The sequence below is a fragment of the Amblyraja radiata genome, chromosome 1 (assembly GCF_010909765.2).
Source record: "Amblyraja radiata isolate CabotCenter1 chromosome 1, sAmbRad1.1.pri, whole genome shotgun sequence".
Lineage (NCBI taxonomy): Eukaryota > Metazoa > Chordata > Chondrichthyes > Rajiformes > Rajidae > Amblyraja > Amblyraja radiata.
Window position 1 is genome coordinate 54,675,596 of NC_045956.1, and position 131,901 is coordinate 54,807,496.

Genomic DNA, 131,901 nt, shown 5'->3' on the forward strand with positions numbered 1-131,901 from the left:
ATTCAGTTCAACAACTGTTATCTGTTATTTCACACCGCTGCTTTGAAGGTTGACGCGCATGTGGGCTGGCGGGTTTCTTCACGTAATCCCTCATTGTAATTCCTCATAAAATAAAGATCAAACTTCAAACTGGTAAGTTCTCGTTTAATCTTACTATTAACATTCAGAGAGACCTGGGTGCCTTTTTTATGAATCATTGAAAGTTAATTATTGTTACGTGTACCGAGGTACAGTAAAAAATATGTTGTTGCGTGCTATCCAGTCAGCGAATAGACTATACATGATTACAATCAAGTCATCCACAGTGTACGGATATAGGATAAAGGGTATAATGTTTAGTGCAAGATAAAGTCCAATAAAATCCGATTAAATATAGTTTGAAGATCTCTAATGAGTTAGATGGGAAGTCAGGATTGGATTGCCCTCTAACTGGTGAAAGGACCGTTCAGTTGCCTGATAACAGTTGGATGAAACTGTCTCTGAAACCAGATGTGTGCATTTTCAAACTTCTGTACCTCTTGCCTGATGGGAGGAGAGGGGGGGGGGGAGAGGGAGTGACTGTGGGTGAGACTGGTCCTTGATTATGCCGGTGGCCTTGCCGAGACAGCATGAAGTGTAGGTGGAGTCAATGGAAGGGAGGTTGTTTTGCTTGATGGTCTGGGCTACGTCCACAACTCTCCGCAATTTCTTGCAGACATGAGCTGGGGAATGCATTGCTCAGATGGGTGGTCCAAGCCATTGGATGTGATGTGGCTTGAAGACTGAGATGAAACCCAGATATGGCAGAAGGAACCCATGGTTAGTGAGTTAACAAAAGGCTGCACCGGAGAGAATGCTGCAGTTCCTCGCTGCAGCGTCAGCGTCAGCAGCTGACTGTAAATACTCATGATTTTCTGAAGCAGAGACAAGAAAACCTAGCAGTGAAACCTCAGCTTAGAGAAGGGACTGCCCATTAAAATAATCCCTTCCAGACACAAAGTAATCGTGCACATTAAGCATTTAATATTGAGGTCATTACACTGAACTCTTTGAACTCAAAAATGCAAAGTCATCGTATTCGTACATCCAAAGAAGATTGAAATGGGATTACTCAACATGCTTAGGCCCATTATTAACATATGGTTGCTGCTTGTAAATAGCTTTCAGTTCAGATGAAAAGCAATGATTTGATTTTATTATCTTTCCTACTTTACACAAAATAGATCAGTTCAAAGGGACAAAATGGGAATGTTCTGTTGGTTCCAGCCTCTGTGGCTGAATAAATGCTCATTCACATTTGACACCACATGTTAAATGCATCAAAGAGCAGGTGCTTCGCCTCAGCTCTCCGTTAAAAAACATTCCGTGCCTGAATCTTGAGCGCAAGTCCTTAGCCGACCCTCCAGTGCAGTTCCCAGTTCCCAGTTCCCAATGGTGCACTGCACTGTAGTAGATGATATCATTTAGAAGTAACATTATACAGCGTTCCCAAGGGAGGGACACTCAAGATTAAATGGTGCAAGGCTGAAGAGCAACATAGAAACATAAAAACATAGACAATAGGTGCAGGAGTAGGCCATTCAGCCCTTCGAGCCAGCACCGACAGTCAATATGATCATGGCTGATCATCCTAAATCAGTACCCCGTTCCTGCTTTGTCCCCATATCCCTTGAATCCGTTAGCCCTAAATCAAGAGCTAAATCTAACTCCCTCTTGAAAATATTCAGTGAATTGGCCTCCACTGCCTTCTGTGACAGAGAATTCCGCAGATTCACAACACTCTGGGTGAAAAGGTTTTTCCTCATCTCAGTCCCAAATGGCCAGAGATCTGAGCAGTGGAGATCTCGCTGGAAAGACACAAACTGCTGGAGTAACCAAACGGGTCAGGCAACATCCTTGGGGAATATGAATGGGTGACTTTTAGCGTCGGGACCCTTCTTCATGCTGATTGGTCCACCAAGGCCCTCAGGATCTCAACCCAACAGTATGAACATTGAATTCCCCAGTTTTAAGGAACTACATAACCCTCCCACTATCATTTCATGCCCCATCCAACCACTGCCCCTCCACTGCATCCCACCTGGAAGCACCTATTTCTCTCCTCCTATTCCCCTTCCACCTACATTCCTTCCTCTAGCTTAACAATTCTCAAATCTTCAATCCTTTTGTCCCACACCTTCTGTCATTTTCATCTCTAGCCTTTGCCCAACCATCTGCCTATCAAACAACCCTCCTCACCTGAGGCGACCTATTATCTGCCAGTCTTTATCCTGCCCCTCCACTTTTCCAGCTTTCTAACCCCCACCCCACAATCAGTCAGTAGAACTGTCCCAACTCAAATCGTCGCCTATCCATGTTGTCCTGAGATTCTGCCTGAACTGTTGAGCTACTCCAGCACTCTATGTCTTCTCTTGAGGTCACAGATGTAGGATATGTACATCATTCTTTCATCATTGGGAATTTTCTCCATTGCATTTAAAACAGGTTGAATAGCTTTGTAGGAGGCAAGAGAAGAGGAAGTAGTAGTTATTGAACTACTCACAGAGTCAATGTAGAAACAGGTATTTGGCCCAACTTGCCCACGCCGACCAGCATGCCCCATCTCTACATCAGTCCCACCTGTTTGCATTTGGCGCATATCCCTCTAAACCTGTTCTATCCAGGCATCTGTCCAAATGTTTTTTAAACATTGTGATTGTACCTGCCTCAACTACCTCCTACACAGTTCGTCCCATATACGTACCTTCTGTGTAAAAAGGTTGCCCTTCAGATTTTTCCCAACAAAATCTTTCCCCCCTCACCTTAAACCTGTATCCTCTGATTCAGTTTTATTTCAAAGCTGTTAAACCCCAATTCATAAAGAGCAGAAACCTGTCCAATCAGTTTTTCAGCTACTTTGTTTTCCATATGAGCAAGGAAAAATGATGGAGAAACACTAGGGTCAGGTACAAAAAGAAACAATTAAACTGGATGCTCACAGAAGTAAGAGAGTGTATCTATCTGTATAGAATATGTGATGCCACATTTTCCGGGAATAGAAAGCTGAACTGTGACCTAAGAGAAGTCTTCAAACTTAACGTAGGATTTGATAGGCTAGATAGGAGGGAATCTTACTGTTGGAATGTTTCATTTTAACTTTCGAGATACAGCATAGAAACAGGACCTTCAGCCCACCGAGTCCACACCGACTGGTGATCACCTATATACTAGTTCAAACCTACACTCTATGGACAATTTCCAGTAGGCAGTACAAACCTTCATGTCTTTTGAGTGTGGGAGGAAACAGGAGCACCCGGAGAATACCCACGCGGTCACAGGGAGAATGTGCATACTTTGTACAGATAACACCCTTAATCAGGATCGAACCTGGGTCTCTGGCGCTGTAAGGCAGCAACTTTACTGCTGCGCCACTGTCCTGCCCAAATGGGTGGGCTATTTCTTAGACCTTTGTCCTGTCTTCAGCTGAATCTTAGAAGAATGAGGAATGAGATGCTAGAGGAATTAGTTGAGGCAGGTACAATAATCTATATAATTAAAAGTCTCATCTTGACCATTTCCTGTCTGCGCTGTATATTGATTTTACAAAAAATGCTACCCTGTATCGCTGTGATTTTGGCCATCTTAATCACAGTCCTCCTCCGCTGAGCCAACCCTGAGGATTTTTCCCATCGATGAAAAATAAAAAAGTTATGAGTGTTTAGAAAACCTTGAGATCAGCTGATTGGTCCTCTCGCCTGTCAATCACCGCGATGAAGGTAACGGCCCTTCGGGGGGGGGGGGGGGGGGGCAGGACTATAAAACCCCAGATGCCTGGATGTGAGTCAGTCACTCTGCAAGATTGCGAGGGAGAGGCCACGACTGTCATTCTAAGCTGTGAATCAACTGAACTGTGAGTCTGCAATGTACTTGAAATAAATGATTTGTTAGCCCTTAATGAGAATGCCATGAGTTGTTTAGCCTGCTGCCCTGCCTGTGCTTGAAAGTCCAATGCTTAATTGGAAATGAAATGAAATGACAATGTCATGAGTTGTTTGGCCTGCTGCCCTGCCTGTGCTTGAAAGTGCAATGCTTAATTGGAAATGAAATGAAATGAAATGACAATGCCATGAGTTGTTTGGCCTGCTGCCCTGCCTGTGCTTGAAAGTGCAATGCTTAATTGGAAATGAAATGAAATGACAATGCCATGAGTTGTTTGGCCTGCTGCCCTGCTGTCCTGCCTGTGCTTGAAAGTGCAATGGTTAATTGGAAATGAAATGAATTGAAATGACAATGCCATGAGTTGTTTGGCCTGCTGCCCTGCCTGTGCTTGAAACTGCAATGCTTTATTAGGTCTGACTGTGTTTGGAAGGAATAAATGCTTTATTAGGTCTGACTGTGTTTGGAAGGAATAAATGCTTTATTAGGTCCAACTGTGTTTGAAAGGAATAAATGCTTTATTTGGTCCGACTGTGTTTAGTCCAAAGTTCTCGCTCATATCGTGACTTCCGCTTAGTGGACAGGTCGCGCTGTTTGCGTAATTTCAAGTGCGTGCAGAGGTCGCACTAATTGTGTACTTTCCGGTAAGTGCAGAGGTCACGCTGATTGCGGAAGTTCCGCTGACTGCGGAAGCCCCACATTGGAAAGGCCGCGCTCAGCTGTGTGAGTAGATTCAAGAAAGTTTATTGTCATATATATGGTGTGTGTCAGAGTGGGTGAGTGTGAGTGTATGTGTGTGTGAGTGTGTCTGAGTGTATGTATGTGTGTGTGTGAGTGTGTGTGCGTGTGTGTGTTTATGTGTGTGTGTGTGTGTGATTGTGTGTGTATGTGTGAGCATGTGTGTGTCTGTGTGAGTCTGTGTGAGTCTGTGTGTGTGAGTGTGAGTGTATGTGTGTGTGAGTGTATGTGTGTGTGTGTGTGTGTGTGTATGTGTGAGTGTGTGTGTGTGTGAGTGTATGTGTGAGTGTATGTATGTGTGAGTGTGTGTGTATGTGTGTAGGTGAGTGAATATTTGTGTGTGAGTGAATGTGTGTGTGAATGTGTGTGTGTGAGTGAATGTGTGTGAGTGAGTGTGAGTGAGTGTGTGAGTGAGTGAGTGTGTGTGTGAGTGAGTATGTGTGTGTGAGTGAGTGGATGTGTGTGAGTGTATGTGTGTGTGAGGTGGAGGGTGTGTGTATGTGTGTGCGTGTGTGAGAGTGTATGTGAGACTGTGAGTATGTGTGTGTGTGTGTGTGTGTGTGTGTGTGTGTGTGTGCGTGCGTGTGTGTGTGTGAGTGTGTGTGTGTGTGTGTGTGTGTGTGTGTGTGTGTGTGTGTGTGTGTGTGTGTGTGTGTGTGTGTGTGTGTGTGTGTGTGTGTGTGTGTGTGTGTGTGTGTATTGGAATTGGTGGAATATTGCATTGGGGGACCAGTCCTCCCATGTGAAGCTGGAACCCAACGTGTCACACTTAGTCTAGTAACATTTTAAAAACATTTTGACATGTATATAGATAGGAAAGGTTTATAGCAGGGTATAGGCCAAATGGGAGCAAATGGGATTAGCTTAGATGGGACATTTTGGTTGGCATGGACATGATGGATCGAAAGGCCTTTTTCCGGGGTCTATGACGCCACAACACTATAAACATGGTTTTCTCACTTATTGGGTCGATTCATGGGCACCACGTGTAAGGAAAGATGTAGACACAAAGTGCTGGAGTAACTCAGCGGGTCAGGCAGCATCTCTGGACAGTAGGAAGAGGGACGTTATGGGTCAGAACCCTTATTCAGACTGAAAACCCTCCTTCGTCTGAAGAAGGGTTACAACCCAAAATGCCACATATTCATTTTCTCTTGAGATGCTACCTGACCCGCAGAGATACTCCAGCATTTTGTGCCTATCTTCTGTATAAACCAGCAGCTGCAATTCACATAAGGAAAGATGTGCTGGACTGCGAGGGAATGTAGGAGAAATTTAGTGGAATAAATCAAGAATCAACTATAATTGGAGAAGTCAAAGTTATGCTCCAGGGAACAGAAGGGGATGAAAGGGATTAGATAGAAGTAGTTAAATCATGAAGGCACTAGGAAGACCATAAATGAAGAAATTGCTTCCTCTGGCACAGTGTCAAGAACCAACTGATGTAGAAGGAAGTTTACTAGTAAAGGAACCAAAATGACAGCAGGAATGTTTAGACAGGATGTTTGATCCTGTTGGATTGGGAATGCACTGCCAAGGCTAAGAGTTGGAGTAGTGAGGAGCTGTGACAGAGAAGACAGTTTCAGTCATGATGTTAAAAACGTGATAACTAGAGCGGTGCTTGATAGGACACTTCCTTAGGAGGCTTAGGAAGTTTGGCATGCCCCCAATAACTCTCACCAACTTCAACTTCTACAGATATATCGTGGAAAGCATATTATCATAGAAACATAGAAACATAGAAAATAGGTGCAGGAGTAGGCCATTCGGCCCTTCGAGCCTGCACCGCCATTCAATATGATCATGGCTGATCATCCAACTCAGTATCCTGTACCTGCCTTCTCTCCATACCCCCTGATCCCTTTAGCCACAAGGGCCACATCTAACTCCCTCTTAAATATAGCCAATGAACTGGCCTCAACTACCTTCTGCGGGAGAGAATTCCAGAGATTCACCACTCTCTGTGTGAAAAAAGTTTTCCTCATCTCGGTCCAAAAAGATTTCCCCTTTATCCTTAAACTGTGACCCCTTATCGGGATGCATCACAGGATGGTTTGGGAACAGTTCCATCTAAGACCGGTAGAAATTGTGGACGCAGCCCAGCCCATCACACAAGCCAACCTCCCTCCATTTGACTCCATCTACACCTCACGTGGCCTCGGCAAGGCCACCAGCATAATTAAGGACGGGTCTCACCCGGGTCACTCCCTCTTCTCCCCGATCCCATCGGACAAGAAGTACAGTAGTGTGAAAATGCACACCTCCAGATTCAGGGACAGTTTCTTCCCAGATGTCATTAACCATCCCATCACCAAATAAAGAGCGGTCCCAAGCTACAATCTACCTCACTAGTGCCGCTTGAACCTTCTTTAATCGGACTTTACTGGACTTTATCCTGCACTAAACGTTATTCCCTTTATCATGTATCTGTACACTGCGGACGGCTCGATTGTAATCATGTATTGACCTTTCGCCAACTAGATAGCACACAACAAAAGCTGTTTACTGGGCCGGTACATGTTGCAATAAACTAAACTAGACTAAACTAAACTAAACTAAACTATCATCATCATCATCATCATCGTTGAAACATTAGCGACGCAGTGGTGCTGGTTTCTAACGGGAACGGTGACGGACGCACCACACCTTTCTGTCCTCCAGTTCCTGCGGACTTCTGCCGCTGGAAGTATAGGATTTTTTGTGTGTGTGCTTTATCATCATTCCTTACAATGCTATGTATGACAGTGATCGCAACTTCTACTGAAGTGTGGATCACTAGAAGCTCATCTGCCCTTTGACAGGTCTTGTTTTTGGTCCTGCTGGGGGTCCACAGCCCCCTCTTCACCTGGCAAACCAGGTGGGGGAGACGGTTTAGTCGCCGACTATCTAACCATGGAGCAGGTAGCACGGGATTACATGGTACCCGTGGCGGGGGGATCTCCCCCCGACCTGAACTGACAACTAAACTAGCCTAACCAAAACCAAACAAAACAAAACAAAACAAAACAAAACAAAACAAAGCTAAATTAATCTAAACTAAACTAAACTAAACTAAACTAAACTAAACTAAACTAAACTAAACTAAACTAAACTAAACTAAACTAAACTAAACTAAACTAAACTAAACAAAACAATAAATTACAGGGCTATGGGTTGGGTTGAGGAGCAGGACCACTGAGCTGGTAGAGACAGGATGGGCTAAGCAAATGTCTACAATCCTGTAATTCCATGATTAAGGCTTTAACTGTGAAGGCAGATGTATAAATTGTTCCTTGCTTTCTCTTGCCTTGAGGCGTTTAATGAGTGAACCAATTGATAGGGATTCTACCAGTTTTGACTCAAATGCATTAGACTCAAAATGTGCCCTCACAATGAGTTGATTATATTTTCTTTCATCTTGAAAGATCTGAAAGATTTTACATTTCCTGCCTTTGATTCTGAAATTGGCCTTGGTATACTTTCCTGATTGAAATCTCAATCTAAGAGGGGTGATCTGATTGAGGTGCTCTCAATATCAAAAGGATTCTATAGGTTGATACAGAGAACCCATTTCCTTGGAGACCAGAAACTAGGGGCAACATTATTAGAAAAGCCTGCTAGTGTCACAGAGTCATACAGCACAGAAACAGGTCCTTTGGCCCAACTCGTCCACGCCGACTAAAATGCTACATATATGCTAATCGCTTCTGCCCCCATTTGGCCCATATCATTCTTACCTTTCCTATCCATGTACCTGTCCAAATGTCTCTCAAATTATGCTATAGTACCTGCCTCAACTACCTCCTCTGACTGCTCGTTCCATGTATCCAACATTCTGTGTGTGATAAAGCTATCCCTCAGATTCCTAGTTAAACTTTTATCTCTCTCCTCGAACCTATGCCCTCTGGTTCTGCCCTGGATAAAAGTGAATTCATCCCATCTATTCTCCCCATGCACCTCTGTAAGATTACTTTCAGCCTCTTACGCTTCAAGGAATAAAATCCTAGCCTACCCAACCTATAGCTCGGGCCTTCAAGTCCTGGCAAGATCTTATCTGCATTCTTTCCAGCATAATAGCATCCTCCCCTTAGCAAGGTACCCAAAAATGAACACGAAATGCTAAATATGACTGGTGGCGCAGCAATAGAGTTGCTGCTTTACAGCGAATGCAGCGCCGGAGACACAGGTTCGATCCTGACTATGGGTGCTGTATGTACGGAGTTTTACGTTCTCCCCGTGACCTGCGTGGTTTCCTTCCACACTCCAAAGACGTACAGGTATGTAGGTAAATTGGCTTGGTAAATGTAAAAATTGTCCCTGGTGGGTGTAGGTTAGTGTTAATATGCGGAGATCGTTGGTCAGCACGGACCCGGTGGGAGGAAAGGGCCTGTTTCTGCGCTGTATCTTTAAACTAAACTGAACTAAACTAAACTGTAACATAGCATCCCAACTTCTGTACTCAGATCCCTGACTGATGAAGGCCATCATACCAAAAGCCTTCTTCACCACCTTGTGATGCAACTTTCATGGAAGTTTGGTTTTCATTTTTAGATTTTAGACTTTAGAGACACAGTGGCTCAACAGGCCCTTCAGGCCCTTCAGCCCACTAAATCTGCACTGACCAGCAATCACCCCGTGCATAGCACAACCCACACACCAGGAACAATTCACTATTTTTATTGAAGGCAATTAACCTACAAACCTGTATATCTTTGGAGTGTGGGTGGAAACCGGAGCAACCGGAGAAAACCCATGCAGTCACAGGGTGAACGTATAAACTCCATAGAGACAAATCCTGTAGTCAGAATCAGACCCAGGTCTCTGGTGCTGTAAGGCAGCAACTCTACCACTACACCACTGTTCCACCCTTTCCTTTTTATTTTTCTCTTTTTTTCCCTCTGGATTCTTCTTTCTGTTTTCTTTTTCTTGAAATCAAAGGTGACTACCTTCCACACCGACCTTCCAATATTATAAGTTCTGAGGTGAATAAGGCTACCACTGTAGGACCTCCCGATTCTGTCATTGGTGAGCAAGAGGTGCTTGCTGGTGTGGCTAGATTTGGAGATGGTGTACTCCTCCCACCTCAAAGCTCATAGTCCCATGCACAATTGTTTTGTATTGGGGGCGGCACAGTGGCACAGCAGTGACCATGTGGGTTTTCCCCAGGTGCTCCGACCATTGGTCATAGCGGACTCGGTGAACCAAAGGGCCTGGCTCCAAGGTGTATCGCAAAACTATACTGAACTAAATTACAGACAAATAAAATGTTTAAAACCGATGCAAACTTTCTCACTTATTCCCGAAGTACAATTCGATCCCAGGTCTCTGGCGCTGTAAGGCAGCAACTCTACTGAGGCGACACTGTGCCGCCCTATCTGTTTGCACTACTTCTTGTACTGATGTAATGGCTTGATTGTACTAATATGTAATATGAATTGACTGGAGAGCACACAAACTAAACCTTTTCACTGTAGCTCAATGCATCAACCAACCAACTAATCGACCAACCTCAACCCATGCCCCAGTCACTGAGAAACACAGTAAATGGCCTCCTTCTTTGATCCCATCATTCCATGAAATTCCTTAAGAGCAGCACAGTGGCACAGTGCTAGAGTCGCTGCCTTACAGTGCCTGAGACCCGGGTTCAATACAGACTATGGGTGTTGTATGTACGGAGTTTGTACTTTCTCCCTGTGACCACGTGGGCTTTCTCCGGGTTTCCTTCCACCTCACAAAGATGTACAGGTTTGTGGGTTAACTGGCTTCTATAAAATTGTAAATTGCCCTTTGTGTATAGGATAGTGCTAGTGTACAGGGTGATCACTGGTTGGCATGGACTTGGTGGGACGAAGGGCCTGTTTCCACGCTGTATCTCTAAAGTAAAAGATCGGAGCCTGAAAGCTGAGTGAAAAAGCTTCAAATAAAACCTTGAAATTGAATGCAAAGGAGAAACTTGCAGGGATACGAGGAAAGAGAAGGGGTTGGTGGTGTGGAAGGGCTGCGAACATCATGTATCTGTGAATGGCTCGATTGTAATCAGGTATTGTCCTTCTGCCGACTGGTTAGCATGCAACAAAGGTTTTTCACTGTACCTCGGTAGACGTGACAATAAACTGAACTGAACTGAACTGAATAGGAGACTTCCAGAAGTTTGGCAATAAGCAAAATGGGCAAAAGCTCCTTTCTGTGAACCAGACAATTCTGGGAAACAACACACTCACAAGCCAGGCATTTGGCACTCAATTTTAAACTGGAAAAACCCACCACAATGAGTCTAAACTTCACATCAATATTCTGTTTGCCCTGTAGACATATATAATCCATCTTCCAGTTCCAATTGTCAGGTTATTGTGGTCGTGTTCTTTGTCTGCCCTGATATCCTATGCATGCTCATCTGGAGAAAATATCAAAATATAATGCTGATAATTTTTAATGGAAATAAAATAAGCTCCAGATGATCCCAGTTTTGCATAATTGGTGTGAGCTTAGTTGAACTGCCTTGCATAATCAGTGCAAAGACCCGTGAATTAAAATGGGGTATACTAACATTCCAAGCCTATCTCTTCCTGGAGGCATTATGGCCTCCATGTAGTTCTCTCATCAATGCTGAGCAAGTTTAAGCTTGACAATGCCAAACAATCCTGCAGTCAACCACAGACTAAATGATCCAGAACTCATTACAACATTTGTTGAGGAGAGTGCATTGTTTAAACTGCTATTAAAATGTTGTATTGCCAATCGCGTTGTAATTTGAAACAATTCCTATGCCTACATACACACACACACACACACACACACACTCACTCATTGCCCCAAACAGTCGGGAGATACAATTACTGAAAAGGACCACAAATTTGCAATATCCATACATCTCTTGATCAAGTATAAGTATTGACTCCTTGAGTCAAGACATGGGGACTTTGGCAGTATACCTACGACAGTGGCGTCTAAAGCTGAGGGAAGGCAAAACAGTGTCAACAGTATTCCATCTAAGCAACAAGGAACCTAGCGAGAGCTAGCTGTTTTTGTTAACAACAGGCGCTTGGACTTCCAACAAACACCCACTTACCTCGGCGTAAAGCTGGACAGGTCGCTTACATTTCGTCAACACCTGGCTGGTCTCCGCGACAAGGTCATGGCACATAGCGGCCTCATCTGACGCCTGGCAGGAACAAGTTGGGGAGCCAGCCCAGCAACTCTTTGCACTTCTGCCTTAGCTCTTGTGCATGCTCCGGCTGAGTACTGCGCACCCGTATGGAGTAGAAGTAGACATACTAGCCTGGTAGACACGAGCCTGAACAGCACCTTGCGAACTATCACTGGGTGCCTTCAACCTACTCCAGTCGAGCAGCTCCCTATACTTGCAGGCATTCCGCCTGCAGGGATCTGAAGGCAAGCAACACATCTGGCACTATCTCGTCGTGCCATGGACCCAGATCACCTCCTCCATCAGGCTATCAGCAGAGAGCAGAGGCCACCCCGACTGAAGTCACATGGAAAACAACTCCTAGCCTCCATCCAGCCAACTGAGCCAAAAGCACACTGGATAGCCACCACGTAGTCACAGAAGTGGAAGGCAACTTCATCTCCATTACACAGCTACATCTCTTCACCAGATAAGAGCTGTCCAGGGTCTGACCTCCCCAGAGGAGCATGAGTGAAGCTCAACAGACTTGGTACTGGAGTTGGGCGTTTCAATGCCAGCATGTTGAGATGAGGACTCCGCCAGAGCCCAGCCTGTGGATGCGGAGCAGAACAACAGACATCCAACCATGTCATCTCTGGGTGCCGGCTCTACCACCCACCAAATGGAGCTCAGGGCCTGGCAGACATTGACGCAGAGACAACAACCTGGCTGCTCAACACCCAGCTTGAGATCTAACTATTCCTTTGGTTTATGTTTCATTCGCAAGAAGAAGAAGAAGACCAACAGCTGTTTGCATTTATAAAGCTCTTTCATGATAGTTTAGGCATATTAGTTTAGTTCAGTTCAGTTTAGAGATACAGCTTTGCCAATAGACCCATCGGCCCACTGAATCCACGCCAACTATCGATCGCCTGTTCAATAGTTCTATGTCATACACACAAGAGGTAATTTATAGAGGCCAATTATCCTACAACCCCACCAGTCTTTGGGATGTGGGAGGAATCTGGAACTCCCAACAAAAACCCACATGGTCACAAGAAGAACATACGAACTCCACACAGACAGTATCCGAGTTCAGGACTGAACCTGGGCCTCTGACACTGTGAGGCAGCAGCTCTGCCACTGTGCTGCCTTGAATCTGTGCGTGGGGATTGCTGGTCGGCATGGACTCGGTGTGCTGAAGGGCCTGCTTCAGCTCTGTATCACTCAACTAAACTAAATTAAACATCTACCGGATAAAAAATATTTTTCCTTATGTAACGCTTGGTTGTTTTGCCAATCACCTTTGCATCTTTAGAGTAGAAACAAGGAACTGGTTTACAAAAAGAGACACAAAGTGCTGAGGTAACTCAGCGGGTCAGGCAGCATGCCTGGAGAACATGGATAGGTCAAGCCCCTTTTTCAGACTGATTGTGGAGTGGGGGTGTTGGGGGATGAATGTTGGGTAGCAGGTCAACGCTTCACATCTATGTTGAGCCTTTGGAATTTCTTGTCGCAAAAATTCAGAATCCTTGAATATTTAGGTTATTAATTACTAAGGTTATCAAGTATAGACAATAGACAATAGGTGCAGGAGTAGGCCATTCGGCCCTTCAAGCCAGCACTGCCATTCACTGTGATCATGGCTGATCATCCCCAATCAGTACCCCGTTCCTGCCTTCTCCCCATATCCCTTCACTACTCTATCTTTAAGAGATCTATCTAACTCTCTCTTGAAAACCTCCAGAGAATTAGCCTCCACTGCCTTCTGAGGCAGAGAATTCCACAGATTCGCAACTCTCTGTGTGAAAATTCTTTCCTCATCTCCATTCTAAATGGCTTACCCCTTATTCTTAAACTGTGGCCCCTGGCTCTGGACTTCTCCCAACATCGGGAACATGATTCCTGCCTCTAGCGTGTCCAAACCCTTTATAATCTTATATGTTTCAATAAGATAGCCTCTCATCCTAAATTCCAGAGTATACAAGCCCAATCACTCCATTCTATCAACATATGACAGTGCCGCCATCCCGGGAATTAACCTCGTGAACCTACGCTGCATTCCCTCAATACAATAGGGAGAAAGTGGAAAAGTGAACTTGAGGAAAGTTAGATCAGGCATGATCTTATGAAACGGAAAAGCTCTCAGGAGGCGAAAGGGTCTACACTTGTTCCCATTTCAAATTGTTCATGTGGTCTTACATCCTTGGCTTTGGCCCTCCTGTCAATGGGAACAATTTGTCTCCATCTATGTTGTCAGTAGATTTCATAATGTTTAATCAATAACACATAGCCTCCCATCCTCCCTTATGACAAAGATAACAAGTTCTGATTCTCTACTGTATCTACACAACTAAGGTCTCTTGTGTCTAGAACGTTCCCTGCCACTGAGGTGAGATCACCCCTCTATCTTAAAATTTAAGGTGAGTTCAAGTAATCTGTCAGCTGCTGAATCTTGGTATCATTTTGATGAATCATTGCTGAATTCCCTTCATGACTAATATATCATTCAAGATTTGAAGTGTTTAGAACCCGATGCAATACATCAGGTGGGGTCTGTACAAAAATGTCTTCAAATGAAGGATATCAGCATCCTTTCTGTAATCCATCCCTGGATCCACAACCCAGTTCTAAATCATAACTGTAAACATACAATGTACTTGTGCTATAACACCAGGATAAGCTCCCAACCAAGGAAATCAAGCCCAATGCCAAAGTAGTATCCAAACTACCTATACATATACATATACCCACCTATACATACTTATGCTACAGGACAATAACTAACTTCATATTCATCTGAAGAAGGGTTTCGGCCCGAAACGTTGCCTATTTCCTTCGCACCATAGATGCTGCCTCACCCCGCTGAGTTTCTCCAGCACTTTTGCCTACCTTCATATTCGTTAATAAGTTATCTACATGTTAACTAACACACAAGCTAAATGTTTTGGCATGTTTGTGATGCTCCACTCAGAAATCGGGATATTTATCCTGCTCAGTAACTTCTTTGTCTGTCAGCTGTTAAACATAAATCAAAGCCATTTTTTTCTTCCCTTTGTTAAAATCTCCAGTGAACTAGGTCTTTGAGAGATTTTTCCTGTCTCCATTTTAATATCTGAGGAATGAAAAGATCAGTCGGTGCCCTGCGGGGAGGTGAAACGATGTTGCATTTACCCTGCAGGAGGGAACCATGGAATGTGCAGGTCTTTGCATATTGTAGGCCCAGAAGAGGTGCAAATGTGAATTCCTGAGATTAGCAACATTGTTCACAGCTCTTAATTCTTTCTTCGAATATTCCCTTATTCTCAGCACCACAGTGTTCAATTTTAGCATGAGCATTTGCATAACAATTCCAATTTATGCATTTTTCATTTTCATTTGGTTCCTTCCGGTGATTTCCAATTTTATTCAAATTTTCCCAAGTACGCTTCATCCAGTGCTACCCATGCCATGTAAAGTTTTGAAATTCTGAAGAAGGGTCCCAACCCCAAACATCACCTATCCAGGATCTTCAGAGATGCTGCCTGACCTGCTGACTCATTCCAACACTTGTGTTTAGTTTAGTTTAGAGATAGAACATGGAAACAGGCCCTCAGCCCACCGAGTCCATGCCAACCATTGCTCATCCACTTACACAAGTTTGATGTTATCCCACATTCTCATCCACTCACTTCACACTAAGAACAATTTACAGAGGACAATTAACCAACAAATCCACACGTCTTTAGGATGTGGGTGGAAACTGGAGCACCTGGAGGAAACCCACGTGGTCACGGGGAGAACATGTAAACTCGGCACCGACAGCAGCCGAGGTCAGGATTGAACTCGGGTTCCTGGCACTGTGAGGCATCAGCTCTAAGCATCTTTCCATTTCTTTGCTGAAGGCCCTTCGTTTTCTTTTCTGGGGACAGATCTAAGTAAAGTATGAATGGTTAAACTCTTAAACTGGAGTTACTCAGCGGGTCAGGCAGCATCTCTGGAGAACATGGAGAGGTCACTTTTTAGGTTGAGACCAATCGTCAGATTGATTGTGGGAGGTGGGGGGGTAAGAATATAGTTGGAAGAGGGGAGAGGCTGGACAAGGTGTGTCAAGGTAATAGGTGGATATTGGGGACATTTTTGATAGGCGGATGGTTGGAACAAAGGCCAGAGATAAAAGCAGAAGGTGTGAGAAAGGGTTGAAGAGTTGTGAATTGTGAAGCCCGAGAGGGGAAGGAAATTAGCATGGTGAGGGAGAGGAGAGATAGGTGGGAATCCCGGTGGGGCACAGGGGTGGGGAGGGGGTGGGGGGGGGGGGGAGGAGAGGGGAGGAAGTGGAGATGTGGGGGAGAAAGAGGAGGAGGGGCATACCTTTTAAGATTACACACTTGTTACCCCCTCCCACAATGCACCCCTCTCTCCACCATCCCGCACAGCCTTACTGCTGCCCTTCTGCCGCTTTGTATTTGGCTGCCTGACCTCTACATGTGTTGTACATTCTGAAGCAGTTTGGGTGTATCTGGAATCTGTTCACATCTTGGTTGGAGCTTCATTTAACGTTCTGCTATTTCCTGAGATTCTCCGCGGCATTTCAATTCAGGTTATCCTGAAGAAGATTTTTAGTACACAGCAAACACCCAGCTCGGCTAAAAAAAAAATCCTCGCTCCCTAATGTATTATACCTCTTGGTATAAATTGTAGTACTGTTGTATCTCCAATATATGGATATCTCTTGTAACTAGGAGAGATAAGTAGCGGGAAGTCGTATCCTTGAGACAGTTCAAAGGGGTTTGAAAAGGTGACCAACAATTATATAAGGGAATTACAAGATGTTGGCATGCTGTTTGGGATGCAGAAAACTTGTTTGAGGATGTCGCTAGGACTCGAGGGCCTGAGCTGTAGGGAGAGGTTGAACATGCTGGGATTCTATTCCATGGAGTGCATGTGAATGAGGGGTGATCTAATAGAGGTGTATAAAATCATGATGGGAATAGATCGGGTAGACGCACAGAGTCTCTTGCCCAGAGTAAGGGATTTGAGAACCAGAGGACATAGGGTTAAGGAGAGGGAGTAAAGATTTAATAGGAAACTGAGGGGTAACTTTTTCACACAGTGGGTGGTGGGTGTATGGAACGAGCTGCCGGAGGAGTTAGTTGAGAGGCAGGTAGTATTACAACATTTAAGAAACATTTGGACAAGTACATGGATAGGACAGGTTTAGAGGGATATGAGCCAAACACATGCAGGTGAGACAAGTGTAAATGGGACACATTGGTCGGTGTGGGCAAGTTGGGCCGTAGGGCCTGTCTCCGTTGTCACTTTCAAGAGGGAACTGAATAGGCATGATGTAAAACAATGAGGTAGGATTAAATGGGACAAGCAGGGAATAAATTATTTGATTGCTCTGCCTGGAGCTAGCAGAAACATAATGGTCTGAATGGCCTCCTGTGACATTAAAATTGTGAGTCTACTCAGAATCTACTTATGGGGTTGAATTTTTCCTATTGACCACTCGCACTGCATTTTGAAAAAAAACATGCTCCCCGCACATCTCCTTTAAACCTTGCATCTATAGCAAGGAATGGCATCCTTGAAGCCTAAAGGGCCTGTCCTACTTAGGTGTCATTTGCGCATCATTTACGCGACATCATTTACGCGATATCATTTACGCACGCATGGTGCGTGGTGACGTAGACAGTGACGCGCGGTCGCGCGCGGCGCCCCAGGATTTTGGGATGTACAAAATCTTTGCGCGCCATCTGCGTGATGCGCGAATGACACCCAAGTGGGACAGGCCCTTAAGGCTTCAAGGATACCATTCCTTGATAAAGGTGCAAGGTTTAAAGGAGATGTGTGGGGAGCATGTTTTTTTTTACACAGAGAGTGGCAAGTGCCTTGAATGCTCTGCCAAGGGCGATGGTGGCGACAGACATGATAATGGTGTTTAAGAAACTTTTAGATAGGGACATGGATATGCAGGGAATGGAGGATAAAAATGATGTGCAGGCAGATAAGAATTGGTCATGGCATCAGGTTGGGCACAGACATTGTGGATCGATGGGCCTGTTGCTGTGCTGTACTGTTCTATGTGTAGGAAGCAACTGCAGATGACGGTTTACACTGAAGATAGACACAAAATGCTGGAGTAACTCAACGGGTCAGGCAGCAACTCTGGAGAAAAGGAATAGGTGACATTTTGGGTAGAAACCTTTCTCCTACTTTGATCCAGATATGCTGCCTAAACCTCTGAGTTACTCCAGCATATTGTGTCTGTACTGTTCTATGTTCTATATTCTGTGTTCATTTTCTTCCTTTGTTATTTAGATTAAAGATCAAGATTAAAAAGAACATTTCCTTCAGTTCATACAGTCTGCTATATTTCCTCAGGAGAATCCATATCTCAGCTTGTTTTCCTTCTATCATTCCACTTGCCTAAGCATTCGGGCAGCACAGTGGCACATAGTTGAGCTGCTGACACATCATTGGAGACCAGGGTTCCATCCTGACCTCAGACGCTGTCCATTTGCACAATCTCCCTGTGGCTGCATGGGTTTTCTTCTGGTGTTCCAGTTTCCTCCCATATCCCAAGGATATGCATATTTGTTGGTTAATTCGCCTCTGTAAATTACACCTCGTTTTTCGGGAGTGGATGAGAAAGTGGGTTACCGCAGAACAATGTGAACAGGTGAACCATGGTCAGCATGGAGTCGCTGGGCTGAAGGACCTGTTTCCGTGCTGTATCTTTCTATCAATCAATTAATGGTTGGCTTCCTTAGATTCTGCAGTGGGAGCAAGAGAATCACAGCAAGTAGAGTCACATGAGGTCAAAGGATTCTGGGGGTCAACATCTCCGATGACCTCTCTTGGACCCACAGTACCTCAACACTGGTCAAGAAGGCTCACCAGCGTCTCTTCTTCCTGAGGAGACTAAAGAAGGTCCATCTGTCTCCTCAATTCTGGTGAACTTCTACTGCTGCACCATCGAGAGCATCCTTACCAACTGTATCACAGTATGGTATGGCAACTGCTCTGTCTCCGACCGGAAAGCACTGCAGAGGGTGGTGGAAACTGCCGAACGCATCACCGGTTCCTCACTCCCCTCCATTGAGTCCGTCCAAAGCAAGCGATGTCTGCGAAGGGCGCGCAGCATCGTCAAGGACTGCTCTCACCCCAACCACAGTCTGTTTACCCTCCTACCATCCGGGAGACGCTACAGGTCTCTCCGTTGCCGGACCAGCAGGTCCAGGAACAGCTTCTTCCCTGCGGCTGTTACATTACTTAACTCTGCACCTCATTGATTGCCAGTCACCCTCCCACCCCCCCGGACACTCCTTCCCCCAGAAAAATTGCACTACTACGACTGTATGTACGTATATATATTTATTGCTCATTATTCTATGTTCGCTCTTCTGGGGAGATGCTAACTGCATTTCGTTGTCTATGTACTGTACACTGCATAATGACAATAAAATTTGAATCTGAATCTGAATCTGATATCGCAGTATGCCTCATGTCATAATTGTACCTCGTGTGCGGAGTGGATGAGAAAATGGAATAACATAGAACAATGCGAAGGGGCGATCGATGGCCGGTGTGGACTTGATGGGCCGAGGGGCCTGTTTCATTCTGTATCACTAAACTAAACTAAACTAAACTAAATTAGTTTGGAAATACAGGGTGGAAACACCCACCGAGTCTGTGCCGACCGATGATCACGAGTACACTAGTTCTATGTTATCCCACTTTTGCATCATACGCATTAGGGGGCAATTTACAGAAGAGAGTTATCCTACAAGCCTGTGCATCTTTGGAATGTGGTAGGAAACCGCAGATCCTTGAGAAAACCAACAGAGAACGTATAAACTCTGTACAGACGGCACCTGTAGTCAGGATCAAACCCAGGTCTCTGGAGTCTTCTGTGCCATCCTAACCATCTAGTAAACTAAACTAAGCTAAGCTAATCTAAGCTAAACTAAACTAAACTAAACTAAACCATTAAAACGGATAGCATTCTTGGAAGCTACAGCAGGTGGTTTAGGATGAAATAACAGAGAGGATGGTTCAAGGGATGATAAACAGTGCAGCAGACCAAATGGTGTAAATTCTTCTCTTTAGCTGCCCCAAGCAAGAGCTTCTTTCCCCTCAAACAAAGCTCCTCTTGTGAGCCTCAAACTTCCAATTCTCCTCTTCATCGCAAATTTAAGCCTCACTTCAAAGACTGAGTTATAAATTGACACAGAATGGAATGTGTATGGTATCCTCCTCACCATCAGGTATGTTGGTGCCTCTTTTGTAGACAATAAAGTTGTCAGGATGCATATCAATTAAACATTAAGCAACATTTCTCAATATTTTTTCCATCAATGTGCCCAATGTTGGGGACACTTTAACGTGTAATTAAATAACTAAACTGTGAGTCTAAAAAAATAAATGTTCTAAGTGTAAGAAAGAACTGCAGATGCTGGTTTAAACCGAAGTAAGACACAAAAAGCTGGAGTAACTCAGCCGGATGGGCAGTATCTCTGGAAAGAAGGAATGGATGACGTTTCGAGTCAAGACCCTTCGTCAGGGTCGATCCGATTCGACCCGAAACGTCACCCATTCCTTCTCTCCAGAAATGCTGCCTGTCCCGCTGAGTTACTCCAACATTTTGTGTCTATCTTCGGTGCAAACCAGAATCTGTAGTTCCCTCCTACAAATAAATGTTCTATGTGTGGAAAGGAACCTCAGATAGGCACAAAATGCTGGAGAGAAGGAATGGATGAAGTTTCGGGTCGAGACTCTTCTTCAGACTTGCAGATGCTGGTTTATATCGAACCGTCACATAAAATGCATTAGTGCTGACAAAGTTTACCAACCTCATTAGCTGTGCAGTATATGCTAAATACTGTAAATTGCTGTATTCTGCACCAGCTTGATTCATGGGGGCCGATTAATAGACATAAACAAGAATACAAATTCAGCCTGAAGAAGGGTCCTGATCCAAAACATCACCTATCCAATTTCTCAAGAGATGCTGCCTGACCACTCCGTTACTCCAGAATTTTGTGTCTATCTTTGATATAAACTAGCATTTCCAGTTTATTTTCATTTCATTTTAATACAAATGAGTGAGTTGTGATGTTTCTACTAGGAGCATGCGGCATAGTCTGTTTGCAAAAAATGGCTATTAATTGATTAATTGAAAGATACTGCATGGAAACATGGACACAGGCTTTCAGCCCATTGATTCCATGCTGACCCATCGATCACCCGCTGACACTAGTTCTATGTTATGCCACTTTCGCAGCCAGTCCTTACACACGAGGGGCAATTTGCTAAATTTACAAACCCGCAGAACTTTGGGATGTGGGAGGAAACCGGAGCGCGTGGGGGAAACCTTCGCAGTCATGGGGAAGACGTGCAAACTCCTCACAGACAGCACCCAAGGTCAAGATCGAACCAGGGTCCCTGATGCTGTGAGGCAGCAGCGTAACCAGCTGTGCCAATGCGCCGGCCACACGCAGACATGCAACATCCTGACTGGCTCTTGCAAATCGCTGATCCACGGTCACTGTAGCAGGAGCATTTGTCATGGTATTGGGAACCTCATTGGGCACACGGAGATCCTGAGTAAGCAGTGGAAGAGATGAGACACTTCACAACGACCACCCTCCTGCTCTATTGACCACTGTCTGCTCTTCTCTGGAAGACTCTGTGGTTCCCACATTAGACTTATTCACCTCTTCAGTACTCACAAGATTGGATGGAAGTCAGTCATCCTCAATCCTGAGGGACCACCCAAGGAGAGAAGATGGTTCCAATATTTTGTGCGCCTTCAAATTCTGCGTTATCTAATAGGATACAGATGTCCTACTTTTGGTTCAGTTCCATTAGTTCTTTCACTCTTCCTTGAGTATCTCCTCTATGTTTTCTGATTATGCTTTGAGACTCAGTCTATTATGTGGAATGTATATAACATGGGCATATGCTGCTGAGAGATAGAACATGTCTATGTAGATAGAGTGGATGCAGAGAGGATGTTTCCACTAGGACCAGAGGGTATAGTCTCAGAAAATGAGATGAGGTGCCAGATGCCAGAGGGTGATGAATCTGTGGAATTCAATGCCACAGAAGGCCGTGGAGTCCAAGTCCATGGGTATTTTTAAGTCAGAGATTAATAGATTCTTGATTAGTGGGTTATGGGGAGAAGGCATGAGAATGGGGTTCAGAGAGAAAGATAGATCAACGATGATTGAATGGTGGAGTAGACTCAATAGGCTAAATGGCCAACTTCTGCTCCTATGACTTATGAACTCAAGAACTATGGGATTTCTACATGTAACTATAGTTCTCCAGTGAGTGGTGTGCTACACTAATTGCACACAGTATACTTGTGCCCATAAAAATAGAGGCCGCTATTCACCACTCTCTCTCAAACATTCCAAGGTGCTTCCTCGAAATATTACCAAAACTTGTTGCAAAGCCACACAAAGAGATGTGGACACAATGAACTGCAGAAGCTGGTTTACAAAAAATGACTCAAAGTACTGGAGTAACTCAGCTGGTCAGGCAGTAGGTCTGGAGAACGTGGATAGGTTGTTTTGGGTCGAGACCTTTCCTCAGACTGGGGAAGAATCCCAATCTAAAATGTCCCCTGTCCATGTTCTCCAGAGATCCTTCCTGATCCGCTGAGTTATTCCAGCACGTTGTGTCTTTTTTTGCATAAAGAGAAACTCCGTCAGATGACCAAGAGGTGGCTCAGAAATATAGGTTTTAGGGAATATTTTAAGGATTTGGAAATCAGCATGAGAATTTAAAATTCAACGCAGAGTGTAATTGGGAGCTAGTGCCTCGATCAAGTGTTAACAACTTTAAATATAAAGCAGCTTCTATTTTGGTTATGGTCGATTTGAGTTCGAGTTCCATTCACTTGTGCCAATGCCTATTAGAGGACTGATATAATTAATGTGGTCCGGAAAGTAAAGAGAGGGAAGTGAATCACATGCTAAGGTAACTGGGTCACACATGATCTGAGTGATTTGTTTTGCAGAGAGAACAATAGGCATAGATAACATGAACAGTGAGAGGAATACACAGGGCGACACTGTGGCGCAGCGGTAGAGTTGCTGCTTTACAGCTCCTGAGATCCGGGTTCGATCCTGACTACGGGTGCAGTTTTTACGGATTTTGTACTTTCTCCCTGTGACTGTGTGGGATTTCTCCGGGTGCTCCGGTTTCCTCTTACATTCCAAAGATGTTCAGGTTTGTAGGTTAATTGGCTTCTGTACAAAATTCTAAATTGGCCCAAGTGTGTAGGATATACTAGTGTATGGATTGAACACTAGTTGGCGTGGACCAGGTGGGCCGAAGGTCCTGTTTTGTGCTGTATAAATAGCTAACATAAATCTCTCCAACACTCTGAACACCTGCGGCCTAATTCCCAGTGTGGGAGCTAACTAATTTCCCACGCTCGTGAAATTAGGCCACAATTGTTTTCAATTAGCCAGGAATGAGAACAGTCATGCTATCAGTCTGTGTTGTGGGTTATGCTTTCACAGTGAGGGGTTTGTCAGATGAAGCTTCTAATTCTCACATCCATCACGGGCACCCACCCTCAACATCCCCCCCCCCCCCCCCCCCCCCCCCCCCCCCCCCTACGAATGCTACCACATGAGCTCTCGGGAACAGTCTGTTCTTCCTTTGGCCTCCATTCTACTTCCATGGAATGTGGTTTCTACAGTCAAATTCACAAATGAACCAACTTCCACCGTGAAATTAAAAGAAGATTCTCGGGAATTGAATACAATGGCCCCAAAGACCATAAGACATAGGAGCAGAATTAGGCCATTCGGCCCAAGTGTGCTCCACCATTCGATCAAGGCTAATGCAAAAAAACACTCTTCCAAAAGAGGATCTATTATTCCTTCTCAGCCCCATTCTCCTGCCATCTTCTCATCAGCTTTGACGTCCTTATTAATCAAGTATCTGTCAATTTCCACTTTAAAAAATACGCAATGACTTGGCCTCCACAGCCCTGTGGCAATGAAATCCGCAGATTCACCATGTTTTGGTTAAAAAAATTCCTCCTCATCTCCTTTCTAAAGATATGTCCTTTCATTCCGAGGCTGTGCCCTCAGGTCCTAGGCGCTCCCATTACTGGAAACATCCTCTCCACATTCACTCCATCCAGCCTTATATTATTCATTAATGAAGAGGACGTAAAACAAAATGCAGGAAAAGTGAAGCATAATAGTGGACATTTTGCTGTACAGTGCTCGTAACGTCTACAAGAATCGATTTTCTGTGCATCTCGTAAAATAGAATGAGAGGAATGTTTTGCATTGCCAAACCTGTTGCAGCTAGCAGCATTGCCAGGCACTTTTAAACAATGTGATATTTTTACTGAAAATTACATGGCTCCCTAGACAGCAAGAAAATAGTTAAAAGGAACTTACATTTTTTCAGAATTGAAAGAGGTCTCCAACTGCAACATACGATTGAAGGGCAGGACCTGAAACATTTAAAAAATGTCGAAACAATTGTGCCCACCAAGATTCCACAAGTACTTCCACCCATCACTGTCATCCACCGTCAGTATCCCACAGATAGACACAAGAAGTCGGAGTAACTCAGCGGGTCAGACAGCATCTCTGAAGAAAAGGAATAGGTGACGTTTTGGGTCGAGACCCTTCTTCGGATTGATAGTCAGTGAAAAGTGAAGTGAGAGATATAGACGATGATGTAGAGAGATATGGAACAAATGAGTGAAAGATATGCAAAAAAGTAACGATGATAGAGGAAACAGTCCACTGTTAGCTGTGTGTTAGGTGAAAACGATGAGGCTCAACAAGATGACTTTGAAGCTAGTACGACTTGGGTGGGGGAGGAATAGATAGAGAGAGAGTATGCAAGGGTTACTTGAAGTTAGAGAAATCAATATCATGCTACTGGGTTGTAAGCTGCCCAAGCGAAATATTAGATGCTGTTCCTCCAATTTGCTTTTGTCCTCACTCTCACAATAGTGGAGACCTAGGGCAGAAAGGTCAATGTTGGAATGGGAAGGGGAATTAAAGTGTTTAGCAACTGGGAGATTGGTGAACCTGAGTGAATGTGTGCAGCGAAACGATCGCCCAGTCTACGTTTGATCAAGCCAATGTATAAGAGACCACACCTTGACAAAGGACACAGTAGATGATGTCACCTCCCTTCCCTCTGGAAGACGACTCCGGACTGTCAAAGCTGCCACAGCCAGACATAAAAATAGCTTTTTTTCCACAAGTATTAGCTCTACTCAATCAAGCTCTACTCTACTCAAAAATCTGTAGCCTCCTTTTGCTCTGGTATTTTATTTAATTCACATGTTTAATCAATAATGTTTTATTATTAATGTTTAATGTTTTATGTATCATTCCTAACTGTCACTGTATGTCATGTTGTCACTTGCGGGTGGAGCACCAAGGCAAATTCCTTGTATGTGAATACTTGGTCAATAAACTTATTCATTCATTCATTCCTGCCAATGCTACCATACTCGTTCCCTGGAAGAGTCATAGAGTCATACAGCGTGGAAACAGGCCCTACGACCCAACTAGCCTACACCGACCAACATGACTCATTACACTAGTCTACCTGCCTGGGTTTAGCCCATCTATACTATTATTAAAAATCTCATCTTGACCACTTCCTGTCTACATTGTAAATACATTTTAGACAAAACGCTACCCTATATCGCTATGATTTTTTTGCCAAATTACTCACCGTCCTCCTCTCCTCCAACCCCCCCAACATTTTTTCCGATTGGTGAAATAATAAAAAAGTTGTGAATGTTTAAAAAATCGTGAATCAGCAGATTGGTCTTCTTGCCTGTCAGTCACCATGAAGGTAACACCCCTTCCGGCACCCGCTCCGGAGGCGGGCTGAAAGCAGGTTGAACCGGAAGCCTCTGAGTGAAGTTGGAGTGGGACCGGGAGCCGTGCGTGAGGCCGAAAGCTGAAGGTGCGGGGTGAGCTGCGTCTGCTGCAACCACCACCCCCCCCCCCCCCCCCTGTGTTCGCGGGCTGCTGTTTTCCCCAGACGGGGCTGATATGTTCGCTGGCGGGGGCTGCTGTGTTCGCTGGCGGCAGCTGCTGTGTTCGCGGGCGGGGGGAGGCAACCACCACGAGGAGCTAGGTGCCGATGAGTGCAGCTGGGGCTGGGAGCCACTGAGTGTGACAGGTGCCGGGTCTTGGAGCCAATGAGTGAATCCAGAGCCGGCATCTGCAGCCGGTGACTGCGGTCGGAGCCGGAGCTACTGAGCCCACACACCACTCTCCCACATACCCCCCTCTCCTACCCCCACAACCCCCCTTCTCCACACCCCCCTCCCCCACACACCCCCCTTCTCCACACCCCCCCCTCCCCCACACACCCCCCTCCCCCACACATCTCTCCTTCCCCACACACCCCCTTCCCCACACACCCTCCTTCCCCACACCCCCCCTTCATAGATCAGCCATGATTGAATGGCGGAGTAGATTTGATGGGTTGAATGGCTTAATACTACTCCTATCACTTATGATCTTATGAAGTAGGTATATCCTCCCCTATCCGTCTCCACCGATATTCCTTCCTCTAACTTCACATTTCGTACCTCTTCTTATTTGATTACACAGTGAATGGAGGGGTATGGATGACATGCAGGCAAAGGGCATTTATTTAACGGCATCATGTTCAGCGCAGACATCTTGGGCTAAAGATGGTCTAAACAATTTGCAAACTGTTCAAATTACAAATAGTTCATTGGAACAGAACTCTGCCATAACCTGGGCATGATGTGTGGATATTAATTCCTCGTAAAAATGTGGACAGAATGACTAGAACGATGATTAAATCACACATTCGTCCCCAGTCCAGTTATCTCCCATATCTATGCCCATTTCAATTGAAGATCTTTATTTATTTTGCAAAGTGTTAGGAGATCAGCTCATTCATTCCAAAATAATTTGTCTTGCACACTCCATCTTGACTTTCCAATGATGCGCAGAAGAATAAAAAAATATTAGGGCTTACAGAACTTGTCCATTTTTATTTTGTCACTGGAGCATACTTTTTGTTATTTTTTCTGAAAACATCCTGGTACTGTTAATTATGACATGGAATGGCAATCAAAGATGTATCAATAAGATGGCTTGAGCACAATAGAAGTGAGACTAATTTCATTACACATAGGTCAATCTCCAAATGGCTTTGCAAAATGAATAACGGTCTTCAATTAAAATGTGTTTGGATATGCGACTGGTGCAAATTTATATATCAATAAATACATTCAAATCTATTAGTAAATGAGTTCTGCCAAAATATATCAAAATGAGTTGAAACACAAAGTGCTTGAGGAACTCAGCAGGTCAGGCTGCATCTGTGGAGGGAATGGACAGATGACATTTCCGGTTGATCCTATTTCACATCCGATACGTCATCTATCCATGTCCTCCAGAGATGCTACCTGAGTACTCCAGCATGTTGTGTCTTTTCGTGTAAACCAGCAGTTCCTTGTTTCTATAGGAAGACTCCAAATTATGTTAGCACTCCACCTTCATTCAGACATTAAGTGCAATCTTCTGCAGAAATTTTTAATCTTCTCTCATATGCTCAGTATTAAATTTGCAAATCATTCTTTTATGAAATCAAGTATTTTATTCCTCTAAATCTGCTTCTTTCTCCACAGATGCCGCCTAGCCATAACAGTTTAAATTAGTTTAGAGATACAGTGTGGAAACAGGCCCTTCAGCCCCATCGAGTCCTTGCCGATCAATGATCACCCGTACACTAGCGATCATTCAATACACCAGGGACAATTTGCAAAACCAATTAACCTGCATGCCTTTGAGGAAAAAGATGTGGGAGGAAACAGGAGCACCTGGAGAAAACCCACATGGTCACAAGGAGAACGTGCAAACTCTGTAAAGACAGCACCTTCAGTCAGGATCTAACCAGGTTCTCCAGCGCTGTAATGCAGCAAAACTATTGCTGTGCCACTGTGCCGACCTTTTACTTCCAGCTTTTCCTGCTTTTTAATTCAGATATCCAGTATCTGCAATTTCACAGTTTGTATGGTTTGCCTCAGGGTTTTAACCAGCCTTCCCTCACATGCTGAAGAAAATGGTGGAAACTGTAGTTTAGACAATAGACAATAGACAATAGGTGCAGGAATAGGCCATTCGGCCCTTTGAACCAACACCGCCATTCAATGTGATTATGGCTGATCATCCACAATCAGTACCCCGTTCCTATCTTCTCCCCATATCCCTTGGCTCTTTAAGAGCTCTATCTAACTCTCTCTTGAAAGCATCCAGAGAACTGGCCAGACTGAGGCAGACTCACAATTCTATGTGTGAAAAAGTATTTCCTCATCTCCGTTCTAAATGGCTTACCCCTTATTCTTAAACTGTGGCCCCTGGTTCAGGACTCCGCCAACATTGGGAACATGTTTCCTGCCTCTAGCGTGTCCAAACCATTAATAATCTTAAATGTTTCAATGATCCCCTCTCATTCTTCTAAAATCTAGAGTATACAAGCCCAGCCGATCCATTCTATCAACATAGGACAGTCCCACCATCCAAGGAATTAACCTTATGAACCTACGCTGGAATAGCAAGAATGTCCTTCCTCAAATTTGGAGACCAAAAATGCAGGTGTGCAAATTTGGAGACACACAATACTCCAGGTGTGGTCTCGCAGGACCCTGTACAACTGCAGAATAATAATAATAATAATAATAATATATCTTTTATTGTCATTGCACATCAGTGCAACGAGATTTAGTGTGCAGCTCCACTGATGTACAAGAAAGGTAAATAAATACAATACATAAATAAACAAGCTGAATTGATTGACGTGACCATCTGAGGGAGACTGTCCAAAGGGGATGGGTGGGGGGGCACTCATTAGAGCCGGTTCAGAGCCGCTATAGCTCTTGGGATAAAACTGTTCCTGAGTCTGGAGGTTCGGGCGTAGAAGGCCTTGTAACGTCTGCCGGAGGGAAGTAGTTGAAACAGACCGTGGCAGGGGTGTGATGAGTCCTTATGGATGCTGAGGGCCTTCCTGAGGCACGGCGTGTGGTAGATGCCCTCCAAGGCTGGTAGCTCTGTCCCGAAGGACCTTTTTGCTCCTATACTCGGCTCCTCTTGTTATGAAGGCCAACATGTCATCTGCTTTCTTCACTGCCTGCTGTACCTGCATGCTTACTTTCAGTGACTGATGAACAAGGACCCCCCAGATCCCGTTGTACTTCCCCTTTTCCCAACTTGACACTATTTAGATAATAATCTGCCTTCCTGTTTTATATACAACAAGTTTTATAATTCAGATAAATAGTCCCGTTGACCTGTTATGTAGTAATGCATGGGCTGGCTTTTTAAATACACATGGAGAGGACGCCACTGAAAATACTTTTATTCACCTAAACCTGTTTCTCCACTGCTACCGTCTGGCCCTAAAATTACTCCAGTTTCTCTGGAATGTCAGAGGTTGAGGGGAGACGATAGAAGTATGTAAAATTATGAGAGGCATAGATAGGGTAGACAGTCAGAACCTTCTTTCCCAGAATAGAAATGTCCAACACTAGAGGGCATAGCTATAAGGTGAGAGGGGGAAAGTTTAATGGAGATGTGCGGGGCAAATGTTTAACACAGAGTGGTGGGAGCATAGAATGCATTGCTAGGGGTGCTGGTGTAGGCAGATATGACAGTGACATTTAAAAGGCTTTTAGATAGGCACATGGATATACAGGGAATGGAGGGATGTGGATCATGGAGAGGCAGAGGAGATCAATTTAACTAGGCATCATGTTTGGCACAAACATTGTGAGCCGAGGGACCCTTCCTTGTGCTGTACTGTACTTTGTTCTATATGGTTCTGATGTAGGAGACCTGGTCAGGATCTGCATAATAACAAACCTATGAAAAGTGGCCATCAACTTAAACCAAGCAATAACTTTCCAGTTGACATACTGTACACCACCTACTGTACGACTTGATTCATTACTTCACTGCTTGTTTTCTTTACCCAGCCCAACATAATAGATTGGGGGGAGGGGGAAGAATGCATTAAACTTTTGAATGTGAAAAGGGACACAACATATCACATTGGCCAAATCTTGCTGTCTGGAGATGGTGGTTCTTATATCCACTATTTGCTAGCCATCTGGATTTCTTTAATTCCTCATTTCTACATATGTGCCAATGAGATTTACTGAGTGACAGATACTGCATATGCTGTTACCAATCTCCTTCTCATTTCTCCATGTGGAATCCAACAACAGTCCAGAGACACGAGGAACTGTAGATGCGTGGATCATGAGAAAAACACATAGAGATGGTTGATAGCTTCATAAGGTCAGAAGTGATAGAAGCAGGATTAGGACATTCGGCCCATCAAGTCTACTCCGTCATTCAATCATGCCTGATCTATCTTTCCCTCCTAAACCCATTCTCCTAATGCTTCCCATAACCCTTGACAGTCGTATTCATCAAGAATCTATCTATCTCTGCCTTAAAAATATCCATTGAGTTGGCCTCCACAGGCATCTGTGGCAAAGAATTCCACAATTCATGTTCTTAGGAATAATCAAGGACCAGCTCTTAGGAATAATCAAGGATCAGTCTCACCCTGGTCACTCCCTCTGCTCCTCTCTCCCACCAAGCAAGAGGTACAGGAATTTGAAAATGCATATCTTCAGATTCAGGGGCAGTTTCATCCCAGCTAGTATCAGGCAACTGAAGCCTCCTCCAACTACTAGCGAGCAATCCTGATCTCTCATCTTCTCCATTGGAGATCTTCAAACTAGTTTTAATTTTATTGGACTTTATCTTGCACTAAACATTATACCCTTTATTCTGTTAATGTATACCGTGGACGGCTTGATTCTAAGCATGTATAGTATTTTCACGGACTGACAGCACGCAACATAAAGCTTTTCACTGTACCTCGATGCATGTGACAATAATAAACTAAACTAAACTAAAGACAAAGTGCTTGAGGAACACAATGGGTCAGGCAGCATCTCTGGAGAACTTGGAGAGGCGACAATTCAGGTTGGGACCCTTCATCAGACTGATGATGGTGTGGGAATGTGGGGAAAGGTGGAAAAAAGAGGTGGGGTCAGGGCAAAGCCTGGGAAATGATAAGTAGATACAAGTAAGGAGGAGGAGGTGCTTGGCAGGTGAGCAGACAAAAGCTAGAGATGAAAATGAGGCAAACAGTGTCAAATAAGAAGAGAAGAGGAGTGACTGTGTTTTTGATTTTCTGTTTTTGTTTTTGGATTGAATTCTGTTTTTAATTTGTGTCTCTGTGATGTCTTTTTTACCTGTTCTATTCCGATTATATGTTTTTATTCCGATTACTATGTAAGGTGTCCTTGAGATGTCTGAAAGGCGCCCATTAAATAAAATTTATTATTATTATTAAAGGTAAACCCAGAGTCCAGGTCTATGGTATTACAATGGATTCTCTTCTCCAGCCATTACCAGCTTTTTGTAGGGCTTGAGCTCCCATTTGAATGAATGAAGTAATTAATTAATTAATCTTCATTATCACATGTGAAATTCTTTGTTTTGCATACCATGCAAAAAAGTATGCAAAGATTTGTCACGTATAGGATATCGACAAAGATAAGGGCCTGTCCCACTAATTTGCGAGTTTAGAAGAGTTTGCGCTCGACTCAAACTCGCAGCATGGTCGACACGTGGTCCTAGGAGGTCACTGGAACTCTCCTTCATGCTCGAGGGAAGTTCCCATATACTCGCGGCCTCAGTTCAGTCGAGCAAAATTTTCAGCGAGCAAAAATTGGTCGGCATGGTTCTTTTTAACTCATAGTGCAGTGGAGTGGGGTCGCTAGGCAGTCAAGGTAGACGTAGGCAGTCTCCTTTGCTGACCGGGCATTTTAATTGGCTCAATGGATTTTTCAGAACCAAGGAAAACCGACCGGTAATGTTAAATGCCTGCTAAACATTATTAAAAGTTGTCTGGCTTCTTAAAAGTGTCTCCACTCCTTCTGCCCCCCTTTCCGCCCCCCCTTCTCCTCCCCCCCCCTTCTCACCCCCCCCCCTCCCTTCTCCCCCCCCCTTCTCCCCCCCTTCTCTCCCCCCCCTTCTCCCCCCTTCTCCCCCCCTTCTCCCCCCCTTCTCCCCCCTTCTCCCCCCCTTCTCCCCCCTTCTCCCCCCTTCTCCGCGCTCTCAAAAGGACTTACCGTACACTGTGCCAGCTGTCTTTTACCTTCCTGTTCATCGCAGGTGTGAATTTCAGACAGCGCTTCCCCACTTTCCCTGGCCCTCGCCTTTGCGATGACAATAGACAATCGACAATAGACAATAGGTGCAGGAGAAATCCATTCAGCCCTTCGAGCCAGCATCACCATTCAATGTGATCTTGGCTGATCATCCCCAATCAGTACCCCGTTCCTGCCTTCTCCCCATATCCCCTGACTCAAGCTATTTTTAAGAGCCCTTTCTAGCTCTCTCTTGAAAGCATCCAGAGAACCTGCCTCCACCGCCCTCTGAGGCAGAGAATTCCACAGACTCACCACTCTCTGTGAGAAAAAATGTTTCCTCATCACCGTTCTAAATGGCTTACTACTTATTCTTAAACTGTGCCACCTGGTTCTGGACTCCCCCAACATCGGGAACATGTTTCCTGCCTCTAGCGTATCCAAGCCCTTAACATCCTTCTAAACTCCAGAGTGTACAAGCCCAGCTGCTCAATTCTCTCAGCATATGACAGTCCCGCCATCCCGGGAATTAACCTTGTAAACCTACGGTACACAAAAATGCTGGAGAAACTCAGCGGGTGCAGTAGCATCTATGGAGCGAAGGAAATAGGCGACGTTTCGGGCTGAAACCGTTCTTCAGACTGTAAACCTACGCTGCACACCCTCCATAGCAAGAATGTCCTTCCTCAAATTAGGGGACCAAAACCGCACACAATATGCCAGGTGTGGTCTCACTAGGGCTCTGTACAACTGCAGAAGGACCTCTTTGCTCCTATATTCGATTCCACTTGTTATAAAAGCCAACATGCCATTTGCTTTCTTCACTGCCCGCTGTACCTGCATGCTTACTTTCATAGACTGATGAACAAGGACCCCCAGATCCCATTGTACTTCCCCTTTTCCCAACTTGACGCCAATTAGATAGTAATCTGCCTTCCTGTTTTTAGATTAGATTAGATTAGATTAGATTCGTTTTATTGTCATTCAGACCTTTCGGTCTGAACGAAATTTTGTTTCCCTGCAGTCATACATATAATTTAAAAAATGGCAAAAACACACAATCAACATAAATTTAACATCCACCACAGTGAGTTCACCAAACACCTCCTCACTGTGGTGGAAGGCAAAATCTTAAAGTCTCTGTCTCTTCCCTCTTTGTTCTCCCTCTGCGCCGAGGCGACGGTTCAAACTCCGCGGGTGGTTGCTGCCTCCGCCACAACTCCAGGGCCGAGTCGGGTCTCCGCCGCTGCTGCTGCTGCCGCCGCTACAGCTTCGTTGCCGAGCCGGGTCTCCGCTGCTGCTGCTGCCGCCGCTACAGCTTCGGTGCCGAGCCAGGTCTCCGCTGCTGCTGCTGCCGCCGCTACAGCACCAGGGCCGAGGCGGGTCTCCGCTGCTGCTGCTGCCGCCGCTACAGCTTCGGTGCCGAGCCGGGTCTCCGCTGCTGCTGCTGCCGCCGCTACAGCTTCGGTGCCGAGCCGGGTCTCCGCTGCTGCTGCTGCCGCCGCTACAGCTCCAGGGCCGAGCCGGGTCTCCGCTGCTGCTGCTGCCGCCGCTACAGCTTCGGTGCCGAGCCGGGTCTCCGCTGCTGCTGCTGCCGCCGCTACAGCTTCGGTGCCGAGCCGGGTCTCCGCTGCTGCTGCTGCCGCTGCTACAGCTTCGGTGCCGAGCCGGGTCTCCGCTGCTGCTGCTGCCGCCGCCACAGCTCCAGGGCCGAGCCGGGTCTCCGCTGCTGCTGCTGCCGCCGCTACAGCTTCGATGCCGAGCCGGGTCTCCGCTGCTGCTGCTGCCGCCGCTACAGCTTCGGGGCCGAGTCAGGTCTCCACTGCTGCTGCTGCCGCCGCTACAGCTTCGGTGCCGAGCCGGGTCTCCGCTGCTGCTGCTGCCGCCGCTACAGCTTCGGGGCCGAGTCAGGTCTCCGCTGCTGCTGCTGTTGCTGCTACAGCTCCGATGCCGCCAGCTCCACCATTAGGCCTCGGTGCAGACGGAGACGGGGAATACGACCGAAGAAAAAGTCGCATCCCCCGAAGGAAGAGACCAAAGCATGTTTCTCCCACCCCACCCACACATACACAACTTAATAAAACAAAATTAACTAAAACATGACAAGGAACAAAACGAAAGAAAAAAACAGACGGACTGCAGGTGGGCCGCAGCTGTTAAGCCAGCGCCGCCATCTTGAACCATTTTGCTACCAAAGTGGATAACCTCACATTTATCCACATTAAACTTCATCTGCCATGCATCTGCCCACTCCCCCAACCTGTCCAAGTTACCCTGCATTCTCATAGCATCCTCCTCACAGTTCACACTGCCACCCAGCTTTGTGTCATCTGCAAATTTGCTAATGTTACTTTGAATCCCTTCATCCAAATCATTGATGTATATTGTAAAAAGCTGTGGTCCCAGCACTGAGCCTTGCGGTACCCCACTAGTCACTGCCTGCCATTCTGAAATGGACCCGTTAATCCCTACTCTTTGTTTCCTGTCTGCCAACCACTTCTCTATCCATGTCAGCACTCTACCCCCAATACCATGTGCCCTAATTTTGCCCACTAATCTCCCATGTGGGACCTTATCAAATGCTTTCCGAAAGTCCAGGTACAATACATCCACTGGCACTCCCTTGCCCATTTTCCTAGTTACATCTTCAAAAATTTCCAGAAGATTAGTCAAGCATGATTTCCCCTTCGTAAATCCATGCTAACTCGGAATCCATGTGTTTGTGTGTGTGTGTGTGTGTGTGTGTGTGTGTGTGTGTGTGTGTGTGTGTGTGTGTGTGTGTGTGTGTGTGTGTGTGTGTGTGTGTGTGTGTGTGTGTGTTGACGGTCGATCCGGCTCGCGGTTTCATCGCTGATGGTCGATCCAGCTCGAGGTTTTTCAGGCGAGTGCCCTCGAGCTTGAAGGTCGAAGACAGTCGCAGAAAAGTTGCGTTAGTGGGACAGGCCCTTTACAAAGTGTTCGATGTAGTCCTAACAGTCCCTCTTCCTTCTCAGCAGCCTCCCCACGCCGGGTCCCCCTTTATCCTCCACGCCAACCTTCGATCACCCGTTCATACTAGTTCTACGTCATCCCACTTTCTCATCCACGCCCTATCTATGAGGGGCAATTTTACAGAAGCCAATTTACCTACAAACCTCTGGAATGTGGGAGGAAACCAGAGCATCCGGGGGAAACTCACGCGGTCATAAGGAGTACGTGCAAACTCCACATAGACAGCACCCGAGGTCAGGATTGAAACTATGTCTCTGACGTTGTGACGCAGCAGCTCTACCAGCTGTGCCACCATTTATTCCTGCATCTTTCTGCCACTTCATCCTGTTGGGAGACTTTGCTCCCTCAATCTATTCTTAAGTGACAGGTCGTGCTGCCTCTTTCAACAGGTATGTGTTGATTTAGAACGTATGTGTTGATTCAGCAGCAGCAGCAGCAGTGTAGAAAGCCAGGTGAAATTATGAAGAAAGTTCTCAACCCGAAAAAAGCCTGAAGAAGGGTCGCAAACTAAGATGACACCTATCCATTCCCTCCACAGATGCTGCCTGAGACTTTAGACTTTAAAGATATAGTATGGAAATAGACCCTTTGGCCTGAGTCTGTGCCGCCAGTGATCACCTCATACACTAATGCTATCCTGCACACACTAGGAACAATTTACAATTAACCTACAAACCTTATGTCCTTCGAGTGTGGTAGGAAACTTGTGCACCCAGAGAAAACCCACGCTGTCATGGGGAGAACGTACATAATCCATACAGACATCACCCAAGGTCAGGATCGAATCCGGGGTCGCTGGTGCTGAAATGCAGCAACCGTTACGCCACAGTGCCGCCAACCCACTGAGTTACTCCAGCACTTTGTCTTTTACGCAATGTTACAGCATCTGCCGTTCCTTGTGTCTCTAAAACTATACTAGTTATTTTCTGAGAGCACAAGAAGCAATGGAGGAATGCAGTTTCTTGTGGCAAATAATCTGGCATGAATTTACTGCCAGTGAGAGTCATGCTATTGTTTTGTATTTAATGCTGCAGAAGTTTGAACCATGCATCGCATTCCTCAAGTGGTGAAGAAAAGAGGTGTTAATGGTACATATTCCACAGAGCTGATTTATGATACACTAATTCTTCCTAAATTGTACCACTTTTATTTTCTGTTACGACCACATTGAATTTTACTAATGCTTTTAATTCCATTTTTACATTTTTGAGAATCCAGTTCACTACTTGATAACATTTTAACTGATACCAGACTGCATTATCATTCATTCCCTGCGGTTTTGCTAACTGTTATTTATATATAACGGAGGAACTGTAATGGAATTCCTACAGCTTAAATTAAACTCCCTCTAAAACAAAGGTGGCCAGGACCCTTTGCTTTTCCAGACACATTTATGAATTTCGAGCGAAAGAGTTATCAAACACCATGCATGATTTAATGTCATGTCAAAACCAATAGCTAACTTTCAATGATTCAATTTAGCACATTGCAATCTATGAAAACCAAAATGTACAATGTAATTGATTAGGCACAAGCCAGAGTGCATTGACTTAACATTTGAGTGTGAGAAAATATGGCCCCCTATAAAACATGAACACAATGAACAATGAACACAGGGGCTGCACGGTGGTACAGGGGTGGAGATGCTGCCTTACGGCACCAGAGACCCGGGTTCGATCCTGACTACGGGTGATATCTGTACAGAGTTTGTACTTTCTCCCTGTGACCGCATGGATTTTCTTCGGGAGGGAGTTCCGGTTTCCTCCCACACTCTAAAGTTGTAGAGGTTTGGAGGGTAATTGGCTTGGTAAAATTGTAAATTGTCCCAAGTGTGTATAGGATAGTGTTAATGTGCAGGAATTGCTGGTCGGCATGGACTCGGTGGGCCGAAGGGCCTGTTTCCACACTGCATCTCTAAACTAAACTAAACAATGTACATTGTGGCCCTTCAGTTAGATGCTTTAAACTAGTTGTAAATCGTGCAGTATGTTTGCAACTGATCCACAACTCAGTTGGCTGATGGGTGTCAAAATGAGCCATACTGTATAATTGAAGATAGACACGGAGTGCTGGAGTAACTCAGTGGGTCAGGCAGCATCTCTGGAGAAAAAGGATGGGTGACGTTTTGGGTGGGAACCCTTCTTCAGACTGAGAGTAGAGGGGTCAGGAGCGGAAACTAAAGGCAGGAGAAAGCTGGAACAAATCAGGGCCAGCAACAGATGACCAAGGAAGGGTGGAGCCCATAATGGTCCATTGTTGGGTGGGGAAGAGTTGTTAACGAAGGGTACATGGATGCGAAGAGGTGAATTAGAAGGGCGACTAGGGTGGGGGAGGGAGGAAATGCAGGAGTTAATTGAAATTAGATAAATCAACGTTCATACTGTTGGGTTGTAAGCTGCCCAAGCGAAATATGAGTTGCTGTTCCTCCAATTAGCGTGTGGCCTCACTCTGACAGCAGAGGAAGCCCAGGGCAGAAAGGTCAGTATGGGAATGGGAAGGGGAGTTTAAGTGTTTGGCAACCGGGAGATTGCATAGGCCAAGGCAGACTGAGATTGAAAGTGTTCCCTTCTCCTCTCCTAATAGCATATGATCGTCATCCTGCAGGCTGGGAAATAAACTATCACTCTGGTTTTGCCCTCCCTCGCCTTCTGCCAAACGGTTATAAAAACATTCTTTGAGGTGACAGTAACACCTCTGTGGATGATTAATGGCACAAACTTTAGAACATAATTGATGCAAAACCTCTTCATTAGTTCCCTGGAGTGCCTCCTAAAAGGAGCATTTAAAAAACAGCTTCTGGAAATATTGTCGAAGCAATGAATAATAGCTGGAACACACAAAACGTAGTCATTTTCAACCACAACTTTATGCCTCAGTGCCAATAATGAGAATTTTGATCATTCCGTCCTTTTTAGCTTGGCCCAAATCAAAATACCTTTTTCTGTGTTGATATTCATGAAAACCTCATTCTCCAATATATTTGTGTAGCAAGGAACTGCAGGTGCTGGTTTAGACTGACGATAGACAATAGACAATAGGTGCAGGAGTAGGCCATTCGGCCCTTTGAGCCAGCACCGCCATTCAATGTGCTCATGGTTAATCATCCATAATCAGTACCCCGTTCCTACCTTCTCTCCTTATCCCCTGACTCCGCTATTTTTAAGAGCCCTGTCTAGCTCTCTCTTGAAAGCATCCAGAGAACCTGCCTCCACCGCCCTCTGAGGCCAACATGCCATTCGCTTTCTTCACTGCCTGCTGTAACTGCATGCTTACTTTCATAGACACAAAACGCTGGGGTAATTCAGCAGTTCAGGCAGCATCTCTGGATAGAATGAATGGATGACGTTTTGGGTCGAGACCCTTCTTCAGACTGAAAGTCGGAGAGGGGGAGACAGAGATATGGAAGAGTAAGGTGTGAAAACGAGACATCAAAGGGGAGTAAGTTCAAGGAAACTGTAGAATAAATCATTGTTAGCTCGGGGAAGGTGACATACAAAGACAGCCAGACTGGTTGGAGAACCAGCATGAGGATGGTATGGAGAGAGAGGGAAAAGCAGGGTTTACTTGAAGTTAGAGAAGTCGAAATTCATACCGCTGGGTTGTAAGCTGCCCAAGCGAAATATGAGATGCTGTTCCTTTAATTTGCATTGGGCCTCACTCTGACATTGGAGGAGAAACTGTCACACTTTCTCCGGGTGCTCCGGTCTCCTCCCACACTCCAAAGACGTACAGGTTTGTAGGTAAATTGACTTCGGTAAAATTGTAAATTGTCCCAAGTGTGTGTAGGATAGTGTTAGTTTATGGTGGGATCTCAGGTCGGCGCGGACTTGGCGAGCTGAATAACCTGCTTCCATTCTTTATCTCTAAAGTCTAAAGGTGCTCCTGGACCCATTGAGTTACTCCAGCACTTTGTGTCCATTTTGTGTAAATAGCATCTGCAGTTTCTTGTTTCTAGGTTTTTGTTTCTAACCAGTTGATGTTTTGTTCCAAACGATTAATTGTCAATTTTAGTGATGACTAAAGGGCCTGTCCCACCAGCATGCGGCGAGCGCGACTTAACAAGGTCGCTTGAGCCGTACGGCCTCACGGGGCCGATCCCACTTTGATCCCCGGATCCGTATGGAGTTGTGTGGGGTTGGTCCCTACATCGCGCTGGGCTCCGAAAAACTGACACTGTTCAAAAATCCCGCGCGGCAACGGCCTGTCGGCCCGCAGCCGCATTGAGGCCGTATGCAGCGCCTCGACGGGTGTACACAATGTCTCGACACCGTACGCAGCGTCTGGACGCCGTATGCAGCGTCTTGACGGCGTACGCCTAGCGCATGGCGTTGCACGATGACGTCACCGCCCGGCGTGCCGTTGCGTGATGACGTAACCGGCCAACGCCGTGCGACGTCCAAATTCAGTCGGCCCGCCTCCTGCCCAGCTGATTGGTGAGTATGATGTCGGGACCAGCTCCAGACGGCTCCAGCGATCGAAGTGGGACCTCAAGCCACCACGTTTCCTCGCGCTCGCCGCATGCAATCGCATGCTGGTGGGACAGGCCATTAAGCTTTCAATTGGATGTGGATGCAGATTCCTTTTTCTTGACTTATCCATTCAGATGAACAAACTAGACACATAAAAACCATTATTCCACGGTATCCTTTCTTTCAGAGAGATGGCCCAAATGCTCCAATGTTCCTTATAACTTTCTGAGTAGCAAGAGAACATTGTGAACATAATTAGATAGATAGATTTAGCGTAGCCAGACCATAGAGAGTCAGAACCTTTTCCCCAGAATGGAAATATCAAATAGTAGAGTGGATAGCTGAAGGGTGATTGGGGTGAGTTTTTTACACAGAGGGCGGTAAGTGCTTGCAACATGCTGCCAGGGGTGGTGCTGTAGACAGAATCTGATAGTGGCATTTAAGAGACTTTGGATAGGAACATGGCTGAATCTGCAGGGAATGGAGGGATATGGATTATGTGCAGAGAACTAAGATTTGGTCTTAGTATTATGTTCAAGAAGGAACTGCAGATGCTGGAAAATCGAAGGCACACAAAAATGCTGGAGAAACTCAGCGGGTGCGGCAGCATCTATGGAGCGAAGGAAATAGGCAATGTTTCGGGCCAAAATCCTTCTTCAGACTGATGCAGAGTGGGGAGGCGGGAAGAAGAAAGGAAGAGGAGGAGCCAGAGGGCTGAGGGAGAACTGAGAAGGGGCGGAGGCAGCAAGGGCTACCGGAAATTGGAGAAGTCAATGTTCAGGCCACTGGGGTGCAGACTGCCCAAGCGGAATATGAGGTGCTGCTCCTCCAGTTTCTCTCACTCTGACAATGGAGGAGGCCCAGGACAGAAAGGTCGGATTCGGAATGGAAGGGGGAGTTGAAGTGCTGAGCCACAGGGAGATCAGGTTGGTTAATGCTGACCGAGCTGAGGTGTTTGCTGAGGTGTTTGGCGAAACGATCGCCAAGCCTACGCTTGGTCTCACCGATGTAGATCAGTTGACATCTAGAGCAGCGGATGCAATAGATGAGGTTGGAGGAGGTGCAGGCGAACCTCTGCTGCACCTGGAACGGCTGCTTGGGTCCTTGAATGGAGTCGAGGGGGGAGGTAAAGGGACAAGTGTAGCATCTCCTGCGGTTGCAAGGGAAAGTGCGCAGGGAGGGGGTGGTGCGGTTGGGAAGGGAAGAATTGACCAGGGAGTTACGGAGGGAGCGGTCTTTGCGGAAGGCAGACATTGGGGGGAGATGGGAAGATGTGGCGAGTGGTGGGGTCACGTTGGAGGTGGCAAAAATGACGGAGGACTATTTGTTGTATGTAACGGCTAGTGGGGGTGGAAAGTGAGGACTAGGGAGACTCTGCCCTTGTTCCGAGTGGGGGGATGGGGAGAGAGAGCAGTGTTGCGGGGTATTGAAGAGACCTTGGTGAGAGCCTCATCAATGCTGGAGGCGGGGAACCTACGTTTCCTGAAGAATTACGACATTTCCGATGACCTGGTGTGGAACACCTCATCCTGGGATCAGATGCGGCATAGACGGAGGAATTGGGAGTAGGGGATGGAGTACATACATGAAGCAGGGTGGGAAGATAGCCATGGGAGTCAGTGGGTTTATAGTGGATGTCGGTCAAAAGTCTATCACCTGCGATGGAGATAGTGAGGTCAAGAAATGGTAGGGAAGTGTCAGAAATGGTCCAGGGGTATTTGAATGCCGGATGGAAGTTAGTGGCGAAGTTGATGAAGTTAGTGAGTTGTGTGTGGGTGTAGGAGATATCACCAATGTAATTGTCGATGTAGCGGAGGTAGAGGTCGGGGATGTGCCCTGGTACGTCTCGAACAAGGATTGTTCGACGTACCCTACAAAGTGGCAGGCGTAGCTGGGGCCCATGCGCGTGCCCATAGCTACGCCTTGTGTTTGGAGGAAATGGGAGGAATCAAACGAAAAGTTATTGAGGGTAAGGACCAACTCCGCTAGGCGGAGGAGAGTATCAGTGGACGGGTATTGGTTGGTTCTCCGGTCGAGGAAGAACCGGAGGGCTTTGAGACCATCCTGGTGGGGGATGGAGGTGTAGAGTGACTGGACGTCCATGGTGCAGATGAGGGGATGGGGGCCTTGAGAATGGAATGCCCGGAGACGACGGAGAGTGTCTGAGGTGTCTTGAACATCGGTCGGGAGGGATTTAACCAGGGGGGATAGGATGGAGTCGAGGTATGTGGAAATAAGTTTGTTAGGGCACGAACAGGCAGAGACAATGGGTCTACCAGGACAGTCAGGTTTGTGGATTTTGGGGAGAAGGTAAAATCGGGCATTGCAGGGCTGGGCAACAATGTGGTTGGAGGCTCAGGGGGGCAGGGAGCTGGAGTTGATGAAGTCGGTGATGGTGCTAGAGATAGTGGCCTGGTGCTCGTCAGTGGGGTCATGGTCCAGGGGTAAGTAGGAGGAGGTGTCCAAGAGTTGGCACGTGGCCTCAGCTTTGTAGAGATCATGTTTGGCATATTATGTTCCATGCTGTACTGTTCTACTTTAGTTTAACTTAAAGAGGTACCATGGAAATAGGCCCACTGGCCCACCCAAGTCCAGAACAACTATTGAACACCCGTTCATACTAGTTCTATGTTATGCCACTTTCTCATCCACTCCCTACACACTAGTGGCAGTTTATGAAGGCCAATTAACCTACAAACCTGCATGTCTTTGAGATGTGGGTGGAAACCTGAGCGCCCATAGGGAATCCACACGATCACAGGACGGTTGTGCAAACTCCACACAGACAGCATCCAAGGTCAGGAATCAACCCAGGTCTCTACCAATGATCATAAACAGCAAAACTTTGCTTTACACAAGAAGTTAGAGCTTTAGTGTGTCAGACATTAGTTCCGTTCAATCTTAGCTGATTGCAATTGTATACAGGAAAGGGTCCAAAAGGTCAGCTGGTGTGACAACAAATGTAACCAAACAAGTCTGAAGAAGGGTCTCGACCTGAAATGTCACTTATGCATGCTGAGTCTGAGGAAAGGTCTCGACCTGAAACATCACCTATCCATGTTCTCCAAAGATGCTGCCTGACCCACTGAGTTACTCCAATTGACTTTTTTATCATTTTGTTTATCACGCAAAATAAGGGTACCATAAATTATAGTTCCGATATCTCAAAGAGAGCAAAAGAGCTTCTGGTCAAAATGATGTAGCTGTCTCTATAACCGACATGTTTTGTGTCATGAGTTCTGATGTTAATTGGCTATTTAAAGGCAGCCACCATTACAGCTACACCAAGGGTGGGAAGGGGTTGGACAGTGTAACATTAAAAACAAAACTATGTGCAGACATGTGTTCTGTGTGAAAGTGCCTCAGTATTCAGCACCTGAATGTAATAAGAGGAAGCAGGAAATTATCATGCCAGCCACATTATTCCAAAAGTTGCAATGACAAGCTACAACTTTCACTCAACAGACACTGGCTTTCCATTGCTTTTGAAACTGACTGAACCGTAAATAACCTCTCCCAATCCAAATAGCTATTGAAGCTAATACTTTTTTATATGTACGGTCTGTCTCTCTTTTTCATTCTTTGTGTTTTTAGTTTGTTGTAAAATGTTTGTTTTAGTTCATCTTTAGCTTTGTATTTATGGGGGGCGGCAGAGGGGGGGGGGGAGGCGGACTTTTCTTATCTCTTCCCTTGACGGAGATGCGTCTTTTTCCGTGTGGAACTCCGTCTGCACTGTGGCCTAACACCGTGGAGCTAGCGGCCTCTTGCTGTGACCTAGGGAGCTCCAACCGCCGGAGCCTGCGGACTTAACATTGTGGAGCTGGCAATCCCTTTCCCAGGGATCAACCGCGGGAGCCTGTGGATTTCAACATCGTGGAGCTCTCGGTCCGTGGTTAGATAAACTGGCTAGTCACTTTATGTGCCATTGGATAATGGGAGGTTGTCGAGTCGCTGTAATTAATAACTTTTTTTCAATCGCTAAGTCACAACGGAGTGAATTTAAATTCACATATCCCAATTAACAGTCCAGGTTTCTAGATGGTAATATACTAACGTTACCACTGTGGTGACATGGCAACCTTGGGGTTATCAGTTCCATACGACAAGATGGAAGGAGCAGTGTGCGGTGAAATAAGTCAATCTCAGCAAGAGTTAATATTTGATAAGCAAAAATGCAGATGCTGGAAGTCTGAAATAAAAAAGGAAAAATACTCAAAATCCTCAGTAGATCAGCCAGTCTCCTTGCAGGAAGAAACATAGAAACATAGAAATTAGGTGCAGGAGTAGGCCAGTCGGCCCTTCGAGCCTGCACCGCCATTCAATATGATCATGGCTGATCATCCAACTCAGTATCCCGTACCTGCCTTCTCTCCATACCCTCTGATCCCCTTAGCCACAAGGGCCACATCTAACTCCCTCTTAATATAGCCAATGAACTGGCCTCGACTACCCTCTGTGGCAGAGAGTTCCAGAGATTCACCACTCTCTGTGTGAAAAAAGTTCTTCTCATCTCGGTTTTAAAGGATTTCCCCCTTATCCTTAAGCTGTGACCCCTTGTCCTGGACTTCCCCAACATCGGGAGCAATCTTCCTGCATCTAGCCTGTCCAACCCCTTAAGAATTTTGTAAGTTTCTATAAGATCCCCTCTCAATCTCCTAAATTCTAGAGAGTATAAACCAAGTCTATCCAGTCTTTCTTCATAAGACAGTCCTGACATCCCAGGAATCAGTCTGGTAAACCTTCTCTGCACTCTGCACTCCCTCTATGGCAATAATGTCCTTCCTCAGATTTGGAGACCAAAACTGTACGCAATACTCCAGGTGTTGTCTCACCAAGACCCTGTACAAACAGATAACATTTCAAGTAGACACAAGGAACAGAATCTATAGGAACTGCAGATCCTGGAAAATCAATTGCAGACAAAAGTGCCGGAGAAACTCAGCGGGTGCGGCAGAAGGAAATAGGCAACGTTTCAGGCCGATGCTTACAAAATTAAACACAGGGTGCTGGAGTAACTCAGCAGGTCAGGCAGCATCACTGGGATACATGGGTAAGTAATGCTTTTGGTTGTGACCCCTCTTCAGTCTGAATTACTCCAACATTTTGTGTTTAAAAAAATAATAACATTTCAACTATATGACCTGTCATCAGAACTATGAAAACTAAGAATTCAACGTAAATTTCAGAGAAAGGGAAACATGCAACAAATGAAGCTAATGTATGTGTTAAGTTTAAAAGGAAGGGAAAGTTGCGAGTGCAGATTGACAGAAGGTAGTGAAGTCTAAATAAATGCACCCGATCTGTCTGAAACAGATGTCAATGGAAGGAAGAGAATGAAAACACAAGAGAGGGGAAAACATACAAAGCTATAACTGTGAGATAAAGAGAACTGCGGTCACTGCAAATCTGAAATTAATAACAAATATGCTGGATATAGAATCATAGTCATAAAGTGTGGAAACAGGCACTTCGGCCCAACTTGCCCAAACCAACCAGCATGCCCCATCTACTCTTGTCCCACCTGCCTGTCTTTGCCCATATCCCTCTAAACCTATCTTATCCATGTAACTGTCGAAATGTTTATTTTAATATAATGATAATACATGCCTCAACTACCTCTGGCAGCTCATTCCATATACCTATCACCCTTTGTGCAAAAATTGCCCATCAAGTTCCTATTAAATCTTTCTCTCTCACCTTAAACCTATGACCTCCAGTTCTTGATTCCCTTACTCTAGGTAAAAGGCTCTGTGCATTTACCCTATCTATTCTCTTCATGATTGTATACGCCTCTAACAGATCACCCCTCATCCTCCTGTGTTTCAAGGAATGAAGTCCGAGCCTGCTCAACCGCTCCCTGTAGCTCAGGCCCTCGAGTCCTGGCAAGGTCTTTGTAAAGTCCTGGCAACATCCTCCTAAAATATACCAGATGGAATGGGGGGGGGGGGGGGGGGGGTTGGGAAAAGGAGTCCAGAAAAGGCCCAGAACTAAACAGGGATGGAAACGATTACCTGAGGAATGATGGAACCCATAATGGCTCATTGTTGGCTGAGGATGCGAACAGTGGAACGAGTAGGACCAGTAAAGGGGGGGAGGAATGCAGGAGTTATTTGAAATTAGATAAATCAACGTTCATATGGCTGGGTTGTAAGCTGCCCAAGCAAAATATGAGGTGCTGTTCCTCTAATTTGCATGTGGCCTCACTCTGCAATGGATGAGGCCCAGGACAGAAAAATCAATGTGGTAATGGGAAGATGAGTTAAAATGCTTGGTGACGGGGTCGTGTGGGCCAAGACGGACTGAGCGCCTTCAACGTGAGAGTGAGTTCACGGGCAGATGAAGGAGGAGGGTGGTGCAGGAGCAGTAATGGACCTTTGTGTTCAAGGATCAATGAAAGGGAACTCAGGCCATCATTTGTGGGACGAAGGTAAAGAGAAATTGTGCATCCATGGTGAAAACGGCTCAGTTGGGACTGTGAACCTAGAAACATGTCAAAGGTTAGAATTCCCAGCAGTTTTGAGCATTGAGATCACTCGCCCTGGAACATTTCCTCATCCCAGCCCCCCCCCCCCTCCCCCACCCTTCTCAAACGAGGAATGACGTTAACCACATCTGGACCGACGATTCGCCACATGTGGCCCAAGCATTGGACAACACCGGGTGATCGACAGATTCTCTGCACTGGAGCGGTTCCCCCACGGACACCAGGACACACAAAGGCCGACACGTCGAGTTAATGAAGGGGCAAGAGCTCACCATTACTTTGTCCCCCGGGTCTTCACAAGATCTATAGCTTCCATTTAAAATACGTAATGTTAGCCTTTCTCTCCCCCCCCTCACCCCTGCCCTACACATTGGGGAGAGGGAGGGGAAATAAGTTGTCTCCAAACCTCCGCATATCTTTCACTCATTGTTCTTTATCTCTCTACATCATCGTCTATATCTCTCGTTTCCCTTTCCCGCGACTTTCAGTCTGAAGATGGGTCTCGACCCGAAACGTCACCTATTCCTTTTCTCCAGAGATGCTGCCTGACCCGCTGAGTTACCCCAGTGTTTTGAGTCAAGCTGATCAGACAACTTGCTCCGTCCGCGCCGCCTCAATGAGCGCTCACATTTCACCCAGCGACTGAGAGAGCGGGGGCTGCCGACTCTGACATATCAACCAAGGTCCCGACCCGAAACATATCCGTGTTCTCCAGAGATGCTGTCTGGACGGGTGGCATCGAGCAGCTGCTGCCTCACAGCGCCTGAGCCCCGGGTTCGATCCTGACCTCGGGTGCTGTCTGTGTGGAGTTTGCACTTGTGACCGCGTGGGGTTCCTCCGGGTGCTCCGGTTTCCTCCCACATCCTAAAGACGCGCGTAGGTTAATGTGCCTCCGTGAATTGACCCGGCTGGTGCGTAGAACTAGTGTGTGCACGGGTCGGCGTGGACTGGGTGGGCCGAAGGGCCTGTTTCCATGCTGTATCTCTAAACTCTGAACTACAACAGATTGTGTATTTTTTAAATCTCCCAACGTTTCCGTTTCAACAACAACAGACAAATAATCCGCGATGCAATCTGCAAGCGATCAGCGCCGGCAGCGCAGTGGTCCCTGACTCTGTGAAACTGTGGTCCGTGGAGGGGTAGAGAGGCTGGGGGTGGAATTGCAGAGTTGCCTCACACCGGCCCGAGCCCAGATGCCCCTTCAACTCCCCCACACTCTCTGCTTTTCTCCCACACACGTTCATTTCCCTTCGCTTCCTCTCACGCTCTGGGTTTCAGACGATCGCGTAAGGATGGGGAAGGGAGGTGGTTACTGCCAAAGATCACCGTTAGTGCGGTGGTGGGGAGGGGATGGGAGGGGAGGGGACTCCCGCCTGTATCTGACCCTACACCCCCACCCCCTCCCTCTCCACGCCGCCCGTCATCTCCCGTATGGCAGGGTGGAGGAGGGTCTATAAATAGTGGATCACTAAACTGAAGGGTCGCAGACGACGAACCTGCGGCTTCAGGCTTGGAGCGATCGCAGGCGACCACACTGAAAGACATTATAATTGAAGATCCTTTACCGAGAAATCCATTGGGATAACCCGAACGAGCCTAACCCTGACCTAGTTCGAGCTCCGTCAAAGGGAGCTGAACAACTCCAGCAGTTGGAGCCGCTGCTTCTCACACAGCCCTCACCTCCCTCTCTCCCTCGCTGTGTGCAAGGCTCTGGTCATGTCCCCGAGCAGCTTACTCGTTCTCTGGACCGCGCTCCTCATCCTGGGCATTCAAAGGATAGACAGCGGCAGACCCAAGGTCAACTCCATCAAGTCTCCGGGTGGAGGGCAGTCTCCGGATCAACTGCCCACAAACAGATCCACTGGCGTCCAACAGGCGAAGGTCAACAAGAAGAACCCGTCCGGGAGCCAGGTGAGTGGGTGCCGAGTTCATCTCACGATGCACTTTGGGATGTCCCGCCGGCAAAGCGTTGGGGGAAGAACAGCGATTTAGTCTGGCGTTTTCTTTGAGAATTGGGTCATGTACCCCACGGATTGTGTTTGGTGGTGGTGTTAAACATTTCGGGTGATGCAAGGAACTGTAGATGCCGGTTTACAAAAAAAAACCCACAAAATGCTGGCGTAACTCAGCGGGTCAGGCCGCATCTCTGGAGAACATGGATAGGCGAGGTTTCGGGTCGGGACCCTTCTTCGGTTTGTAGAAGGGTCCCAACCGCATATGTCATCCATCCATGTTGCGTGATCCGCTGAGTTACTCCAGCACTTTGTGTCTGAGTTACTTCTGCACTTTGTATAATGTCACCTATACATGTGCTCCAGAGATGTCTGCCCGCTGAGTTGCTCCAGCGTTTTGCGGCTGAGTTACTCCAGCACTTTGTACATTATCACTTATCTTTTATCACCATAGGTGCTGCCTGACCCGCTGAGCTACTCCAGCACTTAGTGTCTGAGTTACTCCGGAATTGTGTATAATGTCACCTATCCATGTTCCCCATGCCCGCCTTAAACACCCCGGGATTGGGCTGAGTAAGACCTCTCGATCCCACATCCCACGAAGTCACAGTTGCGGCTCTGCCCAATGAGCCAGAAGAGAACTCGTTACTGGAGGGAAAGCGAAGGTCCCATTTCCCACCAGCTTGGAGTTTGCTGTTGAATCTGCAGGCTGCACCAACTAAAGCGTCCGTTTGTAATACTTTCTCTTTTTGCAAAGGAGATTTTCGAGGATGTTGCCAGGACTTGAGGGCGAGCTATAGGGAGAGGCTGAGCAGGCTAGTAGGACTTTATCCCTTGGAGCGCAGGAGGACGAGGGGTGATTTTATGGAGGTGTATAAGACCATGAGAGGGTTAGACAGGATGAATGCGCACAGTCTTTTACCCAGAGTAGGGGAACCAGGAGACTTAGGTTTAAGGCTAGAGGGGAAAGATTAAAGTGGGCGTTGAGTATATGGAACGAGCTCCCAGAGAAGTTAGTTGATGCAGATACAATAACAACATTTAAAATATACTCAGACTGGTACATGGGTAGGGAAGATTTAGAGGGATAAGGAGCAAATGCGGGGGAACGGGACTATCTTAGATGGGGCATCTTTGTAGACATTGGGCCGAAGAGTCTGTTTCTATGTTAAAGGGGTTGACTAGGTTCCATTCAAAGGTTTGATGGAGGCGTTTAATGTGAAATAAAAATAGATTGATTTCTCCCCGATCGCGAGTCCGGAAAGAGTGGAGGGGTGAAATCAAGAAAGTTTTGGCAGAAAACGGGAGAGCTTGTTTTACTTAACGGAAAGGGTTGCATGCACTGCAAGAGGCTGGAGAGAAATCCGTAGAGGGGTGAGTTGTCCAAGAGGCGTCTCCGCGGTATCTCTGGCAGGTGAAGATACAACGTGCTAGCGTAAAGTCTCAAGTCTAAACTCAGCGGAGAACCATGGATAGACGGCGTAGCGACGCCCGCAAGCAAAGATCCTACAGCTCCGCTCTAGGATATTTGCCCGCAAGGCTCCCGACCCGAACCGTCACCTATCCGTGTTTGTTCTCCAGAGATGCTGCCTATCCCGGTGTGTTACTCCAGTACTTTGTGTCTTGTTTTGTAAACCAGCATCTGCAGTTCCACTGGCAGATCTCCAGTTCACGACAACTAGTCACAGTCGATTTACGGAATGGAACTGTCTTTTTAACGTTCTGGTTGCCGTCAAAGTAACGACTTCAGAGCAGTACAGACGCCAAGGGAATTCAAACGGACCTGCTATCAATGATACCGGTTGTGTTGGAAGGAACTACAGACAAACATAAAATGCTGGAGTAACTCAGCGGGACAGGCAGCATCCCTGGAGAGTAGGAATGGGTTGACGTTTCGGGTTGAGACCCTTCTGCAGACTGGGTCAGACCAAAGAATCGTTTAGTGCCTCGGATTTAGTGCTTAGAGTTTAGTGTCTCGGTGACTTTAAAAATAAATACTTTATAAAAGCTACCTACAGGCGAAGCATTAAATCGGGCAGGTCCAATCTAAAGAAGGGCTTCGACCCGAAACGTAATTCATTCCCTCTCTCCAGAGAAGTTGCCGGTCCCGCTGAGTTACTCCAGTATTTTGTATATATCTTCAGTTTAAACCAGCAACTGCAGTTCCTCCCTACACAAGGAACTACAGATGCCGATTTACATTGAAGACAGACACAAAATGCTGAGGTTCAATCGTACTGGTCGTGCTCTGTAGATCCGCGTAGGGTGAAAGGATATCGTGCACATTGTCTGCGAGATTGGACGTTGACATGGACCTAAAATAGACGCAAAGTGCCGGATTAACTCAGCGGGCCAGGCGGTATCATTGGAGAGAAGGAATAGGTGACGTTTCGGGTCGAAGCCTTCTTCAGACCGGACCTGTCCGGGTTAATGTCTCGCCTCCGTGTAGCTCTTTTGAAGTAATTATTTTTAAAGTCACCAGGCATTAAACGATTTTTTGGTTAATTTAATGTGTTGGGTAAAGCACAGTGAAACTTCTTTCAGGAGGAGGGGGAAGTTTAGTATCAGAAAACTATGTGCAACGTGAAGGTGGAAATAGTTTACTCCGCTATTGGAAAGACACAAAGTGTTGTAGTGACTCAGTGGGTCAGGCAGCACCTCAAGAGAACATGGATAGGCGACGTTCCGGTTCGGGACCCTTCTCCAGACTGGTTCAGACCAAAGAATCGTTTAGTGCCTCGGATTTAGTGCTTAGAGTTTAGTGTCTCGGTGACTTTAAAAATAAATACTTTATAAAAGCTACATACAGGCGAAGCATTAAATCGGGCAGGTCCAATCTAAAGAAGGGTTTCGACCCGAAACGTCGCCTATTTCCTTCGCTCCATAGATGCTGCCTCACCCGCTGAGTTTCTCCAGCATTTTTGTCTACCTTCGATTTCCCATCATCTGCAGTTCCTTCTTAAAGCTAGTTTTGTGACGGTGCTTTCGGTGTGGTTCGCTAAAATAATTAATGCCTCCTGAGCAAGTTAGCTGGCGAATCCAGTTATAATTACAAGTCATAATGGCCAAAACACTGGAGGAAATGCTGAAGAAACTGAGCGGGTCAGGCAGCGACTGTGGAGGGAATGGACATGCGACATTTCAGGTCGGGACCCTGCTGCAGGCTGATTCTCCAATATAATGGGCGTTCTGGTGTCAGCGGTTGGTGGCGCTCTCGACGCTGAGGTCAGGTGCAGTTCTGAATATTGGGTCTATGCGCCGGAGCTCCAGTGTGGCACCGAGGGAGTGTAGCATTTGCTGATCTGATGGAGCAACGTTGAGAGGATTTGCCGAATCTGCTTCCGAGGTGACCCTATAAGATCTCCCTCAGTACCACTCAGATCAGATTCAGATTCAGATTCAACTTTAATTGTCATTGTCGGTGTACAGTACAGACAACGAACTGCAGTTAGCATCTCCCTGGAAGAGCGACATAGAATATGATTTCAATAAATAAAGCTATTTACATGATGACGGAATGGTACCATTCGGTGCCGCCGTTTGGGCGCCGCCGTTTCGGGATGTTAGAGTTAGGGTATGGGTTATGGGTTAGGGTTAGGGTTAGGATTAGCGTTAGGGTGCCACAGCGGTGGGCCAGTGGAAACCAATTTCCAAACTTGTTAACATAAAGCTGATCTCACTTGCAATAACCTTGGCATAGGAATTTATTGCAGAGGGTGACGAATCTCTGGAATTAACCACCATCTCTGGAACACTTTTATTTATCTGGGGGTATTTACAGACGTTAGGGTTCTGATGAGTACAGATATTATAAACGGAGTCGCCGAAACGGCAGCGCCGAAAAGTACCCGACACCTCGATGAAACCTGGTCGCGTTTGCCCCAGTGTCTTGGCCAATAATTAAAGATGACGCACGATGGGATCGTGCTGTGCAAATCATGCCCCGTTTCCTCTTTGGGTATTGGTTGACTATTGTCAGTTGCACCGAGAGACACAGTGAAAAACACTTTGCGTGCTATCCAGTCAAATCAAACCATACGTGAGCACAGACAAGCCACACGCAGTGCAATAAAAACCACACTGCAGCATATAGTATTACAGCTTTATAGCATTGCAGTTACAGAGAAAGTGCAGATTAAAAAAAAACCCCTGTATGGTTCGCAGTGAGACAGGCTGGGAGATTGGGACTACACCTTTGGGTTATGAGAGAACCGTTCTTTAGTCTGAAAACAGCGGGAGAGAAGCTGTTCCTGAATCCAGCAGTTTGTGCTTTCAAGCTTTTGTATCGACTGCGTGATGGAAAGGGGGAGAAGAGGGGGCGAATATCAATGATTTGGATGAGAACATGCATGGCGAGATAAGCAAGTTTGCTGATGATACAAAAGTGGGTGGTTTTGAAGATAGTGAAGATGATTGTGAAAAAAAGTGCAGCAGGATCTGGATCGATTGGCCAGGTGGGCGGAGGAATGGTTGATGGAATTTGATGCAGAGAAATGTGAGGTGTGGCATTTTGGGAAGTCTAACATAGGCAGGACCTACACAGTAAATGGTAGGCCCCTGGGGAGTGTTGTAGAGCAGAAGGATCTAGGAGTGCAGGTGCATGGTTCCTTGAAGTTGGAGTCGCAGGTAGATAGGGTGGTCAAAAAAGCTTTTGGCACATTGGCCTTCATCAGTCAGAGTATTGAGAATAGAAGTTGGGAGGTCATGTTGCAGTTGTATAAGATGTTGGTGAGGCTGCATTTAGAGTATTGTGTTCAGTTCTGGGCACCATTTTATAGGAAAGATGTTGTCAAGCTGGAAAAGGTGCAGATATTTACGAGGATATTGCCAGGACTAGCGGGTCTGAGCTATAGGGAGAGGGGACTCTATTTTTCAGGAGGATGAGGGATGATCTTATAGAGGTTTATAAAATCATGAGGAATAGATTGGGTAGATGCACAGGGTCTCTTGCCCAGAGTAAGGGAATCGAGGACATAGGTTTAAGGTGAAGGGGAAAATATTTAATGGGAATTTGAGGGGTAACTTTTTCACACAAAGGGTGGTGGGTGTACGGACAAGCTGCCAGAGAAGGTAGTTGAGGCTGGGACTATCCCAACGTTTAAGAAACAGTTAGAAAAGTACATGGATAGGACAGGTTTGGAGGGATATGGACCAAATGCGGGCAGGCGGGCCGAATATAGCTGGGACATGTTGGCCAGTGTGAGCAAGGTGGGCTGGGGCCTGTATCCTCACTGCATCACTCTATGACCAAGAGGGAATGGGCAGGGTGAAAATGTTCCTTGATTATGATGGCTGCTCTCCCGAAGCAGAGTGAAGTGCAGATGGGGGGGGGGGGGGGGGGGTGGCTGCTCTCCCGAAGCAGAGTGAAGTGCAGATGGGGGGGGGGGGGGGGGAGGGATAGTGAAAGATGAGGGGAGGATGGTTTGGTCTTTTGTAACGGTATCTGCACCTCAGAACTTTTAGTTTCAGCTGCAATATGCTTTCAGCCAACTCCAGATCATGAAATGCACTGCAGAAATACAAGTCAGTCAATCGCTCTCAACTCGGATTAAGTGGGTAAATGGGATCAATCGGTTCAATGCACAGTCCCTTGCCCAGTGTAGGGGAATCAAACTGAGCAACCTAGTCAGATTGGGCATTTTATGGCAGCATGTGGTGGCCTGTGATGAAGTTAGAATGGTCATGTAATCACTGACAGGATTATATGTCCAATTACAGGTACCACATTCAGGATGCATTTATATAATGGGATTGAACCACTAGAGGAACAGCAAAGAAAGAGCTTCTGTTTTTATAACATTTTTTATGGATGCTTCTGTGAAATACTTCCTGAAATGTGATCACAGCAGGGAATACATTAGACAATGTTCAAATAATGAGTTCTAAATTTTTTTTATATGCCATATAATGTATTGTAATTGGTGGCTGTGGAATTTAAATTGAAAAAGGCAGAACACCTTTGTTTTATTTGGATTTTCTAGTTGTATCTCCACTATCCAGATTGTGAATTCTTTATTTTAACATATTGTCCAAAAGACTGCAATGCCGCACATCTTAAGAATCCAAGAAATCAGGACCAGGTTCCTCAAGTGTGTCCCACCATTTAATGTGATCATGGATGATTAATAGTTGCCTTTTTTGTGCCAATTCCCCATAATCCTCAATTCCTTGATCTTTCAAATATTTATCTTTCTCCACCTTGAATGTATCTATTACATTGGTGTGCTATCCTGTGCTATGTCCTTTGACGATACTTTGGAGGGGATCTTCAATGAACTGCCTTCTGACTCAGAGCAAGACTGCCACTCTGAGCCCAAGGCTGACATCTTGTGTCAAGAATCTAGTATGAATGTGGAACAATTAGTTACAGCAACATGGAAACACTAGACACTGGAGATGCTGGAATCTTGAGCAATAAATTGATTTACTATGTTAAAGGTGGTAGTCAAAGTGTTGATGGAATTAAAAAATAAAGTGCTGGAGGAGCCCACTGGGTTAGGCAGCATCTGTGGTGGGAAATGGATGGATAACATCTCAAGTCAGGACCTTTCTTCAGCCTGAAGGAGGATCCCGAACATAATCGCTGCAGGTCTGTTTCTCTTGGACTCAGTCTGGTTCATGAGAGGTGGAGATGACACTGTTGGGTTGTTGTCCAACAATTATTGTCAGCATAAATGTGCAAAAAGATGGTCTGTTTTCTAGAGATGTTACCAAGAGCAACATAGGGATGAAAAATGGGAAATGGGCGGGCAAACTCCCAGGTATATGGGGGACACTAAAGAAGAACGGACTGGCATGGTGGTGCAGCGGTAGAGTTGCTGCCTTACAGCACTTTCAGCGCCAGAGACGCGGGTTCCATCCCATCTACAGATGCTGTCTGTACGGAGTTTGTACGTTCTCCCTCATGACAGCGTGGGTTTTCCCTGAGGTCTTTGGTTTCCTCCCACACTCCAAAGACGTATGGGTTTGTGGGTTAATAGGCTTGGTATAAATGTAAATTGTCCCTAGTGTGTGTAGGATAGTGTTAATGTGCGGGGATCGCTGGTCAGTGTGGATTCGGTGGGCTGAAGGACCTGTTTCTGCACTGTATCTCTAAACCAAACTAAAACTAAACACTTAAGAAACAGTGTTGCTGATGATGCACATGGAGGTGGCTTTGATGAGAATAAAACACATGTTTGGTTAGAATGAATGGAACAAATCAAGAGAAGCACCATTTTTTGTGTCCATGAAAGGCACTATTCTGCTTAATCTTTCTTCATCAGACATCTCCTCATCCAATAAGAGGATGCTTACAGTGGAGAGAGCAAGTATAAGTCACAGGAAGTATCATCTACCCGTAATTTTATGCACAAATAACTAACAGGATGTTTCCATTGAAGTAACATAATCACAACATAAGTCTTGCTTTTTATTGAATATATAACTAATGTGAACCAGAGGACATACGTTTAGAGTGCGGGGAGAAAGATTTAATAAGAATCTGAGGATTAACCTTTTCTCCCAAAGTGTGGTGGGTGTATGGAATGAGCTGCTGGAGGAGGTAGCTGGGGCAATGTTTAAGAAACATTTAGACAGGTACATGGATAGGACAGGTTTGGAGGGATATGGGCCAAATGTAGCTAGAAGTGACAAGTGTAGATTGGACTGTTTAAGAAAGAACAGCAGATGCTGGAAAAATCGAAGGTAGACAAAAATGTTGGAGAAACTCAGCGGGTGAGGCAGCATCTATGGAGCGAAGGAATAGGTGACGTTTCGGGTCAAGAACCTTCTTCAGACTATTCCTTCGCTCCATAGATGCTGCCTCACCTGCTGAGTTTCTCCAGTGTAGATGGGACTTGTTGGCCAGTATGGGCAAGTTGGGCTGAAGGGCCTATTTCCACACCGTAAGACTCTATGACTCTTTCAATGAGTGATCAATGGTTGGTTTGGACTCAATGGGATGAAGGGACTGATTCCATATTGTGTCTTCATGCACAAAAAAGTGTCATGTATATAAGAAAGGTATCTCATTTTAGCGCATTATCCCTCAGGATGATTACATTAAAATTACAATACACAAACTCATTATTCAACTAAACTAGTCCACATTGGTACTTACTATCCATACCCTGACAGTCCATATCTTGTGTAAGAAGGAACTGCAGATGCTGGTTTAAATCGATGGTAGACGCAAAATGCTGTAGTAATTCAACGGGACAGGCAGCATCTCTGGAGATAAGGAATGGGTGACGTTTCTGGTTGAAGCCCTTCTTTAGACTTGAACTGCCCAGTTTAATGCCTCGCCTGTATGTAACCTTTATAAAGTAATTATTTTTAAAGTCACCGAAGCACTAAACGATTCTTTAGTCTGACCCAGTCTGCAGAAGGGTCTCGACCCGAAACGTCAAAGTAACGACTTCAGAGCAGTACAAACACCAAGGGAATTCAAACGGACCTGCTATCAATGATATTGGTTGTGTAGGAAGGAACTACAGATAAACACAAAATGCTGGAGTAACTCAGCGGGACAGGCAACATCTCTGGAGAGAAGGAAGGGTGACGTTTCGGGTCGTGACCCTTCTTCAGACTTGTACTTTGTCTCTATTCTCTTTGCTTTCCTTTATCATTTCTTTAGAAAGTAACATATGTTTTAATCATTAGTCCTGAACGTTGATTCTGCAGCCAAAAAAGCTCCAGTTCTTTTGCTCTTTCGCTAGAATCTCCAACATTTAATTTTATAGCTATCTCACCCTTCAACCACTAGATGGGATCTGTCCCAAAGCTGTCTAATATTAAACATTTCCCTCTCAACATCACTTCATCTCTCTGGTCTAATGAAAATAATCTGCATGTTTCAACATTAGTCTTTAGTATTTAGAGATAAACAGGCCCTTAGGCCCACTGAGTCCACGCAGACCAGTGATCACCCCATACACTTGTACTATCCTACACACTAGGAACAATTTACAGAAGCCAATTAACCTACAAACCTGGTCGTCTTTGGACGTCAGCTCGATTTGTTACAAATACCTATGAGAGAGAAGCGAGTGTTACCAAACTTCTGAATTCTCTGGGGTGGAACCCTCTCCAAGACAGACGTGAAGCTCACCGTTTGACCTGTTTTTACAAAATGTTAAAAGGCCAGCTCGACATAGATTACAAGACCTACACCAAACCCAAACCAATTAGGAGCAGACGAGGGCATTCGATCCAATTTAAGATTCCAGCTACCAAGACAGATGTGTACAGCAATTCATTCTTCCCCCGCACAATTAAAGTATGGAATAGTCTTCACCCCACCATAGTTACCCAACCAGATGCAACTAAATTTAAGGTAGCTCTTTCTTCCCAAAAACCCTTTCTGGCTTAAGTCCTCCCTCCACCACCTCCAGTTTAAATTCCATTTGGAATATTTTGGAGGACCAAGAAACCAAGAAACCAAGATCCAAGAGTGTGGGAGGAAACTGGAGGATCCGGGAGAACGTTCAAACAGCAGCTACAGTTAGAATCGAACCCGTGTCTCTGGAGCTGTAAGGCAGCAACTCTACCACTGAGCCACTGTGCCGCACCAAAGTTCTTTATATATCTTTTATATATCCATGTTATTTATATATCCTCACCCTAAATATGTGCTGTTGCATTTGATTTATATGTCGCCAATATGAAACCTATTATATATGCAAAACAATCCTGATACTACACAGCACACAGGAGCTCCGATCCTTCATTCAGATGTGTAATTCATGTTGTTCAATTCAAAATGTTTGACAATTCAAAATTTCTAGCATTACACTTTATTCTGAACAAAGATAAAGGTGTTTCTCGTTTGGCTGACTTGAGAATTAAGGGACTGAAGTTTAGGGGTAACATGAGGGGGAACTTCTTTACTCAGAGAGTGGTAGCTGTGTGGAATGAGCTTCCAGTGAAGGTGGTGGAGGCAGGTTCGTTTTTATCATTTAAAAATAAATTGGATAGTTATATGGATGGGAAAGGAATGGAGGGTTATGGTCTGAGCGCAGGTATATGGGACTAGGGGAGATTATGTGTTCGGCACGGACTAGAAGGGTCGAGATGGCCTGTTTCCGTGCTGTAATTGTTATATGGTTATATGGTTATATGGCTTTAGAAAATAGCATTGTGGCAACTGCGGTTGTTTAAAGTGCTTTATAAATAAAGTTATTATTATTATTATTTGACATGAAAATGCAGACGGCTTTTGTGAATTAAATCTTGATTTATTTCTTCCTCTTGTGTGGAAGAGAAAGTCATGATTGCAAAGTAGCTCAGACTGAGAGATTAATAAATGAAGAAGGAGATGGATAATCTGGATAGAGAGCTGGTCTTTAAACAGGAGCGTTCAATGATTAATGAGAATTTGGGATATCTGCAGTCAGCAGCATTTCTGACTACAATATGTCTGAGAAACTGAAATTATATTTGTTTGACTTTGTGTATAAAAATAGTGAGACAACAAAGAGACAGTCAAATAGCAAAACAAATGAGATTAAAGGCAATGCTTTCAGAAACTGTAAATGATATGATGTTATGAGGGAGGTTTAAACATCTAAAAGTTCCAAACATTCAAAGCTACAAGGAGCAGAGTGGGTGAAAAGGTAGGGGTTGCTTGACAGCCAGGATACTATCTGTGATCATTTATTTCCTTGGAGTCGGCAAGCAGCATGTCTGAGGGCTGGGATTCCCTGTAGCATCACTGTTCCACTGTACTACCCACCTGAGCCACCCCCGCATGATGCAATCTCAAAGCTTCAGATCAGAATCGCTCTCGTGGATGCTGGGTTTCATCTCCTGCACATCAGAAATAACCATCCTCCCCTATATCTGAACAGGAACAGTCTTGTGGCGGGCGGGGGTTTACCATGCTGGTACATGTGCCTTGCTTGGAAATCTTTGCGGGTTCCAAATGTGTTACTTTTCATTGTGCGGTGATGAGCATTTTGTGCACGGTTACCCCTTTAGTTGAGTTCAAAGATACAGAGCGGAAACAGGCCCTTCGGCCCATCGAATCCACACCAACCAGCGATCCCTGTACACATCAGTTGATCGATCAATCAATCATACAATAAATACAGAAAAAAGATATAGTAGCTCATCAGGTGTAGGTGGCAGGTAGTTAGACGAAACAATCAATATATTGATGACCTTACTAGAGAGGGGGCAATGGTAGACCTCTTCTTTGTGAACGAAGGGTCAGTAAGGGAGCATTTGAGACCAGTGACCATAATGTTATTAGTTTTTAAATAATTGCAGCAAAATTTAGAAAAAGTCCATAAGTTAATGTCCTAAATTTGGGCAGGGCCAATTTTGGATGAATTAAGTTACAACTTGAGGTCGAAATGTAGAAACCAAGAACTACGGATGCTGGTTAATACACAAAAGAACACAAAGTTCTGAAGTAATCAGCAAGTCGGGCAGCATCTCTGGAGAACATAGGCAGGTGATGCATCTAGTAAGTGAGAGGCTTTTAAAAATGAGATAGCAAGAGTTCAGGGACTGCATGGTTCTGTTAGTGAATAGTATTTGATGAAAGATATTGATACTCTGGTTAAGTAAAAGCAGGAGGCAGACATCAGCGTTAAGCAGTGTAGGAAAGAACTGCAGATGCTGGTTTAAATCGAAGATAGACAAAATGCTGGAGTAACTCAGCGGGACAGGCAGCATCTCTGGAGAGAAGGAATGGGTAACGAGACCCTTCTTCAGACATTTGTCAGGGGAGTGAGCGGTACAGAGATAAAATGTAGTCGGAGACAGCAAGACTGGTCGGAGAACTGGGAAGGGGGAAGGAATGGAGAGAGAGTGAAAGCAAGGTATAAGCTACCCAAGCAAAATATGAGGTGCTGTTCCTCCAATTTGCGCTGGGCCTCACTCTGGCAATAGAGGACAGAAAGGTCAGTGTGGGAATAGGAGGGGGAGTTAAAGTGTTGAGCAACCGGAAGATCAGGTAGGTTTAGGGGGAGTGAGCGGAGGTGTGCAGCGAAACAATTGCCGAGCCTGCGCTTGGTCTCACCGATATACAGGAGTCCACACCTGGAACAGCGGAAACAGTAGATGAGGTTGGAGGAGGTGCAAGTGAACTTCTGCCTCACCTGAAAAGACTGTCGGGGTCCTTGGACGGAGTTGAGGAGGGAGGTTTAGGGACAGGTGTTGCATCTCCTGCGGTTGCAGGGGAAAGTACCTGGGGAGGGGGGTGGTGTGGGTGGGAAGGGCCGAGTTGACCAGGGAGTTGCGGAGGGAACGGTCTCTGTGGAAAGCGGAAAGAGGTGGACATGGGAAGATGTGGCCAGTGGTGGGATCCTGTTGGAGGTGGCGAATATGTTGGAGGATTATGTGCTGTATGCGACGGCTGATGGAGTGGAAGGGCAGGACAAGGGGGACTCTATCTTTGTTACAAATTGAGGGGAGGGGGAGTAAGAGCGGAGCTGCGGGATATCAAGGAGACCCTGGTGAGAGAATCATCTATAATGGAAGAGGGCAACCCTATGTTCCCTGAAGAATGAGGACATCTCCGATGACCTGGTATAGAACACCTCATCTTGGGCACAGATGCGGCAGAGACGGAGGAACTGAGAGTAGGGGATAGAGTCTTTACTGAAAGCAGGGTGGGAAGAAGTGTAGTCTAGATGGCTATGGGAGTCAGTGGGTTTATAATAGATGTCAGTTGATAGTCTGTCTCCTGTGATGGAGATGGTGAAATCTAGAAACGGTAGGGAGTTGTCAGAGATGGTCCAAGTGAATTTGAGTGCAGGATGGAAATTGGTCATGAAGTTAATGAAGTAATGAGGTATGAAGTATTCAGGGTTAAGCAATCAGGGTCAGGAAGATGTGTGGAGTACATCTGAGGGAAATAAGAGGGACAAAAAGAAGGCATGAGATAGATCCGGCAGACATGGTAAAGGAATAATCCCAAGAGATTCTACTAATATGGAAGGGCAAAAGGGAGTCTAGGGAGAGACTAGGTCCATTTAAAGACCAGCTTGGCCATCTATACATGGTGACACACGAGATGGGTGAGATCTTAAATTACTATAGAAGTATATAAACTTAGGAGAGGCATAGATAGGGTAGACACAATGGAAAAATCAATACTAGAGGGCACGGATGTATCATTGTTAGCTGCAGGTGAAGTCTCCGAAGACCGGAAGGTGGTTCATATTGTTATTTAGTTATTTAGTTTAGTTTATTGTCACGTATACCAAGGTACAGTGATGAGTCTTTGGTGTGTGCTATCCAGTCAATGGAAAGACAATACATTATCTGCATTTTCTTTTAATGCTCATTTTCTTCCCTTGATGTCAAGGGTCTAATCGTGCCTTAATGCCAAAGGCAGTCACTCACCTTGCCTCTTGAATCCAGCCTCACACTATATGGTTGATCTTTATGCCTTCAAGGTAATTAATTATTGCCTTCAAGGTAATTAAGGTGAAACAACACATTGTTTGACTTGTAGACACAAGGAAGTGCAGATGCTGAGATCTTGAGCAACAGAACATACGGGGGCAGCATGGTGACACAGTGGTAGAGTTGCTGTCTCACAGTGTCAGAGACCCGGGTTCGATCCTGACTACGTGACAATATACATGTAATTTATGCGCATGAGCTGTACTCATTCTCGCACTTGCTCAGTAAATCAGTCAGCGACCCTTGACTTGGAAATAAAGTATTCCTGTATTTGATCCCAACATGAGTCTGTGTGCAGCCATCTTTCTCTGTATAGTATGTGATAGCTTACTTATTTTATAATCAGACGTATATCAAAACATGGTGGCAGCGGTGAAAGTGAAGATTTGTGAATCAAATAGACACTATGATGATGAGCAAAAATGCTTTGAAAAGCTTTCAGGAATCAGTGTTTCAACGCTCAGCGATCAGACTAGCTGCATGCATGTGGAATGCAGGTCAGTGAACACACAAAGATAAGATGCTGCATGTAAATCAGCGCTGTGGTAGTCAAAGTTTAAAACAACGTGCTGTGAGACTGCTTAAAGATAAAATAAGCTATTAAAAGCAAGGGAAAACGCTGATATTTCAAAATGCTGCAGACCTGTCCATGTTTCCACGTGGCTCCACCACCCAATCTAAAGCTCAAAGAGAACAGGGTGGAAGAGTGGAAAATGTTTAAACAAATGTATGAAAATTATGCAATGATAACAGAACTGGATAAGAAGGAGAAACAGTATCAAAAAGCAATATTCCTGCATAGTATTGGACCAGAGGGCGTGCAAATCTTCAATACCCTGACGTTTGAAATGGTAGCAAATGAGACGGATGTGAAAGTCATCATTGACAAGATGTCTACCATCATCATAGGAGAGACGAATTAAACGTATGAACGATTCATTTTCAATAAACGAGACCAGAAATCAGGGGAAAGCATTGAATCGTATGTTGCAGAGCTGAAGGAGCTTGCTAGGACATGCAACTTCAGTGATTGCCTGAGAGAAAGACTCATTCGAGATCGAATCGTCATTGGTCATTGCAGACCGGTCAACTAGGAAGACACTTCTTCAGAAGAGGAATTTGATACTACAGGGGACTGTGGACATATGTAGATCCTCGGAGGTAACAGCGGCAAGAATGCAGATCATTGGAAAAGAGCCAACAATACACAAGGGGGAAGGATTCAAACCGAGGGAAAAGATGGTTGATTTTCCTTCTCAGTGGAAGAATCAGGGACTGGTCAAGTGCAAGTTCTGTGCAAGGACGCACAAGCGTAGGAAGGAGGAATGCCCAGCATATGGGAAGGACTGCAACAGGTGCGGACGACAAAACCACTTCGCCTGCTGCTGCAGGTAGACGAAGGAGAGCATGCAGAAACGGGATCAGCACAAGGTCGTAGAGACATCTGACACAATGTCCATTTCTGACACAGAGTCTGTGAGTTACATTGAGATCAATGCAGCTGGAAACAATTCCTCTTCAGGCCTATTCGCTGAGATGCAGGTCGGCAAGTTTCAGTTTGACTCTGGTGCCAGTGTTAAAGTGATTCCCAAGGATTTTGTACCTAACAAAGAGGACATTAGACGAGAGAAAATCATCTTAAAGATGTACAACGGATCCAACCTGTTGGCGGGAGGTAGGATGAAAATTATACTCCGGAACAAGATGAACAACAAGAAGTACCGGGTTCACTTCATAGTGATAGAGGAAGGTTGGCTCACACCGCTCCTGAGCAGCAATGCTGCACAACAGATGAAACTCATCACGGTTCACTACGAGAACTTCAAGAGCCTGAATGCTGTTAGCGAGGCTGACTCATTACTCAAGAGCTACAAAGGTGTCTTTGGCGACGAAAGACCTGGGAGACTGCCTGGCAAGGTCAAGTTGGTAACTAGGACGGAGGATGTGACCCCATCACAGTGTTCTGCAAAGCCGGTACCTGTAGCCATGAAAGAGAATGTCATGAATGGTCTCATGAAGCTGTTTGAGCAGGACGAAAGTCGAAGAACCAACTGAATGGTGTAGCAGGCTGGTCGTTACGGAGAAAAAGGAGAGTTGAGGTTCTGCATAGATCCTAGACCCATCAACAAAGTCCTGAAAAGGGAGACTCACAGACTACCAGTCATAGAGGATGTACTCCCCGAGCTGTCCAAGGCGAAGATTTTCTCCAAATTTGATCTGAAGTCAGGATACCTCCACTGCGAACTAGATGAGGAGAGCAGTTTCCTAACAACCCCTTTTGGGAGATATCACTGGAAGAGGTTGCCATTTAGGTTGAAAGTCAGTGCAGAGATCTTCCAGAAGAAGCTGCAACAAACCCTAGAAGGATTAAAGGGAGTGGAATGTATTGCAGATGACATCATCCTATTCGGAGTAGGGGACACCAGAAAATATGCAGAAAGGAATCACGATGCAAGACTGCAAGATCTTCTTCAGCGATGCAGAGACAGAGGCATGAAGCTGAACGGCAGAAGTCAGTAGTGAAAACTACTTGTATCACATTTCTAGGACATATAATTACAGATCGTGGCCTGAAACCGGATCCAAAGAAGATCCAAGCTATCCTAGAGATGCCCAACCCAACCAATCCAACAGAAATCCAAAGATTACAAGGCAGTGCAAGATTCCTGCCAATGCTGTCGGACATATTCAAGCCTTTGAGGAGATTGACCCTCAATGAAGCAGAGTAGGAATGGTCATCAGAACATGACAAGGCAATGTCAAAGATCAAGGAGCTGTTGACAACGGCACCTATCCTGGCGTGCTACACAATAGATGAACAGCTGACCATACAATGTGATGCAAGCAAGGCAGGTCTAGGTGCAACACTTATGCAGAAAGGACAACCACTGTCCTATGTGAGTCGTGCATTGATGCCAACCGAGCAGAGATATGCTCAGATTGAGTAGGAGGCACTAGCAATAGTGTTTGCCCTCGAGCGCTTCCATCAGTACACCTACGGACAGAGAGTGAGCATGGAGAATGACCACAAGCCATTGGAAGTCATAGTTGAAAAGCCTCTGCATACAGCACCAAGACTTCTCCAGGGCATGATGATGAGGATGCTACACTATGACATCGAGATCAAATGGGTGAAGTGAAAAGACATGCATCTAGCAGATATGCTCTCCCAAGCATACCTCCCTGACACCACAAGATCAACCAGATTCACTGATGTCAACATAGTTGAGTCCTTGAGCCTGGGAGAGGACTAGGTCAAACACATCCAAGCTCACACCAGGGAAGACGAAACACTACAAACAGTTAAGAGAGTAATCCAAAATGGATGGCCAGATCACAAGGCAGAAGTTCCAGAGGCAGCACAACTGTACTTCAACGTCAGAGACGAGTTGAGTGTGCAAGATGGCCTAGTATTCAAAGGAGAGAGAGTTGTAATCCCTGTCACTCTACGCAGAGATATGAAGGAGACCTCACCTGGGAGTGGAAGGAACTCTCAGACATGCTAAAGAATGCATTTTCTGGTCCGGAATGAACTCTGATGTGAAACAATTCATTTCAAACTGTGAAGCCTGCAGGACGTACGAACAACAGAATCAGAAATAAACTTTGATGCCCCACGACCTCCCAGATCGACCATGGGAGAAAGTGGGAAGCGATGTGTTCGAGCTTGAGGGAAAGCACTATTTAATCACAGTTGATTATCTATCTAACTTCTGAGAAATAGACAGACTGTACGACCTGACCAGCAGGACAATCATTGTGAAACTCAAGAACCACTTTGCAAGATGCGGAATTCCCAGCACTGTGGTAAGTGACAACGGGACACAGTTCTCATCAGAGGAGTTCACCAAATTTGCCAGGAAATGGGAATTTGACCACTACACAATTTCTCCAAGACATAGCCAAGCTAACGGTAATGTGGAATCGGCAGTCAAGGCAGCTAAGCGAGTGCTGAAGAAAACCAATCACTCCAAGACAGATGTTTACTTGGCAATACTGGAATTACGCAACACCCCTGCGCAAGGATTGAACAGTAGTCCTGCACAAAGACTACATGGAAGGATGACACTTCCAACTACATCTAACCTCCTCAAACCACGTGGTGCTGAGATACTCACAGAGAGGAAAAAGATGGAGGATTTGCAAGGAAAACAGTAAAAAATCTACAACCAACATGCCCAGGATCTGCCAATCCTGGAAGAAGGTGATGTCGTAAGTCTCAAACCCTATAAACTAGGAGATACCAGATGGTAGAGAACAACAGTTCAGAAACGACTGGATGAGAGATCATACGAAGTCGAGACAGTTACGACTAATCCAACGTAATCGCGTGGATCTGAAGAAGACCGGAGAACTCCCACACATAACTCCAGAGAAACCACCAAATGCGGAGAAGACTGAGAAACCTTTGCAACCTCAGCTGACACAGAAAAAACCAACACAACATGCATCACCAGAAAAAGATGCGACTCGTAAAACTCATAACACAGAGAAATCTAAACAAAAACAAAGTGACACAAGAGAAGAAACTAGATGTGATGTACAGAATGTACACACTGAAAAGAAAGACTCTTCTGAAAGAAACACAATCACAAAGTCTCGGCAGGAAGAGTTGTCAGACCGCCAGAAAGGTACGGCGAGTATGTCACAAAGTAATGTGTTTGGTTGTGATGTACCTACATGCTTATGAGAAAAAAGCATGTGAACATTATTTTGTGTTATTGAAATGTCACAAGTGTGACTATGACTGAAATTGTGAAATAAGACAGTTGTTTTATTCTGTTAAGTTAAACCATATTACTATGGTGTAATATTATGAAAAGTGTTTACATTTACTTTGTTTTGGATCATTGGAAATGTAACCCCAAAATGTCAAAACGGAAGGGATGTGATAATATCCATGTAATTTATGCGTATGATCAGTACTCATTCTCGCACATGCTCAGTAAATCAGTTAGTGACCTTTGACTTGGAAATAAAGCATTCCTGTATTTGATCCCAACATGAGTGTGTGTGCAGTCATCTTTCTCTGTATAGTATGTGCTAGCTTACTTATTTTGTAATCAGACATATATCAAAACACTACGGGTGCTGTTTGTGCAGAGTTTGTACATTCTCCCCGTGACCGTGTGGATATTCCCCGGGTGCTCTGGTTTCCTTCACGCTCCAAAGGCATACAGGTTTATAGGTTACTTGCCTTCGGTAAAAATTGTAAATTGTCTCCGATGTGCGGGGATCGCTGGTCGGCGCGGACTCAGTGGGCTGAAGGGCCTGTTTCCACGCCATATCTCTAAATTGAACTAAACACAAAGAGCTGGAGTAACTCATCAGATCAGGAAGCATATGTGCAGGGAATGGACAGCCAACATTTTGAAGACAAATTTCCTTAGCCAGAGGGTATTGAATCTGTGGAATTCATTGCCATAAATGGCGGTGGAGGCCAAGTCGTTCGGTAATTTTAAAGCAGAGAATGAGGTGTTGTTGAATAGTAAGGTGTCAAAGGTTGGGAGGAGAAGGCAGGAGAATGGGGTTGAGTGGGAAAAATAGATCAGCCATGATTGAGGGGCCGAATGGCACAATTCTGCTCCTGCGTCCGGCCGTCTTGGGTCCTTTTTCAGACTTGTTTCAGTTACCCATATTGCATGAAAGAATGAATATGTTTGAACACCATTTGATTAATATCAACCAACTTTCCAATATATGAATCTTGCCTGTATGAAAAAATGTCTCAAAATGCTTTGCAGAAGCTTAGAGATAATGGGGTGCAAAGTCAAAGAAAGGTGTGGAAGTACCTATCATTTTGGCAAAGGGATAGTATTTAAGAGAGTAGTAGAGGGGGTGAGGTGGAAATGTTTGGGAAGAATGTTCTGGATTAGAAGTTGAGAACATGCAAAACATGGGTGGCTACGGTGGCGCAGCAGTAGAGTTGCTGCCTTGCAGCACTTGCAGCGCCAAAGACCCGAGTTCGATCCTGACCACGGGTGCGGAGTTTGTACGTTCTCCCCGTGACCGCGTGGGCTTTCTCCAAGATCTTCGGTTTCCTCCCACACTCCAAAGACGTACAGATATGTACGTTAATTGGCTTGGTGTATGTGTAAATTTGTCCGCAGTGTGTGTAGAGTAGTGTTAATGTGCGGGGATCGCTGGTCGGCGCGGGCTTGGTGGGCCGTAGATCTCTCAACTAAACTAAAGATAAGGTTGAGAGGGAATGGGGCCACGAGGCAGGAGAAGATTTTTCTGAGGAATAAATAACATTTTAAAACAAACCTTTCTCTTATGGGGAGTTCTCATTAGGAAGGAAACATTGGAGTTGAAGCAATTGCAGCTAGATTTACAAGCTGTGAAACCTGGACTCCCTAAGGCTCAGTCACAAGGAGAGTTTGCACAAACCATAGCTTTATTCTTTGGAATTATACAGTGTTTTGGTCAGTTTTAAAAGATATATATCAGAGCTGATAGAATAGGAGAACTACATTGTGTGTTTTGGCACTGGTACCTCAGAGTAGGAAGCCTGAACTAAAAGTTAGATGCGTGCCTTTAATGACCGAGGTTAAGGAAGATTACGATACATAATGAGCATTAGAAGTTTGGAACAACAGTTACTATTGAGAAGTTTATTTGAGATTGATAGTTCTTTAATCAGTGTGTCCACAAAGTGGTGGACACACAAAATGTCACAAACTGCTATCTTCCCATTGAGCGGCATGTGGGCCAATAAATATCCTCTTCTTCCATTTTTCCTGTAATTCCTGTTTATTGATGCAGATAATACTTTAGCCATATTATCTTTATTGCTTAGTAGTACACTTGCCGATTCAAAGACTCATAAAGGCAGAGAGGGCGACCTTTGTCCCACTAAGTCCATCTGGAACTTGCAGGGCAACCTATCTTTTCTCAAATTCATGCTCTTTTCCCTTAGCCATGGAAATGAGTGCCTATCCACTTCTTACAGAGAGCCACAGAGCCATAGAAGTCTGTAGCAGCATCTCTGGTGAAAAAGGATGGGTTACATTTTGGGTCGGACCAGGAGTCACATAATGGATCCAAGGCTCAGTGCCTCTCCCTATTCATCATCGGGGATGCTATAGATATTATAGTTAATTATATTTATTGATGATCATTACACCAAGCAATGTGGGGATGGTGGACTCTTATCTCTAAGTCCATATTTCTTTAGAGTCATTGGGTTTTCAAGTTATACAGCGTGGAAACAGGCCATTCTGCCCAACTTGCCCATGCTGATGAACATATCCCATCTACACTAGTCCCACATGTCTGCAATTGGGCCATATCCCTCTAAAAGTATCCCATCCATGTACCTGTCCAAATGTTTTTAAAAGGCTGTGAAAGGCTGCCTCAACCATCTCGTTCCATATATTTATCACCCTTTGTTGAAAAAACAACCCCTCAGGTTCCTGTTAAGTCTTACCCCTCTCACCTTAAACCTATGTCCTCTGGTTCTTGATTCCCCGTCTCTGTGTGGTGTGGAATCAGATTATATGGCTTGTCGAGTCAATGCCACTATGCTGCCCACTCTGTTTCTTCTCATTGGGTTCCTGATGTCCTTTCAATTGTGGGAAGACATGAAGAGGACACCAGCCAAGGAGGACAAGGAAAGTCAAAGCTTGGATGCAATGCTTGTATCAATGCATGGGACTCACTTCAATGCAAGGAGTATTATGGATAAAGCAGATTAAATGAGGTTGGATCAGTACACGGAACTCTGATGTTGTGGCCGGTGCAATGGTTTCATTGGTGCTTTATTGTCATATGATCAAAACACAGTGAAATTATTTTCTCGGTCACCATGAGGTAGCTTGGAAAGTTGGGACTGTATGATAGTTTATGGAAGAACCGCTCAGTAGACTGATATGAGGAGGGAAGAAGCTGTTCCTGAGTCTGGTGGTATGTGCTTTCAAACCTCTGTACCTGCTGCCGAGGGGAAAGGGAAGAAGAAGGAATAACCATGGTGGGAGAGGTCCTTGATTATGTTGGCTGTTTCTCCCGAGGTATCATGAATTGTAGATGGAGTCAATGTTGGTGAGCCTGATCTATGCAGTGGAATGGGCTACATCGACAACTCTCAGTAATTTCTTGTGGTCCACATTCCACAAATGAACAAATTGCAGTTGAGTTTTGTTTATTACTGTCACGTGTAATGAGGTACAGTAAAAAGCTTTTGCGTGCTGTTCAGTCAAAGAAAAAACTATACATGATTCCAATCAAGCCTTCCGCAATGCACAGACAAAGGGTACAACATTTAGTGCAATATATATAATTGAAGTCCGATTAAAGGTAGTTCAAAGGTCTCCAATGAGGTAGATGGGAGGCAGGACCGCACTCTAGCTGACGAGGGACAGCTAGGAGGCAACTTTCCCCGAATCTGAAGGTATGCGATTTCAAACTTCTGTACCTCGTGCCTGATGGGAGAGGGGAGAAGAGGGAGTGACCGTGGGTGAGACTGGTCCTTCATTATGCTGGTGGCCTTGCCGAGGCAGCGTGTAGTGTAGACTGAGTCAATGGAAGGAATGTTGATTTGTGTGATGGTCTAGACTGCGTGCACAACTCTGCAATTCTTGTGGGTTTAGATGGAGCTGTTGCCAAACCCTGGTGTGATGCATCCCAACAAAAAGCTTTTGTAGAGTTGATGAGGGTTGTTGGGGATATGCCAACATTGCTAGTCCTTCTAAGGAAGTAGCGTGTGCTTTCCTGGCCATTGCTTCAATGTCCAGGAAAAATTGCTGGTGCTATTTATTCCTAGGAACTTGAAGCTTTCGACAAGCTCTACTTTGGCACTGTTAATCCTGGCTAAATTGGAGAGGCTAGGACTTCAAAATGGGGTAAAAGCTTCAGGGCTGCTGGGAGATTTGGTCAATTTGGAATTGCTCTCTGCAGAGCTGGGACAAGCTGTGGAGTAGTGCCAGTGTGTCTACAGCCTTGATACAATTTGCAAGAAAAGAATAAGAACATCTGCAGACCCTGTCAATTAGGTGCAAAATGCATAGAATGGATTGGATGCTATATTATTGGGTTAGGGAAATGTCTGTTATGTATGGGGTTAATCGATATCTGTAATTGGATTATTAAGAGACCACCCCCATGCGGTTCGGCCCGTCAAGTTCCCGGGACCTATAAAAGTCCGCGATCACGAGGTCCAGCGTCGATCTTCTGGGAGAGCGCTTGCGACTGCATGACCTTCTGGAGTGTCTCTGTTTGAGCGAGGCCTAGATGGCTTGATCAGGCAGATATGAGGATCGAACCCACGGTGGGATAGGTACGGTAGTTGAACTGTAATTGCGCATTTGTTAAAATAAAGATGAGTTGTTTCAAGTGTTTGATTCAGTGTTTTTGCTGAAACCAGATTGGGGGAAGCTTAGAAACGAGCAATTTACAGCACCATCATTGTAAATTGGGGTGTGTGCATTGCCTTGCCAGGGAAACAGTACACCAGAGAAATTCCCTTACTTGTGCCTGGGAAAGTATCACCACTTGAAAAAGTAGATGGGGATCTTAGTTAAACATCCTCATAAGAATATAAGAGTTAAAACGGAAGTAGAATATACATCCTGAGGTGCCTGCTCCCCCAATCAGTAAGATGAAGACCGAAACTAATTTTCTTGCTTGGTCCTCATTTTCCTGTACTTCATGATTCGGTCTCCATTACCTGATAGACCGGAAGATAGACCAGAAGATAGACCGGAAGATTGACAACACTCTTACACAAGAGATTTCTCCTCTTCTACTTAAGAAGCTTTTAGATAGGCACTTGGTTATGTCGATAATAAAGAGATATGGATCATGCAAAGGCAGAGGACATTAGTTTATCTTGGCATCATGTGCAGCACAGACAACGTGGGCCAAAGGAGGTGTACCACCCTGTCCCTATACTTCCCACCTCATGCAGCAGCCCTCCAGGTGAGACAGAGGTACACATGCACCTCTGCTAACTTCATCTAATGTATTGGGTGTTCTCGAATTGGCTCCTGTACATCAGCAAGACTAAGAGTAGTCACATGACCATTTCGTTGGGCACTTGCACTCGGTCCACCAAGGCCTACTTTATCTCCCGGTTGCAAACCATTTTAACTTTACTTCCCATTCCCACACTGACCTTTCTGTCCTGGGCCTCCTCCATTGCCATAGTGATGCCCCAGGCAAACCAGAGGAACATCAACTCATATTCCACTTACAATGTGAACATTGAGTTCTCCAATTCCTCCTCCTCCCCCCCCTCACCTGTGCCCCACCTGGACTCGCACCTCTTTCCCCCCTCCACTCCCCCTCCATTCTGGCTACACAATTTGCAACTCTTCAATCCTTCTGACTCACGCCTATGCTTTAATCTCTGGCCTTTGTTCCAACTATCTACCTATCAAAACCCCCCTTGCCTGTGTCTGCCTTTAACCTGCCATGTTTTGTCCTGCTTCACCTCTTGTCCCAGCTTTCTCCCACCCCCACAATCAATCTGACGAAGGGCCCCGGCCCGAAACGTTAGACATCCGTTTTCTCCAAAGAGGCTGCCTGACCTGCTGAGTTACACCGCAATTTGTGTCTTTTGTGTCCTAGGCATGTGCTGTTCTATGCTCTTGTACGAAAGGGTCCACCTTTTATCCTGAGGCTCTGCTTCCTAGGTCTAGGTTCCCCACCATAGGAAGCATCTCCTCAGAAGCTTCTTGGAGTCTTATTTCTCGACTAACTTCACTTTCCATTCTTCTAAACCCCTGAGTGTAATGTCCTCTATCAGCTTGATTATTTCTCACAAAAAATAGCCCTTCATGCTTGGAATCGATCCGGTGGACCTGCCTCCAAGGCAAGTATATCTATCCTTCCTTAAGTAGGAAGATGGAAATTCTGCACAATACCCAGGTGTGATCTCACCAAATTCCTCTGCATTTGTAACAAAACTCTCCACTTTTGTATTTCATCAGCCTTAAAGGCCCAACATCCCAGTTACCTTCTCAGTTACTTGTTATAGCTGCTAACTTTTGTATGACACTAAGTTCCCTTCTGAACAGCAGTGTTCGACAGCCTCACATCACTTAAATAATACATTGCTTTTCCTCCCTTCCCACATCACGTTTCCCCAAGTTAGTAATCCATTTAACATGTTTATATGCTCAAGCAACTCTTTTGCTAAGCATTTGAACAATGAGCTATATGATCCAAATCAGTATCACATGGAATAGAAAAACATAGAAACATAGAAAATAGGTGCAGGAGTAGGCCATTCGGCCCTTCGAGCCTGCATCGCCATTCAATATGATCATATAGCTCGGTGGGACAGGCAGTATCTCTGGAGAACATGACTAGATGATGTTTTGGGCTGGGACGCTTCTTCAATCTGAATAGAACTCTTGACCAGAAATGTCACCTATTCATGTTCTCCGGAGATGCTGCCTGACCCTCCGAGATACTCCAACACTTTGCGTCATTTTATAACAAATGTCGCAATTATTTTGTGACACATTTGGGCTGCTTACAATGCTGTTTTCATGTACCAAATCCAATTCTTGTCACCAAAGACAGATATAAAATGCTAGAGCAAATCAGCGGGACAGGCAGCATATCTGGAGAGAAGGGATGGGTAACATTTTGGGTCGTGACCCTTCTTCAGACCCTTCTATCCAGAGATGATGCCTGTCCCGCTAAGTTACTCCAGTATTTTGTGTCTATCTTTGGTTTAAACCAGCATCTGCAGTTCCTTCATACCCAATTCTTGTCACTGTGTCCTCCTCACAACTTTGTTTCCCAGTTTTCTTTGCATTGTTAGCAACTTTGATACAATACCCATCTGAATGATAACAGCACCTCTCACACTGCGGTGTTAGTCTGGAACGTGTGCTGAAGTGTTCAGTGCAGGGCATGAAGCCACAACCTAACAGCACAGAGGGAGAGGTACCACACAGAGCTAAGATCCACACTACTGACTGTGAATGGATAGGATTACTCCCTGCAGCACCATACATATACAGTCCCAAATGTAATGAAAAGGTATAATGGATTTTGCCGTGGAACCCCAGGGGATTCACTGTACAGCCTCTTTATAATGAATTACAGATACATGGCAGTTATTATAAAGTGATAATCTTACTTATTGCACTATGAAGTGAGAAAGAAATTGATTTATGATTGCTCATTGAATCCTTTAAACTAAAATGCTATAGTCATTAATCATTTTTTATTCTCTACACTAACTGATCTCTGATGTCATTACTTTGGGGCTGCCTAGGATTTGGACATGGATGCAAAAATGGAGATATGCTTTTGATCTGATGTCCCTTTAAGACTGAGATGCAGGAGACCATATACTGGAATCAGGAGCAAAAAACAAACTGCTCAGCAGGTCGAGCAGCATCTGTGGAGGAGGTGATGCAGACTTGATCAAGGCCTCGATCTCAAGTGTCAACCTCCCTTTGCCTCCACAAACGCTGCTTGATCCACTGATTTCCTCCAGCAGTATGTTTTTAGCTCCCTTAAGGTAATTGCCTGGTTACTCCCTATGAAGAAGTGATCCAAATAGGAACAAACTGAGGTCAGATTAGGGAATCATCGGCTTCAAATTACTGGTTTCTCTCAAGCCTGTTTACAAAATTCCTGGGCGTGCATATCTCTGAAGATCTGTCCTGGGCCCAGCACATTAATCAATCCCAAAGAAAACTCATCAACATTAAGGATGATTAAGGTTATTTGGTTTGTCTCCAAACACTCTATCCAACTTCTACAAGTCTGCAGTAGAGAACATACTGACTGATTGCATCATGGACTGGTTTGGTAAACCTGAATGCCCAGGAATGAAGGAGACTGCAGAAATTGGTGGATATTGCCCAGTCCATCACAGATATTGACCTCCCCGCCATCCAAGGAATCTATAGGAAGCGCTGCCTTAAGGAGGCAGTTAATGTCATTAAAGACCCACAGCGCCCTGATCACGCACTCATCCCACTATTGGGAATAGGATACAGGATTCTGAAAACTGTGACCTCTAGCTTCAAAAACAAGCTTGAATATTGCACAACACTAACCATAACCTCAACAACTACGATCTACTATGGACTTGTTTAAGTTGCAATATGGACTTAGGTTTTGCACTATTATGGTCTGCTCACCTAGTACAACTGATCATTAATTTATTATGTCATTAATTATTGTATATTTATTTGTGTCTAATTGCATTAATGGGTCTGTAAAGCTGCAGCAAGTATGAATGTCATTGTTCCTTAGCCAACACATATGACAATTAAACACTCCTGCCTCTTGACATTTATTGAAACATCGGGGGAAGACATCCATAAAAATTAATAACCTCCGGATGTCAGAAATCAGAAAGCAACACAGAAAATGCCACACACAGCAGTTCAGGCAGCATCCGTAGAAAGAGAAACAGAATTAATATTTCAGGTCAAAGTCTCTGTGCTAGAACAGGGTCAGAGAGAAATCAAATTACAGGAGAGATCGTGGAGGTAATGAATAGAACAAAGGGAGTATCTTATGCTGCATGTTGTTAAATATGATTTATTGGAACAACGGTGACATTTGATATGCCTCTTTTTGCAATTAGCATCAAAGTAACGAGAGCACTATCTCTATCACACATTTACCACGTGACCACTGAGGAATTTGTATCCACTGGAACACATCATATCTACATGCATGGAATTAATAAACTTAACATAATGAAAGGTGTAAAAGCAACTCAGCTCTGAATAGTGGAGAGCCTTGCATAGTCAAAGATGATCGTTAAGGCAAGTGGCCAGTGTCTGCATGAGCAAGACTTGAGTGTTCACAGTGTAGGCTAACTGGTCATAATATTATCAATCAATCAACCTTTATTGTCATCTTGCAAAGCAACAGTTGTACAGTGCAAAATGAGAAGACGTTTCCCAGGGAATACCGGAGCATCGCACATAAAACTTAAACATTTCACACATAAAATAAAAACAATAAAAACAATCCAGTCCCTGATAAAACAGTATGAATAATTAAAAAGTGCAGGTAAAAACAGCAACATTAAAATACAAGTAAAAACAGTCATAAATTGTCCAGGGCAGCTGATTTAAGTGGCCAGTGCCAGGGTTATTAAATTGTCAGTGCAAAAAGCAGCAGAATCAGGTGGAGTGACTGTTTAGCAGCCTCACAGCCTGTGGAAGGAAGCTGTTTAGCAGTCTGGTTGTCCGGGCTTTGATGCTACGGTGTCTCTTGCCTGATGGCAGGAGATCTAGATGTGTGGGGAGTGGGTGCCCTTTACTATGCTTAGTGCTTTGTTCAGGCAGCGGCTCTGGAACAGTTCTTGTACCGAGGGTAGCGAGACGCCAATGATCCTCTCTGCTCCCCTCACTACCCTCTTCAGAGACTTCCTGTCTGAGCAGTTACAGTTGGAGTGCCACGTGTTCATGCAGTACGTGAGTACAGACTCCACCGTGCCCCTGTAAAATGTCCTGAGGGTGTTGGTGGGGAGTGAGGCCTGTTTGAGTTTCCTCAGTCAGTCGCTGATGGGCCCGTTTGACAATCCCAGTGTTGTTCCTGGACCAGGTGAGACTGTCTGTGATCTGCACTCCGAGGAACTTTATGTTCTCCACTCTCTCCACCGTGGTGCCACTGATGTTGAGGGGTGTGTGTTTGGGCTGCGACCTCCTGAAGTCGACAATCATCTCCATTGTTTTGTCTACATTTAATTCTAAGTTGTTGTTGCCGCACCAGTCCACTAGTTGTTTCACTTCCTCCCTGTACATTGTTTCATCCTCTCCACTGATGAGTCCCACCACTGTGGTGTCATCTGCGAATTTTATAATCCTGTTGTCCGTGAATCTAGCAGCTCAGTCATGTGTGAGCAGTGTGAACAACAGCGGGCTGAGCACACAGCCTTGAGGGGAGCTGGTGCTCAGCGTGATCGAGCCTGAGGTGTTCTTGCCAACAAGGACTGACTGCGGTCTCTCGGTCAACAGATCTACAAAGAATATTAAACTCTTGAAAAAGAAGTAATTGTTCACGCAATATATTTAACAGTATTGATTCATATTAAAATTACCTCAAACATCCATTTGATACCATGATTGAAAGTAAAAAATAAAAATAATATAATTAGTTCAGCAAAAAAGTCATTTAATAAAGATTTGCTCAGACTTTCAGACATAACTCAGTTTTTAATATTTATTTATTTAGTCAGTAAGTTGAAGACTTGGGTATTACTTGGGCACTTTAAAACTATTTGCTGCATTTCTCTAAAGTTTAAATATACATTTTGAAAATGCAATTAATTTGTTTAGTTGGGAGGAGTGGATCAGGTCATAGAGTCAGGTCTCTAGTCATAGAGTCATGCAGTGACGAAACAGGCCCTTCAGCCCAACTTTCCAATGCTGATCAAAATGCCCCATCTACACAGTCCCTCCCTCCTGGGGTCATCAGGTGTTTCGGGTCTCACAACATCAGACACCCTCGCCCAGGCGACCCAGCCGGGGTTGATCAAGCCCCGACTTGCGTCCCAGCGGGAACCGCCCACGGATCAGCCCTCTTAATCCAAAGCCACCTGTAGTGGCTTTCTCTGCGGCTTCGCTTGCGGATTGAATGGCCCTCTTCTTTGCCAGCCCTGTAATAGAGATTCTCACGATAAAGTTGACTGCCAAAGTTTTTAGTTAATTTCATTTTTATTATGAATGCTATTATTCTTTCACCACAAAAGCACGCTTAAGTTTTTCCGACGCAGCCTACAGAAATGTTGTCAGTGTAGTTTGAATGCCTATGTTGTTATCTTGGTACAGTTGTTGAACTTCTACCAGTGCGCCATTGCCCTCTCAGTTGCTTCTCCACTGTTCTCTCCACTATTCTCATACCCAACAGCAAGTAGCAAAATCAAAATCTGTGATAGTTGCTGTGGAGCGAGGGGACATTGTATGAGGAGACATGACACTGTAAAGGAGATAAAAAAGAGGATGTCGGTGTGAAAGTGATCTCAGACAAAGCTATCTTTCACAGGCGCTCAATGACATGAGGTAACTTACTGAGTGCAGCCACTCTTTACAACCCAACAGCACACCTAAACCTGATACTCTGCCTTCAAGGCAAAGTGCTGAGTGCATTTTAGAGTCATAGAGTCATACAGCACAGAAGCAGGCCTTTCAGCCCAACATGCCCATGTCGACCAAGATGCCCCATCTAAGCTGGTGGGCCCATATCCCTCTAAACCGCCACCCCCCATCAGTCTGAAGAAGGGTTTTGGCCCGAAACGTTGCCTATTTACTTCGCTCCATAGATGCTGCTGCACCCGCTGAGTTTCTCCAGCATTTTTGTGTACCTTTCCTCTCAACCTTTCCTTCCAATGTACCTGTCCAAATGTATTTTAAATCCTGTTATAGTACCTCCCTCAACTACGGCAGCTCACTTCATATACCCACCACAATCGGTGAAAAAGTGGTCCCTTGGGTTTCTATTAAATCTTGCCCCTCTCACCATAAAGCAATGTCCTCTGTTTTTTGATTCCCATATTCTGGGTAAAAACTGATCTAATATTTACATTTTGAACAATCTCTGCCCTCACCCCCACTGTGCTCCACCCCCATCCTCAATAAACCTCTATGCAGCATTTGTCTCTCACATTTACCCTATAGTTCATCATCCGTTAATTATTTACATTGTGATTTTATTTTGTGTTCTCCAGAAGCAAGCGTGCAGCAGCGATAAGGAGTGTGCACCAACTGGCTACTGTCACCATTCTCAACATCAAGGCTACCTCACTTGCCTCTCCTGTAGACGGAGGAAGAAGCGATGCCACAGGGACTCCATGTGCTGCCCTGGGAATGAATGCAGTAATGGTGTGTGGACTTTCACTCACTCCTTTATGGGTCAATGTAGTGGAGAAATTATGGAACAGAACAAATGCATTTTAGAGTCATTGAGTCGTACAGCAAGGATACCCCAGTTTGTGCGGAGGGGGGCAACACAGTGTGCAGCGGTAGAATTGCTGCCTCACAGCACCAGAGACCCGGGTTCGATCCTGACTAGGGGTGCTTGTCATTACAGAGTTTGTATGTTCGGCCTGTGACCCCGTGGGTTTTCTCCGGGTGCTCCAGTTTTCTCCAACACTCCAACGACGTAATGGCGTGTAGGTAAATTGGCTTCTGTAAAGTGTAATTGTCCCTAGTTACTTAACATTGGAGAATTCAACGTTCATACCACTGGGTTATAAGCCACCCCTGTTTGTGTATGGCCTCACTCTGGCAATGGAGGAGGTCCAGCACAGTGTGTAGGAGAGTGATCGTTGGTCGGCAAGGACTCGGTGGGCCGAAGGGCCTGTTTCCAGGCTGTATCCCTAAAGTCTAAAGGCCTTCTGACCCAACTTGCCCATGCCAACTAAGATGTCCCATCTACACTAGTCCCACCCATCCACGTTTGGCCCATAACCCTCTAAACCATTCCTACTCATGTACCTGTCCAAATCTCTTTTAAAAGTTGTTTTGATACCTGTCTCAACTACCTCCTCAGGCAGCTCGTTCCATATACCCACCACCCTCTGTGAAAAGGTTGTCCAGTCACATTCTTCCTCTTTCACCTTCAGCTTATGTCCTCTAATTTTTGATTCCCCTACTTTGGATAAAATACATTTTAATTCCAGTGGTTTCTCAGGTTCCTGTTAAGTTTGCTAGCTAAAGACATGGCATATGGGCACAGAGTGTAAAACATGTGCTGCAGGTAGAAACAAGGAACTGCAGATGCTGCTTTACAAAACAAGCACAAAGTGCTGGAGTAAATCGGCGGGTCAGTCAGTATCTCTGGAGAACATGTTTAGGTCACTTTTCAGACCTTCAGACTGATTTTGATGGGGGGGGGGATGGGGGGAAAGAAAGCTGGAAGAGAGGAGAGGCAGAACAAAGCCTGGCAAGTGATAGCTGGATATTGGTTAGGGGTGGGTGTGGGGGGAGGGTTTGATAGGCAGATAGTTGGAAAAGCAAAAGGTATGCGATAAGGATTGAAGAGATGCGAATTGTGAGGTTAGAGGAAGGAATGTAGCGGATGGGGAGGGGTAGGAGAGAAATAGGTGTGTGTCTAGGTGGGGCACTCGGGTGGGGTACATAGTGGGGGGAAGAAGGTGGGGGAGGGGTTGTTTTCTCTAAAATTGTAGAATTCAACGTTCATACCGTTGGGTTATAAGATACCCCAGTTTGTGTATGACCTCACTCTGGCAACGGAGGAGGCCCAGGACAGAAAGGTCAGTATGGGAATGGGAAGGTGAGTTAAAATGGTTACCAACCAAGGGATCCACGAGGCCTTGGGGAACTGAGCACAAGTGTTTGGCGAATTGGTTGCCAAGTCTACGCTTGGTCTCACTGTATTCATTGATGCCCCATGCCGCAAACAAGGGCGGCACGGTGGTGCAGCGGTAGATTTGCTGCCTTACAGCACCAGAGACCCGGGTTCGATCTGTTCGGAGTTCGTACGTTCTCCCCCTGACCACTTGGGTTTTCATCGCGATCTTTGGTTTCCTCCCACACTCCAAAGATTTACAGGCTTGTAGTTTAATTGGCTTGGTATAAGTCAGGTTGTCTGTGTAGGATAGTGTTAATATGTGGGGATCGCTGGTTGGTGTGGACTCAATAGAGCACTGTATCTCTAAACACTGGATGCCGTAACCTCTGTCTCATCTAGAAAAACTGCTGGGCCCCTTGGATGTTGAGGAGTGAGGAGACACAGGGACAGGTGATACATCACCTACGGTTGCAGGGGAAAGTACCTCGGGAGGGGGTGGTTTGGGTGGAAAGGGATGAGTGAACCAAGGAGTTGCAGAGGGTGTGGTCCCTGCAGAAGGTGGAATGGGGTGAGGATGGGAAGATATGACTGGTGGTGTGATCACGGTGGAGGTGAATGAAATGTCAGAGGATGCTGTGTTGGATGTAGGGGCTGGTGGAGTGAAAGGTGAGGACCAAGGAACTCTATCCTTGTTCTGTCTGAGGAGAGAGGGAGCAGGAACAGAACTACAGGACACAGGAGAAGCAGCTGAGAGATCCATCTTTGACAGCAGGGGGGGATAGCTCATTTACTAAGGAAAGGGGGCCTCTCTGATATCCCAGAATAGAAAACTTTATCTTCTGTGCAGATATGGTGGGGATGGAAAGATTCAGAATAGTGGACAGTTTCTTCACACCTAGGTCAAACTCATATTCATCGACTACAGCTCTGCCGATAACACCATTATGTTACCCAAGCTCATCACCAAACTCACGGGACTTGGAGTCAGCACTCATCTCTGCAACTGGATCCTCGACTTCCTGACCAACAGACCCCAATCAGTGAGGAGAAGGGACAAATCATCCTCTACCATGATCCTCCCTCTTCTTTACCCCTTGCACACCCACGACTCGACTGTGCGGCCATATACAAAACCAATTCACAAATTTACAAATTCTGAGACGACACTCCCATTGTGGGCCAGATATCAAATAATGATGGGACAGAGTACAGGAAGGAGATTAAGAACCTCATGACCTGGTGTCAAATCAACAACCTTTCTCTCAATGTCAGCAACACAAAGGAGATAGTGATCGACTTCAGGAAGAAAGACGGTACACATACCCCGATTTTGGCACCAGCCAAAGTAGAAATGGTTGAAAACTTCAAATTCCTAAGAGTAACTATCACAAACAACTTCTCCTGGATTACCCGTAATGAAGCAATGGTCAAGAAACCACACCATGCCTCTACATTCTGCTTCCTAGAAGGCTTAGGATGTTCGGCATGTCCCTACCAACTCCCACCAACCTCTACAGATGCGCTGTAGAATGCATTTTATAGGGATGCATCACAGCTTGGTTTGGGATCAGTTCCATCCAAGACCGCAAGAAATTGCAGAGAATTGTGGACGCAACCCAGACCATCACACAAACCAACCTCCCTTCTATTGACTCCATTTATACCTCACGCTGCCTCGGCAATGCCACCAGCATAATCAAGGATGATTCGCACCCTGGCCACTCCCTCTGCTCCCCTCTCCTATTAGGCAAAAGGTGTAGAAATGCGGAAACGCACACCTCAGGGACAGTTTCTTCCCAGCTGTTATCAGGCAACCGAATCATCCTACCAGACCTCAAGAGCAGTCCTGAACTACTATCTACCTCATTGGAGACCCTTGGTCTATCTGTGATCAGACTTTACAGGCTATATCTTGCACTAACCTTCAGCCCTAACAAATTAAGTTGCAGAGAATTGGGATAGAGTTGCTGCCTTTTAGAGCCAGAGACTTGAGTTCAATCCTGACTATGGGTACTGTCTGTACAGAGTTTGTACGTTCTCTTCATGACCATGTACGCTTTCTCCGAGTGCTCTGGTTTCTTCCCACTCTCCTATGAATTTCAGGTTTGTAAGTTAATTGGCTTCAGTAAAATTGTGATTTGTCACTGGTCAAGGACTCAGTGGGCTGAAAGGCCTGTTTCAGCACTACATCTCTAAAACTAAAAATCTAAAATAAACCAATCCACAGTTTTTGGGAGGAGACAATTCCAGATTTCAATCACCATTTTCCCCAAAGTTGGCCTTTGAAGGCAACTTAAGCTGAAAGGAGTGCAGAGAAGATTTACGGACATGTTGTCAGGACTAGTTAAGGGCCTGAGCTACAGGGTGAGGTTGGCAGGCTAGGACTTTATTCCTTTGTGCTCCGGAGGATGAAGGGTGATCTTATAGAGGTGTATAAGATCATGAGGGGTATAGACAGGGTGAATGCACAGAGTTGTTTACCCAGAGTAGGGGAATCAAGAACCAGAGGACACAGGTTTAAGGTGAGAGGGTAAAGATTTAATAGGAAGATGAGGGGAAACTTTTTCACACAGAGGGTGGTGGGTATATGGAACAAGCTGCCGGAAGAGATAGTTGAGGCATGTTCTATTACAACATTTAAAAGACATTTTGACAGGTAGACGGAGAGGAAAGGTTTGGAAGAATATGGGCCAAACACTGGCAGGTGTGACTAGTCTGGATGGGATATCTGGGTCGGCGTGGTCAAGTTGGGTCAACGGACCAATTTCTGTGCTGTAGGAGTCTATGACTATGATCTGATTCTAATTTTAAGATCATCCTTGTTCTTAAATCTGCAATTATTCAATAAAATGCACTAATCATTTTATGCCTATCAACAAGAACACGAGATCCTACCAAATGTATGTCTCTCCCATATCTTTTAAATTCAAGTATATACTGTTCTGAGTAACATTTCCTTTTAATTTAATCCTTCTAAACTTCCACCATTTTTCCTGCAGTCCTCTACCCTGGTTGAACCCCGGCAGTGACATTGTCAAAGGCATTGACATTGGGTTTCATAAGCAGATATTTGGACAAAAGTCAGAGATGAAAAGACAGGAAATGCGAGATTAAGGGCAGCACAGTGGCACAACGGTAGAGTTGTTGCCTTAGGGCGCCAGAGGCCACGGGTGCTGTCTGTACGGAGTCTGTACGTTCTCCCTGTGACTGCATGGGTTTTCTCCGGATGCTCTAGTTTTCTCCCATATTCCGAATGATGTGCATCTTTGTAGGTTAATTGGCTTCTGTAAATTGTCCTTAGTGTGCAAGATAGGTATGGGTCATTGCTGGTCGGTACAGCCTCGATGGGCCGAAGGGCCCGTTTCCATGTTGTTTCGCTAAAACAAAATAAGGATAGAAGAGGTGCAAAATGGGAAGTTAGAGGAAGGAATATCAGTGGAGACAGATGGGGGAGGATATACATACTTCATAAGATCATAAGTGATAGGAATAGAATTAGGCCTTTCAGCCCATCAAGCCTACTCCACCATTCAATCATGGCTGATTTATCTCTCCCTCCTAACCCCATTCTCCTACCTTCTCCCCATAACCTCTGACACCTGTACTAATCAAGAATCTATCTATCTCTGCCTTAAAAATATCCACTGACTTTGCCTCCACAGCCTTCTGTGGCAAAGCATTCTACAGATTTACCACCCTCTGACTAAATAAATTCCTCCTCATCTTCTTCCTAAAGGAACACCCTGTAATTCTGAGGCTCTGACCTAGACTCTCGCACTAATGGAAACATCATCTCCACATCCACGCCTTTCACTATCTGTACGTTTATAACCATATAACCATATAACAATTACAGCACGGAAACAGGCCATCTCGGCCCTACAAGTCCGTGCCGAACAATTATTTTCCCTTAGTCCCACCTGCCTGCACTCATACCATAACCCTCCATTCCCTTCTCATCCATATGCCTATCCAATTTATTTTTAAATGATACCAACGAACCTGCCTCCACCACTTCCACTGGAAGCTCATTACACACCGCTACCACTCTCTGAGTAAAGAAGTTCCCCCTCATGTTACCCCTAAACTTCTGTCCCTTAATTCTGAAGTCATGTCAACTTTCAATGAGGTCACTTAGCTGCTTGCTCAAGTACATTTTCGTGCCTTATATATCATAGGTTCTGCTTTGCCATCAAGGATGAGATCCAGTATCTCTACTCCAGTTTAGTAGGTTAGGAGATGGTGATGAGGACAATGTGTAAACCGCAGGCACTTCCATGCATGGGGCAGGAGGTGGCTGTTGGTCCAAGCTGTTGTGTAGTTTCTAAGGTGGTGAATTCCTTCCGCCATATACGTGGAACTGTTGTGTGCCCCTGAGGCATGACCTTGAGTTTTTTGTGATGGATTAACTGTTTATTTCTCTGTTTTGATATGCATATGCATATAGATACATACATATGCATTCATACACACGCATGTATGTATGTATGCATGTATTTACTGTATATTTGCGTGTATATATATATACTCTTGTAGTTGTTATGTTTTTTTTTACAGAGTACTATGTTTACATATCTGTTGTGCTGCTGCAAGTAAGAATGACATCGATTTGTTTTGGGACCTATGAGAATCAAACACTCTTGACTCCATTTTTGGCCGGGCGTTAATCTTGTGACCATTGCTGTTCTTTCCCCCAGGAATCTGTGTAGCGCTTCTTGAAGGCGCTGCCCGCAGAGCCGCCACTGGGGATATCCAAGAGCATTCGAAGAAGCCCACTCACCGTGGATCCAAGGGCACGTACTGGCACATTGTGGGCAACACCCAGGCTAAACCATCACGCGAGAAAGGTCAGTGTCTTTATCATCAATGGAGCAACCTTTCAAAATTCTCTCCAATGACATTTTTCTACCGCAGCTTCTGAAATAAGTGAAATCAGTCCAGGATATTTACTTTAGTTTACTTTAATGATAAAGCGTGGAAACAGGCCCTTCGGCCCACCAAGTCCGTGCTGACATGCATTCACCCCGTAAACCAGCACTATCCTACACAATAGGGACAATTTACAGATTACAGAAACAAATTGACCTACAAACCTGTGTAGGAAAGAACTTCAGATTAAGGCTTGTACAGAAGATGGACACAAAATACTGGAGTAACTCAGCGGGTCAGGCAGAATCTTTGGAGATAGGGAATAGGTGATCTTTCAGGATAGAACTCTTCTTCAGACATGATCTGAAAAAGGGTTCCGACCCAAAACGCCACTTAAATTCCTTTTCTCCAGAGATGCTGCCTGACCCTCTGAGTTACTCCAGCATTTTGTGTCTATTTTTGGTAGCCTACAAACTTGTACATCTTTCGAGCGTGGGAGGAAACCGGAACACCTGGAGAAAACCCACGCAGTCACAGAGAGCGTGTACAAACTCCGTACAGACCGGCATCTGTTGTCATGATCGAACCCGGGTCTCTGTGGCTGAGTATCACATCTGACCCCACTGCGGAATTGGAACTAGGTTGTCAGATTTGGTTGTCTAGAGGGATTTCAGTATTGTGTACTTGGGGCGTCAAAGCTGGAACATCATCAGTCTGGGTGACACGGAGCCACTGCAAGCAGTACATATCCTGTGAATGCATCGTGTAGCTTGCAACAGATTCCTTTGAAGGTTTATTAACTGCTACCCATGTGATCGGTGCAGTTCACCACCACAACTGCTGGAAAAATACTTGAGGTTGATTTGAAACAGAAGTTAATTGTGGGTTTTACAATGTTTTTCAGTCAATCAGAACCCTTTATCATCAATCCCATAATCTAAATTTGGCAGGCAGCTCCATATAACACAAAAATAACTGAGCCTCAACTAGTACTTGATAAACTGTTGAAGTCACATACAGGACCAATCCAAGCTGCTGGGAATAGCCTGAACACTTATTGGCAAAAGCCAGAGTGTTTAACTTTTTAACTTTGTAGTTTTTCAATGTGTTAGCCAAAACCTTAGGGGAGCTGCACAATAATCCAAATAATGGAACACAATAATGGAGGAACCCAGCGGGTCAGGCAGCGCCTGTGGTGGAAAATGGCCAGGCAACATTTTGGATCAAGACCAGACACAACTCAGAAGCGGATACCTGTTTTAGATGGAAATGTTGCAAAAGAACAATACACTTTGGATTTGGGTTGCAAGATGTTTTAACGAGACAGGCAGATTGAGTAAAACAAATTTTTATTTGGAAATCACAAACAAAAGGAGGTACTCGAAAACCACATGCTGGGTCAGCCATATATATAATAGCTCCAGCTACACGGGAGGAGCACTGTCGACTGTGGAGCAAAATCCCGCAAAAACACACCTGCGATCACGTGATGGCGCCAACCAATAGCGAGGGTTCGCATTTCCCCAAGCCACCACTAGGTGCTGCTACAATGTATCACATCCGTTACTAATGAAAACTAGCAACTAAAGAATTTCAACATGCATCACGTGCAAGACAAGGAAATTAGTTGAGCTTGGAATCATGTTCAGCATGGACACCAAGGTCTGAGAGGCCTATTCCTGACCAGACCAACACACAAACCAACCTCCCTCCCATTAACTCCATCTACACCATGCTGCCTCGGCAAGGCCACCAGGATAATCAAGGATCCGTGTCACCCCGGTCATTCCCTCCACCCCTCACCCATCAGGCAAGAAGTGCCTGAAAACACACACATCTAGATTCAGGGACAGTTTCTTCCCAGCTGTTATCAGGCAACTGAACCATCCTATCAACAACTAGAGAGCGGTCCTGAGCTACCATCTACTTCATTGGAGACCCTCAAACTATTTTTGATTGGACTTTACTGGACTTTATCTTGCATTATATGTTATTCCCTTTATCTTGTATCTAAACACGTGGACGTTTTGATTGTCATAGCCAGAGTCATACAGCATGGAAACAGGCCCTTTGGGAGAAGGCGGGCAGGCGGAATTGGTAGTGCATGTCGGTACAAATGACGTGGGGAGAAAGAGGAAAGAGATTCTGCAGCGTGACTTTAGAGAGCTCAGAAGAAGGCTGAAAAGCAGGACCACCAGGGTGGTTATCGCTGGTTTGCTTCCAGTACCTCATGCTGGTGAGGGCAGGAACAAGGAGATAGGAGATCTGAATGTGTGGCTGAGGATCTGGTGCAGGAAGCAGGGTTTAGATTCTTAGACCACTGGAATCTGTTTTGGGATACGGGTGAATTGTACAAAAGTGATGGGTTGCACCTTAACAGGCAGGGGACCAGCATTCTGGCAGGCAGGTTTGCCACTGCTACACGCACGGGTGGGTTTAAACTAAATAGTGGGGGGGAAGAGACAAATTGGAAATACAAGGATGGAGTTAAAGGGAAAGAGAGTATAGGAAAAGTTAAGAAAGACATCAGAATTAACGGGACAGAAAGGTTACAAAGTGATAGGAGGGTATGGCCAAGTGAAATAGGAATCGATGTGAAAGGTGAGGTTAGTAATCGATTAAAAGTATTATACATGAATGCGCAAAGTATAAGAAGTAAAGTAGATGAGCTAGAGGCTTAGTTAGAGATTGGTAGATATGACATTGTGGTGATTACAGAGACATGGCAACAGGAGGATCGGGACTGGGAAATGAATATTCAGGGTTATACGTCCTATAGAAAGAACAGGCAGGTGAGCAGAGGAGGTGGGGTAGCTCTGTTGGTGACGGATGAAATTCAGTCCCCTGCAAGGGGTGACATAGGGACTGACAATGTAGAGTCGCTGTGTATAGAATTGAGGAATTGTAAAGGTAAGAAGACACTAATGGGAGTTATCTACAGGCCCCCAAACAGTAGCCTGGATAAAGGATGCAAGTTGCAGCAGGAGTTAAAGTTGACATGTTAAGGGCCTGTCCCACTTAGGCGATTTTTCAGTGGATTGTCGGCGAGTGTCAAGCTCACGGCACTCGCTGAAAAACCAGGAAGTGGAACGGTGAGTGTCAAGAGTGGAACACACACACACACACACACACGCACACACACACACACACACACACACACACACACACACACACACACACACACACACACACACACACACACACACACACACACACACACACACACACACACACATCGCAAAGGCGGGGGCCAGGGAAAGCGGGGGAGTGCTGTCTGAAATTCACACGGTGCAAAGCCAAGGTGATACAGACACACACCGCGATGAACAGGAAGGTTAAGACAGCTAGCACAGTGTACGGTAAGTCCTTTAAAAGAGCGGGGGGTGGGGGGGGGGGATGGGGAGTGGATAAGGTGGGGGGAGGAGGAGAAGGGGGAGAAGGAGTGGAGACACTTTTAAGAAGCCAGACAACTTTTAATAAGCCAGGGATACGCAGCTGTGAAGTTTGGCGGGCATTTAACATTCCCGGTCGGTTTTCCTTGGTTCTGAAAACTTGTGCTTAGGTTTTTTTTTCCCTAATGAGCCATTGAAAATACCTGGTCAGCAAAGGTGATTAACTAAAACTACCTACGGCTACCTTGACTACCTACAACTACATGTCGACCCCACACCCACTGCACCTACAACTACAAAAGTATCGATTTTCTCCATGGCGACCAATTTTTGGTCGCAGAAAAATTTTCAACATGTTGAAAAATTTGCGGCGACCACACTGAAGCCGCAACTGGTTCCCAGAATTCGGGAACTCCTCGCGACCATGAAGGAGACTCACCAGAGACCATCAGCGAACATGTGGCGACCACGTGGTGATCATGAGGTGAGTGCAGAGTCTCCTGCACTCGCCTAAAAAGTCACCTAAGTGGTACAGGCCCTTAACAAAGGTAATGCCACTGTCGTTATGGGAGGTTTCAATATGCAGGTAGACTGGGAAAATAAGGTTGGTTCTGGACCCCAATAAAGGGAGTTTGTAGAGTACCTCGGAGATGGATTCTTAGAGCAGCTTGCATTGGAGCCTTCCAGAGAGAAGGCAATTCTGGATTTAGTGTTTTTTAATGAACAAGATATAAGAAGGGAACTCAAGGTAAAGGAACCGCTAGGAGGTAGTGACCATAATATGATAACTTTAAATTTGCAATTTGAGAGAGAAAAGGTCAAATCTGAAGTGACAGTGATGCAGTTGAACAAAGGGGACTATGAAGGCATGAGAGAAGAACAGGCCAAGGTCGACTGGAAAAGGATCCTAGCAGGAATGACGGTGGAGTAGCAATGGCAGGAATTTCTTGGCATAATCCCGAAGATGCCGGATCATTTCATTCCAAAGAGGAAGAAAGATTCTAAGGGGAGTAAGAGGCAACCGTGGCTGACAAGGGAAGTTAGGGATGGTATAAAACTCAAGGAAAGGTGTATAACGTAGCAAAGAGTAGCGGGAAGCCAGAGGATTGAGAAACCTTCAAAGGACATCAGAAGGTAAAAAAAAAAGGCAATACGGGGTGAAAAGATGAAGTACGAAGGTAAGCTGGTCAAGAATATAAAGAAAGATAGTAAAAGCTTCCTAAGGTATGTTAAGAGAAAAAGATTAGTAAAGACATATGTGGGTCCCTTGAAGGAAGAAACAGGTGAAATTATTATGGGGAACAAGGAAATGGCAGAAGAGTTGAACAGGTATTTTGGTTCTGTCTTCACTAAAGGAATACTCAAGCAACCTCCTAGATGTACTAGAGGACCATGGATCTATGGAGACAGACTGAAAGAAATGTGAATTAGGCGAGAAATAGCATTGTGTAGACTGATGGGACTGAAGGCTGATAAATCCCCAGGGCCTGATTACCCGCATCCCAGGGTACTCAAGGAGGAGGCTCTAGAAATCATGGAGGCATTGGTGATCATTTTCCAATGTTCCTTAGATTCAGGATCAGTTCCTGTGGATTGGAGGGTAGCTAATGCTATCCCACTTTTCAAGAAAGGAGCGAGAGAGAAAATGTGGAATTATAGTCCAGTTAGCCTGACATCGGTGCTGGAGTCAATTATCCATGAAGTAATAACGGCGCATTTGGATTGTATTAAAAGGATTGGTCCAAGTCAGCATGGATTTATGAAGGGGAAATCCAGCTTGACAAATCTTCTGGAATTTTTTGAGGATGTGACAAGTAAAATGGATGAAGGAGAGCCAGTGGATGTAGTGTATCTAGACTTTCAGAATGCCTTTGATAAGGTCCCACACAGGAGATTAGTGGGCAAAATTAGAGCACATGGTATTGGGGGTAGGGTATTGACATGGATTGAGAATTGGTTGGCAGACAGGAAACAAAGAGTAGGGGAGTGGAGGTTCCGTCAGAATGCAGGTAGCGGTGAGTGGAGTGCCGCCAGGCTCGGTGCTGGGGCCGCAACTATTTACATTATATATTAATGATTCAGATAATGGAATTAAAAGTAACGCTAACAGATTTTCAGATGACACAAAGCTGGGTGGCAGTGTGAACTGCGAAGAGGATGCTATAAGGTTGCAGGGTGATTTGGGCAGGTTGAGTGAGTGGGCAGATGCATGGCAGATGCAGTATAATGTAGATAAATGTGAGGCTATCCATTTTGGCGGCAAGAACAAGAAGGCAGATTATTATCTGAATGTTGTCAGATTAGAAAAAAGTGAAGTGCAACGAGACCTGAGTGCCCGTCACTGAAATTAAACATGCAGGTTCAGCAGGCAATGAAGAAAGCTAATGGCATGTTGACCCTCATAAAGAGAGGATTTGAGTATAGGAGTAAAGAGGTCCCTTTGCAGTTGTACAGGGCACTGGTGAGACCACATCTGGAGTATTGTGTGCAGTTTTGATCTCCTAATTTGAGGAAGGACATCCTTGCTATTGAGGAAGTGCAGCATAGGTTCACGAGGTTAATCTCCGGGATGACGGGACTGTCATCTGAGGAAAGATTGGAAATATTGGAAAGACTGGGTTTGTATTCACTGAGATTCAGAAGGATGAAAGGGTATCTTATAGAAACAAGTTAAATTATAAAAGGACTGGACAAGCTAGATACAAGAAAAATGTTCCCAATGTTGGAGGAGTCCAGAACCGGGGGTCACAGTCTAAGAAGAAAGGAGAACCCATTTACAACTGAGATGAGAAAAAACTTTTTCACCCAGTGAGTTGTGAATTTGTGGAATTCTCTGCCACAGAAGGCACTGGAGGCCAATTTACTGGATGAATTTAAAAGAGAGTTAGATAGAGCTCTTGGGGCTAGCGGAATCAAGGGGTATGGGGAGAAGGCAGGCACAGGTTACTGTTTGTGGATCATCAGCCATGATCACAATGAATGGCGGTGCTGGCTCGAAGGGCCGAATGACCTCCTCCTGCACCTATTTTCTATGGTTCTATGTTTCGGCCTAACTTCCCCACACAGACCAATATGTCCCATTTACACAATTCCTACCTGCCTGCATTTGGCCCATCGCTCTCAACCCATCCTATCTACAGTATGTATCCATTGTAATCAGCTTTCCGCTTACTGGATAGCACGCAACAAAAAGCATTTCACTGTACCCTGTTACATGTGACAATAAACTAAACTAAACTAATTAACTGTGCTCTACTGTTCTATTTTCTACGTATGCCTTAAGAGTTAATGATGTTTTATCATTCAATGTGTGACAATGGTAGGTACATTCTTTCAGCCCAATTTTTTAACATATTTCAGATGTGTTGTAAAATGCCTCTGGTGGGAGTTATTCCATTAAATATCCCAATCTAAATTTACAGGTATCTCTTTAATTAAGCTGATCCAAGTGGAATTTTATGTGCAATGGATTATAGCTTCACATAAAGTTGCCTCTGGGTGAGACTTCTTACTCCATCTGCCGTTGTGCTCTGCTTAAGGCAAGTTCGAACACTTGTACACAAAAGTATTCCAGCCTCTTTAAAGTGAAGAGAAACCTTTGGTTGGCTTCAGCATGGTTTTTTATCTGCTTCTGTTCTGTTCATTTCACTGAATATATCCCAGAAGCAGATAGAACCAGAAGACAGTATTCCCGACCTCCCATCTACATCATTGGAGACCTTAAAACTATCTTCAATGGGAATTCACTGGACTTTATCTTGCACTAAATGTTGTGCCCTTTATCCTGCATCTGTACAATGTGGACAGCTTGATTGTAATTCATGCATCATCTTCTTGCTGACTGGAGAGCATACAACCAAAAAACTTTTCACTGTACCTCAGTACACGTGACAATAATATAAAACTAAACTAAACATATATATTTCTTAATGCTAAAGGTATTAAATGACATGGGAGAAAGCAGGAGCAGGGCACTGAAATGGATGATCAGCCATGGTGATCTGGAGTAGGCTTGAAGGGCCGACTCCTACACCTATGTTACTGAGTTCTCCCGTCCTCGTCACTGTTATCATTTATCCTATGGTGGATCCTATATACTACTAGACCTTGGATAAGTTCTACTTGCAGTAGCTGTTTCAGGATGCAAAGCCTTTGAACAAGATTGCTTATTTCACCAGTGAGAAAGTGTCTACATGCGTCACTGCATCATCTAACACTGCAAAACCTCTTCAAGGTATCCATAGATGCTGCCTCAACCTCTGAGTTTCTCCAGCATTTTATTTTTCCAGCATCTGCACTTCTTTCTTAAACATTTCATCTAACACCCATGTGACATGTTTACACAAGTCTATACCAAAACGCCACACATCCTGTCAACATGAACTTCATGGGTCATTATCCCTCTTCATCCTCTCAACAGTCATTGATATAGTCAGTTGGGCAATGGTTCATCGTAGTCCTTTTCCCCGTTGTTCAGCCAATAGCCTGTAAATGGTGAAGGAAGAGAACCGTCACCCACACAATGTTATGTCTAGGGTCCTCAGGAATCGAGCCTTGCAGAATAATCACCTTCAGATACATTCTCCACTTTGGCAACAACCCTTCAGATGAAGAGTCTTTCCTCCATTTGTATGTCGGAACATCTACGTCAATATATTCTGTTACCTTCATCTTTGGCCCCAACTCTGTACTTCCACTCCTGCTCCAGGAATATTTTTGAATTTTCTGGATCAAAATAATCTGGTGTAAGCAACATGGGGTGAAAAAATCACACAGGCGCATGGAAGGCGTTTGGCATATGACATTGTTGTTGAAGATTCTGGTGCAGTGGGTGTTCGTTGACCGGATGCAACGAAGGCCATTGGACTGGGCAAGGTAATAGCTGCAGGTCATAGAGGACAGAACATAGAAAACGGATCACAGAGGAGGGATGATGGAAGATAGCAGAGAAACAGGTCCTTCAGTCCACATTGTCCATGCCGAACATAATGTCAAGTTAAATGAATCTGTACATGATTCATATCCCTCTTTGGGATGTGAAAAGGTTGTGGATGTTGACAAGTTGTTTCCAGTAATGGGAGAGTCAAGGACCAGAGGACACTGGCTCAGAATAAAAGAACGGACATACCTTCAAAATGGAGATGAGGAGGAATTTCTTTAGCCAGAGGGTGGTGAATCTGTGGAAATCATTGCCACAGATGGCTGTGGAGGCCAAGACATTGAATATTTTTAAATCAGAGTTTGATAGGTTTTTGATTTGTAAGTGTGTCAAAAGTTACAGAGAGAAAGCAGGAGAATGGGGTTGAGAGGGAAAAATAGAGCAACCATGATCAAATGGTGGAGCAGACTCAATGGGTTAAATTGACTAATTCTGTCTCATGATCTTATGATTAAGTTAATCAGGGTCACTTTACATGAATGTCCAAGCACTCCCTCTTGAGTTTGAGTAAACAATTGGGAATATGAATTTAAATTCATAATGCCACTTCTAAAATCAGAAATTTTCATTATTTCTAAAGGACCTGTTCATTTTTATAGGATTTTTGTTTGTTTAAAGCAGCCAGCAAGTAATTCTCAAAGCCAATAGAAGGATTTATGTTTTAAAATGTGATAATAGTTTCACAAACTGCAAGTCATCAGCTTGTGGCATTCAAAGTGGACTTCAGTACATCCCATATTAAAGTAAATAATGAATTGCCGTAAAGTGTTAAGGACATGCCTGTATTTTCTTGGGAAATGCTCATAAAATGATATTCTGCAGGTGTTGCTTCTTAATGGTTGGAGCTAATAATGTAATTAATCAGGTTTCTATGGAGGAAGGGAGTGACTTTCAACACTTTGCAGTCATGAATTACTTCATTTTGCTGAAACTTTGTGGAAAACATGCAATTAGTTTATCTCAACCTCCCTTGGCGACTCTAAACATCAGGAAAGGTAGACATCCTGTAATCAATTCCCCGAATCTGGCCTTCGATGATCTCAATACACAACATTCTTCTCACACGTGGGTGCCTGGAACGCACAAACAGGGGTGGTGGTGGAGCCAGATACAACAGAGAGTTTCGGATAGGTCCATGGATGTGCAGGGAATGGAGGGATGTGGGTGAAGTGCGGGCAGGTAAGAGTTGGTCTTGGCATCATGTTCAGCTCAGACATTGTGAGCCGTAGAGCCTGTTCCTGTACTGTACTGTACTAAGTTCTATGTTCTAAACCCATAGTAACCTTCAGCCACCTCGGCCCTAAGCTTTGGAATTCACTCCTGAAACTCTCCATCTCTCTCTCTGCTTCATTGAAGCTCCATCTGCCTGTCATGTTTCTGTCTATTCTTCACAGTATCTTCATCAGGTTCAAAAAGTATTATTGAAACCAGTTCTATAATTGAAGAGAGAGTTAAATATAGCTCTTTGGGCTAACGGAATCAAGGGACATGGGGAGAAAGCAGGAACAGGGTGCTGATTTTGGATGATCAGCCATGATCATATTGAATGGCGATGCTGGCTCAAAGGGCCGAATGGCCTACTCCTGCATCTATGTTTCGATGTTTCTATGTTTCTATTGACTGAACATGTAACCATCAATGACCTTGGTGGCATACTTAGGTTTAGGTTTATTATTGTCACATGTTCTGAGGTACAGTGACAAGTGTTTAGTTTTGCATACTATCCAAACAAACCAAATATACCATACATAGATGCAATCAGTTCAAACTCAAGTATGATAGAAGGAATATAGTTCTCAGCATTGCAGCACATTGTAATGCATCAGTCCCTTAGATACTTTACCAATGCTAAGAGAGACACAGAGGCAGAGTTGCTGCCTTACAGCGCCAGAGACCCATGTTCGATCAAGACTAAGGGTGCTGTCTGTATGTAATTTGTATGTTCGCCCTGTGACCACGTGGGTTTTCTCCGAGTTCCCTCCCACATTCCAAAGCCAGGTTTGTAGGTTAATTGGCTTCTGTAAATTGTCCCCAGTGTGTAGATTAGAACTAGTGTATGGTGATTGTTGGTCGATGTGGACTTGGTGGGACGAAGGGTCTGTTTCCACACTGTATCTCTAAACTAAACTAAACTAAGAGAGACATAGAAATGGGTTTCGACCCGAAACATCGTCTATCCATGTTTTCTGGGGATGTAGCCTGACCCGCCCAGTTACTCCAGCATTTTGTGTCTATAAACCAACATCTGCAATTCCTTGTTATTGTATAAATATGTCCTTTTCCCTGCGTAGGTCATGAAGGGGACTCCTGCCTCCGCTCATCTGATTGTGCCGAAGGTTTCTGCTGTGCCCGTCATTTTTGGACCAAGATCTGCAAGCCTGTTCTTCGTCAAGGAGAAGTATGTACGAAGCAGAAGAGGAAAGGTTCGCACGGCTTAGAGCTTTTCCAGCGCTGTGACTGTGCTAAAGGACTTGCCTGCAAAATCTGGAAAGAGGCCAAATCACGGCTCCACATCTGCCAGAAAACCTGAGAGCATCGGTATTCTGCTGCAGCCCTGAGACTGTGCGAAACTAAGGTGCTTTGTACAACCATATCGTGTAAATAATGCAGGATTTGTTAAAGTTGCTTTTCTTTAACAAGAATCCTTTCTCGCTTAATGCAAAAGTATACGGAGGCCCACGGATCACGGCATGTTCATATTTGGGCCAGTCCATGACCGGATTCTATTTTCAAATTAATTAAAGCGGGCAGCATTGCAGTGGGCAGTGGGCAGCGTTGAGCTGCAGTCTCCATTTTCCATCACAGTTTGTAATTCTCACGGTGTGGGTATCGCTGACGAGTCTGGCATTTATTTCTCATCCCAATGTCCCTCGACAAAAATTGACGACAGCTCTTCACTTTGTACTCCTCCTGTTGGAAAAGCACTCACAATGCTCTGGATGGGTTTTGACCAGCATTATGTGAATTATAGGTCAACGCGTAGAATCTTACAGTGCAAGTGGATGCCATTAGGCCCATCGGGCCTGTAACAGCACTTTACGACACATGGAGATGCATGCAAGCATGTATTTATTGACCTTTAATGTTGCCCCTGGGAAGGCATGAGCAGTTGACCTTTTCCTCGAATATCAGCAACTTTCCGAATCCATCCCCCTTTGCAGGCCTGAAGGATAATTGCTAATCAGTTCTCTTCCCCTCCAAAACCCATTGGGTTTATCTGCATAGAAGTCCATTTACCATAGGCACACAATGTTACACACTCAGAACATCTTACTTACAATGTATGGTTACACATCAAGAAATTTCAGTGCAGATAAACTTAATAATTGGAAACATGCCATTCAGCCCCTCAAATCATAATACTATCCCACCCCCCTTAGTTTATTTACCCGCCATTTCCATGCTGTGGCTTGAAATCCCGTTTTGATACCTCATGACACGAGTGGCACAGCAACTAATCAAATTCCTTTTGCAAAGATCACATTTGCAATTGAGGAAATTAAGACACAACATTCTTCGCTCATAGAAAGGTGAAAAATCAAAAGGTTATTTTCAATTAATCATTATATGTTTCAAGAAACTTGCTGGATGGTTTATCTTAAATAATCTAAATCTGTGAATCAGGTTTTTTTCTTCAGCCTGTACGTATGTAGTTTCAAATATTTAATGAATGAACGTATTGAAAATACAGAAAAAGTAATTGAAAGGTCTGATGTCAAAGTGGGGACGTATAGTAAATGTGGCCAGTCAACCTGTTGTCAATTTGTCTATTTAGATAAATAGGTGAGAAAAAATAACAATAGAAGAATATAGGAAGAAGTCAGAACAACTGGGAAAATAAATAGAAGAAGAAAAAATTATATTCAATGTCTGAAGTAACACAGTGATGAATTTTGTAAAGAAAGAAAGGAAATAAACTCTAACCACCTTGTCTTTGGCCTTGTACACCGCTGCAGTGTGACACAACATTGGTCTGATGGTCAATATCTTATCTTGAAGACTCACATCAAATGTTCAATAATTTCATATAATCATCTTTAGGCATTTGACATTGCCAGAGTTAGATGTATTTTTATGCCAGCCACCAGTCAATCACCAATCCCATTATCACACCCTTTCACCTTGCACAATCACCCCATTTATCATTTATCTTCATTCTTTCACTCACCTTCCCTTGCGTTCCTTCTTTCACATCAAAGCTGTTCCCAGTTCTGTTGAAAGGTCATCCAGTGTTGAAATGTTAACTCAGTTTCTATCTTTATAGACATTGCCTTATCGACTGAGTATTTTTCTGACTTAATTTCAGATTTCAAGCATCTGCAGCATTTAGCTTTTGTACAAGAAAGTAGTATATTTTGAAGGAGATTCAACAAACTTTGCAGAAATACAAAGTATGGGATCTTTTCTGAGAAGACTGAGAGCAAAATATATAGAATCCTTAATTTTGCAAAAGTCAAGGAATTTTTGCTATATCTTTATTAATCTTGGTATGGTCTCAACTGGATTACCATATCCAATTCTGGGCACCAGCAAGATGCCAAAGGCTCTACGTGATTTAATACATGTTTAACAAGGTTATGTGATGAGAGAAGAGAAACAGAGGTTAATCTTTCTGGAGAAAGAGAAGGTTACGGTAGGATTGAATGGAAGTGTTCAAAATTATGAAAGTTTTAAGAGGAACTAGATAAATTATTTCCACTGAGAGGAGAGTTTATAACCATAGTTATGGATAAAAGAAAAAGACTGATGAAGAGGCTGCATGTCGTGATATGGAATGCACTGACAGATGGGGCGGTGAAGCAGATAAAGGGGATTTTTAGCACGGAATCAGTTATAAATGTGGGAAAAGAACTATGGTGAAGTGTAGGATAATTGCTGATATTTGTAAACTCCAGCACTGAAGGCAGGGTTGGCCATTTTCTTCGATTTTCCCCAAAGACATCACAACTAGTCCACCGATCAATCATCCAGTTAATTATTGAGTTGAGTCCAACCAGTACTGGTGCTGGTTAAACAACTGAAGATTCGGTACTTCAATAACATAGGTTGAAGCATAGTTCATATATTGGTGGTAGACTTGTGGAGATGTGATGTGTGGGTTGCTGGGTTAATTGGCTGTTGTAAATTTCCTCTAATACACAAATAATTGGTAATATTGCAGGGAGAGGAGGGAGTTGATGGGAAAGGGTGAGCAAAATAAAATGGGTTAGGGTTGGATTAGTGTATGAATGAGCATTTGATGGTCAGCATAGACTCACTTGGCCAAAGGGCCTCTTCCAGTGCTGTATCTCTCTGTGACGTTAAAACAAGTTACCAGCAGAAGTCCTTTGAAACCCGCATTGGAGAGAGAAAGGATGGAAGGAGATTTTTAAGATGCAGATTGACATATTCTTGATTAGGAAAAGTGTCAGGAGTATTGGGGAGAAGGCAGGGGAATGGTGTTGAGAGGGAAAGATAGATCAGCCATGATTGAATGGTGTAGACTTGATGGGCCAAATGGCCTAATTCTGCTCAAATAACTTATGAATTTACAATAAGGGAAGCAAATTAAGTTGATACACAATGTCTTTCATCACCATCAGCTCTTAATCGATAGAACTGAACTGCAGTTGCAGTGTTGCCAGTTCCTGACTGCTCTGAATGCTGAGCCCAGTTTTCAGTTTGTACTAATGAATATAACGTTTATTTTCCTTGCCAGAGCTCTCTACAAATATCAATATATATTTTTAATATACAGACACCTTGAGGGTTTAAAGCCCATCTGAAGCATAATGCAATATATATTAGTTTAGTTTATTGTCACATGCACCAAGATACAGTTAATACAGTCTGCTAAATTGAACCGCATAAGTTAGGTCAGGCCAGTAAAAATAATTTAAAGAATAATCAATGAAAGGGAGAAGATTGCCTTTTTTCAATTACATGAAATGGGTTGCTAGTGAATTAGAAGATGATAATATATCAAATTTTCTTGTCTATTATTATGTGGAGTGTGAAAACAGGCAGCCAATTTTCTGGAAGCCCACACAGCCAAAGGTCATCAAACTTTCCATTTAAGCACTCTGAGGACTTTGAAAGTATGTGAGTATATTTCAGAAATGTGGGCATCCCTGACTTTTATCCAGTGAACAGAAAACCACGGGATCAAAGTGCAGATTGTCAACGTCCGCGGGGAACAGGTTAACCCAGTTGGCAGTAAAGTGTGATCAAATAATTGAATCAGATTTCACTGGCAGCACATGTTTGCACATGTTAACACTTAGCTCAGTGTCACCCCTGCTGAGCAAAGCCCAGTGGATGGAAAACGTTCTCAAGATGGTGCATTGAATTGTCACTACAGTCACTGACATCTGGTGAAAGAAAAGAGGGATTGTGGTGTGTAGACCATGACATGCCATTATCAGAACCTATATTGTCATCCTTTTATAATTTACCTTCCACGGGTAGTGAATATAGGATATGCTATCATTATTGAGTAATACCAGAAAACATATTGGTGACGGCTAAATCTTTTAACTGTAAATTTGTGTAGGATTTTATGTACAGTACTGTAATCCAAAACCTGAAATTTCTTTAGAAGAGAAAATTTAAACCAGTTCTTGTCTCTGCTCTGAACACTGAGTCTAGTTTTCTGGTTGTGTTCATGCATATAACATTTTTTTTCTTTTACGGGCTCTCTACAAATTTCAAGATCTATTTTTAATATACAGACGCCTTGAGGGTTTTAAGCCCATATGAAGCAAGTGAAGTATGTATTAGTTTAGTTTATTGTCACGTGTACGGAGGTACAGTGCTTGAAGCAACTGATGTAACATAGATAAGGTTATGTAACTCTCCCCTTCTTAATCCACACATTATGGCAAACAGTGAAAGAGTAAATAATGAAGCAATTTAGGAGAGAACTATATATGGAACCATGGGTAGCAGTGAGTGTTTGCCAAATAATAATCTTTTAAAGGAGTCCAGATGATGGATTGTCTGAAATTTGCTGTTGAAGTATATTTTGCTCTGTATCCAGTGGAATACAGGAGATTATTTTCATCCAATTTAAGGGCCTGTCCCACTTTCACGATCTAATTCACTACCTTTTTTTACTCGTGGACATTTTTCATCAGGCTAGAAAAACGCCCAGACCTACTTGATGCCACGAGTACCTACGACTAGCATCACGACCTCCTACGACCTACCTACGGCCTCCTTCGACCTCCTATGACCTTGTGACGACCATTCTGCAAGTATAAGTCAAGGGCAAACTTGGCAGAGGTCGCGAATTATGTCATGAAAGTGGGACAGGCCCTATATTCTGCTAGCTATTTCTTACACCATTGATGATGCAATGTGTAAACTTAAGGCCCTGTCCCACTTTCACGACCTAAATCGCGACCTCTGACGACCTTAAACGAGCTAAAAGAAAATCAAGGTCGTGGTAACCTACGACCTCCTACGACCTTTCACGACTATGTGTACGACCTTATACGACTACGTTGAAGATCTCCCACGATTATGAAGAAGACCTCCGACATCCTTCGACTATATTGAAGACTGGCTTCGACCATGTACGTTTTACTGCTGCTTGCAGTAGCCCTTTTGCTTCAGCAGCCTTTTAACAAAGGCAGAAGGGGAAGAGCAAGGGTGAAGAGGAAGCACAAGAAGAGGTCTCAATGGGTGAATGGAGATGATGTGATGGACTGTCCCAGTACACCAGATGACTGGAAGAGAGTGGCGCTGAGTTTTGACAAAAGATGGAACTTTAAGCACACATGTGGGGCAGTGGATGGCAAGCATGCCATTCTTGTCCCTGACCCTGTACCCCTCATTTTCCTTTTCGTACAGGATGGCATTCTGCTGGAACCATTCCTCAAGGTCCCCCTCCTGCTGCCTGGTGAACGTGTAGGGCATAACCTTCCTCCAGCCCTCCCTCACCGCCAATGGGGCATCTGCCTCTGATGCTGTCAGACACAGGAGAAAGGGCTGCTTTGCTGCCTTCAAATGAGGCAGTGAAGGATGGGGTGGTGGTGGGGACATATACTACCACCCTGGTCTCCTCCTCCAGGGGTCTCTCATGCAGGGCTACCTCCTCCTGCACTATCACCTCCTGTGGCATCACCTCCTGCCACTCCTCCTCTTCGGTGGGCAACACCTGTATGGCCGTTTTTTTTAGGGTTGTGCCCTCCCCCTGCGCTGCTGCCTTTTTGCTGCCATCTCTAAAACACAAGTTTCCTCTCCAAAAAACTCTCCAGCTGTGAATGAATATGCCTTGGAGTGACAGAGGTGACGTTCTGCTGTTTAAATAACCTTTTTTTTCCACTGACCTTTTTATCACCCCTGAGCTATTACCTTCGACTGCCTCCGACGACCTAGGACTACCTACGACTAGCTTCACGACTTACTACGACCTACCCACGACCTACCTACGAGTAGAAAGTATCGATTTTTTCCATGCCGACTTTTTTTAAACTTGTGGACATTTTTTATCAGGCTAAAAAAACGCAGCGTCCTACTTGATGCCACGAGTACCTACGACTAGCATCACAACCTACCTACGACCTCCTACGACCTCGTGGCGACCATGCTGCGAGTATGAGTCAAGGGCAAACTCGGCAGAGGTCGTGAATTAGGTCGTGAAAGTGGGACAGGGGCTTAACAATGATAAGAAACAAGACTACAAGATGGATATTAATGGGAGATTGTACTCAACTGATGCTGTATAATGGATATTGGGTGTGCCAAATTGGGCTGGAGTGCGTGCATGGTTCTGATCTGGCTTGGGACATCCATACCTGGAAGAGACACATTGTTCAGGGCAGCACAGTGGTGCAGTGGTCAAATTGCTGCCTTACAATGCCAGTGACCCGGGTTCGATCCTGACTACGGGTGCTGTCTGTACAGAGTTTGTACCTTCTCCCTGTGACCAAGCGGGTTTTATCTTGTTTCTTCTCACACTCCAAAGACATACAGGTTTGTAGGTTAATTGGCTTCTGTAAAGTGTAAAACTGTCACTAGTGTGTAGGATAGTGCTAGTTTCTGGGGCGATCGTTGGTCGGCAGGGACTCTGTGGGTCAAGGAGCCTGTTTCCGCGTTGTATCTCTAAAGTCTAAAGTCACAGCTAAGGAAAGAGCTAAAGAAAGATACAAAGTGTTGGAGTAACTCAGCGGATCAGGCAGCATAACCTAGAGAACATGAATAGGTGATGTTTCAGGTCTTAACCCTTCTTGAGACTAATTGCAGGGATGGGGAGTGAGGATGGAAGAACAAAGCATGGCAGGTCATAGGTGAACACAGGCGAGTGGGGGATTTGATAGGCACATAATTGGACAAAGGCCAGAAATGAACACATACAAGGTGTGCGACAAAAGCTCATAAGGTCATAAGTGATAGGAACAGAATTTGGCCATTCAGCCCATCTACTCTTCCATTCAATCATGGCTGATCTATCTCTCCTTCCTAATCGCATTCTCCTGTCTTCCTCCATAACCTCTGACTCCTGGACTAATCAAGAATCCAACAGCCACCACAGCCTTCCATGGCAAAGAATTCCACAGATTCACCACCCGCTGACTAAAGAAATTCCTCCTAAGGAAAAGGATGAAAGATTTGAGAATTGTGTAGCTAGAAGATTGACGAGGTGCGAATTGTTAAGGAATGTAGGGCGATTGGGAAAAAACTAACAGTTATGAAGAAACTAACAGTTGTTTGAGATCACTGATACCATAAATGCTAGACATATGAAGTTATATATAAAATAAATTGCTGTGCTCCACTTATTGTTTGGAAGCAAAATCTTCACAAAGAGGGACAAGGAACACGGATACATTATATGCGTTATTCAATTTGGTTTGTGGCCATAATTACTGCAGGTTTGTTAAGTAAATCAAATTAGTTATCATCTCTTGGCTTATCCAATCTCCTTCAATGGCAGCCACACTCCCTCAACCCATCACCCACCAGCACTACAGACACATAGTCACACAGCACAGAAACAGGCCCTTTGGTCCAACTAAAGATAGACACTAAAAGCTGGGGTTTCTCAGCGGTCAGACAGCATCTCTGGAGAAAAGGAATAGGTGACATTTTGGGTTGAGACCCTTCTTGAGTTACTCCAGCTTTTTGTGTCCATCTTGGGTTTAAACCAGCATCTGCAGTTCCTTCCTACACCTGTGGCTCAACTTGGCCCTACTGATCACGATGCCCCATCTAAGGTAGTCTCATTTGCCCACATTTAGCCCATCTCCCTCTTACCCTTTCTTGTCCATGTTGCTGTTGCAATGTCTCTTAAATGCTGTTATTGTCCCTGCCTCAACTACCTCTTCTGGTAGCTCGTTCCATATACCCATCACCCTCTGAATGAAAGGGTTGCCCCTCAGGTTTCTATTAAACCTTGCCACTCTCGCCTTAAACCCATGTCCTCTTGATTCCCCTACTCTGGGTAAAAGACTGTGCATTCACCCTATATATTCACCTCATGATTTTATGCCCCTCTATAAAAGATCACCCTCAGCCTCCTGCACTCCATGGAATAAAGTCTTAGCCTGCCCAACCTTTCCCTATAGTTCAGACCCTCAAGTGCTGACAAGATCCTTGTAAATCTTCTCTGCACTCTTTCCAGCTTAATGACATCCTTCCTATAGCAGGCTGAGCAAAACTGAACACAGAACCATAAATATTAAAAAGAAGCCATTGTAATTATTAAAGGAATATATGAAAGAGTGAACTGAGAGAGATTCCAATAATTTTGACAATTACCAAATATTCTGTCTTTGCATCAATGTTTTTAATGTAGCAAGATTATTTAATCTAAGATTTAATCTAACCTTCTTGCTGCAGAATTCTTACTGGTGTCTCAGTGTTACTTTTCAGAGCTGTTAATATCATTCACCTAGAACCAATTATATTTAGTTTTATTTCCCAAGTTGTTATGAAACATAAAGTTTTCTTTTTGTACAGTATTTTACATGTATTCAAAAGGATTTATTTTACATATGACTATTCCATAATTTTTTTAATAAAGCAGATCATGATTATTCATTACGTTCTTTATTTCATTATTTACTTTCCCCTCCTACCGCAAGCGATGCAACACCTGTCCCTATATCTCCTCCCTCGACTCCGTCCAAGGACCCCGACAGTCTTTTCAGGTGAGGCAGAGGTTCATTTGCACCTCCTCCAACCTCATCTACTGTATCCGCTGTTCCAGATGTGGACTCCAATATATCGGCAGGCTCGGCAATCATTTCACTGAACACCGCCGCTCAGTCTGCTTAAACCTACCTGATCTCCCAGTTGCTAAACACTTTAACTTCCCCTCCCATTCCCACACTGACCTTTCTGTCCTGGGCCTCCTCCAATTTCAGAGTGAGGCCCAGCACAAATTGGAGGAACAGCACCTCATATTTCGCTTGGGCAGCGTACAGCAGTGGAGACCTTTTTGCTTGTGTACTGCTGGATTGTATTAATGTATAATATCAACTTATTTACTCGGAGAACAATGAGTAGGAAGAAACTGCAGATGCCGGTTTATACTGAAGATAGACATAGACAATAGACAATAAGTGCAGGAGTAGGCTATTTGGCCCTTTGAGCCAGCACCACCATTCAATGTGATCATGGCTGATCATCCCCAATCAGTACCCCGTTCCTGCCTTCTCCCCATGTCCCCTGACTCCGCTATTTTTAAGAGCTCTCTAGCTCTCTCTTGAAAGCATCCAGAGAACCTGCCTCCACCTCCCTCTGAGGCAGAGAATTCCACAGACTCACCATTCTCTGTGAGAAAAAGTGTTTCCTCGTCTCCGTTCTCAATTGTTTACTTCTTATTCATAAACTGAGGCCCCTGGTTCTGGACTCCCCCAACATCGGGAACATGCTTCCCGCCTCTAGCGTGTCCAAGCCCTTAACAATATCATATGTTTCAATGAGATACCCTCTCATCCTTCTGAACTCCAGAGTGTACAAGCCCAGCTGCTCCATTCTCTCAGCATATGACAGTCCCGCCATCCCGGGAATTAATCTTGTAAACCTACGCTGCACTCCCTCAATAGCAAGAATGTCCTTCCTTAAATTAGGGGACCAAAACTGCACACAATACTCCAGGTGTGGTCTCACTAGGGCTCTGTACAACTGCAGAAGGAGAAGGCATAAAATGCTGGAGGTGACATTTTGGGTCGGTGCAAGCGACAAGAATAAAGCAATACCCCCAACTGGAATCAAGGGATATGCATTAGTGTAAGAATGGTTAGTTTCGTTTTTTTAGTTTAGAGATATAGCGCAGAAACATCAAGTTTGTGCCGACCAGCAATCCCCACACATTAGTTCTATCCAACACACTTGGAACTATTTATTAAAGCTGATTTACCTACAACCCGACACATCTTTGGAGTATGGGGAGAAACTGGAGCACATGGATAAAGCCTATGGGGTCACAGGGAGAACATACAAACTCTGTACAGACAGCACCCGAGTCAGGATCGAACCCGGGTGGCGCTGTAAGGCAGCAACTCCATCACTGCCCAACTGTGACTCCCGTGACACAGGGGAGGTGTGCACTCAGGCACACCCAGAAGATATGAAGCATCTCTCTGGCAAGTTATCTGCAATCCCACCTCATACTGTGCACTGTTGCTGAATCAATAATTCAAAGAAAGATGATCTTGAGAATCACAACATTATGGCAGAGGAACGGGAGCAGATCAATTGCCCCGTCAATTCTCTGCCATGCATTGGATCAGGGCTGACCTAAACATGGCCTCAACGTCTCTTCCCTGCCCTCTCCCCAGCCCTTGACTGTTGCAATGGGAATATCCATCTGCCTTTGCCTTGAAATTCATTCAATGACTCTGCCCACACACGTGTTAGCTACAGAATTCCGAACAGCATAAGAACACAAGGAGAAGAAGAACGAGAATCACAGCATAAACACAGACAAAATTCCTTCCCAACCACTCCATCTGAAGATAGACTCAAAATCGGAGTAACTCAGCGTGACAGGCAGCATCCCTGGAGAGAAGGAATGAGAGACGTTTAGAGTCGAGACCCTTCTTCAGACTGGTTAGGGATAATGAAAATGAGAAATATAGACAGTGATGTGGAGAGATAAAGGTCAATAAATGAAAGATATGCAAAACAGTAACGATGATAAATGAACCAGGCCAGTTGTTAGCTCTTTGTAGGGTGAAAATGAGAATCTACTGCGACTTGGGTGGGGGAGGGATAGAGAGAGAGAGAATGCCGGGGCTACCTGAAGTGAGAGAAATCAATATTCATACCGCTGGCCTGTAAGCTGCCCTAGAGAAATATGAGATGCTTGCTGTTCCTCCAATTTGCATTTAGCTTCACTCTGACAATGGAGGAGACTGAGGACAGAAAGGTCTGTGTAGGAATGTGAAGGGGATCATCTGAAATTGGATACACTTCATTCTAGAATTGTAGATGACCACATGAAAGGAAACATCCTCTCAACATCCACTCAGTCTTTTCTTTAAAAGATCCGAATAGAATGGAATGGAATGGAAGGATACAGAATGCCACCAGGCCTTTCTGCCCATTGAGCCCACACTGACCAATGATTACCCATTCATACTAGTTCTATGTTATCCCACTTTCTCATCCATTCCCTACACACTAGGGACAATTTACATAGGACAATTAACCTACAAATACACGTGTCTCTGGGAAGTGGGATGAAACCGGAGCACCGGGAGGAAACCCACGCAGTCATAGGGGGAAGTATCAAATCCACACAGGCAGTACATGAGGTCGGGATTGAACAGATGTCTCTGGCGCTCTGAAGCAGCATCTCTACCAGCTGCACCATTGAGTCTTTCATTCTTCTATGGAGTACAGAACTAACCTGTTCAACCCATATGTCAATTCTGTTCTTCCAGGAATCAACCAAATGAACTGGTTCCAAAGCAATCACATCACCCATGGAGAACCCACCAGACAATGGGGAAAAATGCTTAAAACCTAATATGAATGCAGATGCTAACTGTAAAACATAAAATAAATTCCAGAGCATTCCAGTAAAAGCCTCAAGCACTCATCTTTAAGAATGTGGTATTTAAAGGCATTTTCACCAAAAAAGGCCTTGCCTGTCTGAAAGTTGGGAATCTTGTGGCATGAAGCCTTTGGTCAACCCCTTCACTAATTGATTGAAAGATACAGCATGGAACCAGATCCTTCAGCCCACTGAATCAACACTGACCATCGATGATCTGTTTACACTAGTTCTATGTTATCCCACTTACCCTTCCTCTCCCTGCACACTAGGGGATAATTTACAGAGGTCAAATAACCTACAAACCCACCTATCTTTGGGATGTGTGAAGAAACTGGAGCACCTAGAGGAAACCCCTGCAGCCATAGAGCCATAGAGTTATATAGCGTGTACACAGGCCCTTCGGCCCAATTACTCACGCCAACCTACACTCCCACCTGCCTGTGTTTGGCCAATATCCTTCAAAACCTACCTCATCTGGTCACAGGGAGAACGTGCAAATTCACACAGACTGCAGCCAAGGTAAGGATCAAACCCAGGTCTCTGGCTTTGTGGGGCAGCAACCCTAAAACCGTGCCACCTCTGCTGCTGTTTCTTAATGAAAGTCTCACAAATGAAGTGCTTTGGAAATTGTGAGTGAGTTCAAACAAAGCCTGTCACCTGTCTGACTGCAAGATCCAATTGGGCACCTTTGCCAGCATAAGATGGTCCAATACATTCTACCTCCATACAAAAAACAAAGTAAAGAAACCTAAAACTGACCCTCAGGTCTATAAACTGAAAACTGCATACCAGTTTGTAACCTTGTGTGGGTTAATGAATCCCAGGAAACAACATTTACCATCCTTAACTAAATTGTCCTGTATATGACCCCAAGTGCATCAATATTGTTCAATCAGACCTTCATTTCAGGGGACATCTAGTGATCAGCAATAAAAATCAACATTCCCATCAATATCGGCATGTGGACTAAATTTGTTTTGAAGAATTATTTAGGGATAAACATTATACTGAAGACCGAGAGAATGGAAAATAGTAAAAGTGGGATTAGCCCACAAGAGGTCTTGATTTGCTTTTGAAATGATCAACAATAAGACTTAAAATACTTAAAGGCCATGAGATTCCAGTGTGATAGGAAACTGTTCCTTTGATGTATAGCTGAACAGTCAGGGATTATCAGTTTGATTGAATTAGTCAACAAAGCTAGAACAGTGACAATGACACCAATCCTAAATCACATGAAAGGTTTTCCTAAAAGCTTAGTAATCATGGATCACAAGGCCATCTGTGTCCCGTGGATGATTCCAAATCATTGCCATCTGTCAAGCTATGCATAGATGTCTTAAATTGGCTCTTTATTCTATTAAGGAAATCCTTTTATCAGATATCTGTTTACCTGCGGAGTAATTAGTGCCTTCTATTTTGTAACAGTTTAGAATCACATCAAATAAAGAATGAACTTTTCTTTCCATCACAGGTTGCTAGCAGGTCATCCGTTCAAACGAGGGACAGAAGTCAGAAATTGGAAAGTGGAATTCTCCTTGTCTAACCTTGAGATATTCTCTGTAGCAGTGGGAAATCTGGATTTCTTGCAAAGTCTCTCTTGAGATCTGAACTCATCAGCAAATGTTCATTTGCCATCAGTGACATCTTCTGCAGTGATGTATGAAGAAAGGTCCTTGCCAAAAAAGGGGCCAATATTCCTTGTTATATTTTGGACAGACCAGAACAGATGGTGTAATAGAACTTAGTACAGTTGTTCCCTGTGGTTTTAGTACCGTTGAAACTCTGCAGGAGACGAGTCATCCATGATATTTGTTTTGGATCTTTTTGCAGAGTAATCCAGAACTAATCCTCATATCCCCATCTTCTTTGCTGGAGAGTTGTTTAATTTATCCAACCATTCCCTGTAATAAAGCATTCTGTGCTCTAACAACCCATCAAAATGAACTTCAAAGTGTGGCAAAACTCAGCAGTCAGGCGGCATCTGTGGAGACAGAAACAGAATTAATATGTGTAGAAAGGAACAACATATGCTGGTTTATACCGAGGATAGACACAACATGCTGGAGTTAGTCAGCGGGTCAGGCAGCATCTCTAGAGAAAAGGAATAGGTGACATTTTGGGTTGGATACAAAATGCACCTCTCTCTCAGCCAACAATGGGCCATTATAGATTCCACACTTCCTGAAGTAATCTGTCGCCGTCCCTGTTTTGTTCTGGGCTTTTCTATCTTTCAGGCTGAAGAAGGGTTCAAACCTAAAACATCACCTACTCCTTTTCTCCAAAGATGCTGACTGACATGCTGAGCTTCTCCAGCATTTTGTGTCCATTTTCAACAGAATTAAAATATCAGGACATATGGCATGGAAACAGGCCCTTCGGCCCTATTCGTCCATGCCAACCTAGATCCCCTAACTGAACTAGTTCCACGTGTCCCTGTTGGCCTAATAAACCTTTCCTATCCATGTATCAAGGTCATTAACCTTTCATCAGTAAAGGAGTATTGGATTTTTCTATAAACTCTCTAACTTAGTTAATAATCATTTTGAACAGATATTGATGGACCATTTTTATATTTATGATAGGAAGCAAGGTCAGTCATCTAATGCCTTTCACATAATAATAAAAATAATGTTTTGTTTATAGGGACAGTGCATATTAATTAACATTTTGCATGTAAATATGCGAGATTGTAGCCAATCAGTAGCTAATTTCCGTCTCTAGTCCCAGGCAAAGGTAGGTGAAGTGTCTTGCCCAAGGACACTTCCTTTCTTTGGGATATCTCATTATTGAGATATTTTGAAACATAATCTCTGTGGTGCTGTCAAAAATGTAGCAGCCGATGTGGCCCCGAAAGCTACCCACAAACAGCAATGACAGTGTCATTAATATTATATCACATTTCAATGCCTGATCTGTGGCACTAGGCACAGGCTGTACATTAGGCTCCTCTTAAAATAGAAACATAGAAAATAGGTGCAGGACTAGGCTATTTGGCCCTTTGAGTCAGTGTCACCATTCAATATGATCATGGCTGATCATCCAAAATCAGTACCCCGTTCCTGCTTTCTCCCCATATGCCTTGATTCTGTTAGACCTAAGAGCTATAACTAAATCTTTCTTGAAAACTTCCAGTGAATTGGCCCCCACTGCCTTCTGTGGCAGAGAATTCCAAAGATTCACAACTCTCTGGGTGAAAATGTTTTTCCTCAACTCAGTCCTAAATGGCCTACCCCTTATTATTAAAACTGTGACCCCTGGTTCTGGGCTCCCCCAACATCGAGAAAAAAATTCCTGCATCTAGCCTGTCCAATTCCTTAAGAATTTAATATATTTCTATAAGATATCCTCGCATCCTTCTAAATTCCACCGAACATAAGCCCAGCCGATCCATTCTTTCATCATATGTCAGTCCCGCCATCCCGGGAATTAACCTGGTAAACCTACGCTGCACTCCCTCAATAGCAAGAATGTCCTTCCTCAAATTAGGAGACCAAAACTGCACACAATACTGCAGGTGTAGTCTCACCAAGGCCATGTACAACTACAGTAGGACCTCCTTGCTCCTATACTCAAATCTTCTCGCTATGAAGGCCAACATGCCATTTGCTTTCTTCACTGCCTGCTGTACCTGCATGCTTACTTTCAGTAACTGATGTACATGGACACCTAGGGTAGACAACAATGCTGGAGAAACTCAGCGGGTGAGGCAGCATCTATGGAGCGTAGGAATAGGTGACGTTTTGGGTCAGACTGAAGAAGGGTTTCGACCCGAAACATCACCTATTCCTTCGCTCCATAGATGCTGCCTCACCCGCTGAGTTTCGCCAGCATTGTTGTCTACCTTCAATTTTTCCAGCATCTACAGTTCTTTCTTAAACAATACAAGGACACCCAGGTCTCGTCCTTGATTATGCTGGTGGCCTTGCCAAGGCAGCATGGTATAGATGGAGTCAATGGAAGGGAGGTTAGTTTGCGTGATGGTCTGGGCTTTATCCACAATTCTCTGCAATTTCTTGCGGTCTTGGATGGAGCTGTTCCCAAACCATGCTGTGATGCATCCCGCCAAAATAGTTTCTCCTGTGCATCTGTGGAAGTTGGTGAGAGTTGTGGGCGACATTCTAAGCCTTCTATGGAACTAGAGGCTTTGGTGTGCTTTCCTGACCATTGCTTCGATATGGCTGGTCTAGGAAGAGTTGTTGGTGATATTTACTCCTAGGAACTTGAAGCTTTCAGCCAGTTCTACTCGTCGCCGTCAACGTATACAGGGGTATGTGTAACGCTTCGCTTCCTGTAGTCAATCATTATCTCCTTTCTCTTGCTGACATTGAGAGGAAGGTTGTTGTCTTGACACCAGGTTCAGAGGTTCATAATCTCCTTCCTGTACCCTGTCTCGTGATTATTTTATATCCGGCCCACAATGTGTGTTGTGTCTGAAAATGTGTAAATTGTGTTGGGTTTGTATTTGGCTGCACAGTCCTGGGTGTATAAGGAGTAAAGAAGGGGGCAAAGAACACATCCTTGTGGAGCACTAATGTTGAGGATTATTGTGGAGGATGATTGGTCACCAATTTGACAATTGTCCACACTGCGTAGGATAGAGCTAGTGTACGGGCGATCGTTGGTCGATGCAGACTCGGTTTGGTTGTAGGGCCTGTTGCTACTCTGTATCTCTAAGATTCTATGCACACCTAAGATATTCTGTATGAACTTGAATTAGAGCAAAAAGGCCTTCTGAGAAAAAGTTGCAGTGAGGAACAACTTTTAGGACCAACCCACCTCCTCCCATCAACTCCCCTGAGAACTCAGCACTAAACACAAAGTGTTGGATGAACAGCGGGTTAAGCAGCATTTATGGAAGGAATGGACACACTACATTTCAGGTCGGCACCTTACTTCAGACCCCAATAACTCAATTTGGTTTTAATAGCCCCATGTTTGTGAAAAGAATGGATCTTATTTTTACATGTTTCAAAGAAACTCATCAAAACTTGCCTCCGGCTTTTCCCACCCTCATATCGGTCCAAAGAAGGGTCTCGACCCGAAACGTTGCCTATTTCCTTCGCTCCATAGATGCTGCCTCACCCGCTGAGTTTCTCCAGCATTTTTGTCTACCTCCGGATTTTCAAGATATTTTACAAATGTTACAGGTTAAAAAGATGGAAAATATCAATGGTGTCTGGAAAGTCGAGGTGGATAGTGTAATGCTGGGGCCAGTAGTGGGTGCATGCAAGGGTTGCTTTGTGGAAGCTGTGAGATGTCAACTTTGTGTAGGAAGGAACTACAGATGCTGGTTTATACTGAAGATGGACACAGAATGCTGGATAAATTCAGCGGATCAGGCAGCATCTCTGGAGAAAAGGAATAGATGATCTTTCAGGTCGGAACTCTTCTTCAGTCTCAAAGTGGAGTGGGGGTGGGGAATCCGTTTCTCCAGAGATGCACCCTGACCTGTTGAGTTACACCAGCACTTTGTGTCTATCTTTGGTAAAAACCAGATGTCAACTTTGTTGTGCTTACTACCTCATGTGTAGATGAATTAGACTTTGGTCTCCAAGGCTGAAAGGACAGCAAGCAAAGGCACCTGGAGGTGATCCAGTTGAACCTGTCAACTTGACAATGAAGCCGGAATGGTTGAATGCTCCCTACATGGGAATATTCATGACAAGAGTGAAGGAGCAACACTGAGAATGACCTTTCTCTGAAGAAGATTGCTGATCCACTCACCAATGCTGACCTATCAATCAGCTGACAGTAACTTGATTTCAATCAGAGCTCTCTGTTTCTCATTAAATCAAGTCGGAAGTAGAATCATACGTAAATTGCAACCTGTTGATGAGGCTAGCAGACACTGTATTGTAGTGGAATACACTTTTGGTCTCTGAGCCGTATAATTCGGACTGGACATATTGAAACAATTATTACATCTTGGATTGAAGCCTGATAAATATAATGTGTTGGAGCTGGCAAGTAGATTTTAAATCTCTATACGTTTTTCTTGCTTATTCTTAAAGGAACATATAATACCTTCTACAGGTTCAGGAGATCCTGGAGTGTTCTTTGGCTAGGCCAGTACTTTTGGTGTGTGGTATAGTGTACACCTTTCTGGTGTTGTACTAGTATAAACCCAATGCCCCTGCTATTATTATTGGGCAGTAGAGCCATCATTTCCCTGGACACTCTCAACACCACGCAAGCTACAAAGGAAAGGGGCTTAATGATTTTCTGTCCAATAAGTCAAAATTCTATTTGCTTGCAACACTAATATTGAGGTGCCAGCAAATGTTTTGCTGACAGCTGTGGCAGATTGAACTTCTCTCTTGGTCTGTAGGATATACCTCCTCTCACCCACTCTCTTGCAAGGAAGCTGTCTCATTCTCACTGTTTCTCCGTTTCCGCCGCTTCTGTTCTCAAGACAAGGCTTTCCACTCTAAGAAAGAGTCCTCTTTCTTCAGGACGCATTGTTTTCTCTGCCCTGCTGACGTGCATCGAGCCCTAACCCGTGTCTCCTCCGTTACCCGCTCTTCTGCTCTCGCTGCCCCTCCCCTCATACAGAACAGGGATAGGAGTTCCCAAGGTCCTCAACTTTCAACACACCAATCCCCGCAACCTACACATTTTTCTCGGACATTTCTGCGACCTACAACGTGATCCTGCCACCAGTCACATTCCCGTCCCCACCTCTTTCTGCTTTCCGCAAAAAGTCATAGAGTGATACAGTGTGGAAACAGGTCCTTCGGCCCTACTCGCCCACACCGTCCAACAATGTCCCAGCTCCATTAGTCCCACTTGCCTGCGCTTGGTCCATACCTGTCCTTTCCCTGTACCTGTCTAACTGTTTCTTAAACGATGGGATAATCCCAGCCTCAACTACCTTCTCTTGGCAGCTTGTTCCATACACCCACCACCCTACTCTCTCCATTGCTCCTTGCTTCGCTCATCCCTTCCCAATCCAGACACTATCCCATGCATCCTCATGAGGTACAATACCTGTCACCACACTTCTTCTCTCATCTCCATTCAGAGCCCTAAACAGCCTTCCAGCTGATACAATGGTTTCCCTGCACCTCATATATTGCAATCAGTTCTCTTTACGTGGCCTCCTGTACGTCAATATGAACAAGTGTCGACTTGACAACCGTTTTGTCGAACATACGCTCTGTCCCCCAACTAACTGGAGCACTTTGTTTGTTGTTAGCCACTTCAACTCCCCTTCCCATTCCCATACAGATGTGTATGTCCTGGACCTCCTCCATTGCCAGGGTGAGGTTCACATAAACCACATCTCATATTCCACTTGCATAGCTTACCATCCAACAGCATGAACTTTGAATCCTCAAGTTTCAGGTAAACCCACACTACCCTTTCCTTTTAATCTACTCTGGTCCTCCCATACACATCTTTTTTTCCCACTCGCTTACCCCTCAACCCTCCATCTCCCCCTCCCCTACCCCTCCTTCCCTCCCTCACCCCCCTCCCCTCCCCCTCCTCCCCCCGAAACTTCATTTCCCATCCACCTTCTGCTCATCATCCACTGCTGGTTCTTGATTCCCCTACTCTGTGTAAAATACTTGAGCATTCACCCTATCTATTCTCATGATTTATACACCTTTGTAGGATCACCCCTCATCCTCCAAGTAAGTTGGAAAGGGGTGCGGAAGAGGTTGACTAGGATATTACCAGAACTTCCGGGCCTGGGTTATAGGGATAAGCAGGATATGCTGGGACTCTTCTCTTTATGGAGTGCAGTCGGCAAAGGGGAGATGTTATTGAAGTGTGAAAAACCATGAGGAAGCTATAGAAGTGAATACAGTTACAACTTTCAAATGGCATTTGAGCAGATGTATGAATACGGAATGATTTGGTAGAATATTGGCCAAATGCAGGTAATTGAGACTAGCCCAGAATGCTCAGCATGGACAAGTTGTACCAAAGGGCCTGTTTCCATACTCTGTAGCTCTATGACTGTGACGTGTAGGAAGGAATTGCAGATGGTGGTTTACACTGAAGATAGACACAACATGCTGGAGTAACCCAGCGGGTCAGGCAACATCTCTGGAGAAAAGGAATTGGTGAGGTTTCGTTTCAGGTTGAAACCTTCTATGACTTCAGGTCATCTCCCAGTGACACTGGTGTCTGCATCTGCTCCATGGTATGTCAACAACAAAATAGCTGATTCTCCATCTTTGAGAAATGACCGTTAATCGTTTTCCTTGACAGCGCACCAGTCTTAAGGGCCTGTCCCACTTAGGCGATTTTTTTGGCGACTGCCGGCGACTAGTTTTAATGGAATTCATCTACGACATCTGGCGACAACCTGCGACAGCGCCTACGACAACCTACGACAGCAAAAATTGTCGCCAAATGTCGCCAAAAGCATGGTGGTTTTATGCTCCAGTAATAATTTGAAATATATCAGTCAAGTTTTGTCAAAACTGCATAAGGTTGGAAATTTGATGAATATAGTAAAAAAAAGATGTGAGAAACAGCCTGATAGGCTTTGAACATGGCATTAAATGCGTCAAATACATTTCCCTGGTATTTAAATATGAATAGACTCCAATCGCAACCATTATGATTTCATGGTCTTTAGTTTAATTTAGTTTAATTTATTGTCACGTGTACTGATGTACGGTGAAGAGTATTTTTGTTACGAGCTATCTAGTCAGTAGATTGACTATACATGATTACAATTGAGCTGTCCACATTGTACAGGTACAGGACAAAGGGAATAACGTTTAGTGCAAGATAAATTCCGGTATGATCCGATTAAGATAGTCCAAGGGTCTCCAGTGAGGTAGAGGGTAGGACAGGACCGCTCTCTAGTTGTGATAGGATGGTTCAGTGGCCTGATAGCAGGTAGGAAGAAACTGTCCCTGAATCTGGAGGTGTGTATTTTCACACTTCTGCACCTCTTGCCTGATGGAGGTGAAGAGAGAGTGACCAGGTTGAGACTTGATCTTATTATGCTGGTGGCCTTGCCTAGGCAGAGTGAAGTATAGATCGAGTAAATGGAAGTGTGGTTGGATTGCGTGATGGTTTGGGCTGTGTCCACAAATCTCACTGCCTCGATTTTCACAACCATTGTGCCCTGGTTCAATGTAGTTTGACTGCTCTGGGTTGTCATGACCCTAACTCCAGTCACTTTGTTAGTTTAGGACATGTTGCCTGTTGTGATAATTGGATTTGCCTGTTGGACAGATGTTGCATTTGTATGTAGTTGATCATTGGGAGGTTGGCTCCTATGAACATATCTGTCTTAGGTTTCTTCCTCGCTTAAGCTCCACAATCTGTATCTAGCATGAAATACCTGATGTAAAGAAACCGCCTTGCATACGAATACAATAATCAAAATATTTGGCATATTTGGATTTTATTGACCCAGAATACAGAGTCAGTGCTCATCTCACCAATTTATTGATTCTGTACGCCACCATTCTTAATTTAGCCTCAAAGGAACTAATCTAGATGCAAGAAGCGCCATAGTGATTGTAATCATGTATTGTCTTTCTGCTGACTAGTTAGCACGCAACAAAAGCTTTTCATTGTACCTCGGTACACATGACAATAAATTAAACTAAACTAAACTAAATATTGAAGTTATTGCCTCACAACTCTAGGGATTCTGACTGATAATCTTGTATAGGTGTGTAAAATAATGAGGGGAATAGATAGGGAGAATGCACAATATTTTTCCCATGGTAGGGGAATCAAGAACTAGAGGGCAGAGGATTAAGGTGAAAGGGGAAAGATTTAATAGGAACCTGAGGGATACCTTTTTCCCACAAAGGGTGGTGAATACATGGAACAAGCTGCTGGAGGAGGTAGTTGAGGCAGGTACTGTAACAACATTTAAGAAATATTTGGACAGGTGCTAGGATAGGAAAGGTTTAGAGGGATATGGGCTAAATGCGGGCAGGTGGGACTAGTGTACATGGGGCATCTTGGTCGGCATGGACGAGTTGAGCCAAAGGCCCTGTTTCCATGCCGTATGATTCTATAACAAAACATTTTATGGTTGCTGCTGTAACGCATGTAATTCACACACCACAAGCTCGCTCAGAAAGCAAGGTGACCAACGGCAAAGAAAGGCAGCAAACCTGCATTATGCAGCACCACTCATTTCGCAATTTGCTTGAAATTATAGTTTTTTTTAGAAATACAGCAGGGAAACTGGCCCTTTGGCCCACCGAGTCAATGCCGACCAGAGATCCCCGCACATTAACACTATCCTAGTTACAATTTTACCAAAGCCAATTAACCTACAAACCTGTACATCTTTTGAGTATGGGAGGAAACCGGAGAAATCCCATGCAAATCATTTGGAGAATGTACAGACTCCGTACAGACAGCACCCATAGTCAAGATCGAACCCAAGTCTCTGACGCTGTAAGGCAGCAACTCTACGCCACTGTTCCGCCCTAAATGGGAGATTGCTCTGCTATAAGTAAATGGGAGTGTAACTACCAAAATACATTTGAACATATCTATCACTCTTACGCAATTGCCAGCAGCATGACAGAGCCAGAGAGCAGAATATACTTAGAATTTAGTATTACCTTTTCTATACATTTTTTAAGTTATCTCAACATTATTCAAATTTCATGGACCCCCTACAATCTTTGACGTCCATCCACAACAGTCCTCACCCCTCATGTTGGGGACCTCTGCTTTAAGGTAATGTGTAGGAAAGAACTGCAGATGCTCCTTTAAATCGAAGGTAGACACAAAACGTTGGAGAAACTCAGCGGGTGAGGCAGCATCTATGGAGCGAAGGAAATAGGCGACGTTTCAGGTCGAGACCCTTCTTCAGACTGATGTGAGGGTGGGGGGGGCGGGAAGAAGAAAGGAAGAGCCGGAGACAGTGGGCTGAGGGAGAGCTGGGAAGGGGAGGAGAAAGGAGGGACTACCTGAAATTGGAGAATTCAACGTGGGGTGTAAACTGCCCAAGCGAAATATGAGGTGCTGCTCCTCCAATTTACGGTGGGCCTCACTCTGGCCATGGAGGAGGCCCAGGACAGAAAGATCGGATTCGGAATGGGAGGGGGAGTTGAAGTGCTGAGCCACTGGGAGATCAGGTTGGTTATTGCGAACCGAGCGGAGGTGTTGGGCAAAGTGATCGCCAAGCCTGCGCTTGGTCTCACCGATGTAGAGCAGCTGACACCTAGAGCAGCGGATGCAATAGATGAGTCTACTCCATTACGCTTTAAGGTGATGATTTTGTGCTGATCAGCATCACACCAGAAACTATTTACTTTATACCATACATAACAAAGGCACAAAATGCTCCTGAATGTATTAGTATATAAGGCCTGATTATCAGATGGGGAAGGGTTGGCTCGTTGGAGACAAAATAGTGGAGGTTAAATTACTGCCTGTCCCTTGTGTCGGCTGAAGTTGTTACAGTCTGCTTCACGAGGTCCTGTTCAAAAAAAAGTCTCTCCTCTTTGTAAATAATTGGTTTCTGGTCTCGCTTGCATCCAAAGGCACGTAGCGTGCCTGGAGGGCATCTGGAGTCGGGAGGACACTGATTGTGTAACCCTCTCCAGTCAGTAAAAGCCAGAGGGGATGTTAAGGAACCCCACAAAAAATGAGATATACGGTTACTTTTGGTCGGCAGTGAAATGTGAGAATTCTGCTGGGATCTTTGCCTGTCTTTAAAACTTGGTAATTACATAACCTTAACTGTCTGCACTAGGGCACAATGCCTTTGAAAGGTATCTGTTGTATATGAACACATTATGTCTTCAAAGGCACACAGTGTCGTTTCCTTAATTCTCAACATCCTTGGATTGTCGCTACACCAAAGATCGAGGGACTATCTCTTTCCACTAGTCTTCCGAGAACGTAATTTAAAACTCCAGAGAAAGAAAGCCCAATCAATGGCACTGTACCTTTTCAAAGTAGGACCATTTAGCTATTCAATTTTGAGTTCCTCAATTTGTCATTGTAGCCAAGGAGAAGGGAAATGAGCGCTGTAAATACTTTGTACCCTAACCCTTTCGGCACCATGTGGGAACTTTTCACTTGAAAGAGAATTGTCAGCATTGAGCAGAGGGGAAGCTGCTGCAATTTGAGAAAGGATGAGCTGCTTCACTTTGAAAATTGCTCAAAGTGAGCTATCGTTATCCGACAGATGTGGACGGTGAGGCAGCAAGGAAAAATGCAGCTCGGCTCCCCTAAACTTTGACCCCAACAGGATGAGAAAAAAGTCAAACACATCTGCGGCACACTTTGATGCTGGAGACATTTTGCAGTGATTGTCAATGTAACTGGAATAATAACAAGCACTTGTAACAATCATTCCCAATAACATTATCAAAAGTTAAATACACCGACTTATGTCATTTAAAAAAAAAAGATTTAGTACTGATTTTCCTTGTGAAATCAAGTATAGTTGCATACAGTGGAGCTGTAGTGAAGATAGACACAAAAAGCTGGAGTAAATCAGCGGGTCAAGCAGCATCTCTGGAGAAAAGGAATAGGTGACATATCAGGTCGAGACCCTTTTACAGACTGAGAGTCAGGGGAAAGGGAAATGAGAGATATAGATTAATAGATGGTGATATAGAGAGATATAGAACCAATGAATGAAAGAAATGCAAAAAGTAACAATGATCAAGGGAATGTAGAGCCCACAATGGTCAATTGTTGGCTGTGGGGAAAGTGTTAACGAGTTAAACAGACGGTGAAACTCAATAGGACGACAGTGAAACTAGTAGGATGACTGGGGTGGGGGAGTGATGAAGAGAGAGGGGATGCAGGGGTTACTTGAAGATAGAGAAATCAATATTCATACCATTGGGTTGTAAACTGCCCAAGCAAAATATGAGGTTTTGTTCCTCCAATTTGCTTTTGGTCTCACTCTGACAATGAAGGAGGCCCAGGACAGAAGGGTCAGTGTGGGAATGGGAAGGGGAGTTAAAGGGTTTGGCAGAAGAGTGCACTATTAATGATTCACTTGGCAAATGGTCTCAGCTCATTTGTGGACCCACTGTAGGGAATAAGTTCATAAGTCATAGAAGCAAAATTAGGCCACTCGGCACATCAAGTCTACTCCATCATACAATCGTGGCTGATCTATCTTTCCCTCCCAACCCCATTCTCCTGCCTTCTCCGCATAACCCTTGACACCTTTACTAATCAAGAATCTGTCAATCTCCGCCTAAAAAATACCCATCCATGCTAGTCCCATCTGCCTGTGTTTGGCCCATATCCTTCCAAATATACCTTGTCAATGTATCCATCTATATAATCAAGAGCCTGTCAATCTCCAATGAATTCGCCTCCACAGTCATCTGTGGCAATGAATTCCACACACTCACCACACTCTAATTAAAGATATTCCTCCTCATCTCCTTTCTAAAAGTTCGTCCTTTCTGGTCATAGATTCTCCCTCTAGTGGAAACATCCTCTCTGCATCCACTCTATCCAGGCCTTTCAGTATTCGGTGCATTTCAATGAGGTCCCTCCTCATCCATCCAAAATTGATCCATCTCTGTGCACTTGCGCAGAATGCACAATCCTCCAAGTAGGGACCACATTGACGCATATACCATAGGGTCATAGAGGCATACAGCATGGAAACAGACCCTTCGGCCTAATTCGCCCAGCCCATGCCAACCAAGATGCTACATTTACACTAGTCCCACCTGCCTATGTTTGGCCCATATCCCTCTAAACCTTTGCGATCTAATTTTCCAAATTTAGACATAGAAAGCTGCAGTAACTCAGCGGGACAGACAGCATCTCTGGAGAGAAGGAATGGGTGGTGTTTCGGGTCGAGACCCTTCTTCAGACTGGTATACAGATGCTCTCTCTCTCTCTCTTTCTCTCTTTCTCTGTTTCTCTCTCTCACCCTACCGCAAAACTCACACAGACACACAGCGCACATACACACGCACACAGGCAGAGTCTTTGCCCACTGCCTCCTTCCATAACACCACACCTTCACCTCTCACGTCCCAGTGTCTGCTATCCCTGACTCCCTTTGCAGAGTCCCCACACACACTGCACCCCTGGATTCTGATCCTTACCCTCGGTGGTAACTGCTGTATATTGAAAGTGGGGGATTGAGTGATGGTAATGCCATTGAATGCCATAATGAGATAGCTGGATGTTTTCTTGTAACATATCGCCATGGCCTGGCAATTGTGTGATGTAAGTGACAGCAGGATTTGTTAATCTCTCTCCAATACCTCATTAGAGACACAAGTGAAAGGCACAATGGCGATGGTGCCGGCTAAAAGTGGGTGGTGATGACTTCTTAATTACAGGTGGTCCATCTGAGAAGATATAAGTGGAAATGAAATAAGGAAGAAACAAAAGATCAGGGAAAATGGAGATGGGGGAAGAAAGACGATGTTGGGACTGTGAGCATAAGACGCTGGAGAAGAAAAGCACTCCAGATGCTAAAATAAAAACAGAAGCTGGTGGAAATACGCAGCAGATTGAGTTGATTCCTTTACATGGGAACTGGCCATGTCTGATAGTTGCTGCCTCACAACACTAGAGACCCAGGTTCAACCCTGACCTCGGGTGCTGGAGTTTGTACGTTCTCCCTGTGACCACGTGAGTTTCCTCTGAGTGCTCCGGCCCCCCCCCACATCCCAATGATGTGTGAATTTGCAGGTTAATTAGCCTCTGTAAATTGCCCTTAGTGTGTAGGGAACGGATTAGAAAGTGGGATAACTTAGAATTCGTGTGAACGGTGATCAATGGTCAGTGTGGACTCGATGGGCCGAAGAGCCTGCTCCCATGCCGTATGTCTAAATTAAATCTAGGTTCTGAGGGCTGTATGTAATGAAAGATAAAATGCTGTCTTTGAGCTTAGGTAGGACTTGATGGTCAGAAAGTTTAGAATGGAAATCGGATGGATAATTGTAGTGATCAGCAACTGAGATCTCAGTGTCATCTTAGTTGATTTAAAATAATTAGTTAGGTTTAGTTTATTAATATCACGTGTACGGGGTACATTGAAAAGGCCTTTAGTTGCGTGCTACCCAACCAGCAACAAGCAATACATGATTACAATCAAGCCACCCACAGCGTACAATTACACAAATAAAGGTATAACATTTAGTGCAGGATTAAGTCCAGTAAAGTCCAATTTTAGATAGTTTGAAAGTCTCAAATGAGGTAGATGGGAGGACAGGATCACTTTCTTGTTGGTCAATCAATCTGCTTTTGGTTCCTTCACAATAGTAGACTCCATGGTGCAACATCACACGTTAGGCGCAGTCTTATAGCTGCTTTCCCTACACTGTGAAAAAAAATGTTTTTTCTATTATTCCATCAGGAGTACATTGTCAGAAAACAGATGTGGATGGGTTTTGCTGAATTGCACATGGGCAAGTTTCCACCTACTACATCTATTATCACTGACTTCTGAAGGTTGACTCTTCAATTTTGGAAACTGGTGTGCAATTTATTTGTGTTTTTTTTCTTTAATATTCCTTAAAGTGTTTGGCTTTCCCAGCACAATGCACAAAGGCAGATATCTGTGAATGGCATGATTCCAAAACTCTAGACTTCGGGATCTTCACTGCCATGTGCAAGAAAGATCAAAGTAGCTTTCTAAATATAGGAAGAATGGGAACCGTATTTCTCTCAGTCCAGTGACTGATTCAGGATGGGGAGGACAATAGACAATAGACAATAGACAATAGGTGCAGGAGTAGGCCATTTGGCCCTTCGAGCCAGCACTGCCATTCAATGTAATCATGGCTGATCATCCCCAATCAGTACCCCGTTCCTGCCTTCTCCCCATATCCCCTGACTCCGCTATTTTTAAGAGCCCTATCTAGCTCTCACTTGAAAACATCCAGAGAACCCGCCTCCACTGCCCTCTGAGGCAGAGAATTCCACATACTCACCACTCTCTGTGAGAAAAAGTGTTTCCTTGTCTCCGTTCTAAATAGCTTACTCCTTATTCTTAAACTGTGGCCCCTGGTTCTGAACATCCCAACATCGAGAACATGCCTACAGACAGGAAGTGACACAGCTGGCACCCTGGAGCCATCGCAACAACCTGGAGCTCAATGCTCGTAAGACAATGGAATTGAATGTAGACTTTAGGAGAGCTCCCCCTCCCCTCCCCCCACTCACCATCAACAACAATGCCGTCGCAACTGTGGAGTCATTTAAGTTCCTCGGAACCATCATCTCCAGGGACCTTAAATGGGAGGCCACCATCGACTCCACAGTCAAAAGGACCCAACAGAGGATGTACATCTGTGGCAGCTGAGGAAACACAACCTGCCACAGACAATGATGGTCCAGTTTTATACTACCATCATAGAGACTGTCCTCACCTTCTCCATCATGGTCTGGTTTGGCTCAGCCACCAAGCACGACTTCCGGATCGTTCGATCAGCCACAAATGTTGTTGGCTGCAACCTTCCCTCCATTGATGAACTGTACACTGCAAGGGCCAGGAAGCGAGTGGGTAAGGTCATCTCTGACCCCTCTCACTCTGGCCACAAACTCTCTGAAGTACTTCCCTCTGGGAGGTGACTCCGGACTATCAAAGCCACCAGAGCCAGACATAAAAAGAGCTTTTTTTCCACAAGCAGTAGCTCTACTCAACAGCCAGAAATCTGTGGCCTCTTTTTACTTATTTTCACATTTTTTAATTATAATGTATTATTTTTAATTGTCTGCTGTGTATCATGTTTTTATCCTTTTGCGAGCAAGCACCAAGGCAAGTTCCTTGTATGTATATATACTAGATCAATACATTTTTATTCATTCATTCAGCTTGCTACATCTTAGAGCCAACCAAAAGTATCTGTGGTATGAGTCATGACACCAGATCAATAATAAATACACTGCCACCTGCGCTAAGGTGAACACATCTGAGGGCCATTGTTTCTGGAGACAAACAAGAGAATCTAGAATCATCCCCACATTTTCCTCGCCCTTTTGGGCTCCAGGGTTTATAAGAGGTTGGTCTGCCGGATCGGATTAATTAGTGCAATGACACTTGATCGGAATTGGCTGTGGCTCATTTGCCTGTGGCCTAGAGAGGAGCGGACATTAAAGGGGACGTGTTATCACAGTGCATTAATTAGCAATGTTACAACATTTTGAGATTTTAAAAATCAAGTCTGCAATTTATCTCATCAGATAAAGCATAAAAAGAAGTTTAATTTGACACCTATTTCACTTTCATATCTTCAGTATTAAAAAAGTTATGGCCATTTTCATACTCGGAAATTAGCATCTTGTTCCCTATTGCTTTTCCATTGACTTAACACAAAAGCTGTGATCGAGGACAGTTAAAAGCCCATAACTTTCTTAAAAATTAAGAGAACTGAATGAAATTTTCAGTTATTATAGATTGAAGCATTCTGAAACAAATATAAAACATCTTACTTGGATGACCTGAAATTAAAGCATATAATTAGTTAATTACCTAATTGTAGCTAATTACAAAATTGACCGTTGTGACGGAAATAGTAATAAACACCCAGACTGCCTTGAAAATTCAAAAATGTGATATTCTCAAGATCAGAACTTTAACATTATTGTATAATATGCTGTAAGTCCGTAACAGATAGGTAAATAAATTACAATTTCTAGCAATAGACCAAGTCTTTATGGAGAAGATCAGTTGCTAGCTGGTACATTGGCATATCATAATCAGTAACATCATCATACTCCTCAGATTGTAACCAATAAACAACTCTGTACACCTTGTTTTTCCTCAACTTTTCAATTTTGGCATTGTAAACTACAAGTTTTTGCTCACACATGACATGCCTTTCTGCCCACTACTTTCCGATTAACAATGTCCTGTAGGTTCCATTTCTTAAGAAAAGGATAATTTTTAAAAATAGCCTAAGAATCCAAATAACAAACGAATCCCATTCACACAAGAATTCACAATATAACATGATTTTTAAATCTCACTGTCATGAATTTATATCCTAGATGGAAGGAATGTTTAATTCCCATAAATTAATCTAGAAACATCCACCCAAGATATAATCAAATTATTGTTTTTTTGCACAATACATGTGACTCAAACTGTTGTGAATATTTAGAGAATAACACAAAATATAGACAATTTAGACGGCTTATCTCCAAATAAAATGGGCATTTTCAGCTTGCTACATCTTCTTGCTTCTGGAACGTGATCGATTGGAACGTTGCATTTGCGGTGAACTTGAACCCCATATCGGCAGGAAAAACACTGCCGGTTCGTGTGGGGCCAATATCACATTTTCGCAACGTAAAATTAGATTAAAGCCATCCCAAGAAGCAAGATTATATGTAAAATAAACGACTTACACTCTGTTTCATCCCGTACTTGCGATCCGTCATGTTGTAGGCGTTGAGGGCGTTCGAAGTCACTTTTTATTTTAATCCAAATATTAAAGTGTCCAGCGATTTAAAAAAAAAAATACAGCGCGATTGGGAGGCAGATCGATTATTCTTCAGCAGCTTAGCAGCCCGAGGAAGTCCGCCTCTGATAGGCAGTACAAAACGGCATTTTAATCCCCCCCCCCCCCTCAAAGGCGCCAAAGTCGCGCACACGGTCAGTGGCAGAACTGCAGCGCCGCTGAAGGTAAGTATTGTAACATTGCTACATTAATAGTAGGAAGACTTCAGACGGAGTAGTCTAAGGGCTTTGCTGGAATGTGAGTAAAGAGAGATTGGACTGATATTTATTAAGATGTAAAATATCTCAGGATAATTTGCTAATTGATGTTACATGTGATTTTTTAGATTGATACTTTTGTGAAAAAACTGCTCCTGGCAATTTATCAGCTGCCTGGGATGTGGTCCAGGTCCCATAGTTGAGATTGACACAGTGCCAATATTTCTTGCACACCCTTTCAGTTTGAGACAATGGAACTGATTAGCACTTGCCAGAGAGTTATTGGAGATGATGTTGAAATTATTGCACTCATCAAGCACAACTGAATAGGAATGTATTGGGCTGATTTGTACCAGAGTCTGAAGGATGAGTGGAAATCAACCTTCCACTGTTTTGATTTGTAAGTGTTGGAAATATTTGGACCATTTGGAGTAAAGGCTGTGATCCTGCAGCTGTCTGTTTTTTTTCATCTCTTTTTCTTATTTTCAGTTAGTTTAGTGTTTTGTTTTGAGGAGTTCTAGCTTTTTTATGTGTGGGGGAGGGGGAAACTAATTTTCAGGGTCCTTACCTGGTTGGAGATGCAGCTTTTCTCCGGGCTGCAGCTTCGACCCGTCCCCGCGGCCTACCAGCGGGCCTGGAGCGGCGTCTCAGAGGGGACAAGCCTGGACGACTCGGCATAGGCGTCGGACAGCGAGAAAGACGCAGCAAGACGGCGAGCGGCACCGGCCAGAGGGGCGGCAAGACCAAGCAAGACTGGCGGCGGCGGCAAGGCGCTCAGAGGCGGACACAGCCGGAGCGGCGGCAGGCAGCAGAGGCACCGGGGCTCAGGAAGAGCGGCGGCACCGACTCAGCAGCGGCGGAAGCACACCGGCGGCAGCGTGTACCAGCTCGGCATCGGCGCGGCGGAGCTGCGGTCGGAGGACGGCCGTGCAGCGCTGTGAGCGCCATTGCGGGGCTGGCGGTGTTGAACTTCGCTGAACTCCGGTAACTGGAGGCTGGGGTCCGTTGCGGAGCTGCGGGTCTGTGGAGCGCTGCGCCTTTTTGCTTTTACGCGGCGCTGAACGTTTCCATCGGGGAGCATGAGGATCTCTGATGAGATCGCCAGTTTGAGGCTCCATTTGGCGCGGCCCTGTCAGCTCCGGAAGCCACGGTCTCGAGTAAGGAGGCCCGACTATGGGTGGACATGGGGATGGGACTGGACGTTGTGCCTTTCCCCACAATGGTTCCCATTGTGGGGGGATGTTTTGATGTTGAAACTATCTATTACTGTCATGTTGTATTCTTTTTTTTTTATGTGCTGCATGGCAAAAAGAATTTCACTACACCTAATAGGTGTATGTGACCAAATAAATTTGAACTTGAACTTGATCAGGCCGCATTTGGAGTACTGTGAGCAAATTTGGGCCCCATATCTGAAGAAAGATGTTTAAGGAGCTGCAGATGCTTCATCAGTCTGAAGAAGGGTCTCGACCCGAAACGTCGCCTATTCCTTCTCTCCATAGATGCTGCCTCACCCGCTTAGTTTCTCCAGCATTTTTTGTTTTACCTTCTGAGGAAAGATGTGCTGGCTCTGGAGAGGGTCCAGAGGAGACATACAAGAATGATTCCAGGAATGAGTGGGTTAGCATATGATGAGCACTTGACAGCACTGGGCCTCTACTCGCTGGGGTATAGAAGGTTGAGGGGACCTCATTGAAACTTACAGAATAATGAAAGGCATAGATAGAGTGCATGTGGAAAGGATGTTTCCATTGGTGGGAGAGTCTAGGACCAGAGGTCATAGCCTCAGAATTAAAAGGCGCTCTTTTAGAAAGAAGGTGAGAAGGAACTTCTTGAGTCAGAGGTTAGTTAATCTGTGGATTAATAGATGACTGTTAATCATTGGAAGCAAATTCATTGGAGATTGATAGACTCTTGATTATTTAGTCAAATACATTGATAAGGTAGATTTGGAAGGATATGGGCCAAACACAGGCAGGTGGGACTAGTATGGATGGGTATTTTTAAGGCAGAGATAGACAAATTCTTGATAAGAACAGGTGTCAATGGTTATGGGAAGAAGGCAGGAAAATGGGATTAGGAGGCAGAGATCAGCCATGATTGAACAGCGGAGTAGACTTGATGGGCCGAATGGCCTAATTCTCCTCCTATAACTTGTGAACTTGTTAAGCACCAAGGTGGATAATAGTGTAGGAATGACCTGCAGGTGATGGTTTACATCGAAGATAGACACAAAATGCGGGAGCAACTCAACGGGTCAGACGACATCTCCGGAGTAAAGGAATAAATGATGTTTTAGGTCGAGACCCTTCTTTTGACTGGACGTGGGAGGAGTTGAAGGAGTTGTTGAGAGTGAGAACTAGCTCCGCTTGGCGGAGGAGAGTGTTCATAGAGGTAAATTGGCTGATTCTGTGGTCGAGGAAGAAACGGAGGGGTTTAAGACCTTCCTGGTGGGGGATGGAGGTGGAGAGTGACTGAACATCAATATTAAAGATGAGGAAACGAGGGCATAGAAAAGGGAAGTCATTAAAGAGATGATGGGCGTGTGAGGTGTCTTGGACATAGGTTGGAAGAGATTGGTCCAGGGGGGATAGTCGAGGTATGTGGAAATAATGTCAGTGTGGCAGACCCAGGCAGAAACAATGGGTCTGCCAAGGCAGTGCTGTTTATGAATTTTGGGGAGAAGGTAAAACAGGGCTGTGTGGGGCTAGGGATTGATAAGGTTGAAGGCGGTGGAGGGCAGACAGTCGGAAGTGATAAGATCAGAGATGGTCTGTGAGATAATGGCCTGGTGCTCATATGTGGGGGTCATGGTCCAAGGGTAAGTAGGAGGAGGTGCCCGAGAGTTGGCGCCGGGTCTCAGCAAAACTTGAAGAAGGGTCTCTACCTGACTGTGGATAATAGGTTACTGATTGGTGATTTGTCATTATTGACAGAGTTTAGGTTTCAGTTAATTATTGTCACGTGTACCAAGGTATAGTGATAAGCTTTGATTTGCTTGCTATCGACAGATTCTACTTGATTATATTTATGTATGGTGTATATCCAAACTGTTTGAATAGCATGCAAAACAAAACTTTTCACTGTGTGATGCTGGATATACATCAATTGTGTAATTCCACTGAGTCGTATATTTCATTTAATGCAAAGCCTCTAGCCTTGTTTCAATTGAGTGCTTTGTGAAAAATTCAGAGGAATGCACTTATATGATCAGAGCACTAGATCCACATATGGAGATGCCTTAACACTGCTAACAGCTCTTCAAATAGATATTATACAATGAGATAATAAATATTAAAAGACATTTAGTACTTATCGTGATCAGTGCATTATACCAGCATCTGAGTAAATAAGGCACTCAGCCCGTACAGGGTACTATTCCAACACCACCTATCACAGCTTAGAACCGTGGTGTAGCCAGTGGAGTTGCAGCCTCACAGAGCCAGAGACTTGGGTTCCATCCTGACCTCGGTATTTAGTGTGTGGTTTCTCTGTGTGCTCAGTTTCCACCCAAATTCCAAAGACGTGAGGGCTTATAGGTTAATTGGTCTAAGTGTGTAGGAAGTGGACACAAAAGTGGGACAGCGTAGAACTAATGTGAATGGGTGACTGATGGTCGGCATGGACTTGGTCGGTTGGAGGGCCAAGCTGTGCCTTTCAATTAATTAATCAATTAATTAATCAATCAATCATTCAAGTAGAAACAGGGAACTGCAGATGCTAGTTTACACAAAAATAAGTAACTCAATGGGTCAGGCAGCATCTCTGGAGGGCATGGATAGCTGACGTTTCAGGTCTGGACCATTCTTCAGACCAATGAACAATCAATCAAGATGTGCACAGAGGCTGGGAAATCATTTTCCACAAGCACATATTGCAAACCCTTGGACCCAGCACTCCTATAATGCATATCTGAAAACAGTCTAAGCCCATCAAGTCCAGTTGCAAACATGTACATGTCCCTGCAGTGGCCCCTTGATAGACATCACCCGTCTGAAAAAGGCTCTTGACCCGAAACATCACCTATTCCTTTTCTCCAGAGATGCCGTCTGACCCGCTGAGTTACTCCAGCTTTTTGAGTCTATCTTCAGGAAATCTTGTACTGGAACTAACCTTGCAAAATATCCATCTTCAAAAACAATTAAATAATTCTAGGGCAGGTCATTTTATAGGAGAACATTAGTTCAAACAAATCAAATGTTTGAATGAATTGACGAAAGAACAAAAATTATTATGAGGAGGATTCTTTTCATGCAACGTTGGAATGCACTGCCTGTGTTTCAGCGGGAATCAAGAACCAGTGGGCAGAAGCTTTAAGGTGAGAGGGGAAAGATTTGATTGGAACATGGGAGAGTAATGCCCCTGTCCCACTTAGGAAACCTGAATGGAAACCTCTGGAGACTTTGCGCCCCACCCAAGGTTTCCGTGCGGTTCCCGGAGGTTTTTGTCAGTCTCCCTAATGGTCGAAAGTGGTTTCCGCTTCTTCTCTGTTCCGGCGATTATTTCAGAAAATTAAAAACCGGCCGAGACTGAAAATAGGTTGGTGTTTTATAAATCGGTAATTTTTTACTTGAAGCCGGTTACGATGCTAGTTGAAGGTGGTTGCAGGTGGTTGCCGGAGGTTGCAGGTAGTGGAAGGTAAGATCTTTCACTACCTGCAACCTCAGGCAACCACCTTCAACTAGCATCGCAACCAGCTTCGACTAAAAAATTACCGATTTTTAAAACGGCAACCTATTTTCAGCCTCGGCCGGTTTTGAATTTTTTGAAATAATCGCCAGAACATAGAAGAAGCGGAAACCACTTTTGACCATTAGGGAGACTGACAAAAACCTCCAGGAACCTCCGGGAACCTCACGGAAACCTTGGGTGGGGCGCAAAGTCTCCAGAGGTTTCCGTTCAGGTTTCATGTGGGACAGGGGCATTACTTATTCACTATGGTCCTTCTGTAACTTTGGTGGGTATATGGAACGAGTTGCTAGAGGGGGTAGTTGAGCAGGTACTGTAACAACTTTAAAAATATATTTGTACAGGTACAAGGATAGTCAACTCTTTAGCTTATTTTATTGTGGAATGTTAAGTTTATGAAGTATTAAATAATTCAGGCTGCAAAGTTCATAAGTTTATGTTCATAAGACCAAGTAGCAGAATTAGGCCATTCGGCCCATCAAGTCTACTCTGCCATTCAATCATGGCTGATTTATTTTTCCCTCTCAACCTCATTATCCTCTCTTCTCCCCATAACCTTTGACACCCTTACAAATCAAGACATTGACAGTATGCACTTTAATAATACCCAATGACTCGGTATCCAAAATAACGATGAAGGATCCATGTGTTAAAAGGTTTTAGTTAAGACAATAGACAATAGATAATAGACTTTAGGTGAAGGAGTAGGCCATCCGGCCCTTCGAGCCAGTGCCGCCATTCAATGTGATCATGGCAGATCATCCCCAATCAGTACCCCATTCCTGCCTTCTCCCCATATCCTCTATATTTAAGAGCCCTATCTAGCTCTCTCTTGAAAGTATCCAGAGAACCGGCCTCCACCACCTTCTGAGGTAGAGAATTCCACAGACTCACAACTCTCTTTGTGAAAAAGTATTTAATACAACAAAAAGACATTTGGAATCAACTTTGGCCCACCGAGTCCATGCTGACCATTGATCACCCATTCACACTAGTTCTATGTTATCCCACTTTCTCATCCACTCCCCACATGCTAAGGGCAATTTACTGAGGCCGGTAAATCTAGAAATCCGCATAATGATTCAATGATACTTTATTGTCACAGTGAAATGCTTTGTTTTGCATACAATCCGGTAAAATCGTACAGCAGACCTCACCTAGGCAGTACAAAGAGTCACCATGTGTCTAGTGACGACAAAGTTACAAAGGTCTTTGGGATGGGGAGGAAAGTGGAGCACCTGGAGGAAACCCACGCGGTCAAAGACATGATGTGCAAACTCCACACAGACAGCACCTGAGGTCAGGATCAAACCCAAGTCTCTGGCACTGAGAGGCAGCACCTCTACAAGCTGCGCCACTGTGGTAGAGTTAATCCACGTTACCCATGTTTTCCATAGCTCACAGCAGATCGAGCAGTAAGAGCTCCCCAACTTATCCTTGTGAACAGAAAAATCAATCCAAAGCAAACAGATTAAACTTTGCCCAAAGCAAAAGGAATGGAATAAATTCGGCAACAAAACAAAATCGTGAGAGCTGCCAAATAAAATTAATAAAATATGAGCTCACGTCATATTTTTATGTTTAGTTCACTTTGAAGGGTCGTCATAAAGGGAGGAATATGAACTGTTGCAATGTTTTTGGAAGTTTTACAAAAACAATTTTATCTGGAAGGATTATCAGAAGCAGATGCTTTTCAAAGTAACATGATTTTATCACCTAGGTATTTATTTTCAGCAACATTAGCTGATATTAAAAGGCAATAACGATAATTACTAAGTATTGTTTACATCAGCGCATCTGAATTGGATTATAAAAAAACATTGTCCACAGGTGAAAATATTAAACCTGCTTTTTGATTTATCAGACATGTAGTTGGAAGCAGATGGTTGAGGATTAGTGCCTGTGCATAATGTCCGGGAAGAATTGTTTTTCTCCTTTAAAACT

At 44.6% G+C, this 131,901-nt stretch overlaps 1 protein-coding gene across 1 annotated transcript; it reads left to right on the top strand.

Annotated features, from left to right (window-relative positions):
* Positions 1-47,216: 47,216 nt before the first annotated feature.
* dkk2 (dickkopf WNT signaling pathway inhibitor 2) lies at positions 47,217-98,542 on the top strand. The gene is made up of 4 exons (XM_033022116.1): positions 47,217-47,795; positions 77,886-78,039; positions 84,169-84,318; positions 94,963-98,542. The coding sequence occupies exons 1-4, from the start codon at positions 47,601-47,603 to the stop codon at positions 95,199-95,201; spliced, it is 738 nt and encodes a 245-aa protein (XP_032878007.1). The 5' UTR covers positions 47,217-47,600; the 3' UTR covers positions 95,202-98,542.
* The last annotated feature ends 33,359 nt before the right edge of the window (positions 98,543-131,901 follow it).

Excerpts from the sequence above, each read along its gene's own strand:
- dkk2 (XM_033022116.1), top strand. The coding sequence starts at position 47,601 with ATGTCCCCGAGCAGCTTACTCGTTCTCTGGACCGCGCTCCTCATCCTG. Across the intron at positions 47,796-77,885 it reads AGAACCCGTCCGGGAGCCAG|AAGCAAGCGTGCAGCAGCGA; the intron begins GTGAGTGGGTGC and ends TGTGTTCTCCAG. Across the intron at positions 84,319-94,962 it reads TAAACCATCACGCGAGAAAG|GTCATGAAGGGGACTCCTGC; the intron begins GTCAGTGTCTTT and ends TTCCCTGCGTAG.